We start from the raw sequence: 138,314 nt of genomic DNA on the forward strand, positions 1-138,314 counted from the left end.
TTTGAACCAAACTTCTAGCGTCGCTTGGGGAGGGTCCATAGAGCACACTCACGTCGAGAAACCGACAATATCAATCTTCACACAGAAATTATAAGCCCTAAAAGTCAAAATTTCCGGAAATTTAACAAAGCGGAGTTCAAAACCTTATAACTCAAGATTCAGCCACCCAAAACCTTGCCTCTTCGGGTCAATCTGTCAAGTGGAGTATCAGGAACAAGCCCCTGGTAGCCGATTTTCGCTAGGACCTCTAGATCTCGATTTTTGGTCGATTTTGTGCTGAGAGAGCACGGCCCGGAGCGGCGCGGGCTGGTCCGGCCGGCGCGGCGACAGCGCGATGAGCACTTTTCGGAGGCTTATTGCGAGAAGCAGGAGTGTCGGCAACACTTGCACGCTATGGCTTTTTAACTAGGTCACTCTTACTACCGATTAGGGTGGGCCGTAAAACACGATTTTTCGATATCGCAAACGTAATAGCGCGCCAAAGTTACTTCACGGCAATACAAACTCAACGCGATCTGAGCCAGGTCTGTAACTTAAAGCTTGACCCTCGCGCATCGACGTTGAAAATTCGAAAATTCGACTTTTACGTGTTTTTCTAAAAACAGCCATAGAAACTGAACCTGATGTCCAAATGATGTTTCCGAGACGGAAACGGAAACGTCTGATCATGCTTTATCAGTTTAAGACCACCGGGACCCTCTACGAGCAGTAGAGGACTTATGGGAGAAAATTACAAAATTACAATCTTTTTCCGTTTTTTATAAAACGCAAAAATTGCCTTCAGGGTTTGATACGGCCATCCTGACGTCAACGTACCCGAACCATACTCCGAATCATCTTCTCTAAGGACCCCTTCCCCGTTTTCAGCGCACGGGGTACCCCGGGATCCGTTCACACGTTAGGATTTGGACGCCAAAAACACATGTTTTACTAAAATTGCAAATTATCGATACTCAAGGCACTGTAGGGCACTCGTCTTGTCCGTATGAACTGTGGTGACTTAAAATCGATTACTAGATGGTGTCTTTTCGTCGCAGGAACCCACCAGTATATAGACAATCGGACGAAGAGACCTTTAGCACGCTATTTGCACTGTAAATCTCGTTAATCTGGACTTAAACGTATTTCAGGCCGAAAATGGCTCGTCTGGATTAACGACAGAGGGTGGTTGCTCGTTTATACGGGTTATTCTTATCCATCGTGTTGATTCTCATTTCCTTTCTCACCGTTATGTCCGTTTGCAACGGCCCAGGGAACATACTTTACTTACGCTTAGTGCGCTGTAGAGCTGAGCCCCCCGTAGACAGGCCCCTGTTTCGTTTGTCTTCGTTATGGTAGTTTCTCAATACCGTTAAACTTTGTGCGACTGCCTGCGACAGCCGCAGGGGCATGTAACGCCAGTTGACCAATTCGACACCTCCTAGGAACAAGCGGCTACCTTCCGGGAGCTTCCAGACACTCGGCTATCTCGCAGTAGCTTTCAGACACTCGGCTATCTTCCAATAGCGTCCAGACACTCGGCTATCTTCCTGAGCGCTTCGGAGACTCGGCTAACTGCTTTTCCCACTTCCCGAGTTTGGGTGCGTATATATTTTAAACCAGTTGAAATGCCGTCACCGGGACCTAACCAAAATGTGTCAAAAGTTTGTCAGAGTAGATTAAAATCATGGCGTGAGCATGTCCTGATAAGTGTAACAAAGAAAAACGCTATCGAAAGGACAACCCTAACCTCTCCGCAGAAGTCAGTTAGCCGAGTCTCCGAAGCGCTCAGGAAGATAGCCGAGTGTCTGGACGCTATTGAAAGATAGCCGAGTGTCTGGAAGCTACTGAGAGATAGCCGAGTGTCTGGAAGCTCCTGGAAGATAGCCGCTTGTTCCTAGGAGGTGTCGAATTTTGGAAGTGATGCCTTCTTACAGGTAAACATTTACCTTCGTTCTGGCGTACTGTACCTTCGCGTTTTGCTCCATTCTCCTGCGTACAGTATCAAGGTGTCAACTTATACATGCGCTGTAGGAAAAATCCACGGGAAAAATGATTCAGGAAGCGGAAGAAGGGAATAACTTGACTTATCCCCAAATTGAGTTTTTATTTTATTATTGTGCCTTAGAATGGTTTACATCATTACACCAAATTATTTGACTGAATTCCAAGCAGTTTAGGAGAAAATCCACATGGAAAAAGGGTATAACTCAACTTAACCCCTTTAACAGTCTAAATTTCATTGGAAAATGGATATAACTCAACCTTAGTCTACATGAGTCCGTTTGACAAATTGGCAAAAGGATATAACTCAACTTGTGTTTTTATGAATCTAGTGTAAAAAGAGTCAACTCAACTTAACCCCCCCTTAATTTTAAATTTCAATTTGGAAAAAAGAGCTAAGTCCAAAAAATACACCAGAGTAACATACACTTTATGTAGACTATTGTTCCACTTGACTTGTCTCCAAATTCCACTTTGTTTAGGAAATATAAGGTGAGCTGACTCTGTTTTCCATTTCAACGGAAAGTGATAAGTCGCAGAAATCCTCTACGGAGTGACCTTACACTTTTGATTTTTTTCCAAAATTTTACTAATGCTTTTTGAAATTATTAACATCTGCAACATTCATTTGTTTTGTTTTAGTTTTCCCTGCTAACAGTTTTTTGTTTCTCCTGAAAAATGGCCAAAATTGAGTTATCCCCTTCTTCCGCTTCCTGGATCAAATACAGGCAGGCACAGTCTGGTAGAACATTTGCCTGGTACCACCATACCTCAGCCAGTACGGCTTTTGGGGTACGGAGTACGGGTTTTTCATGACATAGGATCTCATGGGAAGCACGGTTTTTGGGTACAGCTGTTCTGTACATCGTGTGGTACGGTCTAGCCGTACCTTTTTCCTTGAAATTTACGGCCTTTTTAAAAGTGTCGTAGCTCCACCAGTGGTTGGGTGGGTAAGGGTGGTGGTGAATCTCGACGTGCTGCCACCTTCTCGTGGTGAGGGCTGAGTCGTCTCGGATTTTCCGGGCGAGCCAAGAGAAGTACAATGAAAACCGAATGTTTGGAAAACGGATTTAACCGAACCTTCAATTGAAATAGCGTTCTAAAGGTCTCTCCATCCGATTGTCAATATACTGGTAGGTGCCTGTGACGCAAAGACACCATCTAGTAATCGATTTTGATTCACTACAGTTCATACGGACGAGACGAAGGCCCTACAGTACCCTGAGTACCAATAATTTGCGTTTTTAGTAAAACATGTGTTTTTGGCGTCCATATCCTAACGTGTGAACGGATCCCGGGGTACCCCGTGCGCTGAAAACGGGGAAGGGGTCCTTAGAGAAGATGATTCGGGGTATGGTTCGGGTACGGTGACGTCAGGATGGCCGTATCAAACCCTGAAGGCAATTTTTGCATTTTGTAAAAAACGGAAAAAAAATGTAATTTTGTAATTTTTTCCCATCAGTCCTCTACTGCTCGTAGAGGGTCCCGGTGGTCTTAAACTGATAAAGCATGATCAGACGTTTCCATTTCCGTCTCGGAAACATCATTTGGACATCAGGTTCAGTTTCTATGGCTGTTTTTAGAAAAACACGTAAAAGTCGAATTTTCGAATTTTCAACGTCGATGCGTGAGGGTCAAGCTTTAAGTTACAGACCTGGCCCAGATCGCGTTGAGTTTGTATTGCCATGAAGTAACTTTGGCGCGCTATTACGTTTGCGATATCGAAAAATCGTGTTTTACGGCCCACCCTACTATCGATCATCAAATTTGGGGCCACGCAGGGCACAGGGACCGTCCCTAAATGAAGACCCGAAAAGGGCGGATCGGACGGCCAGGCCAACCGGCGCGCCGGCCGGCGCGGGCCGTTGTAGCGCGATGCGCACTTTTCGGAGACTTATTGCGAGGAGCAGGAGTGTCGGCGACACTTGCACACTCTGGACGTTAGGTTAGGCCACTATTACTACCGATCATCAAATTTGGAGCCACGCAGGGCATAGGGACTGTCCCTAAATGAAGGCCCGAAAAGGGCGATACTGCGGATCCTTTTAACTTGCAGTCAGGATCCGGACGATCCAGCACCGAAGACCAATTCATTCCAGACCAGCAAAAGAAGTGACACAGTACATTAATGAATTAATTACCCCTCGTCGCCTTAAGCATGCGGGGATAGTAACTTTCGATTTTGACCCCTGAGTATTTTGCAAAAAGAGTAAAGTTTTTTTCCAAGTGATTCCGAATCACTTTTTAACGAGGAATCCGAATCTGACCTCGCCTAAAGCATGCGGGGATAGTAACTTTCGATTTTGACCCCTCAATTTATTGTTTTCGAAAAAGTAAAGTTTTTTCTTAGTGATTCTGGACCAATTTTTACCGAGGAATCCGAATCTGACCTCGCCTGGAGCGTGCGGGGATAGTAACTTTCGATTTTGACCCCCTACATCGCTATTTTTGGCCCAAACCTCAAAATACTTGGTTGGTAGTCTTTTGGGGTCAAACTGAGTCGATTTCAATAATAAAATATTTTTTCGCACTTTTGACCGTTTTGACCCACTTTGAAGTGGTAACACAGAGTAAGATTGGTAGGGCACTTATGTTTTTTTTTTTTTTTTCGGTTCAGAGGGGTCTGACGCAGTGTGACGTCTGCTCGTTGCGTGGCGGGCGTTCTTGGCGTCGAAGCGGCAATTCTTTGCCAGCCTGTCTTGTTTAGATTTCAATTAGTTCCCTCGTTCTTTCTTCTGTCCGTCCCGTGTACTATTTTACACTTGCAATACTATTTCCCCATTTCATTTCTTGGTGCAGGAACGGCACTTAGGTTAGGTGTGCAGCCTGCTTGAGATTTTTTGTCAGTATGGATGAAAATGCAACATGCAACGGAACAGTTGCATACGATGCTGTTGCAGCATCTCATGGGCAGCGATTTACCGATCATCATCCCTTTCGGAGTGAACTCTTGTGTCTGTTTCAAAACTTTCCACAGTGTGAGAGCGGGTAAGGTCAAATCGTCTCATTGAGCTCTGGAAATAAGTGGTGGCAGCCGCCTTTCGGATAATGACCTTGACGAACAGATGCAATTTTCCATCCTCTTCATACCTTTTTAAACTAGGGGTACGCGCCGTTTAGTCTGGGCGCGTAGTGTGGCTGAGCGATGCGAATTGACATAGTTTGTGCACTTTGGACTTTGCTTGAGTAGACGAAATGTCCATCGTAAGGGCTCATATTCAGTGAACTTTAGACCAGGGGTCCAAATGGAAGTGATTTTCGTTATCAGAACACCAAAAACTGCTGGGATCAGTGTCAAACTCCATTTAAAAATTTTGGTCCAAAATTGGTCCAAATTCGGTTAAATGTGAGTCTGGGAAAAGTTTGAAGGTCATTTTTGAGTTCAGCACACCAAAAACTGCAGGAAACAATATAAAACTCGACATGAAAATTTTGGTCTAAAATGACCTATTTTAGGATGAAAATATAAGTCTGGAGTCGAAATGAAAGTGATTTTCGTTATCAGCACACAAAAAACTGCAAGAATCACTATACAATTAATTTTAAAAAATTTAACCAAAAATCGGTTAAATTTTGGGTCAGGGGACAATTTAGAGGTCAATATTGAGGTCAGCGCACTGAAAAATACAGGGAAACACATAAATCTCATCTTGGAAAGTTTGGCCCTAAATTGCGTAGGATGCAATTAGATGAAAATGTAGGATTGGCGTTGAAATAAATGTAGTTTTTGTGACCAGTACACTGAAAACTACACACAATACTTTAGACTCAATTTCTGTATATTGTTTCTATTTGTCTTCATGAAGCACCCTCTGTCGTCACCAATTCCCTGATGGCACACCAAAGCGAATCCATCAGTCGAGTAAAATTCAATTGCCAACATTCAATCGCTTTATTGGCTACTCGTATGCTTGGGTCACTATTCGATAACTATTTTTTCTTAACTTATGAACTCACAATTTTATAAGTAATAGTCATGAAACATTTTGTCAATCTTTCATTGTGAACCAGTGAATAAAACAATATTGATTGGAATATGTTATCACAGTTAATATTGAGAGAGTCAGTTTAGGGTAGGCTGATCTGAACCAGTTAGCGGGGACCAATTATTGTCAAATCCAGTGTTTCGTCACATAGAGTCCAATGCCAAGGCTACCCAAGGCTTAATGAACCGACATAATTTATCTTACTCATGTAAACAATACTAAGTAGTATCAGTTATATTAACTTTGGTGAAGTTAAAGGAATCGTCTCATTAAATCCCATCACTAATCATATATATAGTTGGTTGTCTATGCACTAATTGACTCACCGCTCAAAACCTGAGTCGTCTCTTTGAACCCAATATCAATTCAAACTCTATTAGGATTAAATATACACAACCATACATTGATTCTATTAATAAACACATGTTAGTGCTTTTGCACTCTTGTCAGCTTGCAGCATTGCAAAAGAATGCATTTCTCGAGTCCAAACTAAGTATGCCAGCCAATTTCAACACAAGTTATTTATGCATTTCCCTGATTTCCTCTAGTTTGAAAATTTTTAAAAGAGGATGACACAAAAATGAAATAAGAAGATGCACACAATACAAAAGGTCAAAATAAAAACATTCTTTTTACAATGCTTTGTCAAAGTGCACTGACCTGAAGATGATTCCCCTCTGACAGTGGAGGGGGGAGAGGGGAACGAAACACGTAAATCATTTTCAAATCCATTCTCCTTATTTCGCTGTGTTGGTGTTCCAAAAGGGTTTTAATCATTCTAGAATGTTGAAAAACTAAGGCCGATCTCATTTCCAAACCCTTCTGCTCGTTATTTTGTTTTATTTGCTTATTTGCTTCTGTCCCGTATTTGAGAGCAGCGGCCGCAGGTATGAGAAATTGGTGTGTGTGCTGCCAACCTAACCACGCTAATAACCTGATTCAAAAATATGTTTTGAATATTTCAAACGATACTAAACAACGATTTGGAACAAACTCGTGTTGGGGGGTGCTACGGCGACGTTAAATACGAAATCTTGAAACTATAGCCACTGCAGTTGCTGAGAATCGTTGGTGAGTACAAACAGACAGACAGACAGACGCACGACCAGTCACTTTTCAGCGCGCCCAAACACGGCAAGGGCTTCGCTATCGCTCAGCCAACCAGCCGTCACACCCGAAATTACAGTCGTTGTGATTCGTTCTAAACATGGCTTTCAAGTACTGTCAAAGTAGGAAATTAAATGGTTCTTTCCAAGTTTTTTTTGTTCAGTCGCTCAAAGGCAGCTGCCGCCTCATAACCCTCAACTGTATTTTGCTTTACGACCTCTACTAGGATGGCGTTTTTCATTGCACTCACAACCTTTACAATTTTTAATTTTTTCAGGTCGTGGGGAGGCTTCTATGGCGCAAACATCTCCATCTCTCTCAAAAACCTCATAAGTCATACATTCAAGATGTGTTGTCAAATCACATCATATATAAACCACCCGGATCAATTCGCAGCAGCCCTTGTTCTGGGTTTTCTTCGGGAAGCATCGTCACCTGTGTCTGTGCTCCGCCAGGCTTCTTTCACTGGTGTAAAAGTCATCAGGATTTTCTGACGGTTTTTTTTTCTGACAACCACCGGAGTCGTCAGAAAAAAAAAGTCATCAGATTCATTTCTGATACAAATTGGGACACCTTTTTCTGACGACCTTAGTTCTGATGACTACATTTCTGACGACTATATTTCTGAAGACCTCGGTTCTTCAGAAAAAGGACTTCAGAAAAATGATCAATTTCGATTGTCAATATTTTCATTCTCATAAGAGATTTGAAGTTGGTGACAATGTCTTCCGGGGGTAGAAACCGAGTTCGATCCAGTTCTGGAGTCCATTCTTGGCTAGCTCGCACTCGGCTTTCAAAGTCCAAGAAGATACGTTACGAATTCAATAAAATTAAAATGGCCCTAGCGAATTGTTGCGAACATGCCGCATACCAAATTTGAACACGAAATTCCAAAAACTGTATGTTTTAGGGGCATCTAATTGTTTGGTCATCAGGATTTTCTGACTACCTTTAAGATATCAGACTCTTTTCTGACGACTGTGACCTTCTTTTTCTGAGAATGCTCTGGTCGTCAGAAATTCCTGACTTTCTGATGACTTTTTTCTAAGAATTATCTGGTTGTCAGAAATTCCCAACTTTCTGATGACTTTTTTTCTGAGAATTATCTGGTCGTCACAGATTACCGACTTTCTGATGACTTTTTTCTGAGAATTATCTAGTCGTCAGAAATTCCCGACTTTCTGATGACTTTTTTTCTGAAAATGCTCGTAGTCGTCAGAAATATCCGACTTTCTGACGACTTTTGTTCTGAAAATGCAGAAGTTGTCAGAAAATCCTGATGACATTTACACCAGTGTAGGGTCCCATGAGAGTCTCGCACAGGGGGGCGGTGATCAAACGGTCGCCGTCTCGTCCTGTGTTACATGCGATGAGGATAATAAGGAAGCATGTCATGCTCTAGAAGAGCAAAAGGGAGCCGAGCAGGAGACAGAATTACGGTCCATATCTGCATCAGATGATGTTCATTGCGTTGTTCTTACGAAAGACGTTCCAGCATATGTGGCTTACACACTACGTGGTGTCAGGTGCAGGTACTGCGGTGAAGCTTTTCGTAGCCCCGCATGTGTTGAGGAGCTTATCAAGCACACGAAGCGTAAGCGCCCACTAAAAGCCAGTGTGAAGCACGTCAGGTTTATTAGAATGGATAGCTGTATAAAAAATGTTATTGGAAATGGAATGCCCTACTGCAAGTGTCGGTTATGCCGTCGATTCGGTCCTGCTTCCCTGGATAAAACTTTGCCTCCCCTGTCACTCAACAGCCCAAGGCTGTCTTCTTCCTAAGCTCTTCGTGCAACTCATCGCACTCCCCAGTAGAAAACTATGATTTAACTTATTTTTTTTTAAGTTTTTAGTCGTACGTAATTTGATTTCGCAATTTTTTTAATGCAGTATGACTGCCTATGTCTTTTTTCTGATTATAAAGATACTTTTCTTCAATTTAAAGTTGTATGTTATGTATGATTTATAATAGCACAACTTTGTACGCAGTATGACTGCCTAAATTTTTGTTATCATTTCTTATTTATTGATCTGTATTTTTTGACGCATGGTTGTCATCATGACTCGGAGACAGAGAATGCCATTACATCTTTTGGGTACGGAATAACCTAATTAATTTCAATTTGTTGGAAATAATGCCCTTCTGAAAAAAGGTGTACAGATGTGTCTACATCTCTGTCATTTGAAAAAATGCTTGGTCGATAAGATACATTTGAATGAAATAAACCGTACATTGAAAACAAAATTTATTCATTTCTTGAGCTTAAAACACCCCATGTCAGGAACATTTAACATATCAGCTCAACATCCAATTCATAGCCAAAATTTTATTTAAACAGAACTCCCTGTTCAAATTTTGAATTTAACATTTAATCCCTCTTTCGATTTAACTTGAAATTTATGCAAAATTATTATGTACATGGGTAAAGGCACTTATGACTTAGTTTGGAGGAACGGTAGGCCTTGTTGAGCAATGATAACATTTGTGTAGAAACGATGGCTATTATTGTTTCTACAGGCTGTCATCTGGGAATCTAACTTCACAAGGAAGGTACAACAGTAGAAAACAGCTAAGATAAACGAGATTCTAATATCACTTAATCAGCTATGGTCCTCAGTCTTTTCCTTGTCCATTGACTTTTCTGAGTCTTCTCGTACAGGACTTCTTATGACGTTTCGCGTGGGCATCGGTTCCTCTTCTTGTTTTTCCGCACAAGTAGCAGTGAATGGGATGGATGGCGGAGGAAGAACACCTAAGCAAAATGTCGGACAGGATTCTCAACCTGTCCCCCTTGTAATGAGCCATGAGCTCATCATCTTTGCCCAGCTTCTTAAACAGTCCCTCTAGGTCGAAGACGTAGTGCAAGCCAGATACTCTGTAAAGCAACCAAAAAGAATATATCATCAATCTCATTCCATTGCAGGACAATGAACAAGTGGACATAGAAGATACTCTGCACACATCATCAGGCCGTGTTCTGTTTTTAACGAGAAGGCTTACACTGGGCAGTGGCACCGCTCTGAGAAAATCATCCCCGGCAGGGCGAATGCCTTTGGGGCACAATTGATCCAGGAAGCGGAAGAAGGGAATAACTTGACTTATCCCCAAATTGAGTTTTTATTTTATTATTGTGCCTTAGAATGGTTTACATCATTACACCAAATTATTTGACTGAATTCTAAGCAGTTTAGGAGAAAATCCACATGGAAAAAGGGTTTAACTCAACTTAACCCCTTTTACAGTCTAAATTTCATTGGAAAATGGAGATAACTCAACCTTAGTCTACATGAGTCCGTTTGACAAATTGGCAAAAGGATATAACTCAACTTGTGTTTTTATGGATCTAGTGTAAAAAGAATCAACTCAACTTAACCCCCCCTTAATTTTAAATTTCAATTTGGAAAAAAGAGCTAAGTCCAAAAAATACACCAGAGTAACATACACTTTATGCAGACTATTGTTCCACTTGACTTGTCTCAAAATTCCTCTTGGTTTAGGAAATATAAGGTGAGCTGACTCTGTTTTCCATTTCAGCGGAAAGTGATAAGTCGCAGAAATCCTCTACGAAGTGACCTTACACTTTTGATTTTTTTTCCAAAATTTTACTAATGCTTTTTGAAATTATTAACATCTGCAACATTCATTTGTTTTGTTTTAGTTTTCCCTGCCAACAGTTTTTTGTTTCTCCTGAAAAATGACCAAAATTGAGTTATCCCCTTCTTCCGCTTCCTGGATCAATTGACCGCTTCATTTATATTGAAGCCTAAATTGAAGCCTTCGTGATGGCAATTTGCGAAGACGTAGACCACATCACCTGGTTTTTATATGACCTGCCCAGACAAAGAAAAGTCACCTTTCATGAGTTGTTTCAAATCTTCAAGATACTGTCAGGGGTTTCGGTACACGCTATCTGGAAACTTACAGTTTTGACAGGAATGCCTTCTCAGAGCAGTGTTCTTGGGTCAATAAAGACATTCTTGTGTTGTAAGAACACAGCACAAGTCCGGTCACATTTTCTTACTCCCATATCTCTTACCAACTCATGTAGGGCCCTGCTGTACCTAGGTGGTACCACAAACCTGGAACAGATGAACAAAGTTATCGTCCCAAACAAGCACGTTATCATTGGCCGAGCGATAGCGAAGCCTGTTACTCCATTGGGGTTGAAAAGTTTTTCCTGTCCGTCTGTCTGTGTGTGTGTGTGTGTGTGTGTGTGTCCGCACTACTCCTCCTGAACGGCTCGGCCGATCTCGGTGAGATTTTGCACACTTTTTGGGCATGTCCTTGGCTCGGCACACGCGAAATTTCACTATCCTAGCTCAACTGGTTCAGTTTTTATAGCCGAAAAACACCTAAAAAACGGCGAAAAATCGAGTTTTTTGCAGGCAGATCACTTCTGTCTTGAAGAAGGGGGGTCTGGGGGGCGGAGCCCCCCAGCCCCGACAAGTTAAAAAGTTACAAGGGATCTAGAATGAAGGGCCAGCATGCATTGAGTTAGAAGTAACCGACGATGGGCAAGCCATTGCCTGCCGAAGGCGGGCTAGTGCCGCAGGCCAAGGTAGGTACGCCAGGCGCGGATTGGAGGAACAGGCAGCGAGACATTGCGAAGCCTGTTACGACAAGACGCGGTCTGGCGTAAACCTACCTTGTCTTAGCCATTGACTTCTCAATTGTGACAAAGGATTTATGTAATGGGTCTCTCTTTCTCTCTCTCTCTCGTCTTACTATGCTTTGGCCTTTCCAGCCACATGCCTATTTACGGACTCAAAAGAGTGATCTTCAATGTACAGAAAGCTGACGCCTCCGATCGTACGAAAATTGAAGGGAGTGTTATACCCAAATGTGGCCCTCCAGGCACGACCTCCATGTTTGTTGTCATGTCTCTCATTGCAGTGGTTGTCGATGTTTAGAGATAGGTTTCATAGCATGTGTTTGGCGCATACATATTTTCCTTTCCCTGTCTCTTAACATTTCAAAGAGTGAGTCGAAAGCACCATTCACCCCGTCCGTTTCTAATGTCTGCTCTCTAAAAGAAAAAGTTGAGAAAATTACTGCTCAATGGCTTTCAACAACATGCTATCTGCTGTAAAAAAAACAAAAAACATGACACATATGACCAGGCTTACAGTTCTGTGGTTGGAGATTCGAAAAAGTTGTAATCCAGAATATCACTCCTAAACTTTTCTTTAAGACTTTGGAAAGCCTTGGTCCTTTTTTGGGTTGGTGTGATTCCTGCTATGTCGAGAATGTTTCGTTCCGCCCACATATTGCCAATAGTCAACACCTCAGGGCTAAAAACCCTCCGTCCCGTTTCTCTATCTATAGAGTCACTCCGTAAAAGTTCTTTCACCTTCGCAACACTGGCCATGTCAGCCTCTCGTCTCCCCTCCCACTCTTTCAGACTTCCCTGAAAATAAAATACAAAGGAAGAATAAGGAAGAATTACAGACAGTCAGCTTATCATTTTAAGCAAATGCACTGTGAAAACTTACGATGAAAACACCTGTCATCTGAGTATCTAAGTCCTTAGACATTATTTCGAACAGCCCGGCGGGGTCAAGATACTGTTCTTCTGATATTTCGACAACCTTCACTCCAAAGGCATCATTAACAGTAATTTACCTTCAGAGTCCATTTCAGATGAGAAGTTTCGGTTTGAGAAGGAATAAACGAAGACAGAAACGTTTCTAAAAATGTACCAGAAGCCAAATCAAACAAGTAAACATCAGCCTGCGCCTTCTGTAAAATTAACATTGGAAAAAAAGGCCCTTCTGCCTGCCGGCATTACCAACATTGAAGAAAGTTTAGCTGTCCTATACAGAAATTTATAAATTTCATGTTGAAACAAAACTTAACATCCTTTTTTTTTTAAACCCCGACATAATCAAAAGTGCAACCTTTCACTCCTCCACTCTCCTTTTCGTCTCCGATACAAGAAGACACTTTCGCCTCATTAAAGTTCATTCCACTTCATCACCAGCAGAGAGCAAAGGCGGTTAATTTGAAAGCTGAGACAAATTTGATGCAGGCTTTTTTACAAAATGTGTCTTTTGCCTTTTTGTATTTCAACGTTTTTCAGTCGCCTGCATTGGGTTGGCCCATTGAGCACAAGAGGCCACTGACAACCTTTGTTAGGTTAACTTAACAGATCCAAAGTTTTTTTTTTAGTGGAGACATTCTACTATCTCAACATCATCAGCTTTCATCGGGCATCGGATTGCACAGCCTCTGGAAGGCAACCAGTCCTGTCAGTAAGGTCATGAGTATTTTTCTGGTTGTCGTGGGAGTCTCAAGAAGCCCCTCTGAGAGTATCAAGAGAGAAAAAGAATTTTTGATTTTTTTTCAAACTTATCCAAAATTGTAAAATAGTTGAAAAATAGAAAAAAGCCAGGTGGCGCCTCCATATTTGCAAGTGAGAACCTTTGACATGTTGACTTATCAGATCCACACTCTCAGCCTGTTACGATGAATATTTTTTTAGCGGAGAGATTCTACTATCCCAACAACATCAGATCTCATCGGGCATCGGATTGGACAGTTTCTGGAAGGCAACAAGTGTTGTGAGTTAGGTCGTAAGTACTTTTCTGGGTGTCGTAGGAGTCATATGAAGCCCCTCTAAAAGTATCAAGAGTGAAAAAGAATTTTTGATTTTTTCCAAACTTACCCAAAATTGTAAAATAGTTGAAAAACAGAAAAAAGCCAGGTGGCGCCTTCACATTTGCAAGTGAGAACCTTTGACATGTTGACTTATCAGATCCACACTCTCAGCCTGTTACGATGAATATTTTTTTTAGCGGAGAGAATCTACTATCTCAACAGCTCAAATTTACCATCACAAACGTGTCTCTTTGTAGTTGCCCCATAGCCTCATTCCAGGATCTCTTTTTATTCCGACCAGAAATTTTCCTGTTACATGGGTGTCTGAAGCACTCAAAGCACCATTAATGTTGCAGAATAAAAAAATTGTACCTTTGTTAGGACACAAGTTTAAAACCTACCTCAACAGGTGCCTCCATGTAGTTGCCCCATATCTTCATTCCCTGATCAATTGTTATTTTGGCCAGAAACTCGGTTGCATTTTCTATAACTCATCGAACCTTTCGGAGCAATGAATATCACACCACATTCAGAGAGAACCCCTTTCTAGGACATGCATACACTGTAAACCCAAAGGTGATACTGTAAGTACCATTTATGGCAATCTCACGGAACTGGCGCAGCATCGTGAAGCCTCATACAAGCCACGGTCTGGCGTACACTTCCATTGTTTTTAACTGGGTCAAAATTAGATGACAGACCATTGAGACCGCGATTGAGACGAGAACAAAGTAAGGTGCTGTAGAGGGGACAGATAACAGACTAGACTGCTCGTGCCCGCGGTGTCCAACCTGCCCAGACGCACTTCAAGTGGCTGACCGAAAATGTACAAGAGCAGTCTTCGGAACCTTGACGATCGGGTGGCCTGTTCCAACGTAACCATGGCACGTGTGGCTCTTGCAGTGCTACTCGTCGCTGTAGCGGTAGCCCCTCCCGCCGACGCCTTGCGAATTTTGGGCATATTTCCGATTCAAGCTCGCAGCCACAACATAATGTTCAAGGTACGATTTAACGGCACGTGGTAGATGCACTGTGAAAATTCCAAATATGCATTATTTGAAAATAGTGACCCACTATTGATTTTTTAACTTATTTGAGAAGCTTAAAAAGGGTTCATATAAGGGCCAACGTCTAAACGTGTTAAATAAATCATACATTTGAGTACCATTCGGTAGTGAAGAAAAGGCATCAAAACTATGCCTGTTCGGGGCGTAAATGATCCATGAAGCGGAAGAAGGGGATAACTCAATTTTCATCATTTTTCAGTAGAAACAAAAAACTGTTTGCAGGGAAAACTAAATCCATTCAGATGAATGATATAGTTGCATTTTTGTCTAAAAAACATCAGTAATAACTGTAAAAATTTTCAAAAGTATAACATCACTCTGGAGACGGTTACTGTGATTTAAATCTATACCTTAGAATGAACTAAGGAACCATGTTTACATAGTTCTCCCAAATGAGAAGAAATATGGAGACAACTCAAGTCGAGCTGAGGTCTGCGTAGAGTCTATATAGCTGTGGAGCATTTTTTGAGTTACCTCCTTTTCCCATTATTTTTTAAAATGAATTCGGAGTTAAGTTGAGTTGACTCTTTTTGCATTAGATTCATAAAGACCTAAGTTGAGTTGGCTCTTCTTAGATTAGATTCATAAAGACTTAAGTTGAGTTACCTCCTTTTGCTATCTTGAGAAACGGAGTCATGTGGTCTTCGATTGAGTTGACTCCATTTTCCGATGAAATTTAGACCGTAAAAAGGGTTCAAGTTGAGATATATCCATTTTCCATGCGGATTTTCTCCTACACTGCTGGGAATGGAGTCAAATGATTTGGTGAAAAGATGCAAACTATCCTGAAGCACAATAATAAGATTAAAACTCAATTTAGAGATAAGTGAAGTTACTCCCTTCTTCCGCTTCATGGATCAAATGATCCACGCCTCTGGAACGGCTTGAATCTTTAAAAGAGAGCGGCGTGCATTGATGTAAAACTTCTAGGCAAAGTTGCCCTTTCGAAGGCATAACCTTATGATGCCAAAAGTGCGCACTTCCATTGAGGGCTGTGTTTGATGTCATCGCAGGGCACGCTACATGCGCTGGTTGACAGTGGCCACGAGGTGGTCGACCTCAGCCCCTACCCGCTCAAGACACCTCGCTCCAACTATACCGACGTGGACCTCTCGAAGGTGCTTCCATCCCTGGTCAACACCATGAATTTCGAGGAACTAACTGCCCTAACGAGGGTCGGCCTATATGACCTAATCCGGCAGAACGTTGGTGCCGAACTTTGCCGGAAAGTGTTCCAAACCAAGCAGTTCCAGGACATCATGAGCGGAGCCTACGGCAAATTCGACGTGGTGTTTACCGAAATAGTGGGAACGGACTGCTTCTCCGTCGTCGCCCACAAAATGCAGGTACTTTACTGTAAATCTGTCATAGGCGGAGAATACAGGGAATACAAGGGTTCGTCACACGAAATACTATCTCACGGCGTGTAGGAATATCATTTCACTCATCGCTGCGTGAAGAACTAAAGAAATTAAAAACAAACAGCACACTAAATTGCGACGTAGTTGTTTGGGCAGAAATTTTGCGCAAAATTGAGCATACGCTTCAAAATGCATGGATTTGTGCGCAACTTTTCACGAAAGTGTGTGTTGTTGCGCATGGATTCGTGCGTTTCAGGTGCATGTCCAATTTCGTGCAAAAGCCATGTATCATAAATGTAAGGGAGGGTGGGGCAGTTTGAAACAGGGGCAGTTTGAAACAAACACTAATATTAAAGCAATGAGGGCTGCCGAAGGAAATGTGAGTGTGCACAATCTTCTATTTTCATGATCTTACTGATTTGCGATCGACACGGTCGTCAACGGTGCACTTTAGTGGCCTTGGAAAAAAGGTGAAACTTCGGTAACATTGAAATTGGCCTAAACTTAAATTTCGAAGTCACGGGAGTTTCCGTCTGGGTTTCGCTAGTAAGCGATCATGCCCCGCGCTTTTAATTCATCTTTTAGTACCTTATTAGGCAAGCGTAACGCACCCTTGGACACTGACGTAGCCCTCACCAAGTCCGGCGGGGAGCAGCGCAACTAGAATGGTGCCCTCTGGGGCAGTTAGAAACACAGCAATATCACTGGGAAAAACGTTTTATATTGTGGAAAGCGAGTATAATAATGGAAGTTCGTAATTCCAGATGGCATCAATGGAGACGTCGTATGTTTGACCCGTGACTTGCATCAAAATGCAAAATTTACTGACTGTTGTATGTTGTAAACTTTGCGGGTCGAAAACGGCCTTTATTTCAACTCAAAAACAGTAATGTGTGTTCACAACTTTTGTTCGTCTCTCTGAGACGAATCCATTGCCATACAATTTTTAGCAGATGATACCTTCACCACACTTGAAACATACTTAAAACTACTATACTTATGAAGGTGTCAGCGTGCTTTTACTCTCGAGTCCAGAAACCAAGCCCGTATCCTAACAATATAATAGGGGCTGGCCGCCGGGGCGGGCTGGTGCGTGTGGCCATGAGGCGCAGCCTGCGCGGAATTTGACAATGCCTCCCCCGTACAGCGCCAGCGGCCCTGGGCTTAAACAATGGCACCTCCTCCTCGGCGACAATCCCTCCCCGCCTGCCACGTCACAAAGGGCGACTCGGGCAGGCCTCGGCTCTCTTCAGCTTGTGCCGACTTCGGCGCTAGCTCGGCCTCGTTCGGACGTTCGTTTGATTTTTCAAATATTGTATAGAAATGAATAACCTGTTAACTGGTAGTATCTTTAAATTGTTTAAACAAGAGCTCTATGTTATCCATTATGTACCGCAATGTAAATATTTTTAATATTTCTACTGACACATCCTACAGAATATAATTTTAAATCATATATGTTCTAACTCTTATTTACAGTTTAAAATACAAAACAGACATGAAAGCACACTGCTACAACTAGCACACACGACAATACCAAACGAGTATCATTTAAAAAATTCGCATTTTGAAAAAAAGTGCTTTTTTGGCTTTTAAATAATTATTAAAAATGTTGAAAAAGTTCGTCAAAATGTCAGCACTTGCATGGCAACGTCTATTTGAGTCTATTTGAATCTATTTGAGTTGTGTACGCGGCTCTTCTTGGCCCGTGTTGACTTCCATACAGCTGTTTCAAACTGCCCCGGCCTGGGGCAGTTTGAAACAGATGCAAGGGTTGGAGTTTCACCTTATTATTAACGTTGAACGAACTTGTGAGCGTCTGCGGGCGTTTTCTAGTCTAGATAACGAATCATTCTAGTAATCTAGTGCAAACACGCAGCATATAGACCAACAGTACGATTATTGGCTGAGCGATAGCGAAGCCTGTTACTCCAGTGGGGTTGAAAAATTTTTCCTGTCTGTCTGTCTGTGTGTCTGTCTGTGTGTGTACACTACTCCTCCTGAACAGCTCGGCCGATCTGGCTGAGATTTTGCAGGCTTATGAGGTATGTCCTTGGCTCGGCACACGCGAAATTTCACCATCCTAGCTCAAGTGGTTCAGTTTTTATAGCCGAAAAACACCTAAAAAACGGCGAAAAATCGAGTTTTCTGCAGGCAGATCACTTCTGTCTTGAAGAAAGGGGTGTCTGGGGGGCGGAGCTCCCCAACCTCGACAAGTTAAAAAGTTACAAGGGTCAAGATCGTGTTATCTGTATATGAAGCAACTCTTTCTAGAATTAAGGGGGGTCTGGGGGGCGGAGCCCCACAGCATGCAACACGTAAGAAGTAGCCGACGATGGACAAGCCAATGCCTGCCGAAGGCAGGCTGGCGCCGCAGGCCAAGGTAGGTACGCGAGGCGCGGATTGGAGGAACAGGCCGCGAGACATCGCGAAGCCTGTTACGACAAGACGCGGTCTGGCGTAAACCTACCTTGTAATAACGAAATTCCAAATTCTGTTTCAAACTGCCCCACCCTCCCTTACATCACAATTTAGTGCATAGATGCATAATGTTTTAAAACAAGGTAGGTATACGGCAGACCGCGTCTTGTCGTAACAGGCTTCGCGATATCTCGCGGCCTGTTCCTCCAATCCGCGCCTGGCGTACCTACACTGGTAGCCAACGAATGTGACATCACATTCGTTTGAACGTGAAAACTACGATGTCAGATTGAACGTGACAAACAGAGAAAATTCATACTCAAACGAATGTGACACGCCACACCGCTTTGTCACATTACTTCGGGTGTGACACGAAATCAGCAGGCAAACTGTCACATTAAAACGAATGTGAAACATGGTACCCATTGACATCGTGTCACATTCAAACGAATGTGACACCCATACGCTGTCACGTTCCTTTGAATGTGACATGCCCGAATTGTCACATTCAATTAAACGTGACACGCCATAACCTGACACTTATGGCGTGTCCGGGGCGTGTCACGTTCGTTTGAATGTGACAATTAGGGCATGTCACATTCAAACGAACGTGACAGCATATGGGTGTCACATTCGTTTGGATGTGACACGATGTATGTCAATGGGTACCATGTGTCACATTCGTTTTAATGTGACAGTTTGCCTGCTGATTTCGTGTCACACCCGAAGTAATGTGACAAAGCGGTGCGGCATGTCACATTCGTTTGAGTATGAATTTTCTCTGTTTGTCACGTTCAATCTGACATCGTAGTTTTCACGTTCAAAGGAATGTGATGTCACATTCGTTGGCTACCAGTGTACCTTGGCCTGCGGCGCTAGCCTGCCTTCGGCAGGCATTGGCTTGTCCACCGTCGGTTACTTCTTACGTGTTGCATGCTGGGAGGCTCCGCCCCTCAGACCCCCCTTTATTCTAGAAAGAGTTGCTTCATTTATTGGCTGAGCGATAGCGAAGCCTGTTACTCCAGTGCGGTTGAAAAGTTTTGTCTGTCTGTCCGTCTGTCTGTCTGTCTGTCTGTCTGTCTGTGTGTGTACACTACTCCTCCTGAACGGCTCGGCCGATCTGGCTGAGATTTTGCAGGCTTATTAGGTATATTCTTGGCTCGGCCGCGTCTTGTCGTAACAGGCTTCGCGATATCTCGCGGCCTGTTCCTCCAATCCGCGCCTGGCGTACCTACCTTGGCCTGCGGCGCTAGCCTGCCTTCGGCAGGCATTGGCTTGTCCACCGTCGGTTACTTCTTGCGTGTTGCATGCTGGGGGGCTCCGCCCCCCAGACCCCCCTTTATTCTAGAAAGAGTTGCTTCATATACAGATAACACGATCTTGACCCTTGTAACTTTTTAACTTGTCGGGGCTGGGGGGCTCCGCCCCCCAGACCCCCCTTTCTTCAAGACAGAGGTGATCTACCTGCAGAAAACTCGATTTTTCGCCGTTTTTTAGGTGTTTTTCGGCTATAAAAACTGAACTAGTTGAGCTAGGATAGTGAAATTTCGCGTGTGCCGAGCCAAGAATATACCTAATAAGCCTGCAAAATCTCAGCCAGATCGGCCGAGCCGTTCAGGAGGAGTAGTGTACACAGACAGACAGACAGACAGACAGACGGACAGACAGACAAAACTTTTCAACCGCACTGGAGTAACAGGCTTCGCTATCGCTCAGCCAATAAATTAACAGGGGCATAGTTCAAGACTCTAGCTTCAATCCAAGCCCAAGTTTTTGCCCCTCTAGAGCTTAACAAGGCTGAAAACGAGCCTTCAAAACAACCCTGCAGATAGAGCCCGCCTCGGGCCTCTGCTCCCCCTCGCCTGAAAGCAGCCCCGGCCATACCCCGCGCGGGGGCCGGACCCTTGGATGGACCCGCGCTTCCATTACCAAAAACCGGTCACATATTACTGTCTATTACGCTTCGGTTCTAGTTCGTTAATGCAAAATGGATTGAGTTTTATAAATTACGACCGCGTCACAACCTCTCAACAAGATGATTTTGGGAACTGATTTCAGTGCTTTTTGGTCTAGTACTCATCGGCGTGCTGGTGGATGTGTCCTTTTTTAAAAAAAAGGAATTTCACTATGGCTGCTTTTTTCAGGTTCCTCTCATCAGCATCGCGACGCAACCCGACTTCAGTCAAATTCACGAAAGGATGGGGTCAGTAGACAACCCTTCCTACCTCGTTACAACCTATGAAGCCCTGACCGGCAGAATGAATTTATGGCAGAGGTGCCGGAACGTCTTCGCATACTTTTCGAACATCTTTCTGGTGAAGGTCGGTGGTTGCTAATCCTGCCTGGGCTACTACTAATAATTCGTTTGACTTTAAATCTCAAATTGATTTTATTTGTGGAACTACTTTGCGTGGCGGCGCAATCTCACAACGGCTGAACCAGCTTTCACACTTTTAATTTGTGATTATTATTATTTTTTTTTTGGGGGGGGGGAGTGCGTAACGTAATGAAATGAATGGACGGCCCTTCGCTAAATGTGCATCCACCAAGTAACAAAATCGAAAATGAGGTGGCATTGGGCATTATGGCATAACACTGTTTACAGAAGACAACTGACACGAACAACAACAGCTTACATGCCATGGGAACAAAGTGAATCCAAACTCGTGAAAGTGTGCCTTTAGCAGGCGCTGCGGCAAAAAGGTGCGGAAAATTCTGTTAATTTTTTGTTGTTCTAGATTCTCCGTAGCTCTCTTATCAATATTCTCAGTAGGATCTTACTGTATTCTCCGTAGGTCGTCACAATTTTCTGGAAGACTACGGAGAACACTGTACGGTCCTACGGAGAATATTGACAAAGGACTACGGAGAGGAGAATTACTACGAGCTGTTTAAAGAATTTTCCGTAGCTTTTTGCCACAGTGGGTGGTTGGACACAGTTTGTACAGAATGCGTCGTACTTACGTTTTCGTCCGTGCTCTTCCAGTGGTGGTTCGAATACCCCAGCGACATAGTGCTGCGGGAGTTTTTCGGCGAGGACACGCCGCCCATATCCGAGCTCATCAAGAACACCAGTCTGGTCATGGTGAATCGGCACGTGAGCATCAACCCGGCGCGCCCAAGCAACCCCAACGTCATCGAGGTGGCCGGCATCCACATCAGAGAGAAGCCCAACGTCAGCAACATCCCCCCGGTGCGGCTGCAAAACCACCAACACAGTGGGCCAGAAGACCGGTGAAGGCGGCTAAAACTCTAGACACGTTTCGAGCTTCCGAGTCACCACCTATGGATTCCTCGTTCGGAGAGCAATCCATTGGTGAGGTCGTTCGGTGTGAGTCTCATTCAGCGATTCTAGAGCTCAAAACGCGTCCGGAATTTTGACCGCCTCCATGGAGGTGCACCGGTGCACTGTGCGAAAAAACCACAGTGAATCCCGATAATTTTTTTGCCGGGATTTACTGTAGTTCAGAACACAGGATTTACTGTGCCTGGCTACAGTATTTACTGTACCTTATACAGGATATTCCGTACTCCACTCCTGTGGTACAGTAAATCCCGTACAAAGTACAGTGGATCCTGTAAAAAAGGTACAGTAAATCCTGTACTCTGAACTACAGTGACAGCTGTACTAGTCACTACAGGATTTACTGTGATTTTTTCCCCACAGTGTGCACCGGGCTTCTGGCCCACTGCACACTGTCTGACGTGGAGCCCGTGGCATTGAACCTGAACCGCATACTCGACCATGTCACTGCATATCCGGTGGCAAGTCTGCTTGCCACGATATCGACAACCCGTTTTGAATGCAGAAACTTTGGCAAGCTTGGCCACGGACAACCAGGGTTGGCAACCAAAAACGAAATTCCCCTCCAAGTGTTCCCTTTACAACGCGTGGTCTGCTCAGGTCCTGTTTGTGGCATCAGAACAGCCCTTTTCCCAAATTTGTGATAAAATGCCTCGTTTGCAGACTTTTAAGCGTTTTTATCAAAATTGCAATCACCTAATTGAGATTTAGATAGACGGATTGAAAACAGAGAAAAATGTCAAAGGAGTTGAAATTTTAAGAGAGCCTTGCAATGCCGATTGTCAGACAAGAACTGATGAGCGTTTGCGTTCCACTTCTCAGAAGGGGGAACTTTGGCTTAGCCTTAAGTGTTTACCTACTCTACAAATCCAAAAGCGTACATTGTATGCTCTACCTGGAGCATGCCTGCAAGCACGCTTTAGCTAGCGCATGCCTGCTAAGCATGCACTTACTAGTGCATCCTTGCCAAGTGCAGGCTTACTGCACCATGCATCTAGTGCATAAGAGATAGGGAGTTTTCTGCATCAGGAAGCGTGTACATGGCATGTATGCACTAAGTGCATGCTTGGCAGGCATGCGCTAGCTGTGCTTGCAGGCATGCTCCACTTAGAGCATACAATGTACGCTTTTGGATTTGTAGAGTAGTTAAGCAATTGTCGACTTGTAGGCGATCCGGAAGTGGATGGACGAGGCGGAGCACGGCGTGGTGTACTTCTCGCTGGGCTCGCTGGTGCGGTCCGACACGCTGCCCAAGAGCAGCGTCCGGGCGCTGCTCGCCGCCTTCGCCGCGCTGCCGCAGCGCGTGCTCTGGAAGTACGAGGACTCCAGCCTGGAGCTGCCGCCCAACGTGAGGATCGCGGCCTGGCTGCCGCAGAGCGACGTTCTCGGTGAGGCCACCATGCATTGGCACGTTCCAAAAAGATGAAGGTGTTCAAATTGCTTCGCTCGAGAGGATGGAAAGAGTGCGACCGGACTCACTAAAATCTCACTTTCATTTTTAGTAAGGGCAATTCGATGACAACATGGTTTGAGTAATGGCAAGTCATGTAATCGGCCATGAATTCAGAGAAAGTTGATAGTCCAACCGGCCTACTCGTGTGCATGCCGCTATCTAACCTTGATGTGTCCGTCGCGAGGATCATGGCCTCGCATCAAAAGCAGAACCATTTGCAGTGTGGCTAACTGACGTGATCCGTCCCGCCACCTCAATTCCGAAAATGACCCTTGCCTGGTCCGGGAATCTTTCAGATCTTATCATGGCCATGACTATTGAAACCGTAGTCCACCACGACCAGCTCTTGCATAACTCCAGATTTCCCCTCCTTACACTGCTAATCCAAGTGTGGACCAAGTCCACCCTAGCGTGGACCACGAATGATCCACGCGAGGAAACGTGGACCACGAATGGGCCACCCTGGCAAACGTGAACCAAGCTGTGGTCCACGCTTTACAGCGTTGACTTCCTCATTGGCCAGCCACACTTCCAAGTGTGGACCGTGCGTGGTCCACGTTTCCTAGCGTGGACTTGGTCCACACTTGGATTAGCAGTGTACGCCAAGGTTTCAGGGTAATTAAAATAACGCTAAGAGTATTTTCTACGTAGTAAAAATATTCCGCCATTCACCTTATAATGAAAATACCCAACCGTTTTCCGTGATTTCGTTCCCGCACAACACCACGGAAAGGTCTGAAACACCATTATCTTCTCACACTAGACCTAAAAATAATTACGTATGAGAGCAGTCTTGTTCGGATTGGAGCAACAAATTATTCGTTTCTCAAAGTGTCTTAAGCTATCACGGAACCAACACTCTGAAAACTTGACAAACTATTTTTGGCTTTACAAACCAAAGTATTTCGAGCATATCTAAGCTTCCAAAGAAGTAATTCGCAATTTACGAACTAATTCTTCGTAAGTAGTAAGCACCTTACATCGAGGGGCCCTATTCAAAGAATCTTATCTGGGCGTTCCCCCCAAGACAATCTTATCTTAAACGCCGGCAAATTTCACTCATTTTGATCAATCAGAACAAATACGACGGTAAACGAAACATATTTCTACATGCGCTTTTGGTTTCTGTGATCTTTCATCTTTAGATTTACTTGAACAAACTCACAAATTATATTGATATGTAGCTGTACCAAATGACCAAACTAAGTGAAATTCAACATGGAGGTGTTTATATCGCTGTGCCCACTGCACCTTTTCAGTATTTTTGTCCACTGCACCTTATTAGTATCTTGTGGTGTTACCATGTGGCACACAGTAAAATGCCTACAATGAAAATGGAGCCTCCGCAATCTACGAAGGAAATCGTTTGTATCGTCCGATACAAACGACATTGTAATAGAAAGGGAAAAAATTCCAATGCTAATCGCATTGCACGGTGTTCCCGTTTCCATAACTGGTTGAAAATCGAGGAAAACATGACAAGACAACCGCAGCCTTTGAGAGCATGCCAAACAATCCAACCTCAGCAACAATGGAGGGGCAGTTTCAATGGGCGCCTGTTCGTTCTTTCAGCCTCGCGATTTTCGAAAGGGCGCAGACGGGAAGCATATTGGTGCCAACCCACGAAAATTAATTTGATGCGTCGTTTCTGCTACGAACTTTTTAGTAGTGACAGACTTTAAAGATGTTCCAACGTTGAGACACCGTGCAATTTGTTAGCATTACCATTTTCAAATTTCACGGCGTTTAGATTTTTTTTTTAAATGGGCGACTTTAAATTTTGACGGGTGGTACGATGGGACCATGCCGTTGCCATGGAGATTTTTTTTCATGTTTTGACCATTTGCTCAGAACATATACGATTTCTTGTTACTTTGATGAGCCAGGAGGTTTAGTTTTGAGGAGTGGCACATTTTTTATTTGAACCATTTTTTCATATCATTAACGGTTCTCGTTTTCGATTGTTGCAAATTTATGTTTTTCGCGTTTACGGAAAATTTCCACGATGAATTTTCGAAAAAAATTGGAATTTTCGTTTTTTTTCATGGTTGAAATAGTTTAGAGTTGTTTATTTGAAAATCGGAGAGGGGGGGGGGAGAATCCACGGACCTCGGACAATAGGGGTTCTTGGGAACCCCTAAAGAAACCACTGAAGCCTACAAATGAACTGCTTCGCAGCCTGTGAAGGGTTTTTCCTTTATGTTACAAACAAAAATCGTTTGTATTAAAAACGATGTCCTTCGCAGGCTGCAAAGCCTCTTTCTATTGCGAAAAGCGTTTTTTGTAGGGTTTTAAGTGTGCGTTTCTCCTTCCCTTAGCTCATCCCAAGGTGATGGTGTTCATGACGCACGGCGGACTCATGGGCACCTCGGAGGCGCTGTCGCTGGGCGTGCCCATGATTGGCATCCCTGTCTTTGCGGACCAGGGTCCCAACATCCTTCAGTACGAGGAGCTGGGCATCGCGCGACTGCTCGACCACAGGGACATCAGCAAGGAAACGGTCCTGGCCGCCATCCGCGAGTTCACCACCTCCAACAAGTACGTCACGCACAACGCTCCATTGATGAAACAAAGGCGCCAAAAAAATCTAGTACAAGTTCACGTCCCGCCCACGAAGATAATTCACGACGTTCCAGAGGTGTAATTCTTTTACACCCACTAAGGGTATGATTTTGATGTCTTTGTTTCATCAGTGTCGGGTCCAGTCAACACACACCAGCTATGGGCATTTCGTTACCAGCGCGTCCCCGCACGGTTTTGTGTCCATGGCCGAAACGCTTATATACGTTACCAAATGTCGACGAATTCAATCACAAACCACAAACAAATTTGTCTACAGATTTTTGGAAGCATTACATAGCGCTAAATTTTGCACAAATGTCCGTTACTAAGTTTCCAAGAAAGTCCATAACAGAAGTCTGTAGAAAATGAAACAAATATGTCCATAAGCCATAGACTTACCTTGTTCCCAAGGTCTCGAGGCAAAGTGATGTGTCCTTCCGATGGACAAATTTGTGAACAGCTATTCATAGTATTGTTTAAAAGCCATGGTAACTCTTGAAAACGTTTCCACTTTGGTTGCAATATTGTCCCTAGAAATTGGCCATAGGAATTTTGGCGTTCAATTACGAACAAAATAGTCCGCAAGCATTCACAATAATTGTTCTGAGCCAGTTATAGACAGCTGAATTGTTCTTGGTATTCTCAATGCAATGCAATGTAAGGTTATCTCAGTGCATCCAGCATGGAACGAAATATCCAGCTTCCAGCTATGAGCACGCCCCACACTGCAGGAAATAACCACAACAAAAGTACACATATTTCTGGCAAATTTTTTCAGGAATTTAGTTTACTTTTCAAGTACAACAATTGATACACAAAGTAAAATGGAACCGGCATGAGGAGTGCTGTGCAGTCCAGGGTTCGTTGTGGTTTGTACAATTCTCGTTGAACTTTCTACAATCCCTGTTGTACTTTTATTGTACAGTTTCTGTTGTACTTTTGTTGTACTATCTACACTTTTTCTTGCAGTGCACAAGGCCCAGCTCTCCGAAAATTCAGTGTTGACACATCGCTTGGGATGCCCACAGGTACCGGGAGCGGGCCAGGGAGGTGGCGGCGCTGTACGCGGACCGGCCGAGGACCGCGGCGCAGGAGGTGGTGTGGTGGACGGAGTACGTGGTGAGGCACAAGGGTGCGCGCCACCTTCGGCCCCTCAGCGCCGACCTGCCGCTGCACCAGTACCTGCTGCTCGACGTGATCGCCGTGTTCCTGGCCGCCGTCGTCACCGTCCTGGCGGTCGTCTCTACCGTCCTCAAGAAGGTCCTCCGCATCGTTTCCGCCACGCAGCCTCCGAGATCGAAAGCGAAGACTCAGTGATACTGCACTGAAAATCCAAACCGCCATCGGTGTAGGGCGGTAGGGACAGTCAGTGAAACTTGTTTGGACCCGTTTTCATTGCTTTTCAATGCCGTCCCATGCATTGGTGCACTCTCAGCCTCTTAGTATTGACTTTATCGTCAGTAACCAGGTAGATACAAACAATTTAAAGCATAAAATTATTTAGGAATTAATTTTTGTCGATAAGATTTTGCAAAAATGCAGAGAATGCAGAGAATATGGACAAAAGCGAAAAGTACTTATAACTGTTGCTCAAATTACCTGGGGTACTATCGACAAAATGTCCCTACCATGTACCAAAATCCAATAGCGAGTCTGAGAGCATATACGGGTTTTACAGGACGCCTCGCACATCTGGGGCGATGTCTTAATGGATTGCACCATGCGTGCTGACCGTCAGAGCTACAGACTGATAACTTACCAAAGAGTCAAATTGTGCACACTAATAAATGTATACGGACATTTTTCGGTACCAACTGGCAACGTTTCTGAGCTTTGCCAAATGTGGAGACAAAATTGTTACCAGATAGTAACAACCCTCTATCAAATCCAGAGGGGGTGTCCTCCTGGGAAGAATAATATGGCGCACCAATGAAAGTACATTACTTCATGTATAGTTAGGCGTTACAAGTCAAAATATGAGGTCAAAAGTAAGGAACAGAACCATGAACTGTCTATAAAATGTTCTCAAGCCACATACGCTCTCTCAAAAAAATTGAAGAAATACATGAAAAAAAATAATCATTTCGGAGAGTTACAAGTTTTTCTTCATGTTATTTGGAAGGGTTCCTCTTTTGTAAACTTAAGATTTGCTTCGTGAGAATAATGTAGTAAATTAACGGATTATTGAGTTATTTTAAGGTAACGACACGAAAAGTTTAATTACGAACGTTTCACAAAATGATTTGTAAAATCACGATGAAATCACTGGCAGCTTTCACAAATGAAAAGTTTGTGAAGAGCAAGATACCTTGTGATGTAGTCTTTTTCTGAGAACTGCTCTAATTAGGCAAAGTCATGTTTCCTGAATTTACCAAAAAACAAGTGACGACTTGAGTCTTATCTCATGATTATTAAGGTGTCGTTTGTAAAACATTTCCAGTGATTTCATCGTAATTTTACAATTATTTTTTGTAAGTCGTTCATAACAAATCAGTTTGTGTTGTATTTTGTTTCAAAATGACGAAATAATCCGATAGTCAACAACCTCATTTCTTACATAGGATTGTTTCCAACTTGAACGAAGAATTACTGGTAATTTTCCAGCATCCCAGAGCCAGCACAGCCACCTGTAGCAGTGTGGAGAGCTGGCACTGAGAATGAAAGAGTCATGATCCTGACTAAAATTTTGGGCGAGGAATTCTTTATCACCCAAATCTGGGTGAGGAAGTTTTCCTCGCCCAAATTTGGGCGAGAAAACAATCCTCGGCCAAATTTGGGTGATAAAGTATACCTCGCCCAACATTGGGTATTGATCATGACTTTTTCATTCTCAGTAGTGTCGTGAAGCGAGGCCGAGCCAGGCGTGGGCGCACATGTTTTCAGAAGAAGGTATCGCCAGCCCAGTAAGACCAGGGGGCCAACGCTGGACTTGCGGCCAGAAAGAAGTCGCCAAAGTCCATGTCCACGTCATCACGCACTTTCACGAGAAGGGTCCGCAGAGACGGGAACCTGGGCAGAGCAGCCGCCATGTGGTTACAGACGTAAAAGAGTGCGCACAATTATACTCTGACCAGAAAACGAAGAGCCCTGAGTTCTCGCGGTTTACGGCATCTGCCGCCTTGAATAGCATTGCAGGAAGCCCTCGACCGCGAGAACCCAGGGCTCTTAGGGCTCTTTCGTTTTCTGGTCAGAGTATAGTGATTCAAGTTCAGGGGCCGAGGGCAATAGCAGCGGGGCAGCCGGGTTCGGCTCGGTGCAAGGAAGCGTCACAGAGCGGAGCTGCGACCAGGCGCGGATTCAGAAATGGGTGGAGTGGCTGTCGCAAAAGTTGCCTACCGGCAGGGGCCATGTGCGACTTTTTGCCTACCTTTCAGGCAGCCTGGCCGCCTTCGCGGGGAGGCGTGGGCAAGAAATCCGATTTAGCTGGTGCTCATCATAGATGAACTCATTAGTCGAAAAAAGGCTACTTTTAGGCGTTCTTTCACTCCACAAATAGATCTGTTAGGGTCTTCGTACCGCCAAAATTAGATTCCTTGTCCAGAATGACGAGTAGAAAACATTACCCCACCCATCTATCACATTAAATGTCGTGTGAACACTGAGAATGAATTGGTCATCACCATCACCTTTTCAATGGGTGATGCAACTTCGTTGCCCAAATTTTGGTGACGAAAAATTCATCACCCGAAATTTGGTAACAGGCGTTTGGTCGCCCAAATTTGGGTAACGCCGTCGGCGACGCTGTGAGGTTCCCGATGGCGTCCTTCCGGAGCCACCACGATTACCGGAGGCCTCAACGCCACATTGGGTCATCGTGGTGGCCCCGGAAGAGCGTCATCGGAGACCTTACGGCGTCGCCGACGGCGTTACCCAAATTTGGGCGACGATTTTATGACTGCCCAAAATTTGGTCACCGCGGGCTCGTCACCCAAATTTGGGCAACGGTGCGTGCGTTACCCAATGAAAGGGCGATGGTGGTGACTCTTTCATTCTCAGTGAAAGTGGCAAAGGCGGCATTCTCGGACGCTGCGCCGCGGTCGGCACTCCCGGGTGCCCTTCTCTCAACTGCAACCCATCCGCATAACAAAGCACCGCGGTCAGGGTCAGGCGCGCTGCCTTGGTCATTTCCGCTGCTGAAGGCACTCCCCGGGTGGTTTTCCGGGGAAAACTGAATTCCCCGGGTGTTCCCCAGGTTTTCCCTGAGTGTTCCCTGGGTTCTTCCCGGTTGGCGTTTCGTCAGCCCGCTAGACGGCGCGTGCCTATGCGCAGTGGATCTCGTCCGCGTCGCGCCGGGTGAAACACCAGCCTCCTGTCAGGCCTGGCGGAGAGGTTGCCTGCTAATCAGGGGCTGAGGTCTCGTGAATAGTATTCCTGTTGATAGGTACGCCCAGCCTCCTTTTCTTGCAGAAGGTCCAAAGTCTCTGGGATTTTGTTGATCTCTTTCTTCTGTCCTCTTTTGTCTGATGAGCCAGCATAAAATCATTGAAACAGCCACACTTCTCACCACACGGTTTGAATATCCTTGCCAAGCAGCCGGCTGGCATGGTGGCACAAGTGTTTGCGGCGTCTGTAAAGTCACCACTGATAATAAACTTCAGGTAGCCTTTCTTGAGGGGCACTGCACGATTGATGGAGATTCTCTGAGACACGGAGCCGGACGTGCATTGGACAGATTAGTAGTGTCTCGATAGATTTCGGCAAGACCTTTCTGAGGTAACACGACGGTTCACACAAATTTTTTCACATATTGAAGTTTCGCCTAATGTAATTTCGCATAGACGGTTTCACAAAAAAAAATCACACAAATTTCTTTTCACCTACAATGCCAGTCAACACGCATTTATTTTGAAGGGTTTCAAGGGGCGCGAGGCCAGCCATCAACGCCACAAGCCATCAAGGCTCCTACGTAAAGTTGTGGCCCTGGCGAGTCAAGTACTCCAGGAAGCGGCCGTCTTCTGGGGATATAGTTCGGTATCGAATCGAATCAGGGGTGATTCGATTCGGGGACGGATATTCAAACACACTATTTTTTTTCTTTGTGTACACTGCAAATGCAAAGGCGATACTAAAGTACCTTTTTTGGCGATACAATTGAGTATCGCCAATAAACGGCCTTACGGAAAAGTATTGCCTTCAGAACGGGGATACAAAAAAGTATCGCCAAAATTTGGCAATACTTTTGGATATTGCCAAAACCACGGCATTAAACCAAGGTCTTGTCCCCTTGATTTGATCGACGTTTACTGTCAAATCGTGGCAATACACCAAAATTTGGCGATACTTTTGTGTATCGCCGTTTTGAAGGCAATACTTTTCCGTAAGGCCGTTTATTGGCGATACTCAATTGTATCGCCAAAAAAGGTAATAAAAGTATTGCCTTTAGATTTTCAGTGTAAGTTTGATGTTCGTTCGATTCTTAATGTTTAAAATTCGGATCGATTCAATTCAACAACTTTTCCAGATTCGATTCTAAACTTTTTTTTAAATTCAATTCGAGTTTGATTCGAAATGAAAATCCTAGATTCGCACATCCCTACCGTCTTCCCTGTAGTCTTCGTACTCTAGGGCCGCCCTCTGGAGGGTCGGGTCAATCGGCAAGGAACCGCTTATAAATAGGTTCACACAAAAATTGTGTGAACAATGAGTAAACCATTGTAAATGTGAAATGGTGCTTTGTGTGAAAAACCTTGAGTGAATCCGTCTATGCGAAATTACACTAGGCAAAACTGATCCAGGAAGCGGAAAAAGGGTGTAAGTCCATTTTGGCCATTTATCAGAAGCAGGGAAAACTAAAACAAACCAAATGAATTTTGTAAATTTTGAGAAAAACATCAAATGTGTCAGATCACTCCGTAGAGGGTTTCTGTGACTTATCACTTTCCGTTGAAATGGAAAACAGAGACATCTCAGTTTGTATTTCCTAAACGGAGTGGAATTTGGAGACAAGTCAAGTGGAACTTAAGTCAACATAAAGTGATTGATACTCTGGTGTATTTTTTGGACTTAGCTCTTTTTTAGGCACGAAGTAGCCTTATAGTATACCCAGGATTCAGCCGGCCCGAGATTCGATTTGTGTGGCCCTTTATGCATTTCGGAAATTTTCTATACGATTTTAATGAGATTTTGTAGACTTGTAGATCTTTGAACACTGATTCTGATGCTGAAATCTGGTTAAAAATTTGGTGGCCAATTTTGAGAAATTTGCTGTCAAAATCGCCGTTTCCATGGCAAAACTCGACTCGTCAAAGGAAAAAAAAGGGAGTGGGGGGAGCCGAGCCGAGCCGGACTAATAGCGGAGCTTCTTTTTGGGTCTGTACAGCTTACTCCAAAAGCTGAAATAGCACGTTCGAAATGAAAAATTTCTTTGACTGCAGGTAGACAAGATGCAACAATAGAATTGGTGTCGTTTCGAACGTGGCCATATGGATCGGCCGGCCGGCCAGTGACTTTTTTTGAGAGTGTCCCGCACCAATCCCGCACCTCTGCGTTTTTGTTTTTGTTGTTTTGTTGAAAATTTTTGTTACTCTTCAAATCGGAGTGAATTGAGCCATTTAACTGCGTACCTGTGCACATGCATCTGTGAATTATCTTTCCTTAATGCAGTTTAAGAGTCGCTTTAAGACTTTTAGTCTCTTTTTGAATAAGCTGGTCATGTAGCTGCTCAATTTAGCCAGGTTTGATGGTACTTCTGATTCAGTTAGCACCATGATCACTTCGCTCCACCTCGCGACTTTCAGTGCTCATGTTCCTCGAACGAGACTCACCCGCGTTTCGAGACCATCCCTCTCGAGTTTATAAAGTTTGTCAAGCCAACCGTTGCTACGTTGTGAGTGAGAACTATTACACAGAATTGAAGAAAACATGACTAGAGAACCGTAGCCTTCTGAAACAAGCCAAACAATTCAACGTCAGCAACAATGGAGGGGCAGTTTTAATGCGCGACTATACTCGTGTTTTCAGCTTCGCGATTTTCGCAAGGGTGCAGACGCCGACAAAATTGTTGCCAACCCGCGAAAATTAGTTTACTGCCTTCTTTATCTGCTACCAAAATTTTTATAATGATGGACTTCAAAGATGTTCCTTTGTCAGATCACTGTGGAATACATTAGGATTGGAATTTTTCGAATTTCCCGGCATTTTGATTTCTCTTTATCGCCAAGGTTAAATTTTGACGGGTGGCACATCGACCACATTGGTATCACTGCCGTTCGTAGTTACCCTTGAGCCACCCCCTACCTTTCGCATAACTTTTTTGCTTTCCCCACACTCCTACCCAAATTAACTTCGTGACTCTTAGGATTTCTTGAAATCGTATTTTTCCATTTCAGTTTTTAAAATGAAGGGAGCTTAAGTTGACTTGACTCTTTTTACACTAGATTCATTAAAATACAATTTGAGTTATCTCCTGTTGGAAATATTATAAACGGTGTCATGTGGACTTCCATTGTGTCCATTTTCCGCTAAATTTAGAGCGTGGAAGGCGTTGAGTTATATCCTTTTTCAATGTGGATTTTCTCCTCAACTGCTTGGAATGAAGTCAAATAATATGGTGTAATGATGTTAACCATTCATAGGCACAATAATAGGATAAAAACTCAATTCGGAGATAAGTCAAGTTATTCCCTTCTTCTGCTTCCTGGATCAATTTCAGTATGTGAAAAAGTGTGTGTGAACCGTCGCAGAAACCCTCTCTAACTAAGGGTCAGAAAGGGGGTCCAGAAGCCTGACTATTTGAGTTGTGGCAATCGGCGCCACGGACTCGTTTTGCGCTTCTGCAGGGCCTCGGTTGCCATGAGCTGTTGTTCCAAGACAAATATGGGTCTATTTTCGACCATGCCCCCTGTTTGAACCCTTCATCACGGAATGCTCTATTCCTTGCTTCTACATAAGTTTCTGTGACGGCTTGCCGAAGTACTGTCGCAACTGGCGGACCATCGCGAAGCCTGTTACGACAAGACACGGTCTGGCGTACACCTACCTTATTCCTTGTTCGCGACGAGCGAAAGCGTCTATTGAGGTGCTGGTGACTCACGCTGGTGACATTTTATACCAACCAATCAAAACATTTGGAGCACGAACACAATCATTCATCCACTCTGCCCAGGCATTATCGTGTTTAAAGGTGGCTGCATCTTCGAGCCTCTAGATGAGCGTCAGCACTCTGATGTCCTCTTCACTATCTATTCCAGGTAAGCTTTCTCGGTGTGACATGAGTAGCAAGAAATTACAATTGGAAAATAGCACCTAGCAAGTCATGTATTGGTGCACTTTCGAACAGTCATGGTGTGATGAGGTTCGTGTGCTTCTTACAGCATTCTTACATTGCATACATGAAGAAATACACACTTAAAACTCAACAAAGAACAGCTCTTTGGAATACGAAGAAAACAGCGGCTTCGCAGCCTGCGAAGGAAATCGTTTGTAATACAAACTGTATTTCAAAGGAAATCATTCGTATTACAAACGATTTCCTACGCAGGCTGCGAAGCCGCCGTTTTCTTCGAATTACAAGGAGCTGTTCTTTGTAGGAATTTATCTGTGCAGGGTCGGAGAAAACCTAGACTGGAAGTCAGCGTCAGAACGGGTCAAAATTGCTTCGCGCGGCCCTGCTGAACGGCGGTGCTGCAGGCGGCGCGCGCTCGCTACCCCCACTCCGCCCATTCTGGCCCCCACCACTGCCCTGCACGGCCTCACAATGCTCTCGCTCTTTCGTTTCTCCCGTTCAATCACTGACTTCCGGTCTGGATTTCCTCCGAAGAACCCCAACATAATTTGAAAGCAACAAAATTATATTTTTTTTTCGATCTTTAATGCCCTCTGATACACACGGGACGCGTGCGTCCATTGTAGCTGGAAATATTTGCGCCCGTAGATTCTCTGCATCAGTTAATGAAATCAAGAAACATGTATTGGCTAAGACGTTATCAATCACTTGAAGTGCCTCAGCGTTCGCATCGGTTGGCTGCTTCATATAGCGGTGGGCCGTGCACCTGTCGACACAGTCCGCCTTCACAGCTCGACAATGCGCGTTCTTTTCAAAGGTGAGGAATTCCAGGCTAGACATCGAGAACTTCCATTGCGCATACCTAGTTACCTCAACTGCAGTTGGGTCGTAAACGGTAACCTTTCCTAACCTAGAAACGGCTGGCAGCCTCTTTGCTTGCTACGCTCGTTTGCAGCTTGTTTATTAAGCTTTACAAACGTAGCTTCGGCTATCCACTCAACTCAATCATGATATTTTTCCTTAATGTAATTAAGGTATTAAACTACTGTTATCTTTTGTTTTGTGTTTGAAGAACGGGGTTGAAGTGGAGGCCGGATAATATGCTGTGATAGTTTCGCATGGGTGGCCGCATTTCAAGGCGAAGTTGTAGGCGAATGATGGGTTGGGGATCGAGAAAGCTTGCCTAAAGCTTCAAACTGTGACGTTTCTACTTCAAGGTAGGTGTACCCAAGACTGTGTCTTGTCGTAACAGGCTTCGCGATGCTGCGCCAGTTACCTCAATCCACACCTGGAGTTTACACCTACCTTGGCCTGCGGCACTTTGGGTCATAGTACTATAGAGCCCTGTAGATACACCCTTCTTCACCCAAATTTGGGCGAGGAAACCTTCCTTGCCCAAATTTAAAGTATACTTCGCCCCTAATTGGGCAATGATCAAGACTTTTTCATACTCAGTGCAATTTTTTAAATTATTTATGCGTTCTTTAAATAAAAACCGATTATACGTCCTTTCTTTGCAGTGCTTGTAGGTGTAGTTGCCGCAATGGTGGTCGCGGGAATAGTCGTCTACTTCACAAACAAGGTATTACAATAGTGAATTTTTCGGGTAATTTCTTCATGAAACATTTACAGGATCAAAGCTCATGCAATGCGATTGAATAAATTTGACAAAACAGACTTGTCACACCCTTTTATCAGCAGGCTCCCGACCAAGCCCTCACCACCACGCCGGGCCCTGCCACTGCCTCCACGCCATCTCCAGTCACGATACCAGCCGCTAACACGACCCCCTTCCCCTCCACGCAGGGCCCTGTGGTTCGGGTGCGGCAGGGGCTTCTCGAAGGGCTCAACAAACGGACTCGCGGGAACAGCGGCGTGGAATACGCAGCCTTCTGGGGTGTGCCCTTTGCCCAACCTCCGGAGGGTCCCTTGAGATTCAAGGCAAGAAGCACTCCCGAGTTTAGTTCCTCCATTTTAGGAGCACTTTTTGTCGTCGGACGTGCACATGATCAGACATCTGACACAGGCTCCGAGACCCCATCCGGGGTGGACAGGTGTCCGACCAGCCAAGAAGCCAGGAGCCAAGTGCCCCCAGGGCCAGAACGGCGAGGTGGAAGGGAGCGAGGACTGCCTCTTTCTGAACGTGTTCACCACAAACCTGGTACGTCGAGGACACGCTCAAAACCTCACAAATTATTATAGCATAAGTAAGGCGCAAACCATTTAGTTTGTAATATGAAGAAATAGCACATTGAAAATGCTTAGTAATACGAAGTCCATTCTTTTCCATGCAGGATGGGGCGGTGAAGCAGCCCGTGTACGTGTTCATCCACGGAGGCGGGTTTCTCTTTGGCTCGCCCGACATTGCGTTATTCGGGCCCGACTACCTGCTGCCGCACGGCGTCGTCCTGGTCACCGTGCAGTACAGAGTCCACGCACTCGGTACGCCGTCGCCGAGTGAAGAATAAAAGTTATCCAAAAGCTAGGAACCAATTGGAACTTTCCCAGTGGTTCCTGGCTTTTTGATTAATTACTTTTGTTCTTTACTCGGTGATGACCATGGTGACGACTGAAAGGGTCTATTCAGAATGCTCATACTCATAGGGGACGTCTCCAACAGAATATAAAGAACTTTACATGTTGGAATAATTGAGAGCACGACTGCGACATAATGTTTTTAAAAAAATCGGGCTTTTGCACGAAAAATGTCTAGAAGACGATAGTCGGAAATACGGTAAAAAGAACGGATCGTCTTCACTTCTTCCATATGAGGTGGTTGGCAGGTGCGGACGGTCCAGGCAAATCATATTTTCCTTTAACAACGTGTGCTACGTTGTTTGTGAAGATTTGTCAAGTTTATTTGAACGTTCTTCAAGTTCATGCCAACGAACGTCCTACAATTGATAACTTCACTTTCAGTCGTTTCCCCCCGCGAGTTACGTCGATGCAACGACAGTGCCTCTGGTGCAACTAAAGCGTAACTCTACGCCTGAGTCAAGCATAAAGTTCGCTTGAAGAGGCTACGCTTGAAATGAAGCATAGACTAGAGACCCATTAAGATGGGGGAATCTTGGCGTATGAGTCTGTCGCGCTTGATTTCAAGCGTACCGTAGAACGGGGTAATATAAGACAAATTTCGAGTTTTTTTGTGAATTTCCCTCTTGTAATTTGAGGTGCTGAGGTGTTCATCACTTGTTCGTTGACCCTTTGTCGACATTCCCACCAAATTTCAGGTTTTTAGGTGTAGTAGGGACCTTAATAACCCTCGGAATGCCGTCTTATGTTTCCCTGCAATGTGGGGTAATATGAGACAAAAAAGAAAAATGACAAAGAAGTATGAAAACTTTGCTCATCTAGGTGGGTTTGGAGATTTTTAAGTTCTTTTCATTCATTTTTAAGAAGATCAATCTGGAGGGAAGAAAAATGGGTGTCACTAAGAGAGAGCTGAAAAATGTAAAAGAAATCATGAGTTGTGCTCCGGTTTAACCTGTTACATGAAAATACTAAACCAAGAGCATAGATGCCGGTCAGGTAGTGAAACAAATTCGTGTTGAAATCGTTATTACTTGAAATTATTGACAGTGGAGTATGTTAGGCCTCATGTTTCAAGCGAAAAGAGGTGTCTCTCTTTTCCCTGCAAGGTAAGGTAAAAAATCAATTGTGGGTCACATTTTTGAAAATTCGAAATTAAGGCCTTTAATTCTGACCTGGTGACAAAAGTGCATGTGCGGCCTTAAACTATGGTCCTTTGACTAAGTTTCGCAGCATAGTAGCCCCGTCTATCATCCTTATTTACTAAGCTGTGACTGTTTTAAAAATAGTCTGTTTTGGCCCACAATTGATTTTTGGAACCAGTTGTGGGTCAGCATTGTAGGAAGCTCAAATTTGGATATGATTTGCTTAAATGCGAGAGAAATTCACTTTTGAATTTATTTTTCGGAATCGTGAAAACTGCAGGATCTGTAGCACAATGAATCAATTGTGGGTCACATCAATTGTGGGCCATTTCGTCTTTTTGCTTTTAAATTGACCACTTTTGCAAGATATTTTCTTATTTTCATTAATTAAATGTCCCTGGTTCTCAATAAACCAAGCAGACACGTTTTTCACTCAAAGAGGAAAAGTACATAAACAGGCTAATTTCACTGTGAGACAGATGTGAGTTAAACGTTCTGGATTAGAGACGAAACTTTTATAGTGCATATTGTAGGGCCGCCGGTGTGGTAGACAATCCAACACTACACCCTGTCATGAGGTATTGCTACAATTTATTATCTATTTCAGTCAGAATATTTGGTCTGTAGGGATTAATTTGACTCGTTTTAACAGGGCCGGACTGGCCTCGGGTGCCTAGCCAGCAGTTGGAGAGCGGTCCCCTTCCGGGCGCTATGTAAGTCCCGCAATGTCCCCCCCCCCCACAAAAAAAACCTTATAGCATGGCAGACTGGAAGAGCTAGCGTTGTCATCCGGGGCTGTAGCCTAAGCTTAACATAACCTTCGTATCGTAGTACTAAATGTGAGAGCAGAAAAATGGAATTTACTGTGATACATCAGTCATCCAGAAGCGCAGAAAACAAAAAAATAGCAGGAAAACTACCGTAAAATTCGTCTAAAATAATGGGTCTGACATGGTAGCGAACGCTACTTTGCCAGCACCCGCGCACCATGGCATCGAATGATTTCGGCCGTACTATGGTAAATTTATGTTCCCTGACCTATTATGAACCTAAATCAGCAAGGGCGTCCCATTTTATCTCGTAATAGCTTCACGGTGGCAATTTGAAAAACACACGATTTTTCACCTCGTTGGATGGGCGCCATTTTCACGACTTTTTGAAGGGCCTTACTCTGAAGCCTGATAGGAGCCGTTACAGTCGTCGCTCGGACATACACGCTATTTGGGAAGACAAAGAAAGGTTGGAGGAAGGTCTACCGCGAAATTCAAATCGATTCAATCTCTGTCGGGTCTGCGGTGACCCGTTGAAAAAAATGACCCACAATTGATTCGTGACCCACAATTGATTTTTTACCTTAGACATAACGGAACCAAATTTTGTCCTGATTATGTTGACATAATTGCCTACAGATTTAAACCTCGTTCGGACGAGAACCCGAGTTCTAACCGAGGTATCCGGGGAGATTTTTAAGAACTTTATAAAACTTGTTAGAATTTAGAGGTTTTTCCTTTGGTTCTAAATAATCCTGGCGAGTCTCTGATAGCCTTCGTGCGTTTCCTGTGACCCGCAAAGGCCTCCTAGATCACGAAAAAAATTCACGGTGGTCTTCCGAATAACCGCTAGAGAGCAACACGACAAAAACCGAAAAAAGTGCGCTTTGTCTCGATTTTCCTTCATGTCTCATATTACCCCGTTCTACGGTAATTGAGTACGCTTGAAAACGGGGTTATTCTACGCTTTAGTTTTACCCGGTGTGGCTCACACAAGGTCACTTTTTGGCCCGTCCCGTGTATCGTTTTGTAAAAAAAAATGACGGAGGGACGGGCATATACTGTAGGATGCATGCTGTGCGTCCGTTCGTTCGTTCGTCCGTCCGTCCGAGGACTTCCCGTGGTCCGATTTTGGCCAAATTTGGTATGCAGCCTCCTTGGGTGACCCTAAGGGTCGCCCGGTGGCAGTAAATCCGATCCGAGCCCCGGGGGGCACTGCTGCAGGTGCATCATGGTCTACATGGGGTCGAGGAGGATTTCGGCAACGGATGCACCTACGAGGGTATGTAGGGGTATTTTTGGAATCGGGGCGACGAGACAAAACCAACGGTGCCAGTTTCAAGCGAATCGGACAAGTTTGGACCCGGGTTCAAAGCCCAGTGGGGTATATTTTAGACATTCTTTTTATACAAGTTTTTGCATTGTTTATGATGTTTTTGAGGGCGCTGATAACGAAAAAACGTCTATTTTGACCCCAGACTCGGGTTCAAATCCCGTTGGGGTGAAACCACTGGTTTTCGGACAAAGGGACTTAAGTCCACATTTTGGTCAAAATGGTTTTATTGTTTTCTCAGACTGCTAGCGATACTCTACATAGAATGGTGAAAGACCTACGATTCTAGGATAATTAGTTCGGAAGTTATAGCGTTGTACCAAACGACTTAGGTCCACTCATTTTCTGACAAAACAGCTCAAGTCCACTCGTTTTCTGACAAAACAGCACAATTCCATCCTTTTTCTGACAAAAGCACCTAAGTTCACATGTTTTCTGACAAAAGAACCTAAGTCCAACGTGACGTTTTCGGACATAACAACTCAAGTCCACCCGTTTTCTGACAAAACGACCTAAGTCCATATGGACTTAAGTCGTTAGGACTAGAAAACTGGTGTGGACTTGTGCTCTTTTGTCGGAAAACGACTGGACTTAATTTGTTATGTCCGGAAACGAATGGACTTAAGTTGTTTTGTCAGATAACGGATGGACTTACGTCAAACTGTGATATTAAATTGTGAATATTTCGGCAAGAAATGCCATGATTGATAATCGAACAATTGGTATCGTTTTCTGAATACCACGTTATCTTTCCCTTGAAATTTCATGGCCATATTTGTCTTAACAATTCTTTAAACTACTTAAAACTGTCTCCTGAAAAATTAACAGAAATGGACTTACGTCCCTTTGTCCGAAAAGCAGTGAAGGCTTAATTCGCACATTTCTAAATGTACGGATGGGCCAAAGTTGTCGATGTATATCGCTACTTTTCCTGTTATCCAACAACGTACTGAACACGGACCTATCATTCTCCAGGTTTCCTGAGCCTCGACACGGAGGAGATTCCCGGAAACTGCGCGGTCAAGGACACCGTGGCGGCCCTGCAGTGGGTCCACAACAACATCGCGGCGTTCGGCGGCGACCCCGGCAGGGTGACGGTCGGGGGGCAGTCGGCTGGCGGAGGAATGGCGGGCTGGCTCGCCGTGCTGCCGGAGTTGACTGGTGCGTGACTGCACCGGAACACTCGAAACACTGGTTTTCTAAGTGCAATAATGAATGAGCAAAATCAACTAAGACGGACCACTTCTTCCGGTGACCCTCTCCGATTTGCCTGATTTTTTGTAGGCTTTATAACTAACTAAAGGAGAGTCTAAAGCCAAATATTAGGTCCGGCAAAAATTTATTGCCCGAGATATGGCCAACTTTAGTCTAACTTTTGGAGAAAAAACACGAATTTGGGTATTTTGGACTAATTTTACACTTTTCATAGTAGGGGGCTAAAATTTGGTCACTTTCTGTAAAATTGGCCAAGAAACAAGAATATGACCTCAAATTTGACCTCCGACGAATACCTGAAGAGTAAACCCCCCAAAACCCTTAAAACACATAAAAAAACAGTTTTTTCTTGGGGTTTCTGGAAAAATATGTGGACAAAATTTTTGATGATCTTGTCTTATAGAAAATGACGCGATGAATCGAATGAGACCACGCGCAGATTTTTATGTCAAACCGTCTGGGACATATAGCGCTTCAAAGTATGAAAATTTTGCCATTTGATTTTTAAAAATTGCAGGTTTTGAGCATTGTTTGACGTTTTTTGCCTCCTTGGTGTGTGTGGGTGTTCTTATCACGTGGAAAAAGACGCGCTGAATCGAATGAGACCACGCCCAGAGTAGTATCTCGAACCGTTTAGGAGATATAGTGGTTTAAAGTATGGGCACGGGAGAGCTCCTGCAAACACCCGACAAGGCAGGCCCGCCAAACATGCCTGTTTGGCGGGCGGACTACAGTGCCCATACTTTGAACCGCTTATCTCCTAAACGGTTTGAGATACAGGTCTGTGCGTGGTCTCATTCGATTCAGCGCGTCTTTTTCCACAACCTTAAGGATCCGTTTTTCTAAGAAAGTTAAACATTTTATTCCTCTTTACAACGACCTGAAATGTCTTTTCGTCATACTAAACTGCTGACGCGTTCATGATCGTACGCTCCTCGCGATAAAACCGTGATGCCGTGGTGCTTTTCAGGCATCGTCCACGGCGCCACGCTCATGAGCGGCTCTGGATTTCACAGCTGGGACTACAAGGAGTCCCACGTCGAGACGGCCCTCAAGGTGGTGTCCGGCCTGGCCGGCCAGCCCGTCACCGACCTCAAGTTGGCCGAGCAGTACTTGATGAACGCCACCATCGAGGAGCTGCACGCGCACGCCGTCGTCGTGGTCAACGGGGAGATGCTGGTGAGGGGTGCTGCGGGGCCTCGTGCGGGGCGGCTACGGATCCCGAAGTGTAGGAGCACCCTGCGAAGTTCAGGGGATTCTAGCTTACTTTGTCAGGTTCATGATGCACTTTCCATACTCTTGACGGATGGATTAAACGGTCTTCGAACCGATCACATACCTTTTGGAGCGCGAGCAGCATTCTTAAAAGTATACGTCTGCCTCGTAACTTCGAAGGAAATTGAAGGCATTGTGGAAGTGCTTTGTTCAACGAGGGATTTTGCTTCATAATGCAATGCCTTTCATCGATAACGCAATGCCTCCATTTTGTTCGTAGTCTTTGGAGAAAGGTGCGATTGAAACCTCACGTTCTTTATCAGGAAACTGAATAACTGGGGATTTTCGTCTTTGCAGTCACAGCCAGAGCTCCCCTTCGTCCCTACTCCCGAGAGGCGTACGCCAGTGCCCGGCGGAGAACCACTGCTCATCACAAGGGACTCAGAGAGCTACTTCCTCAAGCCGGCAAGGCCGGCCATCCCCCAGTTGATTAGCAACACCAACGCGGAGTGGCGGACCTACTACTACACCAACAGTAAGCGGCGCGAGCACGCTCATTATTGCTTAACCCTTCTCGCACTGAGCAAACCTTACAAACTAATTTGGGCCTTACAAAGAAAAGTAGTTTGTATAACAAAGTATTTTGAGCATACATAAGCTTACAAAGAAAATACTTCGTAATTTACAAACTATTTCTTCGAATAATAAAGTATATTAGTTTGTTATATGTATGCTCAAAAAACTTCGTAAGGTTTTAAGAGTGCGTCCAACACATTCCAAGTTTGAGTGTTACGGATAGATACCTAGCAGAGTAGATATATGCGCACTGGAAAACAGTTGGGACGCTTTTTGTCACGGACGATGGTTTTCGATGTACGAGTTAGGGCCACCAAAAGAGAACGTAACAGATTTTGGATTATTGAAGTGACAATCGTTCTTTTCGTGTCGGCTAATTTGCAGAAGACCAATACACTGCAAATCCAAAGGCGATACTTGAGTATCGCCAACAATCGGCCTTACAGAAAAATCTTGCCCTCAAAACGGTGTGACACAAAACTATCGCCAAAATTTGGCGATACTTGAAAGTATCGTCTAAATCTGGCGGTGAACAAAGAACAAGTCCCCTTGATTTCTTCAAATTTTGAAGCCAAATATAGGTGATACTTTTATGTATCGCCGTTTCAAGGCAAGATTTTCCGGTAAGGCCGTTTGTTGGCGGTACTCGATTGTATCGCCAAAAAAGTTACTGAAAGAATCACCACCTTTTGGATTTCGAGAGTAGCCTGAACAGTGAGCAGACATTAAATCTTCCTTTCTTTTCAGACCCACGATCAGATCCTCAAGTTGACGAGGAAATGGTGGAAAACTTATCCCGCCACGTTCCCAAGAACCTTCTTCCTTTCCGAGACACGCGGAACATTCTGGGCCTGCCGGAGCTGCATGTCGACTACAACACTGTTCTCGAGGAAGTGAGGCAAGGCATACGTGCCGCCGTGACCTCCAGCTGCGATCTCGGATGCACTCTGAAAACGGTGAGTGCACAATTTTAAACATGCGAAACTTTTTCGTACCAATTTGTTCGGAGAATCGCACAATGTGTGCGGAAATCACGTTAGCGCCAAATTATGTGAGAGCACGTACATGGTACAAAGGACTTAAGGGTCTCAAGTTATCCCGTGCAGTTACCATTTTCATTAAAAGTCAGTATTACCCGATGAATGATGGGTTCCCCTCATAACTAGTGCTACATTTAGAATGTTGAAATAATAGGGTTAAAAGATACTACAATCATTTGGGTCTCAACAATACTTGTTTCGAGTACCAAGGGAGACTTGTAATACTTCTCTAAAATTGTTCTATTTAGTAAAATTGAAAAATCTTTATAGAACTGACCGTCTTGGTCCTAACCCACCGTTCAAACGCTTAATCGTCTTTCCAAACAAGTTTGAAAAAAAGTGCAAGGGCAGTTTGAACCTCCGAGTGTGCCGAGCTAGGTGGCAGCTCCAAAAAGGTAGAAAAGCAAAAGTGTCTCAAGTTACCCTTGCTGTTACCCCGGTTTACGGTATCTGGATGCAATCTGGGCCGGAACCAAACGAAAGCGGAAGGAAACATCGTCGAAACCTGGGATCTGTATGAGATATCTCGCGTGCGGAAGCCTTCCGAAGACCCAATCGGCAAGCCTTGGTTAGTGTTTAGACCTCCACACGTCTGGATTGTCATGCCTGGTGTAGATTTAAACGTCCTCACTTCTGCTTTGGGCTCGGCTAGGTCAATAACTGAAGCGTGGTGCTCTTTTGTCTTTTTGCAGTACTTCGACGGCGTCTGGCAACTGACGGATTCGCATCGTCTGGCGATGTTCAGGGCCAAGGAAAACAAGGCGGACACTTTCCTATTTAAATTCAGTGTGAGGACGGAGGTGAACCAGCCTGCGCCCAGCCGCAACGACGGGGAGGACGGTAAGGCCGCTGTCCGCCTAGCCTGCGTCTACAACACGCTGAAGTCCTTGCACTCTCTCCAGGATCGTGACATCGCGTTGAAACGAATGTGACACAATGTCGACAGGAGCGTTACATTTTGTCACGCCCGTTTCAACGCCATGTCACGATATTGTAGAAGGCGGCAGATCGTCTCACATGAGTACCATCACCAAAACCAAAGCGTAGTATTGCCTTCTGTTATCAAGAGTAACAGGCAAATGTATTGGTAGATTTCTAGTCTATGCTTCATATCAAGCGTAACGTCTTTAAGCGTAACTTTATGCTTGACTCCACACTTATCATCTTACGATGGTAACGCGAACGTAACATACGCTGAAATCAAAACATGCGTATTACGCTGAAATGTCATCCTACTACAATCGCAACCAACGCACAGTAAAAACTCTACAAAGAATCGCTTCGTAATACGAAGAAAATGAAGGCACTGTAAAATCTACGAAGAAATGCTTCGCATTATGAAGCAAAATCACTGAAAAACCAAACGTGGTCTAGACCGCACCAACTGGTGTGGTCAAATGGATGCCATTTTGTCCGCATCAGTTGGTGTGGTCTAGACCACACCAAACGCCCCAAACGTGGTCTAGACCACACCAAACGTGGCCAAACGTGGTCTAGACCACACCAACTGGTGTGGTCAAAATGGCACCCATCTGACCACACCAGTGGTGCGGTCTGGACCACGTTTGGTTTTGCAGTGATCCTTCGTAATACGAAGCAGTTCTACAATGCCTTCATTTTCTTCGTAGTTATGAAGCAAATGCTTCGTAGGCTTTTAAGAGTGCGTACCTTACGTTGACAACGTGCGTAATACGTTGAAAACATGCGTATTACGTTGAAAATCCTGCGTACCTTACGTTGACATTCGTGCGTATTATGCAGGTTGGAAATTGGTCGTACCTTACGATGTTTTACGCACGAAAACCAACGCAAGATGATAAGCGTGTCAAAGCACAGAGTTACGATTAAGGTTTACCAATGTTGATCCCTACAGTGGCGATACACACGGACGACCTGGGCTACGTCTTCGCCAGACTGTGGGACACGAACCTGAGCCCGGAGGCGGACCTCGCTGTAAGGAGAATGTCAACCATGTGGACCAACTTCATCAAGTTCGGGTAAGCGCGTGCACCGCAAGAAAAAAATATGAGGAGTGACAGTACAACTAAAATTCTTGAAAATAAGTGCCGTAAAAGGGGGTAATATGGAACGACCAGTGGGTTATGTTGACCACCGCTGAAATTCTTCTGGTGATGCCTCCTAGCGGAGACCTCGAAGTTTGTCTCTGCCACTGGCATCCGGAATTGTGTGTACGTTGGCGCGAACCGATCTTAGAGAAGAATTTCAGGGGTGGTCCAGGCTACCCACTGGTGGTCCAGATTACCCGCTTTATGTAATCCGAGGATTATGTAAGGTACAAGGGAGGTAGCGGGCTGCACTTGTCATGCTGGCCGTATTCTTCTTTGTACAACAATCTTTGTAATTTGAAAGTACAATCCATTCCTGACAAAAAAAAATAGCTGGATTTGCAGTACTTTTGGTGCAAACCTTAATCCCATCTCCATGAGATTTGCACAGCGGTGTGTGTCTGCAGCAAACCCATCGTACAAACCGACGAACTCCTGCCCGTGGATTGGCCACCCAACACATCTTCCGACGACGCCGTCACCTACCTCGAGCTGAAGACAAACGGATTCAGCCTTCACGAAGCAGACAGCTTCAGCGGTCCGATGAGCCAATTCTGGCATGACCTGTACCGGAAATACCGATCGACGAGTCCAGCACCCCCTGTAGCTTGAGTGCGCGCATTTTGAACGTTGTGCTTTGCTCTCTCCACACTGAGATTCCAAACGCTATGAGTATAGACCTCTTTGCCGTTCCCACGGTCCCCCTCCCTGGACCACCGTTGCCTAGCAACGCGAGCCAAACAAATCGCAGGTATGCTGCACACCGGACGGCGCGCGGCGGGTGGGTTTTCCGGCCATATTTCCTAAACCGTTCAAGATAGACGTGTACAGTAAGCGAGCCGATTGTAGATCTCAGCTTAAACAACAATCGGCTCGCTTACTATACCCATCTAGCTTTAACGGTTTACTAGATATGACCAAAAAACGCATCCGTCGTGCGTCGCCTAGCAGGCAGCGTACCTGAGATTTGTTTGGCTCGCGTTGCTAGGCGACGGTGGTCCAGGGAGGGGGACCGTGGGAACGGCAAAGAGGTCTATAGCACGTAAGGTGCAATGCATCTGAGATATCGCACCATACCATACCTCAGCCGTATTGCACCTCACGTGCAATGCATCCCGAAAAGGCCCTATGCTAATGCATGTGAATGGGAAGGCATTGCACTTTATGTGCAATGCTTTTGTATTGCACCAATTGACGCTATATTCATAGCGTTTGGATTCTTAGTGTCGCTCCCTTTTGCGGGGTTCCGAAAGGAAGGAAGCTACTACGTTTTATTTTCCATTCGTTGATTGTAGATCTGGCGCTTCTTTTTATTTCAAATTTATATTTACTGAAATAAGATTGCTGGTGCCTTCCTCGGCTAGTATTAATTGTAGAAAGCCAAAATCTCCGACAGCATGTGAAATTCCTCCTACAGCACAAAACCTCGGAATAAATATCACGTGTCTCAATGAACATCAGATCCCATCCAGTACACGGCAAAAGTACCGCCTGGGATTCCCAGGCGGTGCCTGGAAAATAGGCCCTTTTCCTTTTGATGCGCCTGGGAATCCCAGTCGGTACTTTTGCCGTGTAGCTTATCTATGTATTTCCAATGTCAAAAGTATTTTCAGCACAATATCTATCGCGTGGGATGAAATGGGGGATGCTCTGAAGACTGAAACTATCAATAAGATAACAAATTGTATTCTCCTGATCAATTATTGTACCAATGTCATAACTGTACCGTATCAACTTTTTCCCAAGTATATGGCTCAATTAAATGAATAAGCCTCTGGTATGAGAACGTTCAAATCAAGCTCACTTTATTCACCCCCCTGAAAGATAAAGTTTCAAAACTGTATGATCACAGTGACATGTTCCAGTGTGAGGATGAGTACATAAACTAGGCCTGAATGTTGATGAGGATTTGAACAAAGCTAAACCAGGATCGGATGGTTTCCTTGCAGGCGAATCTGTTGAGGGTACCAATGCCTTGTCCCCGAAGCCGCAGCGCCCGTCCTTCCCCAGCCTGCGAAGAGTAGAAAACCCGAGGAATCAGGGTTCGCCGACTCGTGAACTAATTTAAAGTGCATGCCATTCCATGCCCCTACTCGTGCCGAAAAATGCCGCCAGATAAGTGAGAACTATCGAAACAGTTTCTTCCTTTTCGGTTGTGCTCAGTTTCAGAAACGAACTGCAATACCGGTCTTTGTAAAGCACGTTTGTAAAGCACAGGAAGTGCACGTTACATAGCTCCAGTTTTTTACCCGGAAAGGCAATAAACACTTTGAAGATCAGAAAGCCCATGGCGGGCACTGCCATGAGGCAATTAAACTTGAAACAGTAATCCTTGCCTGCATGAAGCAAAGACGCATACGGCGCTGGACGGTGTGTTCCGACAGCCACGGCCCGTGGTAAGCGCAAGTGGTAATGCCAAGTCTGGCCTCAGCCAGGCCGTCCCCCGCCTCACACAACGGGATGAATTCGGTGAAGATGGCAGGCGCGAGAGCCAGCGCGAACCAGTCCACATCCTCTCGCTTCAATAGAACCTGGGGACATTGCGAGGTCGAGTACACTCAAAGCCCGGAAAGGTTCGCGCAAGGCGCTAGAGAATTGAGTATTGTTTTTAAAAACCCGACTTAATATTTAGAAAAAAATCACAAAAAAAAGTCTCTTAAGGGATGGGTATACCAAGCTTGGTCCAAATCCGATGCGTGGGCAAATGGCTTGCCCTTTAGGTCTGTAATCTGACCTAGTAACATAGCTCAAATTTCATTGTAAGACTGTGATAGTTATCAACTTCTCACCTCAACGGTGCTTAATAACGGCATGATGATGGCACCGAACATCATGAACGGCAGAACGTAGGCTATGTCGGCTTCCGCCCCTAGCGCGGCTTCGAACACGCTTCCCTGCAGCAACGCCCACCGCCGCGAACAAGGCCCAGTCTGTGAAGAGTCCACGACCAGGCCGATCCAATGAAAACTGATCCATTTGGTAGTGCAATTGTGTAGCTACTTGAGCAGGATATGGAAATAATCAGGGATCCCTCACTTAAAACACCATTTAACTAACATTCCTTTCCTAACGTAACATAACTTAAGGCAGTGTTCGCTAAAGGTTAAAGGTATCCACTACTCCTCTCGCTGCGGTGTTCTTGTCTCTGAAGCGTCCAAAACGTTCTGACGGACGCTACCGAAGCATACACGAAGCGGTAACTGTTTTCCTCTATTACCGACACCACATTCAAATGTGGGCCATTTTATTGAGAGAGAGAGAGCTGTATGTACTATGATAACGAAACTTCGGCTTTTAGAGATATATAGAGCTGTATATTCTACCATAGTGAAACTTATGGTTAATTGAAAATCAAAATCTTGATGAACGCTTCATGAAACGGAACAGTATTATCTGCTGTGCACTGCAAACCTAACTGTCTACTAAGTACACACTTACAAACGCATGCTTGACGCCGTATAACTCCATGCGTCAAGCATGCGTTTGTAAGTGTGTACTTGGCCAAGCATGCGTTTGTAAGTGTTTACTTGCAGGCATGCATTTGTAAGTGTGTACTTAGTAGACAGTTAGGTTTGTAGTGTGATGTTTTGGACTTGCCCTAACTTTTAAAATTTTAAAACAAGTTAAAGTTACGAATTATAATTTACGCTTACCATTACGTTATGATTCCCTTGGGAGGTAAGTTAAGGATCCCTGGAAATAGTGCCCCTAATTTATGCAGGTCAAATTGTGCAAATCTGGTCAAAAGTTACGGACGATTTAAGTGCATGCATCTGAAGTGTATTTTGAACTTTTATTTATATACAAGACCCAGAGTGCATCCCAACCTGCACAGCTTGACCGATGGCGACGTGCAGCTCCATGGTAGTGGAGCTCTGGGTCAAGATGAAGGACAGCATGGTGTAGTACGCCAGGCAGCACGCGTACGTGGCGCAGCCCAGCATGAACAGGAAGGTCCTGGACAGCCAGACATCCACGCGGAAGCCTAACAGTGTGGCTGCGGCGTCCGCCAGCCACCGGCCCTTCCACTCACTCATGGCTAGGTCGTAGAGCACCGTGAGCTGCACCAGCGTCGAGCACACCAAGTAGAGCTGCGTGCGGTGGGCGTCCCATCGCGCAAGACGGTCCAGCCTCTCCTGGGCGAGCATCAGAGAGCCATTTATTTCGGCAGGTCCACTTCGATCGCTCGATAAACGATTTAGGAGAAGTATCCATTCAAAAAAGAATCCAAACGGAAAAGAATACTTTGTTGTTGTAATGAGCTTCGATCGACATAGGCGATAGCTACAATTAAAAATCCGATATCCACAACCGAAAGCTCGGTGACGACCGGGCATTTGTAACAACAAACCCCACCTCTTAAAAATGGCCGGTGGCAGCACCCAGCTTTCGGGTGAGGGTATCGGATTTTCAATTGGAGCTACCTAACTTTGCCTATCGAACTAATCATTACAAAATAGATTAAGAGAATCAAGGGAATCTGAGGGCGAACAAGAGAATCAAGGGAACTTGGGTTGCGTTGGCCAATCAAAAGCCGCCTTTCGCGTTAGCAAATGTCGTCCGTCATATTGTCACTCAATGTGATAATTCGGACCAAAACCGGCCAGAGCGTGAAAAAATTATTACAATTTTAACGCGACATCTTTTTATTGCTGCCACAGATGCGATGGTTTAAAGGAATCGCTTTACACTCCCAGCCGAGCTCCCAGCACGATACGGACTTTTTGGTAATTTTGTCGGGTGTACTCATGCAAGTAATTTGTGCAACCATAATTCGTACTTTTTCTTTTTTTAATGAACCTCTAACGAAATATGAAATAATGTACTGACATTTTGGTTTTTTTACAAAGCTCAACAGAATAATCCTAACGTCAGAGCAGACCCAAGCAGATCCTAACTGTCAGTGCAGATCTAGAACTATCCTAACTGCATAGGTGAGGTACCTAAATGTGTTTGTTCCAATAGTCAGTGACAACCAAAATTTTCAAAAGGTGCTGGCGCATCTCTGCCGCAAAGTAACACTCCACCCCCACCTTGGTTTCGTGACCAGCGATGCGCTCCACGCGGGCGGTCACCTCTTCGAGGCGCTGCAGGTTGTCCAGCAGCACGTCTACGCGGCCCGCGAACAGCCACTGCAGCGGCAGCGTGGCCAGCACGGCCTGCGCGTACCGAAGCCCGAACTGGGCCTCGGCCAGCGACTCGGACAGGAGGGCGTCCCCCAGCGTCGTGAACAGCGCCACCAGGCTAAGAGCCACGGACACCTGAGCAGCACGCAAGGCAAAGGCAACTCGGTAACCACACCGTTAAGACAAAGCATCGCTTCGCACTGTGCGAAAAAAAAACCCACAGAGAATCCCGTTAATGTTTTGGCCGGGATTTACTGTGGTTCAGAACACAGGATTAACTGTGCCTGGCTTCAGTATTTACTGTACCCGGTACAGGATATTCCGTACTCCACTCCTGTGGTACAGTAAATCCCGTACAAAGTTCAGTAGATCCTGTGAAAAAGTACAGTAGATCCTGTACTCTGAACTACAGTGACAGCTGTACTAATCACTACAGGATTTACTGTGATTTTTCCCCACAGTGCGGGCACTGCAAGAAACGGTGTGAATAGTACAACGAAAGTACAACAAAAACTGCGAAAAAGGATGAGGGGGATATTGGGAAATATTTGTGGACAAAGACCAAACATTACCAAACAGCCTCTAGCCTTAAGTTGAAAAAAAAATGTGTGGCCACAACCGAGCGGGTCAAATTTGAGCAGCCTGTTCAGTCAACCCTTCAAAGAGATTTCTTAAATTAATTATATAATTTATCAAATTAGGGACGAGTGAACCCAGGGACCGAATGGGTGGGGTCGAGATGGACATGGGGCGACTCGGGCCGCGGCGACGAGTAGTTTCAGATTCCTTCTTTTCAGTGCAGGCGGAAACGAATGTGATACATCGGCCGGGTTTTCGGTCGCACCCTTACTTTAGTTCCTCGCAGGTGCCTGAGTACCCGGTGGAGTATATGCGAGCGGCGATCAGGCGACAGAAACTGATGCCACCAGCGCATTCGACCAGCCAGCTTCCCTTTGTCAGCCGCCATTTTCCCGAGGTTCCTGAAAGCACAGTTTGAGATGCCCATTGCCACGATCAAGTTAGAGTAGGGTGCGCCTGGGAAACCCGGCTCCTATTTTTGCCGTGCTTACATAGGCTCAAAATACTCCGTAAGCGCCAACACACATACATCTATTCAGTGCGACGGTGGGCTCTGCTGATCCACCGGTGTCGAGCGGAAGAGGGGTCATCCCCCGCGCATGACTGGCGGCGGCTTGGCGTCGCTCCGACTGCCGCGGTCCCGCCGCAAGCAGAGGGCGCGGCAGTAGCGTGCGCGCGGCCTCCATAATGGATGAGTACCTCCGCGTGCAGGGACCGCGCACTCCATAAGTGATAGCAAGGCGGAGGGCGGCACGCCACTGCGAGTCGCTGCCTCTCGGGTCCCTGTGAGGCAGAGTGGGCCAGAAGACCGGCTGAGACGGTCGAAGTCCCGGACGCGTTGTGAGCTCCGGAGTTAGTGTTCCGCATTGGGCGGGTCGGTCGGGTTCTGTTGGTTCTGTGAAAATTCGACCGCAGCGCTGCACCGCGACGAGTCATCGAAACTAAAAAACCGAAGTGGCTCCGAAGTGCCGGCGAAGACACGGCTTGGACATCGGCTGGCTCGGAAGCAGCCCCTCCTCGCCCCTCGCCCTGCATGTGACACAAACCGTCCCGACAGGTGCTGCCCTCTAGTCGGCAAAAGTAGCCAAGACGATCGGGTTGACGGCCGCCCGATGCCGTCCGAGCCGCTTGCTCATCGGGCGGGCCGGATCGGGCCGTCGACTGTCAGCGCCATCGGGCGGTGCAAAATCGTACGACCCGCCCGATGCGGAACACTATCCGGAGTCGCCAACTGGGACTTGAATCGAACGTGTGGCGCCATGGACTCATCCTTCCGAGAGTAATTCACTGATGGGACGCCCGGTTTGAGACCTGATTAGCGACACTGGTGCTCAAGCCCTCTGCCCTGTGACGAGACTCAGCCCCCGAAGACTTGCCGGAGGACGCGCCTCGCAGCCAGTCCGTCGTCACGTCACTTCTGCAGCACGCTGACGAGAGACTCATGCGTGACGATACATTTCGGTGAGGTGTGCACTGCAAATTTTGTTTTTCAGACCGCTGGTTTCTAAAATTTCAGACCGCCGAAATAGTCTGAAATTTCAGAACCACTTACTGTTAATTAACTTCAGCCTAATTTTGACTGAAATTTCAGAGTTTTTCTTTTAACAGTGGACCCAAATCGGCGTATCCTAATACAATGATCCCAACTGCCAGAGCAGATCCAAGACGGTCCTCACTGCCAGTGTCGATTCAGAACTATCTTGACTGAAGATGGCTTGAAAAGCTGCCTTTTTCTTTAAGTCGGTGACGACCACATTCTACATAAAATTACTTGCCGAAGGACTCGTTAAAAATTTCACCGAGATATCGCGATTCACTGATTTGAAGTGAACATAGTTTAAGGCACATCTGATGTTAGGTTAGGATAGTTCTGAATCCGCACTGACAGGGTTGTCTTGGATCAGCTCTGGCAGTTGGGGTTTTCTTGGATCTACACTGCCAGTTAGGAGGCGTCCTAGTGTATGCTTGTCCCAGTCCCACACTTGGATTGGCAGTGTGACTGCAGTCTACATGTCTCCCAATATTATTTTTAGTGTCCTTAGGACCATTCAGCGTAGTTCCATCACTCTAGGCCCCCTTTTAAGTCGCACGGAAAATTAAGTCGTTTCTTGCGTTCTTGCAATGTCGAATTCGTCTCGTTTATAGTACAAGAAACGAAAAGCATTTTCGGATAGGCAAGAACGGAGTCTCATAATGTTAATTCTACATCATGCAACCTGAGAAAATGTTTTTATTCTGTTTGACAGCTCGTGACGCGAAACACATCATTTTTCCCTGCGCTCCTTGCATTGAATGTGTTGAACCTTGTCACATATCCCGGAACAGTGCCGCGAACTTCCAGTATTTTGACTCAGAGTGAAACTGTGCTAACACTCTTAGAAACAGCCGGCCTGGTTTCCGATTTGGTAACAGAAGATTTTTCGAAAGGAGATATTTCTTCCCGTGCTTTTGCTCTATTCCAGCAGATTTACACAGGATTTTGCGCTTATTATCTTAGCGTTTGTGAGTCAATGTTATTCCGACTCGGCCCGACTTCACTGGATTTAACTGATTCCAGCTGATTGTGAAGACTAAGTTTAGGAGTGGTCAGGTGGTTCACAACTTGACTGTTGAGTTCTCGGCGATCTTTCCAAACAGAACCAACCCTTCATTCGCACACCTTTGAAGACGTCGGATGCAAGTAAGCGGCTTCTGCAGCAATTCACCGCGTTGTAAACATTATTGTGTGAATTCAAGGTTGGAACCAAACTGTGCTTCTAAAGAAATGAACAATTAACTGAGTGGACGCAGCGTGGCAGGGACGCTGTGAAGACGTGTGTGATGGGCCACCTCTCTCTGTGCCAACTTGAGACTGTCATCAAATCGGAGAGTTCCACTACACAGTGCAAAGTCACATTGGAGTACGGATTATGGTATTGAAGAAGACATTTTGCCAAACCTTGGCTCAAGTTTTTAAAATCCTTGTGCAGAAAAACAGTCTCCCTCTGCTGCTCTCGCTATGGTGCAGCATCACTGTGGTAACGCACTTATTGCAAAAGCAATACACTTTTGTTGAATAGCGCACTTCTTTGTCTAGTAATAGCGCCATGAAAAGTTGTCTTAATTTGAGCGCAATAAATATTATCTCGCGTGCATTATCAGATCATTGCACTAAAATGTGATAATTTGAGCCGAAACGTAAGCAGCTTACCGCATTTTTCACGTGGCAACAGTTTATTGCTGCCACAGGCGCGACAAATTGAAGGAATGTCACATTGTTCTTGTTATTGCAGCTCATTGTGTTAAACTGATCACATTAGGAATATCAGTGACAGTGCTGTTAATGCTCTTGTTTATTGGTTTGACACCCATCTCGTAGCTTTGGACAGATTTAAAACGGTGACCTGTTCAACATTTCTGTAAAGTTTTTATACTTTTGGGTTTCATCACTAGGAGTGAACCACGTAAACCGACGTAAACTGTCATGTGGCGATAGCTAAATATCCTCCCAAATCTGTAACACCAACAAAAAACCGTACTTTTGTAAGGAAAAGGTACAGAAGAAATTAAGTACGGGTGTACGGAGGAAAGTACGGAACGTTCGTACTTGTAAAAGCCAAAAGCTATTTTACCTCGCGATCACGTCCATTTGTGTGCCTTCGTTTGGCAAAGGAGCCTGCCAGCGAAGGCAGGGCAGCGACGCAGGCCAAGGTAGGTGCAAACGCCAGACGCGTCAATTGTTGAAAGGCGCAGCTTTGCGATGCCTGTTACGACAAACAATGGTTTGGAGTACCCACCTCGTTTATTAACGTCAAAATTGCTACTTTTTTCAAGCGCTCATATGGCTACTGGCGAAGCTGGCGCTATATAAATAAGCTAACGCTCCTTCACAAGGGCCCCATGGGCGGTGTGGAACACTTGTGATTTCCACTAATGAGTCTGACCGCAGTTGGGCTAGAATGTACTACTCCCAATACGTCCAGGCATGCATCAAGGTGTAACGTCTGACGATTTTGCACCAAGGAAGAAACTATAGGAATTAGCGAAGGCGGCTCCAACAAAAATGTTGCCCTTCGTAAATTCACGAAGATTGTTCCAAGTCCCCCTGAGGGACTTGGTGCGCAGACGTCTCCAAATACTTCTTGAAATGGGCTTGTTTCATATGACTTGAAACTGTTGACTGTAGAATAGAAAAGTACTACCCTATCCATATAGCTAAGTGAGGCAGGCTAGGTGATTTGAACCCTAGACTACACATTACCTACACTCATACAGCACTGTAAATCCAAAGACGATACTTTTAGTACCTTTTTTGGCGATACAATTGAGTATCGCCAGTAAACGGCCTTACGGGAAAGTATTGCCTTCAAAACGGCGATACACAAAAGTATCGCCAAAATTTGGCGATACTTAGGAGTATTGCCACGATTTGGCAATAAACGTTGAACAAATCAATGGGACAAGTTCTTAGTTTAATGCCGTGGTTTTGGCAGTACTCCAAAGTATCGCCAAATTTTGGCGATACTTCTGTGTATCGCCGTTCTGAAGGCAGTACTTTTTTGTAATGCCGTTTATTGGCGATACTCAAATGTATCGCCAAAATATGTACTTAAGTATTGTATTGCCTTTGCAGTTGCAGTGAGTGTATTGTGCAACACCTTCCCAAGGGTTCAACGGTTAGAGATATTCGGTGTCTAAATTAATTACTGGTAATAAGCATGAATCAGTCTTATTTTCAAGTGCTCAAACATTTCAAACGTAAGATATTCAATTCTTGAAACATAATCTATACAATTCATTCACTAAAGCCACACGTAATGATTGGAATAATCCATAGCTGCAGCTAGCGTCGCACCGAATGCATCTCGCACAACGTTCCTGGCTTCTCTGGTAGGGGTTGACATCACCGGATCGGCCGAATGGCTCACCAGCAATAAAGCTACCACCTACACTCTAAATATAGAGTGCTCAGACACTGGCGCCTTTGTCGCCCGCCCCACTTTCTAGGGTGCCAAATATCGCCCAGTTCCTGGGCACCTTTGTCACCTAGCCTCGGGGTGGACAAACCATAAAGAAACCTGCCTTCACCCATGGCTCAGCAGCGACTGAGGTGCCGAAGGTGCCCAAAATGTAGGCACCTTAATCGCCCAGGATCTAGACACCTGAGCATGCTCTACCATGGGAGAGGGCCGGTTACTGTATGATTTGTCCACCCCGAAACTGGGCGACATTTTCCACCCTAAAAAGTGGGGCGGGCGACGAAGGCGCCCAGTTGCTGGGCACCCCATATTTAGAGTGTAGCAACGAAAAGAACACTCAAATAGTAACTTTAGACCGGAAACGTGTACAATGTCTATAGACATGGATTATGCGGGTCAGGTTTTACGGGCATAAGAAATTAATAACCCAGTTCAGAGGAAGGTTGAAAGTATTTGTGTGGTGCAAATGGCGATGGAGAAAACCCGGCCCCGACCGAAAACACGAACTAGAATCAAACAGATTGCCTTGATAGAGGTTTTGGAACTTACGGTGGAAGGCAAACACAGCAACATGATCGAAGACTGAGCAGGACGAGGGATGCCCGCTATTCTCAAGGAACCTCTCACAGGTATACATGGCCGAACACAAGCAATCAATTGGTTGCGGTCGTGCCACTCGTGCCGTATGTGTTCCTAATGGCCTGAGGGGCACGAAGTTTCCAGGAAGGGTACCAATCATCAGTGAAACAACTCGAGACATCCACATACACTGAAAATTAAGAAGCAAGTCTTTGTGCCAATTTATAGCGAGGCAAAAAGTCTTGCCAAGTATTGGTCAGACTTGTTGCAAGAGGGGAAAGAAAGGGCCAACTCCAATTTGACCATTTTACAGAAGAAACAAAAAACTTTAAGCATGGCAACTAAAATTTAACGAACAAATGTTATGGACGAAAACAAGTTATTTGCAGGAATTTCCGTACCCTCCTGACACAGTGGTCCTTGTGGGCCACACGCCACATACCACAAAATGTAGGGAAGAATAGAGTAAAAGTAGCTACGTATGGAATAGATGGCCTCAGTCTAGCTAGCTGTTTGTGATAGAATTCTTCACGTGGACTGCTTGAAGAGCAGCTATAAATTTGCTGCCTTGCACAAAAGGCCTTCACGGGTGATACCAAGGGCCGGCGGCCCTTTAGCATTCATTTCGTGGTAGATTGATCGTCAAACTTATCGTAATTTTACAAAGAGAATTCCGAACAGTGTGGTTTTGCTGAAACAAATAACATGAGGGAACGAGCCGTGATAACCTTTAGGAGTGTGACATTCGGTATCAGTTTGGAAGGGACTAGGAAGGATGATAAACTCAGCAATATTTCACATTACAATATTGTCCGTTCCGTTTTTATTTGATTTGTAGACGCAACGAGATTCTAATGACAACAGAAGGGGAAAGGTAATTGTTAAAGAGGTGCTCTTGCAACGCTTTCGCCGGTGCGTGGGTTCCCCGTTTCACGCTTACTTCAGCCCCATACAAGAAATGACGTGGCTAGCGAAAACTTGATTTGCCGGCACGCTGTTGACCGATGCGTAACAAGCCGAGGCTTCTTTAGCAGACTGCTTGGTGTCCACGCAAGTTCGCAGGTTGTGGAACAGATACTTGACGAGGATCTCATTGCCCTGAGGGACTTGGTTCGCAGACGACTGCAGACACTTGCTGAATTGGGTTTTTCTCGCTTGATTTGAAAGTGCAGTCTGTAAAAGTGGAAAGAAACGTTAACGCCTCCTTATTGCGATGCTAGGCCTCCGTGATTTTGACCCCAGATCACAGCACGTTGCGCACAGCCTATTTATGGGAACTGCTCATCGGGTTATGATTCGCATGGCACCAATGACCCATTCTCAAAGACGCTTACGCGCCCAGATCTCGGAGGCATAATTTTGGATTCCCGATTCCGTTTAAATTTGCACACTAAATTACTTTCAGTGCATAGGTTTTGCAAAAAATTGTGCATGCGTTTCAAAATGCACGACCTTGTGCGTAACCAAGCGAGAAACAGTGCGTTGTTTCGCACAAATTTCCTGACACGCGTACGCTCCACAACGTACAGCCTACAACAACTATGAGGTTGGTCATTGGCCTTATCAACTTTGTTCGCTGTTTCCGCAAAACTAAATTTTTCTGATTTAACCCTGACTTTTGAGCTTTCTATAAGCAGGGGGTGGTCTGGAGTGGAAATGTCTTGATACGAATCTTCTCGAATCCAGAGGCATGAAGGATCCATGATCAGGAAGAATATTACGACTCGTGTTCCGTCGTTTCGCAACACTCCATAGACCTAGGGCCAACTCACCCCTACACCGGAAGCTGCTCCTAGGACCGCTCCGAATGCGTCTCCCAGAACGTTCCTGACCTCTCTGGCAGGCGTTGATACGACCGGATCAGCCACATGGCTCACCAGCAACAAAGCCACGACCTACAAACAAAACGAACATCCACTTCGCCATTCAAGACCGGCCCCAGGGGAAGGATCTGTAACTTTAACCACACAGAAAAAATGTAGTTTAGATGTAGTTTAACTGAGTAAAAAGTACCAGTTATTTCGTAAAACTTTAGTTTACAGCCAGTTCTCTCTCAATTTAAAGATGAATCTGGGTGTAAAAGTAAGAAAAAATGGCAGTTTTGCAACTGCAGTTTCTAAACTGAAGTTTGAACGTGAGTTTCTCTGCAGATCCTTCTGCCCGGTGCTGACTTCCGCTTTTCATCTTATCCGACGTACTCATTTCGAATAGGGCCTTCAGTATTTGCGTGGTGCAATGACATGAAATAGACCTACTCGAGAGGGCACCGTCTGTCTGTGCGCCAAAGCGGTTTTGGTTCTTTTTTTTTTGTTATTTGACTTTCGGGCTAGAGGTCCGTCAAAATATCCTGTACAGCACTGAGATTCCAAACGCTATGAGTATAGCACGTATGGTGCAATGCGTTGAGATATTGCACCATACGTGCAATGCCATTGCAATGCAAAAGCATTGCACCAGTTGGTGTAATGAAAACGTCTTCAAATGCATTGCACCAATTGACACTACTCATAGCGTTTGGATTCTCAGTGAGGTTTTGAAACTTACGGTAGCAGTCAAACACGAAAACATGTTCGAAGACTGATCACGATGACAGCACCCGCCTTATTTAAGCAACCGCTCACGACAGGCATTACATGACCATGCACACATTTATTTGCAGTCGTGCAACTCGTTTTTGTACCTGAACATTTGATGGCCTCAGAGGCACGAATTTACCGGGAACTGTGGCAACGGCACCATAACACACAACATTCCCATTCGTTAGAATAGTGGCTGAAGAAGTTTCTGAAATCGATGCAGTTTTGAAGAGATCTTCCACGAGAGCAATCACTCTGAGAAAAAATGACGGTAAATCCTGGATAATTTTTTGGCCAAACTTTACCGTACTTCAAAAACCAGTATCCACCGTACAGTCTACAGTATTTACCGTACTTGTTTTACGAAGTATTCCGTAGTTTTTTAACAATAGTTACCGTTCTTTCGTATAGTACATGCCGTAGGAAGGACCAGATCTGGTCCCAACAAGGGCCGCTCCCAAGAATTGTCCACATCAGGATCTTGAAGAAAAGGGGTCGACCGCCTGAAAAATTTTATTGCACCCTTCGATAGGTCTCCTCAAGACCTTTCCAACGAGTGGTCGGAAGGGGGGTCCAGGAGTCCGACTTCAGCAGTTACGTACATCAGGATCTTGAAAAACGAGGGTCGACGAACTGAAAACATTATAGCAGTTTTGGTATATAAGTATTGAAAGTACGGGATTGCCGGGTAAAAAAGTACGGGATTCCTTGTAAAAAAGTACGTTATTGCCTGTTCAAAAAAGTACGGTGAAGTCTGGAGTGATTACTCCAGGCTGATTAGTACAGGATTTACCGTGATCTTTTCTCGCAGTGCAGAGCGGTGCACGCACTCAAAATGTTGTACAGTGAAGATTCTCCGTATTATGGTGAAAATGTTCCATATTATGGTGGTGCAGCTGACTTTATAACATACTATTCTACCTTACTCTGGCCTGCTGCTAACATCGGCGACCCGTGGCGCTACCTCACGGACCTAATCCGAACTACTGATATGGCGGGAGATTTTGAACTTGGAACATATCAAACAAGGTATGGGAAGAGAATTTTGATCCGTATGACCTAAATTTTAATGAAGATGCTTCCCATGATAAAATATTGTGGCCTAAAGTTCATCCCAGGCACATGATTGACTACTTTTTGGTGTTCCCAAGAGCTCGGTTTGGGGTGGTCCGACTAAAGCTTTCTCGACATCTTTTATTTTAGACCTAATGGTTTTTTCTTGAATTATTGATTGACTATTTTTGTGTTTTGTGATCACTGATCATGTTAACCTAATGTTTCATTAGAACTTCAATGTTTCTTCTTCTTGAACAATTGAGTGAAAAACTTACTTATGCAGCTTTTTTTCTTTGACTTTTTTTACGCAAATGAAGTGAATAATTAATGTTCCTCACCTTCGTTTATAATTTGAATTAATTAAATCTTGATTTATACTAACAAATTGTTCACTTGCTTGCCCTTATCACAGTTTATAAAGAAATCGACACTACAGCCATAATTCTCTCTTAATTGTGATAATAAGGGCGAGCAAGTGAACGATTTGTTAGTATAAATTAAGATTTAATCAGTAGCTCTGGCATATTATTTTGAAAACTAATACCTGTTTTTTTGTTGTTTTTTTTGGTTTCCCAGACAACAGCACTGGTCAAGAGGGAAAGTATTTCTGCATCTACAGCTTCACATGTCCTAAATTCAAGATCCATTCCTTGCTGATGTTGTGAGTGTATGTGCCCTCATAGAGGCCACGACCAGCCCATTTGACGAGGGCATACTTCTGACGACTAGACCCTTTAGTTCAACACGAAAAGTTTGCATGTATGCTGAAAACTCATTTTCAATTAATAAAAGGTGTATAGTACTATTTTGGTTTTACTCAAAGAAACCCATCATTTGGAAATGGAGACGAAACAGTACTCGATCTATATGATTAACAAGATTTTCTGTTGAAATAAGCAATAACTTTAAAATACGCAACTTCTGCACTTAGGGTGCAGCTTATTATTAAAAAAAAATAGTCACGAAGACATTATAAACTACAGCAAAATCTGAATAAGAACTCTCTTAGATCTACAGTGGAAACAGAGGAAAGGACTGGAGACAACTGGGTGGGAACTGTCGGAAACTGACCAGCAAAACTACAGTTGTCCGAAATAACTGTTATTTTTTATTCAGTTTAACTATAGTTTTCTATACTTTATCTATGCTTTGACTACATTTTATGCACTTAACTAACAGTTTAATTGTATTTACAGTACATGAATCTCTCTTTTAAATCTAAATAGACAATTACAAAAAAATTATATTTTTCCAGTGTAGCCTAAACTACAGATCCTTCCTCGCGGGTAGGCAATTTCAAGGAGCCGAGGAACCAAGAATTCAGAATTCACTGTACCTTATGGACATCTTGACGAATGGTATTATGGAGAAAATCTCCACCATAACATGTTGGTGCAGCCTTCCACCGTAAGACATTTACAGTGCGAGGACTAGGTGCGCGACTGTCTTGATGGTGCCTTCGAAGAACCAACAACACGTTGCACTTCATGAGGACTCCAAGGCACCACCGCTCATCTAGAAACTGAAGAGAGTGCATGGCATGCTCCTCCTAGGGGTCAACCACAAAGAACGCTCTTCTCACGAGCGTGCTTGCAAGCACACTCTTCCCAGGAGCATGCTTGGCAAGCACACTCTTCCCAGGAGCATGCTTTGCAAGCACACTCTTCCCAAGAGCATGCTTGCAAGCACACTCTGGAATATGGACTAACGAAGAGGCACGCTTTCATCCTAGAGAGTGCTTGCAAGAGCATACTCCTAGGGAGAGCGTGCTTGCCAAGCATGCTCCTGGGAAGAGTGTGCTTGCAAGCATGCTCCTGGAAAGAGTGTGCTTGCAAGCACGCTCTTGGGAAGAGCGTGCTTTGTGGTTGACTCCTAGGAGAAGCATGCCATGCACTCTCTTCAGTTTCTAGAGCGTGGGCGGAATACACACGAAATGTCACGGGACTTTTTTGTCCCACGAATGATGCAATTTTAAGCACATCCGGTGGTGATGCAATTTTGTGTCCGCCAGACGGGACAAATTGTCTAGTGAAAGTACAAGTTGCAGCAGGCGTCGGACAAAATGTGTCGCCAGACGGGAACAAAATTGTATCAGCGTCGGATGTGCTTAAAATTGCATAAATCGTGGGACAAAAGAAGTCCCATGACATTTAGTGTGTAGGGGAGTGTGAGGAAAGTGAACCATGTTAAAGAACGAGTCTCCCCTCCTTGATATCAATTTAAAATAATATCACTGGTGTTTCTTTGCTTCATGTAGTTTTTTTGCGTAATCACTCAATGCATTAGGATGAAAAACACAAAACCTGTTAACCATGAGTCGAGGAAGATAGCAAAGATAAGATGAACCATTTCCGTTCACATTATAGGGGCAAGGCATGTTTTAAAGAAACGACAAATGTTTGCACATATTTTGTCGCTCCAACTGGGTCTAAATGCGTAAGCCTCCTAATTTTTCAGTAAATACTTTGATATGGAATACTATATTTAAGGAAATCTTTAAGTCTGATCCAATGAAAGTAAAGAAATCTTTTCACTAGATTGGAGCCACTTGTTAAACAGCTTGGGTCCCAAAAAAAAGGGAAAAAAAGAAAGAAAGAAGAGAAATAGTAACTGAATACTCACCATGCAGAGCGCTGAGTCACTTCCTGCCTTGTCGTTAAGGACTTACGGTGTGATAGCGCACTAGCATTATCGCACCTAGTTCTGCGCGTTCCTCTAATTCGCGGAATCGGAACCAACGAATCGAGGAACCGCTGACAACGAATGAGACCAGGTGTGTGCACTTGTGCCGTGACACTGAGACACCGGAAGAAATTCAACATGGGACTATTTGCTTCCCCACAGTTGAAAATAAAAGTGTTAATAATTCTTGAGCAGACGTATTTATACTTTTTGGCCCGTCCAGTGTATTTTTTGTAAAAAAAAAAAAAAAAAAAGAAATACCGGAGGGACGGGCATATAGTATGATCCCTGCTGTGCGTCCGTCCGTTCGTTCGTCCGAGGACTTCCCGTGGTCCAATGTTGACCAAATTTGGTATGCAGCCTCCTTGCGTGACCCTAAGAACCGCCCGGTGGCAGCAAATCCGATCCGAGCCCCAGGGGTGCTGCTGCAGGTGCATCATGGTCTACATGGGGTCGAGGAGGATTTCGGCAACGGACACAGCTAGAAAGGCATGTAGGGGTATTTTTGGAATCGGGGCGGCGAGTCAAATCCAACGGTGCCATTTTCGATCAAATCGGAGAAGTTTCGACCCGGGTTCAAATCCCAGTGGGGTATATTTTGGACATTCTTTTTATTCAAGTTTTTGCATTGTTTCTGATGTTTCTGAGGGCGCTGATATAACATCTATTTTGACCCCAGACTCAGGTTCAAATGCCGTTAGGGTTAAACACAGGCGAAATTCGCAAACTTCTAGATGTACGGGACGGGTCAAAGTTGCCGATGTATATCGCTACTTTTCCTCTTATTAAGAAGACAATTTTCCCGGCATCCATTAGTAGACATGCCCTGAGACTCGGCACCTTTGTCGCACGCTCCACACTGATAATCCAAGTGTGGGACAGGCATGCACTAGATAACGTGGGACAAACTGTCCCACGCTTGTAAGCGTGGGACAAAATGTCCCACGTTTGCAAGCGTGGGACGAACCGTGTTACACGCTTACAAGCGTGGGACAAACCGTGTCCCACACTTACAAGCGTGGGACAAATCCGTGTCCCACACTTACAAGCGTGGGACAAACGGTGTCCCACGTTATCTAGTGCATGCCTGTCCCACACTTGGATTTTCAGTGCACTTTTGATGGCGTCAAATGGCGCCCCGTTTCTGAGCACATTTCAGGCTTTCATGTAAACTCTTTCCAATAAATTTTAAGGTTAGTGGGGTTTTCCAATAAAAAGCTGGTTCTTAAAGGTTCTTTTTGAAAAAAAAACCAGTTTGACGCTAGGCCTTATAACCTAGGATCTGTAGTCTTTCTGCTAAACCTCGAAAATAGGCAAAAAATTCACTGCGCGCATGATTTTTTTAAAAATGCGGCATCGTATCATAAATGTCTTTGTTTCTCCTTCAAAAGGACTCCTGGCACTGTAGATTGAACTAGGATAATTGAAATAGGTGGTACCAAAGTGCCTGTAACTTACATTTTTAGGTGTACCAAAAAAAGTATTCAAATTTTGACATTTCAATAATTGTTTTTGGCCTCTTTCCCTTGTCCGATTGAAGATATCCTAGTTCAGAATGACGACCTTATAGAGGTGAAACATTGGAAAAATTATGAAGCCAAAACAAGCAACAATCTGGCTTCAATCGTGCGCGCAAGACCCAAAATATTGCAAATGAGTAAAATGGCTTTTAAGTTAGACCGGTCTAACCTATCCTGTGGAAAATAAATTACATTATTTCATCCTGTGGCCAAACGGTTTTGAATTTCGAAACCAGCCAGCCACCCAATTCAAGGGTTGCACACAAAGAATTCAAAAAACTCATAAACCAAAATCTGATTTTTTGACGGAGAATGACGAGTCTTCCCCCTTAAAATTTGCATAAATCGTGGGACAAAAAAGTCCCATGACATTTGTTGTGCAGAGACCCAGATTCTGGGCACCTTTCACGGGGCAGACCGACTGAAAAATTTTATTGCAGTTTTCGATAGGTCTCGCCACAACCTTTTCAACGAAGGGCCGGAAGGGGAGGTCCAGGAGCCAGACTTCGGCAGGGCCAGGTCAGGATCTTTGATAAAGGGACTCGACCAGGGGGTGGCAGCGGCCTAGGAAGAGCGTGAAGCGATGCTCGCGCCGTCAGTGCAGAGGTTGCGCACTTGTTCGAGATTATGAAAACTAGACTGTGTTCTTCAAAACGCTTTGCACCGATGGAAAGGGCTTGAAATTTAGGGTGCATTAGGCTAATTGCTCTTCTCCAAACTCTCACCTTACCTGTTATTAAGGTGCAGTAAAAACACCTACAAACACGAGAAATCATAAAATTGAAGAAAAACTCGAATGCGCCATGTTGATGTAAATGGTTCCACCCTTGTGTCCGGTTGAATTGGAAGTATCGGGCAGTCTACTAGGCCTAATGCACCCCAAATTTTGTGCTCTTTTGATCTGTGCAAAGCGTTTTGCAATCAACGGGCTAGATCTTACAATCGAAGCAAAATAAGTAACCAATGCACCTTACTCGCGCATGGCTTCACGCGCTTCCTAGGCCGTTGCCGCCGCCTGACTCGACCGACTGAAAAATTTTATTGCGGTATTCTATGTATCGCCACGACCTTTTCAACGAGGGGTCGGAACTGGCGGAGCATCGCTAAGCCTGGTACGACAAGACACGGTCTGGCGTACATTTACCTTGAAATAGTACTCCGTGTTCAGTTCAGGGGGGTCAGTACCCCGTCGGTATTTCCTAAACAGAGTGGAATTTGGAGACAAGTCTAGTGTAACCATAACGTAATCATGTTGTGGAGAAATTTTGTGTCCTGCCACATGGAATCATATCCTAACCTTATCTTCCATTTATATTCAGGACGTATACATATCAGAGCATTTTCCTCCCCCTCCCTTCTTAGGTGACAACGTAGTACATGGACGATCCTTTTGGCTAATTTTAGTGATCACTTTTCAGTGACCTTACCAACCACTTTCTCTTAGATTACCCATCACCCACTACACTTGCACTTGAGATTATGGCATGCGTGAGTGGTGTGGTGTTTGTGAGTCAGGTGGAGGCAAGGCAGCCTTCAACGGCAAGCCACCTGAAGGAAACTTAAAAGACGCAGCTGGCAGCGCCTCTCACCCAGTCGCAGAATGAGGCTCACAGTACTACTTTGCGTCTTCGCAGCCTGCGGGCTGTCGAGGGCCAGCCGATTGCCTCGGGCCAGTGGCGATGACGCCAAGTATACTCTGCCGGAGGGATTCCTCTTGGGCGCAGCCACCAGTGCCTACCAGATTGAGGGCGCTTGGAATGAGGACGGTATGTACACTGTTAGGGCGGGGCCTGGATACTTGGCACCCCTTTTGATCAGTCCGGTGGAGGTGGTCAAAAATCCCGGGCGCATTTCGTGCTCCAAGTTGCTAAATGGGACTCGTCTCCAACGTGTGACCCGTCTATGATTGCTTTCCGAACGAGGAATCCATTGGTGGCGACACGCGCTCCCTTTGAGTCCTGGAAGCGACTCTGAAGCTATAAACGGGTCTGGATTCTTGGCCGCCGGTCTTCTGGCCCACTGGTTGCTGTTATGTTCTTCAAAAGGTTTACTCTGCTCTTGTGTGTTAAAGGAAAGGGTCTAAATGTTTTCGACGTCGCCTACCACACCGCGAACATGACGGTCAACGGCGACGTGGCGTGTGACTTCTACCATCGCTACAAGGAAGACATTGCAATAGCCAAGGAGATTGGCGTGAGTTGGGACATTTAATATCAGTCCCAAAGGGGGGCCTCTTTTGCTGTCAGAAAAGCTATCGGTGATAGGGACTTTCTATTTAAATCTTCCATGTAACCGCGCTAAAACTTATCTGGGTCACTTCCACCGAGCTTCGGTGTATGTTCGGCGGGTGATTCCATCGAACTGCGACGCTGCGCGTCAGTTTTCCGCCAAAGAAGGCTTCTTTGGGCGGGGCGTTTCGAAAAAAGTCTTAGCTTGACGCGTTTCTGGATTTTCGTGCACTGCAAGTTGAACTTACGAATTACACTGAACAATAACGTATTTTGGGCAAGGTGTGCACCCCCGAAAAAAAATTATAATTTGGTGAGGGTTAATTTATCGCTCAAATTTTAGTGAATACCCAATTTATCCAAATTCAGGCAATAAAGTGATACTCGCAAAAGTTTAGCCCTGGTCAAGACTATTTCATTCTCGGGGCACTCGTTGCGCTCATCTCATACTTTGGTCCCTCATCAAATAATTGTGTTTCTTTCTTTTCAGTTTAACGTGTTTCGAATGTCTATTTCTTGGACGAGAATTTTTCCAAAAGCGAGGAATACGGAAATCAACGAGTTAGGCGTCCAGTTCTATCACAAAGTCATCGACACGTTACTTGCGAATAACATTCAACCCTTCGTACGTTATTTCAATTCTTCACAATTCATACACGGTGAAAACGGTTCTTGGTTTTCTGAGGGACTCCCTGGAAATCGCCTACGTCTTCACAATGGGCTACCTGGGAATAGCATGGACCGTCTTTGCCGTGTATATCGTGGCATTCTGGCGTTTGAAACTGGAAAGTAATCAAATTCTTAACCAAAAATAATATTTTTTTAAAATTTTTGCTCAAGGTGACTCTATTCCACTTCGATACTCCACAAGCCGTGCAGGACGAAGATAACGGGTGGCTGGGTGATACTGTATCAGACCTCTTCGCGGACTACGCAGAATTTGTTTTCCAAACTTACGGCAATAAGGTAATCCGACGCACGAACCCTTCGAATAACATTGAATGACAAAAACTTACTAAGTAATGCAGCCAGCAAGTTTCTTCGTGCAAGCCACCACAAGGTCCGGAGATATGAAACAATTATGTTTCGTCACATTTTGACCCTGACCCAGGTTCTCGCGCTGGGGTGAAAGGAAGACGAAATTCGCAAACTTTTAAATACACGGGACTCGTCAGCCAAATATGCTCGTTTATGCCTACTTATCCTGTTATTTGCTTTATTTGTAGGTGAAGTACTGGCAGACTGTGAATGAGCCATCCTTTTATTGCGATTATCTGGGATCAGGCTTTCTGGGACCAGCTTTCGCTGTGACCATTGAGGAGAAGAACAAGTGCCTGAAAAACATGCTTTTCTCCCACGCCAAGGCGCACAAAATCTATGAAACTAAGTACAAGTCATCGCAGAAAGGTATGCATGTGCGTTGAGAACAATTTCGTACGAAATAGAACCAATGCATTCATGTTAACGCGTGTATCGGGGCGGTTCACATTTTGAGCGTGTGCCGCCTGAATTGCACGAATTTGTGCAATCTAAACGTTTGTTCATTTATCTTCGAAACCGTCATCCAAAACTGAGATCATAATAAAAATGTTGATGTTTGTGAAAGGTATGATAGGCTTTAGTGCCGGTCCCATATTCGCCAGAGCAAAAGATCCCTCTTCGTCGGATGATATCGAGGCCGCAGTAAAGATGAACGAACTCTCTGGCATCGGCCTCACTGTGGACCCCTTCGTCTTTGGTGATTTCTCTGAGCGAGTCAAGGCGTCCAGGGGCATTTCCTTCACTGACGAAGAGAAGGAACTCGTTAAAGGTGAGGGTATCAGGCTTTAGAGAAAAGTACTTTGCAGCACGAAGTATTCTCCGGCTTCGCATTACGAACTCCCATGTGAACTTTTATGTTCGCATTGCAAAGAAATATGTAGTTCGTTAGTTGCGAAGAAAAAAGTACGCAACGTTGAGAAGCATTGGTTTGTAACGTTGCGAAGCATTTTCTTTGCAAGCTGCAAAGTAATACTTAGCATGCAATGAAAATAGTTTGTAAGAGAGTTTGCAACAATGCCGGAGAATACTTCGCAAGGCTTTTAGAGTGTTATCACTGCAAAGCGAACATCACTACTTATTCGCCGCCGTGACATTCCCCACTATATGAAACTTTCGCCCTCAGGGCGTGTTGACTTCCTGGCTATCAACATGTACGGTGGTCGGAGTGTGAATGCCTCCGACGTCAGTGCAGATGCAAGACTCGCTGGCAACGCCCCAGACGGTTTCGGCGACCACGTAAGTCAAAATGCACCTCCTGTTGATACAATGACAGTAGATGCGGTAGCAATGAATATCAGAAAATACTTCAGCGGCCACGCTGGGAAAAGAGGTCTATTTTCAAGGACTCACCTAAAGTGGAAATCCCAGGTACTTCTTTTGGCGTGGATGTGGCCTGGCTGTTCACCGGCAAGACGTTAAATCTGAAATGCTCAAAAAAGAGAGAGAGAGAGAGAGAGAGAGAGAGAGAGAGAGAGAGAGAGAGAGAGAGGTAGAAATACTTCAGCAATGAAAAGTTGCGACTTACGAGTGAGGACTTTTTTTAGGTCATCACTGATGAAGGACGCGTATATCAGTGTCAACTCAAAAATTAAGCCATTCCTCTCTATCTCTCCAACTGAAGCCATTTCGCTTGCAAAATGGAAAATATATGGGCACTATATGGAGAAAATATATGGCCCAACATGTGTTGACGACATATGTGGAAAAGATAATTTAGCAAGATACTTTTCCGATATAAAAAATATGTGGCAAATATAAAAATTTCATACATTGCTCTATATGTAGGCAATATAAAGTGTGAATACACCATGGAGTCTGACGACTCAGAGACTTCCTTTACTATTATCAAAGAATGTAACCTCGCCATGCGAGTACATACAATCGTGATCCTACCGTGGTCGCTTAGACGAACTTTTCGCACTACACTAAAAAAAGACGTTTAAAATTTCCTAACTGTTCCAGTTAACTTGTGAAACAGGATTTCTCAATTTCTTGGAGACTTAAACGCATAGAAAAGAACCTTGCCCCTGCTCAATATATGGCGTCAATATATTTTACAACATGAAATCATGTTGAGAAATATAGCCGCCTTTCAACATCAAGTGCCAAGATTTTAAGAAAAGTTACTTGAAAAGTCGGCCCTCCTCACCCTGCCCCATCCCATGACGGGCACCGTGTCAGATATTGAGACATACATTTCGCGAAGATAATATTATATGGGGAAATATATGCATCATATATTAACGGGCACCAAGATATACCCCCATATATAAACCACGTATTGCGCAAGATAATTTGCAATATATTGAGCAAGATACAATTATATTGGCAATGCATGAAACATATATGGAGTAATATATTGACACATATTTCCCATATATTTTCCTTTTTGCAAGGGTTTCCCGTCCAATCCATTAAAAGCAGCGTCTACCTTTTCAATGGGCTTCAGTGCAGTCAACGCCTCAGCGCCCTCGACCGCCGACTCTCTTGCTTTGTGGCGGTTGGAAACTCGTACTGATGGCACCAGATTCGGGCCGCAAACTAGGAAAAACAGCCTTGCGCCTGGGATTCGAACCCAGACCATCTTCTTGGCAGACAACGCCTCAGCGCTCTCGACCAACGACTCTCTTGTACTTTAGCAGTTGAAAACTCGTACTGATGGCACCCGACTCGGGCTGCAAACTAGGAAAAACATCCTTGCGCCTGGAATTCGAACCCAAACCCCCTTCTTGGCAGTCAACCTCTCAGCACCCTCGACCAACGACTCTCTTGCTATGTGGTGGTTGGAAACTCGTACTGATGGCACAAGATTCGGGCCGCAAACGAAAAACACAGCCCTGCGCCTGGGATTCGAACCCAGACCCAGACCCAGACCGCGCTATAAAGTAGAATTTTAATATCATACAAACTTGTGACAAGATGTTCGTTACGTTAATCGATCGGCGGAAGATACTGAAGAGGCTGAGTGCGCTCTGACCTAAAATGTTTTAATGCCTGCTTCAGAACAGTGCATGGGTGCTCCGTGAGATGCCCAAGTGGGTCAAGGCGCGGTACGACAACGTGAAGCAGCTCCCCATATTCATCTCAGAGAACGGCTTGCAAACGCAGGACGATTCCCCACTGAACGACTGGGACACCCGCGCTGTGTATTGCAGTGTAAGTGCCGAAATGAATCAGTGTACACTGTGAATGTAATTAGCCTTAGAATTAAGTATTTAGATACTATTCACAACATTTCGGTCAACACAACTGCACGTCCACTCTAGAAACTGAAGAGTGTGCATGGCATGCTCCCCCAGGGCGTATGCCACAAAGCACGCTCCATTCTGGAGTGTGCTTGCAAGCACACTCTACGGAGGAGCATGCTTCCAAGCACACTCCAGGATTAAGGCGTGCCTCTTCGATCATATGGGCCTTGCAATAGCGACGCAGCACGCTTTATCCTGGAGTGTGCTTGGAAGCATGCTCCTCCGCAGAGCGTGCTTGCCAAGCATGCTCCTGGGAAGAGTGTGCTTGCAAGCACACTCCAGGGTGGAGCGTGCTTTGTGGCATACTCCCTGGGGGAGCATGCCATGCTGCACACTCTTCAGTTTCTAGAGTGCAGATAAGGATTGTTTTTCTTATGTGGCACTCAGAAGGCGCGTGTCGACTATCAGAAAACAAGCCACAAACCCAATCAGCTTTAAAAAGATGTCTGCTTTTTTTTGGTTAAATTGTGGATATATGTGGTACAGGCATTTCTACGTGAGATGGCGGCAGGGATCAACGAAGACGGGACCAGAGTGTTCGGATACACATTGTGGAGCTTGATGGACACATTCGAGTTCCACGGATTTGCGTGAGTATATCATCCTTTTTTATGGTAACAAAAGCGGGCTTAGCAGCACAAGGAAAAAACACGAAGCATTGCTTTGTAATAAAGAAAACGAAGGTAGTGTAAAGTTTACGAAGAATTGCTTCGTATTGTGAAGCTAAATGCTTCGTTGCACGAAGCATTTCTGCATGAAACGAAGCAATATTACAAGGCCTTCACTTTCCTCGTACAAAGATTTTGCTTTGTAGACTTTTTGAGTGCAGATGCAGTGAAATTGGAAGCGTGAGACATCTGACCAGTTTTCGGTGATACAAAAAGTACGACAAAACGGTCATACGTACAAATGTATGGCCGAAAAAGGGTCATATTCAAATGGCAAAGAAGGTCAGACATCAGCGTGAATGGCCCATGTTTAGCTTGTGGATATATCAACCTTCACCTGTGAAAAAAAATAAAGTATGGCTATATTTCGTTTATACACCGATGACCCTTTCTCGGTCTTACATTTCAGTATGACCCTAGAGGCCTGACCTTTCTATATTCAGAGGACGAATATGTCCCTTTCTTCTTTCTGTAGGCACTGGGGCGTGGTCCACGTCGATTATGCTGGCGGCTCTCTGAAGCGCACGAAGAAGGCCTCCTGGACGTTCTTCCACAGGGTGATGAAGACTCGGCTTGTGCCGCTCGTCGAAGCTGGTTCTACTCCTTTTCCGTCTAGTTCGGCTGGCTTCCAAGGCTCTATTGTCCTGTCAGCAATTGCGTTTCTGCTGGCTACGTGGTTTCAATAAATGTAATGTGGCATACTCGTGACTTTTAGTAGGAACCTGACCCAAATGTTAAGAGGATATCTCACAAAAAAATTAAGGCGGAAGTATCGGAACTGCAGAAGAAATGACCTTTATTTATAGGGTATTCGAATGCTCTCCCAGAACGGAAGTGATAGATGGCAGTTTTGATGAGAAATTTACGCGGCGAAGTTCATCCGCCGCGTAGATTTCGCATATTAACTGCAATTTTTGACGGCTGATGTCGTTCTGCTCACTTCCGTTCTGTGAGGGCGTTGGAATACCCTATTGAGTAGGATCAATATGTTTGATCACAGAATTGAAATGCTTGGCACCGCCAAACTCCATGCTACTACTCATGTGCATTTGTTAGAGTGTACTTGCCAAGTATGCATTTGTAAGTTGTACAAAGTAGGCAGGTCGGGGAGTTCCTGGGGAAACTACAGAAGGAGCCAAACTTTTACCATGCACCCGCCACTTCTACGACGTCTACCGAGGCATATTCCATGTGGGTACAACGTGGATGTTCCGCGCTAATAAATACCTTTTGAAGTATTTTGAGCATACATAGTACAAACTAATTTACTTTGTTATACGAAGAGCTACATGCGCGCTGCGCAAGGCCGTAAAGGAGAGCTTCTCTCTCTCTGTTATACGAAGAAATAGTGCGTTAATACGAAATATTTTCTCTCTTTTTTTTTAAATACTTTGTTACAAGGTAGGTGTACGCCAGACCGTGGCTTGTCCTAACAGACTTCGCGATGCTGCGCCGTTTTAACAATCCACGCCTGGTGTCTACACCTTGGCCTACGGCGCTGGCCTACCATCGGCAAGCTCGGGCAAGCTCCTTTGCCAGACATAGGCACACAAAATCGACCTGATCGGGGTGAAAACAAGAATTTCGTTCTTGTACGATAATGTCGCTATCTAGGTTCAACGACATGTGTCGTGCGACATGTCGCATGCAATGTTTCTTAATGACTAAAATGTTTTACTTATTCCTTTGTTTCTGTACACCCTCAGATTCTTATGATGAAAGGGCCATCGTAATATACGTTGAAATGAGAACATGCGTACTTCAATAAAATTGATGCGTAATACGATGAAAAATTAAGCATATTACGTATGTGCAAATTTATGCGTACCTTACGGTGAAAAACCATCGTATTACGTATAAAAACGATCATAAGATGTTGTGTGTGTAAATCAATTTTTGACAGTTTTGTAACTTTGTTTTTCGCCTTGACTTGGTCATCGATTGGCGACTGTTTGTTTCTACCGTTAGTTGGGCTACACTCGACCGCCACGAGGCTTGCCAGCCAGTGGTCGAAGCCAGCGCGATGGCCGTGGGCGCCGTGCGCCGAGGACGCGCTGCGCCAAGCTCGGCAAGCACTGCGGGCTGCATGGCCGCGCTGTGGGCGCTGCAGTGGCGCGCCTTGCTGCTGCTGCTGCGCGTCGGCGGCCTCGACTGCAGCGCCGGCTGGCCTCCGAGACCCTCGTCGTTCTGGACGGCGTACTCCGTCGTCGCCCTCGGCGCTTTCTGCGCCGTCCAGATCGCCGTGGCCATGAAGTACGCCGTGCCCTTACTCATGGCGGCGCCAGCCGAGGAGACGTACATCAACCTGGTGTTCACCGCGGGACTCGTAGCCAAGACCGTTGCCGCAGCTATAGAACGGGTTCGTGCACGGACACTAGAATGGATGTCATCAGGGACACGGATTGGGGGAAGGGGTTGCAGCGCGTGGGGTTGTATCAGACCAGGGTTTATACAAACCTTGAAAACCTTGAAGGGGGGAAAATAAGGTCAGGGAAATGTCAGGAACTTTCGCAAAATGCGGCAAAATGTCAGGGGAAAGTAAATTTATTGCGACACTGGACCTGTTTGCTGGACAACCGCGGAGGAGAGCTCGAGACACCGGTCGCGCGCGTTCAACTCTATCAATGTTGCTTAGATGCACTTAATTGTCAGGGGAATTTGCAATTTTGCGTCAGGAAAGTCAGGGAAAATCTAAATTATTTTTTGTAGAACGACCGTGACTAAAATCACATTCTAACGAAAATAACGTACATTCGTTGCATAGTAGTGAGAGCGAAAACACCCAGCATGATCCTCTGATCCTCCCCTGTCAACTGTTTCAGATGGTGGTTGTTCGGTGCCGTTTGGAGCGAACGGCTTTGGTGCAAGGAATTGTTCGCTATACGACTTCATGCCCGCCAAAGTCTCGGGCGTGGCGAGGCATGGTCCTGGTGCTGATGGCATTCGTTTTCTGGAGTCTGTTCATTCCGGGTGTCATCCTTTACCTCAGACTTGTGGTAAATTTGAGCTTCAATGCTCGCGGGTCGAACGACTTACGTATGATGAACCTCTCATTCCAGGAGCCTGACGTCACTAATTTGAAACGAGCCAATCAAAATGTTACTCTCTTTTGAGCTTTGTGTCACATTCCTTTGTATGTGGATGAGCTCATGAATGGCTGGTTCACACTCAACCGAGCGTGACGCAATCCTCAGAGGGGCGTGACCCTTGACACACTCGCTTTGGCGTCTGGAATGAGAGTGAAGCATTCTTTAGTATTACAAGGAAACACGGTGCAATTGTATTATAAAACATATCTCTGCAATCATAACTCTGTGTTTTCTGAAACAAAACTTGTCTCTGTATTACAAAATAGAGTGGTGTTTTGAGAAAATGACGTTCTAAGTCTGTAGTTTGAAGCCAAAGCGGCTTGTTGTCTCATGAACTCTCCATTCTCCAGGAAGGAATGCCATTCGAACGGCACATCGTGTTCCTGGCCAACACGCTGGTCCCCACGGTGTGCATGTCGCTGTCGGACTGCGCCTTCGCGGCCGTGCTGGCGGCGTGCGTGTTCCTGGCGGAGGACGTGGCCGAGGACGCCGAGAGGGAGATGGCCGGCCTGTCCGGCGCCACCACACTGGCGGACCTCGACAAGGCGCGGGCCGTGCGCGCCCTGCGCACGCGGCAGCAGCGCCTGCACGACGTGGTGCTGGCCTGCAACCAGGCGCACGGCGCCTCCAACCTCTGCTGGCTGTCGCTCGTCGTGCTCGAGAGCTGCGTCTTCCTGTTCTTCGGCATGGCGTACATCCGGGACAAGCTCAGCGGGCACAAGGGCAGGGACGGCAGCGGTGGCGCCATCGGCCTACTGTGGGGCTGCGCCCTCATAATCAGGTTCATCGCCAACTGCATCCTCGGCCAGCGGCTGTGCCATAACGTGCGTCAAGTATGCAGCACACGGATAAATTCCTTCACAAACAAAATACAACGTTCTTTGTTGGGTATTAAGTGAGTAGAGGAAGCAGAATCCGTGACCACTCATCACGCCACAACCTCTTTTTTCTAAAATAAGCTTTTAAATAAACCGGGACTCTGACGTGGGTCCAAAATGGACGTGTTAATTGTTCGCACTGCGAGAAGATCCTTTCCTGATTTGCAAAATGTATCACTTCTAGTCTTAAAAACTTGAACTCTAGAAACTGGAGTGTGGAGTGGAATCACCCTCATTTCTCTTGGCAGCTCTCTGCTTACCCAGATCACTGACACTTGTTTTCTCTGAGGTTAATTCGTTTTGGATAACCTTGATTTGTTCAGTGATGTTGGCAGTCTCTTTGTAAACGAAAGGTTTCTTTCTGTCTGCTTTGTTCAAGATTGCATTCTATCTGACATCACTGATATTTCTAATGTGATTAGTTTTATACAATTAGCAGCGATAAAAAGGCTCATGCGATTCCTTCAAATAATCGCATTCATGGCAACAATAAAAAAATTGACGCGTTAATAATACAATAATTCTCTTAGGTTTCGGCTGGTCTGAGCCCAGTTTTTCACAGTCTCGGTGTGATAAAAGGATAACTGCACTAGAAAAATGATAAATACTCTGATGCAATACAATATTTTTTGCTCTTATGATGCAATAACTTTTTTATGGCGCTAATAATGCAAGAAACATGTTATAGCTTTTGAAATGAGTTCATTATCACACCTAGAAAACCAGTGCTTAAACGAAACAAAAATGATGACCTCTTCCACTGTGCTTGGCATGGAACTCTTTCTGTGTGTACACTGCAACGTGTTTTTGAGTTAAAGTTCGGATCTTACTTTTCAGCATGGGAGGATTTCGGAGGTGCTCCAAGGTTTGCTTGCTGTCAACCCATGCATTTCTAATGACACTATCAAAGAAGTAAGCTATGGCACTAACGTGAAAAATATTGAAATTGCACGCGATTGACTAATTGAAGTGTCTGTCATGGGCGCAGGTTCGAGGTTTCTTTCATCAGGTTCTCGTTCAGGACAATCGCTGTGGAGTATTTGACCTACTGTACTTCGATTTAAAGACCATGACCGCGGTAAGTAGTATTGTTTCGATCAGCTGTGGGGACTTGCTTCGAGCCATTAAAAAGCTTCCTGCGTTCGAAGTGACGGTTAAACCATAAAGCATTCCCTGGGATTCCCAGGAAAATCTCCTGGGGTTCTCAGAAATATCGGTCAAGTCGCAGAAACATGTCACTGAAAATTGAATGGTCCTACACCTTGCCAAATTAAGACACGACAAAAAGTCGCGCCAAAAGTGGGCGAGACAAGAAAATCACACAAGAAAGACGGCATGAGAGGTGCTCTACAAATCAAAGAGTGTACATGGTACGCTCTAACTGGAGCATGCCTGCGAGCACGCTCTAACTAGCGCATGCCTGCCAGGCATGCACTAACTAGTGCATACATGCCATGTACACGCTAACTGAAGCATACATTTACTGCATAAGGGATAGGGAGTTTTCTGCATCAGGAAGCGTGTACATGGCATGTATGCTCTAGTTAGTGCATGCTTGGCAGGCATGCGCTAGCTAGAGCGTGCTTGCAGGCATGCTCCAGTTAGAGCATACTATGTACACTCTTTGATTTGTAGAGTGAGTAACGGTGATATCTGGCGTGATTGTAACATGTGGATTGGTGGATTAGGCACTATCAAGTCTTCCTTAAAGCAATGTAACTTCAGTACACGACTGGCCTTCTTTTCCCCAAATCGAATTGTTTGCGGGCATTGTCGAGTCAGCGATGTAATGTAACCTGTAAATGAGAGGCTGAAATCCCTCAAATTTCATATAATGACACGGGTGTCTCGTCCCAGGTGATTGGCTCCTTCACGACGTTCCTGGTCATCTTGTTCCAGTTCGAGAGTGACGTCAGCACGCCGCAGGCTAAGGCAACCCGCCATCTTGTAACTGACTACACTCAGTTCCTGGCCCTTTGGAGACCGAATAGAACCTTTTGGCTGGAGGAAATAAGCTTGAGATAGAGCGGGGAAGAACCGAACACCTCAGGGTTGGGAAAAAAATAGCATGGCCCATCTTCACTTTATTTTGAATCATCCTGATACTGTAGGCAATCGTGCTGGGTACCAATATATACACTTTTATTCCATGAACGTGACGTCACGATGTGCATATCCATTAGAATGTGAAGGTGTGTCTTCAGTACCGTCAACGGGGGTAACTTGGGACACTTTTTCACGTTTTTTGAACGCCAGAGGCAAGACTCTCAACCCAGACCATTGGATCCTAACTATGTTAAAGTTTGACCCTTTCCCCATGATTTCATGCTTGTCTGGTTCATTTGCCTCGATTACATCGTTTCCAAGCGGTCTCGAAAGAGTGTCCCAAGTTACCCCATGACCGGGGGTAACTTGGGACAGTAGGTAATTACCTACGTTCCCATACATCTTTTGATGTTAATGGATGTAATAAATTTAAGTCACAACATGTAGACCGAGAATTCAGGCCTAGGAACTCTTGTAGGACCGATATTGGACTATATCTAGGGCTCTGCGTGGAACTCTCTTTACTACTGGTATTTTCCAGGCATTTTCTGAAAATTTCAAAATATGGATTACCAGAAGACAAAACTGCAGAGGAGGGCATCTCTTTCCATCATCAGCGTAAAATCCGAAGTTTATGTTATGTCAGGGACCGGGTCAGTCAACTCCTTGGAGGCTTGGACTGCTGGAAACATGAGGAAAAGACTGTCCCAAGTTACCCCGTAAAATTTCGATTTTTGATAAAATGAAGTCTGGACCGAAGATGGGAAAACTATAATCAACGCCCTTTTGCGAGCGTTATTGTCTGTGTATGATCTAACAACCCAGAGAGACTAATTGGCCAAATCTGCATTTCACTCCTTGCACTAGGGTCAACTTGTCAATGTTTGACATATTTTGTCAAAAACCCTATTTCGTAGTTCCCCGTTTCTCATATACAAATTGTAATGTTATGCACCTTTTCTACCCTTCCGCGCGTGCCCTGAGGCCTCTGAAACAAAACGCTGCCGCGGGTTTGACGCTAGGAACCCCCGTCGCTGAATGGCAGCACCAACAACCTGTACAGGGCAGACTGTCCCAAGTTACCCCCGGTGTCCCAAGTTACCCCCGTTGACGGTACTTCGTTAAACGCGCAACGAAAAATAAATGAAGCAGCAAAACTCAATTAATGACACAAAAAGCTGGATTTTCACAAGCAATAAAAATGTCCGTGTTCGTCGGCAGTGGAAGTGCAAACTAAAAAAAAAAAAACAAGATAATTGAATCAAATTTCCTAACTTGTTTCAAAAATTGACCTAAGATGCCTCAACATTGAATGAATCTTTTTACGCCAATTCAGAGCACCACATGCAGGCAAAGGAACGCACGCCTGTTTTCAGCGCGCTCTCTCGACGCAGACGCAGATCAGCTACAAACAGGCGTGTACGCGTGCTGAAGAAAAGACTAGCGCCCAAAGTCTGACACCAATTTGTGCACCATGGCCCATGTTTATGAGGATGCTGCCGTTAAATTGATCCAGGAAGCGGAAGAAGGGAATAACTTGACTTATACCCAAATTGAGTTTTTATTTTATTATTGCGCCTTAGAATGGTTTACATCATAACACCAAATTATTTGACTGAATTCCAAGCAGTTTAGGAGAAAATCCACTTGGAAAAAGGGTATAACTCAACTTAACCCCTTTTACAGTCTAAATTTCATTGGAAAATAGAGATAACTCAACCTTAGTCTACATGATTCCGTTTGACAAATTGGCGAAAGGATATAACTCAACTTGTGTTTTTATGAATAGAGATTCGGGGTACGGAAATATTTCCGGAAAAATTGGAAATATTTCGGATTTATTTCGGAAATATTTCTAAGGCCTCGGAAAAATTGGAAAAATTGGAAATATTGATTTTTATTGTTGTATTAGCGGTTTAACCCAATATCATGCATTATTTACGACACTTGCATAACTTCACTGAAAACGTAATGGTCGGACACATAGCCAAATTATGGCGTGACAAAAAGTCACGCCAAAAATTGGCGTGATACGAAATTCACGCCGAAAAACGGCGTGACATGTGAGTCACGCCCTCATTTGGCGTGATTGACAACGCGTTTTCTGAGGCAAGTCACGCCAAAAAGCGGCATGACAAGAAATTCACGCCAAAAATTGGCGTGAATTTTTGAGTCACGCCGATTTTTGGCGTGACTTTTGTGTCATGCCGTTTAATGGCCTGACACTTTATTCACGCCCCTGCAGCGGCACGAAGTCACGCCGGTAGATTTTCAGTGTTACGACTCATTTTCGGGCTAAATGAATGTCAGTGTTGTGTATCTTGACTCATCTAACGTCTGTAAGTACATAAACGTAGGAAGAACATTTAGAAATGCACGGATCATGTTTTTCCAATGGTCATCTTTTCAAATTTAAATGAAAATGGCGCGAATACTACTCAGAGTCGTCTGAAGTCGAGTACGAGAGGGCGCAGCGCGGGGTGCGGGGAGGTGAAGGAGGAGGGAGGAGTGTGTGTGTGGTGTAGCGGGAGCGAGGCGAGACAAAGCAAGCCAAGATTTGAGGAAGAATCCTTCCGTTTATGAGTTCATGACTTCAGCTGAGGAACAATGTAAGTGAAATTTGTTATTTGTGTCTTTCAACCTTTCGTGTCTTACACGCCGCTATGTTAAGCTTTTATTTTCACAATGCAATCTATATCCCAGCATGCCTTCGTTTTTGAGGTTATGTTTTCGTTATGTTTCTTATTAACCGGTGGGTTTTGTTTCAGATGGGGAAAGATAAGGACCCGGCATGGAAGCTGGTGGATTTGGTTCCCCTTCCGAATCAAGATGGAAATGGGCAAGTGAAGAAAGCTGTGTACTGCAAGTACTGTCCTTGGAAGATGACTGTACCAAATATTTCAAGAGTCAAGACACACTTACTTAAGTGTGAACAATGCCCTGCGGTTATCAAAACGTCTCTGAAGGGATATGCAACCAATGCCGATCCATCCAATGGAAATGACATTGACGACGATCTACGAGTTTTATCACCATCTTCTTCCAATTCTTCAAGACCTCTTTCTGCATCCAGCAGTGGCAGTGCCAACACTGAGGTTGGTTATTTGTAATTTAGAGTTAGCTGTCCTGAAAACTTAGCTTTACTGCAGACTGCAACGATTCGTAGACACCAGTGACTAACACTGACTCTATTTTTATTTTTATTAGGGTCTTCAGTTTTCTTCACCGCCCAACCCAACTACATCGGCTTCAGCATCGAGAAGTCTTCTCAGCAGCCCCAATGGAGCTGGTTCTTCGAAGAAGTCTGTGCTTCATTATATGGATAGTATGACCAAAGCAGAACAAGAGAAATGTAGTGCTAAACTTTGCCAGAGCTGTTTATGCAACAAATTGCCCATTTGTAATGCTAGAGCACCCACTTTGGAAAGACGCGTTGCAGGAGTTACGCCCTGCTTTCAATCCCCCTAAAAAAGATGTAGTGGGAGGGAGGCTTCTTAATGCTGAGTATGATACGGTTATGGTAGGTGCTGCAGAGAAAATTAAGAGTGCTACGCATTTGGGTATTGCTTGTGATGGATACAAAAACAATAATGGAGATGGTTTGTTAAATTTTGTTGTTTTGACACCTGAGTCTGTATTTTATAAGACATTAGAATTAAAAGACAAACGAGAGGACAGCGAATTTGTTGCTGGTGAATTGGATAAGCTGATTATAGAACTAGACCCTCAGAAAGTTGTAATTATTATCACTGACAATGTTGCTTATAATGTTGTAGCATGGGAAATAATCAAAGCAAAATACCCTCACATTGAAACTGTTGGATGCTCTGCTCATTGTTTAAATTTACTCATGAATGATATTGGTAAACTGCGTAGCTTAGTAAAGCTTGAAACAATGGCAAAAGTTCTGTGTAAGGGAATAAGAGGTAGTAGGAGGGCTTTAGCTTTTTTCAAACAAGAGCAGAAACGGCTTTATCAAAGACCACACTCCATCAAATTGCCCAGTGCAACAAGATTCTGGGGTATTGTGATAATGTTCGAATCTATTTTAGAAAATAAGAGTGCATTGCAATCCACTGTTCTAGAAGCTACAACTGACCCTCACCCAAAGGACCCAGAGGAAAAGAAGAAGTTTTATCTTCGTAGAAAAGTTAAGAATATAGCTTTAGACGATGAATATTTCTTTACTAGGCTGGCTGAATGGATAAATGCATTGAAACCCATTGCTCATGCTATAGAAGCTAGTGAGTCTGATTCTGCTTTACTTTCTGATGTGCCAAAGTATTTTTGTGATATTTATGAGAAATCTCTTGGTGCAATGGAATCATCAGGGTTAAAGAAACTTGTTCCTGCTGTTAAGAAACTCATTAATAATAGGAAATCATTTGCATGCAAAGCTGTGCATTATGCAGCTTGCTTGGTCGACCCAAGATATAAAGGGGCTTTTCTAACTCCAGCAGAAAAAATAGAAGGCTCTGAATACATTGCAAATCTGTGTGACACCTTGAATTATTCTCAAAAAGAGAAAGAAGAAGTTTTGGGCAATCTCACTGAATTCAGAGGCAATGCAGGTATTTGGGCAATGAATTCAGTTGCTAACTCATACCATGGTGTGCATCCAGCTCTATGGTGGAAGACCACGTGCGATGACCAGCCCCTCACACCTATAGCGGTGCGGCTGCTGACCATGCCGTCAGCCAGCGCTTCTGTAGAGAGGAATTGGTCGTGCTATGGGCGAACGCACACCAAAGTTAGAAACCGTCTTCAAAATGTCAAAACTGGGAAGTTGGTTGCCATCCAAATGAATCTAAAATATTCTCTCCCACGGCATCTACTGAAGAAGTCCCCAAAGAAACGCCCACGCTCTAGCTCCTGCCCACCAGCCCCCACTTCTGGAGGTGAAGGAGAAGGAAACGAAGCAGGGCTCGAAGTCAGTGATGAGGAAGAGGATTTCTTTGACTACCAGACCGACGAGGACTCCTCTGGTTCAGAGTGGGAAGACTGTTCAGATGAAGATGGTGAAGATGAAAACGACGAGGACGATTTGATTAGCTTTCCGGACGTGGACGGGCCAGGCCAAGAGGGGCAAGAAGACCAACCCCTACAGGAAGAAGTCAGGGTGCCTGTGCCTGCCGCCAACACCGGCAACACCAGAAAGAGATCTGCTACCGCTGCTACGCCCTCAGAACAACCACCTAGGAAAAGCTCCAGGGTGACCAGGTCCTCCAAAAACTAAAACTTTGTAATTCCAGACTGTCTGTAACTCGAAAATCTGTATAATTCAAGAATAAACTTTAATTTCTTTGTTCCAGATTTGTTTTTCTTAATTCCAGTAGAAACGCACTCAAGATTCCAACTAAAAACGCCTGAACTTAAAAGAAAAGTCAATATTTCCAATGTTTCCCTATTTTTCCGAAATATTTCGGAAATATTTCGGAAATATTTCCACCATTTTATTTTTCCGGAAAAATAGAAACTCTATTTATGAATCTAGTGTAAAAAGAATCAACTCAACTTAACACTGCGAGAAAAGATCACGGTAAATCCTGTACTGATTACTCCAGACTTCACCGTACTTTTTTAAACAGGCAATGCCGTCGTTTTTTTACAGGCAATACCGTACTTTTTTTACAGGAAACGCCGTACTTTTTTACAGGGAATCCCGTACATTTTCCCCCGGCAATCCCGTACTTTTAATACCTATCAAAAACTGCTATAATTTTGTTCAGTCGATTGACCCTCTTTTTCCAAGTTCCTGATGTACGCAACTGCTGAAGTCGGACTCCTGGACCCCTCTTCCGACCACTCGTTGGAAAGGTCTTGACGAGACCTATTGAAAGGTGCAATAAAATTTTTCAGTCGGTCGACCCCCTTTTTTCAAGATCCTGATGTGGGCACTTCTTGGAAGCGGCCTTTGATGGGACCAGATCTGGTCTTTCCTACGGCATGAACTGTACGGAAGAACGGTAACTACTGTTAAAAGACTACGGAATATTTTGTAAAACAAGTACGGTAAATACTGTAGACTGTACGGAGGATACTGGTTTTTGAAGTACGGTAAAGTTTGGCAAAAAAATTATCCAGGATTTACCGTCATTTTTTCTCAGAGTGAACCCCCCCTAAATTTTAAATTTCAATTTGGAAAAAAGAGCTAAGTCCAAAAAATACACCAGAGTAACATACACTTTATGCAGACTATTGTTCCACTTGACTTGTCTCCAAATTCCTCTTTGTTTAGGAAATATAAGGTGAGCTGACTCTGTTTTCCATTTCAACGGAAAGTGATAAGTCGCAGAAATCCTCTACGGAGTGACCTTACACTTTTGATTTTTTTTCCAAAATTTTACTAATGCTTTTTGAAATTATTAACATGTGCAACATTCATTTGTTTTGTTTTAGTTTTCCCTGCTAACAGTTTTTTGTTTCTCCTGAAAAATGGCCAAAATTGAGTTATCCCCTTCTTCCGCTTCCTGGATCAATTATAATTGCTCTTTTCACCTAGATTCCATTGAGGTAAGAAGTTTGAGGCCTGTAAGGAAAAACGCAGTCCTTCTTAAATATACCTTGTTATCATTTATTTCAGGTCTTCACTTTAACACGACGCAAGTCTCCAACGACATTGGCGCAGACAACCAATTCACGCTTTTCGTTCCATATTTGGAATTTAAAATCCCAAATCCAATTTTCCACGGAAATAGTTTGCAGAACAGCGCTTATCTGATCGAAGTTGAAAGTAGTGTTCCTTAGTGAGTACTCATACTGAAACAAAGTACGTGGCTGAGTTTGGATCCCTGCGGTTCGTCGCACTCAGATGAGTGAGCAATTCACCAGCAGTCACGTTCGTCCACGCAGTGCGGCGTTGCTGTGCTGATCAACAATCTCATACCAGGAACGCGACACCTTCAAACGAAAAAATTCCAATGCTAATCACTGCACGGTGTTCCCATTATGATAATTTGAAATGGAATAGGATATTATAAGAATTCGAAAAGCCAAGTATTTATTGAACTGTGCCAACTGTTCAATAATTATACAAAATTCAAAAATTTCAAACTGCGCATGCGCTAAACTCCGACTTACCAACAGAAAAGACTTCAGGTCAAACCTGCTTCAGTTAACTACCATGACCACCTCGCTCCATCTCGCGACTTTTAGTGCTCATGTCCGTCAAACGAAGGTCGCCCGCGGTTTGAAACCATCCCTTCCGAGTTTCTAAAGTTCGTGAAATCAATCGTCGCGCTGAATCAGAACTGTTCTACAGAATTGAGGAAAACATGACAAGAGAACTCTGTAAAGCCCTCAAAAGCACACTCTAAATGTCTTATAATACAAGGTAGGTTTACGCCAGACCGCATCTTGTCGTAACAGGCTTCGCGATATCTCGCTGCCTGTTCCTCCAATCCGCGGCTGGCGTACCTACCTTGGCCTGCGGCGCTAGCCTGCCTTCGGCAGGCAATGCTTGTCCACCGTCAGTTACTTCTAATTTCTTGCATACTGGGGGGCTCCGCCCCCCAAACCCCCCTTTATTCTAGATAGAGTTGCTTCATCTACAAATTACACGATCTTGACCCTTGTAACTTTTTAACTTGTCGGGGCTGGGGTCACCGCCCCCCAGACCCCCCTTCCATCAAGGCAGGCGAGATCTGCTTGCAGAAAACTCGATTTTTCGCCGTTTTTAGGGTGTTTTTCGGCTATAAAAACTGAACCAGTTGAGCTAGGATAATGAAATTTCGCGTGTGCCGAGCCAAGAACATATCTAATGAGCCTGCAAAATCTCAGCAAGATCGGCCGAGCCGTTCAGGAGGAGTAGTGCGCACAGACACACACACACACACGCAGACAGACAAAACTTTTCAACCCCGCTGGAGTAACGGGCTTCGCTATCGCTCAGCCAAAAATTTGACCTTTGTTATTCGTATTTTACAGTGAATTCGGCGCAAGCATAGTACGAAGCAATATTCCTTCGTAATATGAATCTTTTCAGCTTTTTCATTGTAATATACAAAGAAAAACCTTCGTAATACGAAGGAAAACCGTCTTCGTATCATGCTTGCGCCATTTCCTTCGTAAGACATTTTGAGTGCAAGCCAGACAATAGAGCCCTTCCAATGGCGTACCGTTATGTCTGAGCCGAGTCACTGCCGGATAAAAGAACGTTCTCCGCTCGCTGAGGGCCGAGCTGACGGTACGAAATCGCTCAAATCTCGGGAATGCTAAGTCTTTAGGACTAAACAAAACCTGTTCTGGCATCACCTGATTTTGTACTTTCATACTGAGGACACGAAAGGTACCTAGGAATAGTTTTTTTAAATTAAGTCTGCAAGCGAAAAGCCGCGGCAGTTCAAACAAGGGTACGCGTAGCACCATGATTTAACTCTTAACACTGTGGCAAAAACCTACGGAAAATTCTGTAAGCAGCTTGTGGGAATTCTCCGTTGCCCCCTTATCAATATTCTCCGTAGGCTCTTACAGTATTTTCCGTAGGACCGCACAGTATTATCCGTAGGACCTTACAGTGATCTCCGTAGGACTATACAGTCTTCCAGGTCCTACGGAGAAGACTGTGTGGACTTACAGCGAATACTGTACGGCCCTACGGAGAATTCTGTGAGAGCCTACGGAGAATATTGATAAGAGGCCTACGGAGAATCCTGGAAAAAAAATTAACAGAATTTTCCGTACCTTTTTGCCACAGTGAAATTCACCCGCGGGAGCGAATTCTGTGAATGATATTGCGATAAAATGTTTCGGATATCTTAAGGAACAAACTGGTAACAGTAATCTGGTGGAAAACGCTGACAATACTAAAATATCGCTAGTTTCAAGCGTCTGGCAGGCGTCGTCTTCTGCTGGCCCTCAGCGAGCAGGATTTGCCATACTTCGTGCCGCCATATTTCGCATACAGCGAGGGGCAGGCGATTTTTGAAAGGGCGCAGACGCCGAGATAACTGATGCCAACCCACGAAAATTAATTTACTGCGTCCTTTCTGCTACGAACTTTTTACTAATGACAGACTTCAAACATGTTGCAATGTCGGGACACCGTGCAATGCGTTAGCCGGCTTTAGCATTGGCATTTAAGATTTAGCCGGCCTTTTGATTTATTTTCATCGGCGAGTTTTAATTTCACTGAAAATCTCACTGGTGTTCAAAAAAATGAGATCCCTGTATAATAGAAAGTTTACGTAATTTCAATTTCAAATTTGGTGAGTGTCTTGTTTGCAAGATTTGGCTAGGCCAGTTTTTATCTCAATGAGATCGGATCACATTTACTGTCTTTTTGAGAGTTGATGGCGAGCGAGCTCAATTTGGACTGCAGATTTGGATCGGACTCGGTTTCGATCCCCTGAAGACGTTTTTCCCGTTTCCGAGTCTCATGTAGATCAAAATATATATATCTAGAAAAGAAAATGATTGTTCTGATATATTTCTTTATGAGTCCAGCCAATGTTATCAGAACTAAAGTCATCAGAAAATTGAGGCATCAGAAACACAAACATCAGAAATAGGTGTCCGAAAAAACATCAGAACTCAGACATGAGATATGTTCTGATATGCAAAAGTATCAGAAAATTTCTGAGTTGATTTACACCAGTGATCGGCGTGACTTCGTGCCGCTGCAGGGGCGTGAATAAAGTGTCACGCCAATAATCGGCATGACAGAGAAGTCACGCCGAAAATCGGCGTGACTCAAAAATTCACGCCAATTTTTGGTGTGAATTTCTTGTCATGCCGCTTTTTGGCATGACTTTTCTCATAGAACGCGTTGTCATTCACGCTAAATAAGGGCGTGACTCACATGTCATGCCGGTTATCGGCGTGACTTTCGTGTCACGCCAATTTTTGGCGTGACTTTTTGTCACGCCACAATTTGGCCATGTGTCCGACCATACGTTTTCAGTGTTTGACGGGTGGCACGATGGGACCGTGCCGTTGCCATGTAAATTTGTTTTTTTTTTTTCATGTTTTATCTATTTGCTTAGAACTTAGACGACTTCTTGTTTATTTGAGGAGCCAGGAGGTTAAGTTTTGAGAAATAGCACATTTTTTACTTAAACTTATTTTTTGATTGCATCAACACCGCTAATCCAAGTGTGGACCAAGTCCACGCTAGGTAGCGTGGACCACGGTGGTCCACGCTAGGAAACGTGGACCACGAATGGTCCACGCTAGGAAGCGTGGACCACGGATGGTCCACACTTGGAAGTGTGATTGGCCTGGCCTATGAGAAGTTCAACGCTGTGAAGCGTAGACCACAGCTCGGTTCACGTTTCCTAGCGTGGACCAGGGCTTGGTCCACGCTTCATAGCGTGGACCATTCGTGGTCCACGTTTCCTAGCGTGGACCACCGTAGTCCACGCTACTTGGTCCACACTTGGATTAGCAGTGAACGGATCACATTTCCGATTGTGGCAAATCTATGTTTTTGTAATTTACAGACAATTTCTAGGATAAATTTTCAAAAAAAGTAGAAATTTTGATGTTAATAGTGGAAGTAGTTTGGCGCTGTTTAGTTTGGAATCGAGGGGGGGGGGGGAGCCCTAGACCGAAAACAATACGGGTTCTTGAGAGCCCCTAAAAATCCCGTGCATTCCTTTGAGCATTTGTGAAACATTAGTTTCCAATATCATTCGTGAATCAGCCGTAAATTAGATCATTCACGCATACAAAGCAACGTGACATTTTGTTACATTCGTTTCAACGTGGTGTCACGTTCCTGGAATGAGAGTGTTGGCAGTGAAGGTGTAGCCCGCGATCGACTTACCTGGTCCATGGGACACTGGAACGTGGGGCTGATGGAGTCGACGATAGGTGTCCACGGCACACCCCTTGTGGCGATAATAGCGCAGCAGCCCCTCTCCCAGTTCCAGTTTGAGAAATATTCGCAATTCCCTGCAGACACGCCACCTCGACATCGGTGCATCGTTATCGCGAACTTGCATCATAAGTAGCAGTAAAAACCAAGTCATGATCGTGCTAAAAATCAAGTTCCAGAAAATAGCTTGTCACTCCACTGAAATTCTATCGCTCGTGATCGAGATGAGACCCTCAGGTTACTTGGATGCACACACGCTTCCGGAACTATTTGCACGACAAAAGAAAGGATTTTCAGACATTTTCTTTCGTTTTTCAGTGTTTTGTGTCTACAAACTGAAGTGTGTACTCAGTATGCATCTACAGATGCATACTTGCAAGTACACATCTACAGATGCATACTCAGCTGAGTACACATCTACAGATGCATACTCAGCTGAGTACACATCTACAGATGCATACTTGGCTGAGTACACACCTACAGATGCATACCTAACCTCTCCAAGTATGCATCTACAGATGTGTACTCAGCTGAGTATGCATCTGTAGATGTGTACTTAGCTGAGTATGCATCTGTAGATGTGTACGCAGCTAAGTATGCATCTGTAGGAGTGTATTTGCAAGTATGCATCTGTAGATGCATATTGAGTACACACTTCAGGTTGTAGAGTATACTTTCAGAATTTGAGATGAAATTTGAAAAGAATTACGAATGATTCCCATGATTTCCGAAGATAATTTCGTCGTATTTCGTCGCGGAGCTCAGTTTACACTCCAAACCTAACTGTCTACTAAGTACACACTTACAAATGCATGCTTGGCGTCGTACAACTCCATGCTAAGCATAGGCGTTTGTAAGTGTGTAAGGGAGGGTGGGGCACCATGTGACACTTTTTGGATTTTGGCACTCACTCCGATACTGTGCGAGAAATGAATCTGCTTACACTTCAGAAGGTTGCTTTGATCCTTCCTTGATCGCAAACACACGTTGTTGCGTTTTGGCAACACCTATTTCTATTATATACATAGCTTCCCGCAGACCTCTGCACTTGTCACTTGGTGCCCCAGCCCGGGGCACCTAGTGACAGGTCATATAACTTACATAACCAGCATAGAGCGACGCTCCAGATAATTGAAACTTATTCGTTTTAGGCTCTTTAAGCTTTTTTTATGTCAAACCATTCTGAACAGCGCCATTTTTTTTTCAAGAAACTGCATTTTACTTTATTGCCAATCAAAGTCAATGTTCTACGAAATTTTCGTACAAATTAGTCTCATTTATGCTTCGTTGTGTGACAATCGGTGACAATTTACTTCGCGGTTGTCAAATCAATGTTTTGAAACGTTTAAATCGTTGAAATACGGTAAATAGAGTGTGTCTGTCACTACCTGCCCCGGGGGCTCTTTTTCGTTTAAAATTTGATATCAAGGACATGAATTCATATGTTTGAGCTGGTTCAGCGGAAACAACTTACTATAGGTCCTTATTGTTGATCAAAAGTGCCAGAACGACCGGCAGTGCCGTTAACTGGAAGAATGGCGAGTAAACATATTGTGAAAAAGTCATAAAATCTGTGATTTTTGGCAACTATTTTCTTGGTTTTATTCTAGGTGCTAAAATATTTTGTTCAGGATCTCACTGTCACTTGAACATGATTCCACATCACAAGTTCTTTAGATAAGCCACCTCAAGATGTCTGAAAGTGCCATAGGGTGGCCAGGGCACCCCTGTGTCACTAGGTGCCCCTGTCACTAGGTGCTCCACCCTCCCTTACTCGCCAAGCATGCATTTGTAAGTGTGTACTTGGCCAAGCATGCCGTTTATAAGTGTGTACTTGCAAGCATGCATTTGTAAGTGTGTACTTAGTAGGCAGTTGTAGTGTACGTCTTACCTTAGTGACAGTAATGATCTTCCTGTGAATCTTTCCGTCGACATTAAGACGCTCCATTCCGTTTTCATCCAACCCAATGGAATAGTTGTAAATCTCTGTGAAGTGATTCAAGTGTGCTGGACATGGCCAAATACCGTGGATCTTTGGAACGAGCCGCACTCGCGGAAGACTCAGCACCTGGACATTCGTAGGATTCAACGAAAACGATGACATTCTTGAAGATTAAATATAATATCATCATGATGCATATTTAAAGGAGTAAGTAAGGAGTAAGGAGTAAGTTAAACCATTTCGCCGTTTACGCTAAGTGTCAAAGTGAACTGCAAACATGAAAACACTGCCAATCCAAGTGTGAGACAGTCTCACACTAATAAGTGCGAACCACGACGTCTCACACTTGCAAGTGTGAGCCACGTTTGTCCCACGCTTGGAAGTGTGAGACATCATTTGTCTCACACTTAGAAGTGTGAGACACGGTTTGTCCCACACTTGCTGCCTATGGTTCGCTGGGGTTTAATGCCACAGGACCCAAGCTCGTAAGTGTGAGACAAACCGGGTCTCACGCTTGCACACTTACAAGCGTTGGACACACGTGGCTCACACTTGTAAGCGTGAGACATCGTGGTCCGCACTAATTAGTGTGAGACTGTCTCACACTTGGATTGGCAGTGAAGAATATAAAATCCGGCACCTATCAAAATCTCAGAGCTACGTCACAGAGCTGCAAAAGTTGCAACGGAACGCCAATCAACATATCAAAAACGATTTCTTACCTACAGTCCTCAAAACAATACGTACCAATGTGTCTATCGCGCCATGAAGTAAAAATGGCACGGACATGGTTGCGTTTATTTGTTTGTTTTAAGAAAATGACATTGAATATATGCAACCTGACCGAAAGAGGCCCTTCCCGGCGAAAATGACGTACCTCTCTTATTGAGATTAGCGTTGCGAGAACGACAATCATGCACCCCATCTTGTGGCTCCCTTCAATGACAACAGCTCTCTTTGTTTTGCTGCACACATGGCGCGTCCTAGTTGAGCACAGCATGCGCGGGATCTTCAACGTAGATGCGCACGAGTCCGACTTCAAACAGATTCTGGCGAATATGCCGTGCATCTCCGACACAATGGGTGCTCCGGCGTAGCCAGTGAGCAGAAAAACAACAAAAACGGGAGTCAGAAATAGCCAGCAATCCATCTAGCCGATCGTGAGTCCGTTGCAATTATCATGGATCACGAGATGGAGGGAGTGGGGAACGCTACGGGACAGAAGATGAGTTCACATTGCACTTTCATGAAATAGGCATAAACACACATTACGTTTGAGGGGTGCGCTACACACTGAAAACTTGAGTCGTCGCTTGACAATTTCAAGGCTAATATTCCCGACAAGGATGTCATCAAAACAATGGATTACATTGCTGTCACACCAATGCAATAAGTATAGAAGCTTTGATAAAAATGTCGTTAATTTGTGGAGATTGTCATCTTTTGAGAGTGATGAAAATATTATCCACTATTTTGTCATAAAGTGACAACAAATTTTCACAGTTCACTCGTAAAACAAAGGCATGAAAACTACACCCTTCAGGGCATTAACATTCTTTTACGCTTTTAAGGGCGTAAATCGTTTAATTTCCTTGGCGAGGGTGCGTGAAAGGTATAGGACTTTGATGCAAAATTTTAATGCCTTTTTACGCCGTTCCAGGAGGGGCGTAAGTCATTTACGTCCAGAAAGAGCATAATTTTAATGCCTTTGGTTCACCAGTGTTTTTCAGTGGAACGATTTTGATGTATTGCTGTGCTGAAATCCCGCCCCCACACTACGAACGCCTCACCAAGAAACTTTCCACAGCATTAAGTTTTCCTTCGTTTGAAGGAGTTTGTTTTTTAATGTTACACTGTAAAAAAAGTATTACTGAAATTTCATAATTTTAGTCTGAAGTTTTTAAACAGACTAGTGGTCTGAAAATTCAGAGTAATTATTCAGACCATTCTGTCTGAATTCCAAATTCAGACTACTTGTCTGAAAAACATTTTCAGACTGCTACTCTGAAATATTAAATAAAAGTGCCATCAATAAATCAAAGAGAGAGAAATCAACAAGAGAACAATTTGAACCACCGACGTGTGACGGTACCTTCTTTCCACTTTACACTTGTTCGCTTAGGCCCGGGTTCGAACCGGGACTTTTTGGTTACGAGACGAGCTCGGTACCACTGCGCTACGGGCGCTGCCTGGCGGCGGGGGAAGCCGTGCCGCGTGACTCTCTTCAGAAGATACCAGCTCCTTTCGGCAAGTCCAGAATGCAAGTTCGGACAACTCTTACGGTTAATCTACCGTACACAGACGAATCAGCGTGAAGCGCGGGTGTACATTATTATTTCCGATAAATTTATACAACGCCTTACGCCTAGACTTGATTAGTAGACAATCTGTCAAAATTTTCATACCAAAATTATGAAAACAGGTTTCAGGATGACAAGTCTGAAAACTTAATCAGAATTTTCAGACCTTCTGCTTAAAATTCAGACTAACCGGTGTGATCTCAAATTTCAGAGGTCCTAGTCTGAAAATTCAAAGCAACTTTCTGAATTACCGATTCAGACTGCAAAGTCTGAACAAATTGTACTGAAATTTCAGAATTTTTTTTACAGTGTACTTGAAAATTCAGATAACATTCGTATTATTGAGAAATGTCACGTAGTTTTAAGGTCGCGCCGAATTCGTGGTCTCGTTGTGAGATTTTAAGTGTGCATCCTGGTGGCCAACGACTGATGTCTGAACGCAGAAGATTGAAACCTTGAGCAGCTGTTGTTATAACAATTAAAATTAGGTGACTGTTTTGGAAGGCCACCCACTTTACCTCATATACAAAACATAGGTAGGTCTTAGGTTTGTAAGCCCACAGACAGCATACGGATCCGCTAACAGTGACGTCATTTTAATATCAATATGACAAATTTTAGTCTAAATGTCGACAAAAAAGCATCATTCTGACTACATTTGACTGCGAGTGTGTTAGTTTCTTAGGGAATTCGCGAATATTCGTCGCTTTTATTTTACGGAGAAATCTTCGTGAATTTCCGCAAGAACCTTCGTCGGCATTTTTATTCGGAGGAGCCTTTGTTGATTGGGAACATATTTCTTTGAGTGTGGGATCAGAACTGTTTCTACCGCGAACGCATCGATCGTGGCTCTGAAACCGCGGGCGGTGTGACGTAAGTTTCGCTCTGTGCTATCGCCTTGTCACGGTGCGTCTCGCGCGGTGAGATTCGCATCAAAGCTGTCTCGGCGATGGCACTGACAGTTTGCATCGCGTGCTGTGGGGTTGGGTGGATTGCTCTGGCTGGGTCGTCGACGTTCGACCAGCGTTTTTACGCGTCTACATTCGTGAGTTAGCTGTGTTTCGCAGCCTACACGGTAAGAAATGGTTTCTGGTTTTCCCAGGAACTTCCTGGAAATCGCGTGGTGATGGCCTGGGCCACGGTACGTTAGCAGGGTCGAAGGGACAGAGTAGGTGTCCTCTTGGCTCGGCGACACGCAGAATAAGTTGCCTGGTGCTTTGCGAAGGCGAACGGTCACCTATTTTCGCGGACGTTCCCGGAGCAGGTAGTCCCAAAATCGGCGTGCCCACCCTCATAAGTGCTCCAACAACAGATGAATGGCTTTGTCTCCGAGGCAAAGCCTCGCCGGTGTAGCAACATTCGCTGGACTAACACAGACCTTTCCGGGCTAAGCTTCTTGTACAATAACCCAATCTTTGCGCCGCCACACTGTAAGACCCAACCTATTTGCAGCGAAATGGCATTAAACTCGTTGTTGTTGATACTCCAGTAGACACCGAGTTCAATTCCGTTTCGCCACAAATGAGCTGGATCTTAAAGTGTGGCGGCGCAAAGATCCGAGTGTACTGAACAAGTTGCTTAGCCCGGAAAGGTCTATTCCCTCAACCCTGAGCCAGCGGCGACTCTTTGCTATGCAGGCCTTTTCTTGGTGCCATCATGAGTGTGGCAAACAGCCTCGGAACAACGAGCGAAACAAAAGACCGAACCCTTATAACGCACCGGAACAGCACTCCGACAATGAGACCCCCGGCGGGGTTCAGCTGTTTAACTTTTCCTTTGGTCGCCGCTGGCTCAGGGTTGAGGGAATGGACAGTACCATGTTCCGCCCACACTGAGAAAACCTTACAAACTATTTTGGGCCTTACAAAGAAATGTAGTTTGTATAACAAAGTATTTTGAGCATACGTAAGCTTACAAAGAAAATAATTCGTAATCCGCAAATCAGTGAATCGCGATATCTCGGAAATACAATGTCCTCGTATTTATGTACACTGTGAGAAAAAAGTACGGAACATGTCTGGTCAATAATTTGCCTGGACCGTCCGCACTTGCCAACTATACGGAACGTTCCGTACCTTTTGTCGAAAAGTTTTTGCTGAAAATTCAGACTATTTTGACTGAAGTAAATATGCAGAACATCCTACTGAAAATTCAGACTAAATCCTGGTCTCAAATTTTCAGACTTACATAAGTCTTAGCCTTTCAGGTAGGTCGTAGTCTGAAAAATTCAGACAAAATTTTCTCAAGTATTAGATTTTTTTGTCTGAAAGTGGCGGCAGGACAGAGTTCCCATAACTCGGTGATATAGTAATGTTTGCATCCGAACCTCAAAGGAGAGACGTACTCCAGGGGACCGTCCAGGTAAAATATTGAGTGCAGGGAAGTCCCCGACGTGGAACTCTTCCCTGCACTCACCTGGAGCTGGCCTGACGCACCCAAGGAAACGACGGCACGAAGCCACCCGCGAGAGGTAACTTCAAATGTCAATTGTTAAACTCACGCGTTTGCTACCGATATAAATTTGGTATGGGAGCGTGTGTTTCGTCATAGCCAATAGAGTAATAGCTATTTCGGGTTGGAAATATTAAAAATTTAACAGAAAAAGGCGTTTTTAACAACAGCAAGCTCTTTACCTAGAGATGCAAATTTTCCGGAAACTTTCAAAGGGTTGGAAAAAAACCGGAAAAGTTGGAAAAAAAACCAGAAAATTTGGAAAAAAAGGAAAAATAGGAAAAATTAGTTTTTAAGCACTATGAACATGAAACCTACCACTTTTGTGCTTTTTTACAACTTTACCTATACTGACAACCCGAGATTAACAACAGCAAGCTCAAAAAACGCACGAGAAGGAGTCATAACAGGGTATAAGTAGTTTGAGTGCACTGAGAATCGTGTTCACAGTAGGGTTAAAGGTATGCTTTTAGCCTACTTTCAGGCGAAATGCCCGACTTTTTGCCTACTTTTCAGGCTGAATCTTTCCAATTTTTCCGAGGCCAGGGAAAAAAACGGAAAAAAACACTGTTTTTTTCCAATGTTTCCGGAAACTTTCCGGGCATTTTCATCCCTATCTTTACCGACACTGGTGCCAACTAGCGGAGGAAAAAATACTTTCGTTCTGAATAGAATAAAGTGAATCCTCTTCAAACTTTGTAACAACCCCTCAATTTTCTGTGACGTTGTTTTGAATTTAGCCCCCCTCCTCAAACCACGTCCCTAAAATTAACCTATCAGACACAGGCTCCTTGAAGGTAGGCAACTTTTTAAACATTCGCCCCCCCCCCTTTCGACCCGCCTAATTACGCCCCTGTTTGACGTGAGAAAAGGCCTTTGAGAAAAGGCCACTTTTTCACGTCATGTGCAGCTAGGCTGTTTGTCAGGCAAGACTACTTCGCAAAGGGCTTGGTGGGCTTCGCAGGAGTCCGGAATCTAGGGTTCGTTTCGGAAGATAATCCTTTATTTTGGGTTGCAACGTGGGACACTTCACACTTTCCACCCCAAAAAACGCGGCCAGCTTTTCACCCTGAACATGTTTGTCCCATCAAGGCACAATGCTGTGCTGTGATGTTATCGTTCTTGATTTAACACTGAGAAAACCTTACAAACTATTTTGGGCCTTACAAAGAAAAGTAGTTTGTATAACAAAGTATTTTGAGCATACGTAAGCTTACAAAGAAAATACTTTGTAATTTACGAACTATTTCTTCGTATAACAAAGTATTTTAGTTTGTTATACGTATGCTCAAAATACTTCGTAAGGTTTTAAGGGTGTAGACATCAGAGTTTGGGTGAATTCTTCTCCTGATGCCATTCATGCCATAATTGCATGGGTGCAAAGGGTGCACCCTCACTAGCATCAAACAAGTGTAGTTTTTGTCTCAGTGGTTGGTAGCTGAGCAGGGCCTTCTCGTCCTGCGGGATGGGCCACTCCAGTCCCGCGCTGCCATCTTCGACTCCGGTGCCTGCAACAACGCAACCACGTCAGACACCACAGGCATTTGGCAGCGTTTGCTTTCGTGTTGGGAGCGAGCTGCAAGCAGCCCGGGAGAGCCTCTCCCAGCGACTCTCCCGCCCGGCAAACTCCATGCCCGCAAGACTCTGGGCGGCGATGCCCCGTGCCGCGCCGTGGCGCTACCCCGCGTGGGAGAGTGAGAGAGAGGAGTGTGAGGTGAGAGGCGCTTGCCGATACGCCGCATCACCGCACCCGAGTCTCGGCATCGTGCAAACAGCAGTCTGATTCCGAATCGTGACTTCACTGAGAAAGAAAGAGTCACCACCATCGCCCTTTCATTGGGTGACGCACGCATCGTCGCTCGTGACGAGCCAGCGGTGACCAAATTTTGGGCAGTCATAAAATCGTCGCCCAAATGTGGGTGATGTCGTCGGCGACGCCGTAAAGTCCCCAAAGACGTTCTTCCGGAGCCACCACGATGACCGCCATGTGAGGTTGAGGCCTCCAGTCATCGTGGTGGCCCCGGGAGGACGTCATCGGGGACCTCACTGCGTCGCCGACGACGTTACTCAAATTTGGCAACCTAACGCCTGTTACCAAATTTCGGGTGATGAATTTTTCGTCGCCCAAAATTGGGCAACGAAGGTGCATCACCCATTTAAAGGGTGATGGTGGTGACCCATTCATTCTCAGTGTTCTCGGGGCACTGTCTCTGACGGCCGACAGTCTGAATTGGTTCGAGAGACAGAAGCACCTTTCAGCCCACTCACCGGGCGAGTCCACCTGGCTAAAGTTCTCGTCCAGGACCACTCTGGCGTTGGACGTGTCAGGAAAGTGGACGTGCTGCCGGGTGCCGGGATGCCCGAGCTGCCCGAGCCCGGCGGCCTCCTGGAATACGGCGGCGGCGGCACCACCAGGCGCACAGCCGTGCCGCCGTTGGCGCTGAAGGGGGCGGCGTCCAGGCCGCCGTTGGCGTCACGCGCGTCCCCGGGCAGGCTGTGCATGTCGTGCACGTCGGGCTGCCTTCCAGCAGAGGCGATGTCAACATGTCCGAAAGTGTCATCCGTGGGAAAAGTGTCCAAAGGTGTCATCTATACTACTGAGGCTGCTGCTGTCTGCCACTTGCTGCGGTGTTTTGTCCTTCCACGGTTAAAGTGGTTTTGCTTCGCTCCTTTTCCCCTCCCCTGTTCGTCTCCTTCATTTGGGCCACTTGAAAACCTATAGTTGCCTGTTGTATTGTTCTCAATTCGTGAGGACAATCCTTATTCCACTCCTGAGAGATGGTTCACGACTTACGGCGGCCGGCGCATCCAGATTTGGCCCGGAAAACTAAGAGTGGTGCTTCAATTTTGTCCATCTGAGTCTTGTACTCACTCACAGAGTGAGTCAATCATTACGCGAGTGCATACCCCACTCTACAAACTGAAGTGTGTACTCAGTATGCATCTACAGATGCATACTTGCAAGTTCACACCTACAGATGCATACTTAGCTGAGTACACATCTACAGATGCATACTTGGCTGAGTACACTGTAAAAAAATATCGTGAATTTACGAAATATTTGTGAACGATATGCTTCAGATAAAAACGTTACTGTTGTGTCAATTTACAAAATTTATCGTAATTTTTGGCTGAGCGATAGCGAAGCCTGTTACTCCAGTGGGGTTGAAAAGTTTTTCTTGTTTGTCTGTCTGTCTGTGTGTCCGCACTACTCCTCCCGAACGGCTCGGCCGATCTCGGTGAGATTTTGCACACTTTTTGAGTATGTCCTTGGCTCGGCACACGCGAAATTTCACTATCCTATCTCAACTGGTTCAGTTTTTATAGCCGAAAAACACCTAAAAAACGGCGAAAAATCGAGTTTTCTGCAGGCAGATCACTCCTGTCTTGAAAAAAGGGGGGTCTGGGGGGCGGAGCCCCCCAGCCCCGTCAAGTTTAAAAGTTATAAGGGTCAAGATTAAGTTCTGTAGATGAAGCAACTCTATCTAGAATGAAGGGGGGGTCTGAGGGCGGAGCCCCCAAGCACGCATAGAGTAACCGACGATGACAAGCCATTGCCTGCCGAAGGCAGGCTAGCGCCGCAGGCCAAGGTAGGTACGCCAGGCGCGGATTGGAGGAACAGGCAGCGAGACATCGCGAAGCCTGTTACGACAAGACGCGGTCTGGCGTAAACCTACCTTGTATAAAATCACTGCACACTGTAAAAAATTCCGTACTTTTGTACGGAAATGGTACAGAAATATATAGTACGGAGGTGCGGAGAAAAGTACGGAACGTTCCGTACTTGCTCCATAAGAACCCATGTGTGTACGGAAAAAAGGTACGGAACGTTCCGTAGTTGGCAAGTACGGATAGGTCCAGGCAAATTATTGACCAGACATGTTCCGTACTTTTTCCGTACTTTTTTCTCACAGTGCAAAATGTATTGTAATCCTGGAAAATCACTTCGTGAAGAGAGAAAGATATTCCCAAATTGGCGGATTTACAGACAATATAACTACGAAATGTATTGTTTAGTGAGGCTTTAAGGAATATTGTCAAAAAAACAGCGAAAAAAGTTTGGGCAATTTTCTTTTGCGAAGTTGTCGTTTTTTTATGAAAACATTTCGTAAACTTTTTGAACTAAAACATTTGTTGTTACGAGAAAAAAAACATTTTTGAGAAGATTTTTTACAGCGCGCATGTTGAAGCTGAAAATCTTTACAATGTGCCTAAAACATTTCGAAAATTTACGACATATGTCGTATATAAACGACATTTATGAAAAATAACAAACAGTTCGTAAAAGAAAATTACTCAAAAAAATTTCGTTATTTTACGATAAATTTTTTAACAGTGCACACTAAATGTTTATGTAGAATTTTGTACGTGCCACTTGCACGATTTTGTGCATGCGGGGAATTTGCATAATATTATGCGTGAAAATGCATAAATTTATGCAAATTCACGCACAATTATATGCACGACGGCACACAAGTTTAAAATTATGCATCACCACGGACAAAATTTACATAAACATTTAGTGTGTGTACACACCTACACTGTCAGAAAATTCCGAAAAAAAATGGAAAAATCATGGAGTTTTTCCGAAACTTCTGCATGGAGCTCTCCATAAATGCAATTTCTGGGCTTTCTCCGAAAAATTTCGGAATTTTGAACAAAAATGCATGCTGCACTATCACAAAAACACGAAAAAAAGGTTTGCAACCAGTTAAAAATTGAGGGAAGGTGAACCCCTACTTCTTGGGCTCAGTTTTCATAATATTAAGGGAAAGCTACAGGATATAAGTCAAATGAGCTCGAATGAGATTGTCCCTTCTTTGACCATTTCAGACCAAAAAATGCTTCAGCGAAGTCCTCTTTAATAAATCTGAGAAAAGACTTGCATTTTACCTCCTATCTGGACCCAAGGAATGCTCCTAAGAACATCTGTATAAGCCCTGAGAAAATCTCTCCGGAAAAAAATGGAAAATGAATGGAGTCTCCATGAACGTGATTATAGGGTTTTTCTCCATAAAATTTCGGAACTAATTTCTAACAGTGTATACAGATCCATACCTAACCTCTTTTCAGTTTGTAGAGCAGCGGTGGCTGGATGAAACCGAGGGGGTATTGCACTCGGTTGGGTCACTCTGAAAGAGCGCCTCCCTGTAACTCCATTCAACGAGGGGTGAATCACTCGGCGTTCTGATGTACACATGAGTACATGAGTACGGGTGAGTACACCATATTTTACTCATAAATTTCATATTTGTAAACGTTTTAAGGCTTTATATAGCGTTTTAAACGGCTCTCAATACCAAATCGGTCGAAAAACTGGTGATTTTCGCCCCTTTTAAACTTGAGAGTACACTGAGTACGGACTAATTTGTACGCATGAGTACACTAGTGATTCATGAATTCCCCTCGCCATTCAACCACTCAGGAATCAGAAAGATTGACGCCAAGGGAATAAAAAAGAAGTTTGAGGTTAAACTATAACTTTTGTAAATCTATGTATATTGCACATGTTAACAGAGTTAAGAAACATGTTTATAATAGAGTCCTTTCCACATCATAAACAATGAATTCTAACAAATTGGTTTTTGCTCAAGATTGATTTGACCATGTTATGTCCCAACATAAATTAGAGAGGTGATTTCAGGGACTACATGATTCAGTGGGAGACACCACACATACCTTCTATTTTCATTTCGAAATTTATGAATCAAGAGGACCTCCACGATGACATAGGTCCTATAGCATATGACAATTCTTGCACTGAAGGTAAAGAAATGCTGGTGCGCTATACACGAGCATAGAAGAATCACATCACACTTTCATCCACGTCTCGCATGGAAACCCCCAGCTCAATCCATCCACTGCCTCCGTGCCGGGCGCTTCGTGCGTGTAGAAGCCCACAAGTGTCTCACCAGTTGGCCAGGGCACGGCGTGGCAGCCCTTGGCGCAGTGCTCGCACCGCCGCTCCTCCCCGCACAAACTGTTTCTCACGACCAGGAAGAAGTGGCTGTAGCTGGCGAGGACGCGGCACACGTCCGGCTCGTGCATGGCGGCGTGCGCGCACCAAGTCTCGGTCATCCGGTAGTATCCGGGAATGCTGAGGCCGCGAAGACGGGGCATCCTGCCGGCGTGAATGGAGGCCAGGACGCGCCAGGACACCGCGTTGGACAGGATGAGCCACTCCAGGGCGGGTAGTCCCAGCAGAGCCGAGGCCAGCTCCATCTCGAGGCGGCCGTTGAGTCCTGGTTGAGGCAAGTACGTGAAGTCCAGCTTCCGCAGCGCGGCGCGGCCCGAGGACGCCAGCACCGTCAGCAGCCCCTGCTCCACGGGAACCAACCTGTGACAGCCGTACCTGAGCTGCAGCTCCTCGAGGTGCGTGGCGGCGCGCAGGAAGGCCGCCGCGGTGGCCTGAGACGCAGCCTCCACGGCGCTGTCCTTGCAGTCCTTCACGGTCAAGTTCAGGGAGCGCAGCGACGCGCATTTCGCCACCAGCGGCAGGTCCTCCATCACGGGGCACTCCAAGCGCTGCAGCCCGGGGATGGCGGCCAGCAGCGGTGCCACGCCCTGGCAGTCCCCCCACAGCTGCACGGCCTGCAGCGTGGCGGCGTGCGAGCGCAGCACGCAGTGCACGAAGCGGGGGTCCACGTCTGTGAGGGCCACCTCCTTGATGGACGCCGGGATCGGCGGCGCGGGCCCAGCCCCCACGGGCCACTCCATTATCGCCAGGACCACCACGACCAACCGGGTCAGGCCCTGGGTGGAGAAGGCCTCCGCCAGCAGGTCCGCGAAGACGTGGCCGTCGTTGGTTCTGTAAACCTCCATGTACACTTGTAGAGTCCTCAGCATCCCCAGCGCCGCCTGGTTGCGGATCGCGAGTTTGGCCGCATCCAGCCGTGCGGGGTCGTCGTCCACCTCGAGCATCAGCTCGACCGCCGCGCATCTGGTCGTGGCGGCCAGCGTGCCGAGCGCGTCGCTGTCGCCTTCGAACCGCATGGACAGGCGGGAGGCACACGGCGCCAAGCGCAGGACGGCGGCCTGCAGACTTCTGGTGGAGAGGTCACCTTGCCCGAAGCCAAAGCTGCGTCGCCGCCACAGCTCCGGCCGAAGAGCGACGTCCCGCAAGCGATGACACACCGCCCGGCAGGACAGCAGGTCTGGCGTGCTCAGGTACTCCAGCACGCTCAGCAGGTCGTCGTCCGGCAGCGACAGCAGCGACGTCTGCGCAGAGTTAGGAGGGAGAGGTAGAGAAAACGTTGACGCTAACATGAAAGCAGATAATACTAATGAAAATGTTTACTTAAATTTACGGTGGTATAAATTTGCCACGATAGATACTGATAAGATATCACTTAATTTAAAAGGGAAATCACTCAAAGCTCTTTCGGTGACAAATTTCTTACGCATGCACTCAAGACTCCTTGCGGACACCAATACGAACGCAATACGGACGGTTTTGTGCAAACGTACGGTGCGGACGTAAAACTCTTCCTAATACGGATGAAATCACCCGTATTACAAGCAAAATCTATCCGTAAGTACAATTGCACAAAAATGTCCGCAATACAGATAGATGCATCCGTAAGAAGTTTAGTGTGTGTTTATATGCGCCCTACCCAGAAACACCAACGTGGCTTCTAGGCTCAGCGTTTACATTGTGAAAAATGGTGACAGAGTGGAAGGTTTACGCCCTTTTTCTGCGTACGGCTTAAATTTGGCTTGAAATGTTGTTTAACTTGGGTGAAACCTAAAAGGGATCCGAGAATAAGAATGTAAGGCCCTGGAAACCAGACAGTGTGCCGGGGCTACATTGCGCGCAGTTAGCATACAGAAGAAGCGCGAGCGCGAGACATTTACATCGAGGGCAATCAACGGTTTCGGCAGACGACTTACTGCACTGCACACGTACAATGTACAAGTTTGTACGAAACATCGGTTGTCGGTGCCCACGAACTTTTCACACAATTTAAGTACGAAAAACTGAAATTTTTTCACAATTTTGTGCGAAACCGCGTACACGTTTGTACGAAAAGTTCGTGTGCACAAAATACTTTCATGTCTCGTCCAAATTGGTACGAAAACATTTAGTATGTGGGATACATGCCGCACACTGTTAGGTCGGACTTCCAGTCCCGCACGGCTATGCAGCTCTCTCTCGACTTGCCCAGCAGCTTTGCGTGTCTCCAGGCGTACAGGCGATTTAAAAATCGTTAGTCCGAAATGACCCAGCGACTCAGCCTCTCTTGGTTTTCAGTTAGTACACACCAAAAGCTTCATAATACGAAGAAACCGAAGGCATTGCAAATTCTGCGAAGAATTGCTTCGTATTACGAAGCACAATACTTCGTGTAATAAGGTACTTTCGTAGATCCTGAACCGGAAGCAATCTGATCAGCAGACGCCAAATTGGCCGGAAACTAACCTCTCTTCGGATCCAAAACTATAGCCAAGCTGTACAAATATTGCTCGCGAAACACATTTGCACTGCAAACAAGTATCAAACAACTGTTTATGTTCAAGTGTGGCCGATACGTTTGACTAACGTCTCTTTCCCATGTCAAGTTTGGATCTACTTCCGCCAACATGGCGTCCGTGTGCTTCCGGTTCAGGGATCTACGAAAGTACCCTGAAGCATTTCTTCATAACACGAGGCAATTCTCCAATGCCTTGCTTCTCTTCGTAGGTGCGAAGCAAACGATTTCAAAACTTTGTTGAATTAATCTGAGAGCTTGCATAGTGCACGGTCCGGTTTAGTCCATCCGCAAAGCATGAAACGATTCACGAACTTCCTGGGAACAACGGACCCGGCGCCTGAAGTCGCCTTACCTCTTCGTTTGGCCCCTGCGACGGGACTTCTTCCTTCGCCATGGTTTGGCCGTCCGCAGCAGCTTTTGGAGACTTCCGCAAGGACTCCATGACCGTCAGGTTCCGACAGTGGTCGAGGATGAAGTCTCCCTGGGAAAGCGCTCGAAGTCTTGAGTGCGGCCCACGCAGGATGAAGCGGTGTCGGGACTGTAAAAGTGCCAGTAACGGGGCGTCAATTTAAGGGAGGGAGGGGGGGAGGGGAATCCTAGCCAGTGTAATGACCTGCTGGACACTTGAAACATAAGACCTCATCCCAGAAATGGAAAGCACCTCACAAATTCCATCCGTAACACGAGTGTAAGCGTGCATAAGTAAATATTGCGTATCGTTGCGCTGCGTGAGGGGAAGGGGACCCGGGCGGACCCGGGCCTGCGTAACGCCACCTTCTAAGGTGAGACTGGGGGAGCGAAAAGTGTCCAGCAGTGCGTGACGTAATGAATGGATGGACTCTAATGAAAGCGCGGGTCCAGAAACGAGGGGCGAAAAGGACCAAAGGGTACCTCTATGAATCTTGAAACGCAAGAACAAAAGTAAGCCCTCAAAAGGGCTTCTGCGCATGAGCACCGGGCGGTGGGGAACGTCTGGGCATGCAGAAGCTGTTTTCAGGGCTCACTTTTGTTCTTCTTCTTCCGTTTCTAGATTAATTGGAGTGCAAGATTCCCCCCTCCCCCGCGCATTTTAGAAAGCCGGCATTCAACACCGTGACGCAAGACTACGAAAAGTTAGTTTAATTTTTATTCCATGATTCTTCGTACCCTCAACCCAACAATTTCCACAGCCTCGTACTAATATATTCCGTAGGACTCAAAGTATCCCCCGCATCCGTAGCCAAGTAATGAGGTGTAACCCCCACAGAGAACGTTAGCAAGAAGAGCACGGAATATGTGAGGATCTGGGTACGGAGAATCATCAAAAGTTCATTTCTGAATTCTCCGTAACATTTTATTCCACGGCGAAGGAAGGCAAAAACTTACACAGAGCTGTGCAGAGCTGTGCGAACAGGAGGCTTTGTGTGGCGTTGGTGGCTGCTGCCGACGCCGACTGCTGACGCGGACTCGACGCGGCGACGGCGACTCGGGCGGGCCAGGGGTGGGGGGTGGCCGGGCTCGCAACCCGACTCCCGGCTGGCGGAGGTAGAGGCTTTGGCGAACTGCTGCTGCTCAGAGGCGGAAGTAAGTAGAACTGAAACGGCTGTCGGAATTGACCCACCAGCTGAACCAATCTTATCTTGATTCGAGGGAAGCGTTCCTCCAGTGTAGAGGAACCAACGCGGGGAAAAGTAGGGAAGATTGGCAGGATCTACGAGGACCTAAGGTAACCTGTGAGTGAGTGTGAGAGCGAAGGTGTCCACGGTGCCCGCCCACTAAACCCGTTTGGTTCGCCTGTACACTTCTTCAGTCTTCGTCGGTGAAGATCAAAAGCAATAGGGTACTTTCGTAGATCCTGAACCGGAAGCAAGCAGACCAGCAGACGCCAAATTGGCCGGAAATTAACCTCTCTGAATCTAAAACTATAGCCGAGCTGTACAAATATTGCTCGCGAAACACATATGCACTGCCAACAAGTATCAAACGACTATATATGTTCAAGTGTGGCCGGTACGTTTGACTAACGTCTCTTCCCAATGTAAAGTTTGGATCTACTTCCGCCAACATGGCGTCTGTGTGCTTCCGGTTCAGGGATCAACGAAAGTACCCTACTCCTGACCGCAGTTCATCAGAGATCTGAACGTAAGAGGAAACTGATCAACCTGTAACCGAGCCGAAACCAGCACCACAAATTTAGCACATCAAAATGTAGAGAGGATTGCGACGCGCAAGTTACGTAGTGACCGTTACACAGGGCAAGGTCGTGATTGAGTCGTCGACTTTCGGTTAGGATCGTGAAGAATTAATAGACTATTCTAGTCGTGGCTGAGTGAAGAACAAGAAGAATGACAAAAGACGCTATTTAGGGCATTTAAAGTGTATATATTTGATGAGATATGTTGCATTTACTAGAAAATATTTGAATTAACTTCTACCAAGCTAGGGAACTTAAACATTTGAAGTAAAAGTGCAAAAAAGTACACTGTTGAGATTATTCTTGTTCTTCACTCAGCCACGACTAGAATAGTCTATTCACTCGAGCGTGACGTTTCTTCAACTTCAGCCGATAGATGCCATGTCTGCATTCCGATTTTGTTCCTACTTCCGGTCCACACGTCTTTTGAAATCAGTACCTTGTAAGTGGGACTGTTGGTGGCGTTGCGCTCCCTGCTGCACCTTGGTCTAGGGAATCTGCACGCTCTGGGTCTTCCCGACCTCGTGTCTCACCCGCGTAACGCTGTGGCACTCGGGAACGGGGTTGCGACCTGCGTATCGTCATGTGAGTACATTTTTCAAGAATGGGAAGTTGAATAGGGTACTTTCGTAGATCCTGAAACCGGAAGCAAGCAGACCAGCAGACGCCAAATTGGCCGGAAACTAACCTCTCTTCGGATCTAAAACTATAGCCGAGCTGTAAAAATATTGCTCGCGAAATACATATGCACTGCAAACAAGTATTAAACGACTGTTTATGGTCAAGTTTGGCCGATACGTTTGACTAACGTCTCTTTCCCATGTCAAGTTTGGATCTACTTCCGCCAACATGGCGTCTGTGTGCTTCCGGTTCAGGGATCCACGAAAGTACCCTATCCGAGGTCAGTTGAGTAATTTGGCTTGACGCTGGGCAAGGGTGGCGGGGACGGGCCTGCGTAACTCTGCGTAACACAGGCAGTCCTAGGGGACGCAAAAGTGTCCGAAGGTCTTGACTGGAAGTCTGGAGCCACGGTCCAAGAAAGCTAGCACTCCTTGCAGCGTTCCAAACATTATTGATCCCCGATGGTGCCTCTGGGTGTCACGCACTTCGCTCTGCCTACACTTGCCTGTCAACGCAGGTAGGTAGCTGCAGGCTTCAGCTCTGAAATCCTCTGACATTTTTGCCAAGCTCACGTACGGGTTTTGTTTTTCTACTGTGCCCCAGAGCCGGCGCAGTTGTGTTTGAGGTAATTTAAATTTAGGCCTCGGGTGTTTCGTGTTGAATGATGCGACGAATGGAACTTTGTCGTCATCCTATATAATATTTCGCATGTTTGTGGCACGGCTTGTTGTCATTACGTGATAAAAGTTTGGGTAGGCTAAAAGGTCTATTTCAACGTGGGGTGAATCACTCAACGTTCTGGTACACAAGTTTACATGAGTACGGCTGAGTGCACCTTCTTCAAACCGTTTTAGACTAGCGTTTAAGGCGACACACAACGCCAAATCGTGCCAAAAATTTGAGAATTTAGTTTTTTTTAAACTTGTGAGTACACGGAGTACAGGCCAATTTGTACACACTAGTACACTAGTGATTCACCCGCCATGTTTCCATCCCGTTGACTGTTTCACTGTGTCCACTTCGATCCTTCGAGCGATCAAACGCACCGGAAGTCGAGTCGCGTCAGCTCATCGCGAACATTTTATACGAGAAGTTGTGTCCACAACGTTTATTGGGGGGAGGCGTCAATTGCGGTGCATTTCTTTTAGCGATGGATCGAAGTGGTCTCAGCAAAAAAGGTGATTTGATAACTTCATTGTGCGACCTCCGCGTTGGGTTTTTAGGGTGCTTCAAAGAAGCTGTGGGCCGGAAGGCGGAGAACCAAAACGGAATTCAGAAATGACAGTTTCTAAGATAAATATAGTGAGCTTCACATTATCCGCCGAGTATTTTTCCTTTAGATACTGCCACTCCAGCTATTGGTCTCATTCTTCAGACCCAGACCTTTTTTAAGCTCTTGGGCGGCGGAGGAGTTGACATTGTGTCCTCTGACCGAAATGCGAGTGCTTGTCTCCGCGGGTTCACGGTCTCTAATGCCACGCTCCCACTGTCCGACAGCCTTGCACTGCTTCGTCCGGCGGGGCCCTCAGACTCGATTCGCTTCCCGAAGAAGACGTCTGCGGCGGCCGTTTCCGTCCGAACGGCCATGGAGTCCGAGGGGAAGCCGTCTGACGCCACGCAAGTCGCTGCCGTGGACAGCCCAGCCATGGCCATGGAAGATGAGATGCAGGGACTCAACGTGGAGGTGAGTCCCTCGAGCTGTCAGGGGAAGTGGTATTTACAACTGTATTGAAGGGTATGGTGGTGACTCCTGTGGCAAAAAATTATGGAGAAATCTGTAAACGGCTTGTGATAGTTCTCCGTACCCAGGACATAACATTTTTCCGTAGCCTTCTTGGAATCTTCCGGAGGTGGTTATGAGTCACCACCATCACCCTTTAAATGGGTGACGTAACTTCGTTGCCCAATTCTGCGTGACGAAAAATTCATCACCCGAAATTTGGTAACCGGCGTTAGGTCGTCCGCAAATGTGGGTAAGGTCGAGCATGCTGTGAGGTCCTCGATCGAGGCTCGATGGAGTCCTTCCGGGGCCACCATACGATGATCGCCACATATGATCGCCACATAGCGTTCAGGCTGCCGTGAGACCCAGAGGCCTCAACGCCACATAGCGGTCATCGGGGACCCTCACGGCGTCGCCGACGACGTTACCCACATTTGGGCGACCTAACGCCGGTTACCACGTTTCGGTTGACAGATTGCGTCACCCAAAATTGGGCAACGAAGTTGCATCACCCATTTTTAAAGGGTGACGGTGGTGACCCATTCATTCTCGGTGTTCACTGAGAATGAAAGAGTCATGATCATGACTAAAAGTTTTGGCGAGGAATCCTTTATCACCCAACCCAAATTTGGGTAAGAAAGGTTTCCTCACCCAAATTTGGGTCATAATACTATGGAGCCATATAGGTAGCTGATACACTCTTCCTCACCCAAATTTGGGCGAGAAAACCTTCCTCACCCAAATTTGGGCGAGAAAACAATCCTCGCCCAAATTTGGGTGATAAAGTTTACCTCGCCCAAAATTGGGTATTGATCATGACTCTTTCATTCTCAGTGTTCCGACCTGTTGGGTACGATTTAATAATCATGCTTGACACATTCGCTGCGACGGGGTTTTGGGCGGAATAGGTTTAGGTCAAGACTCCCAAATTTTCGGTGCTTTCTCCCCCTAAATGTGCGAACGCTCTGCGCAGACGTCGCTGCTGTCGCTGCCGGACGACGACCTGCTGAGCGTGCTGGAGTACCTGAGCACGCGAGACCTGCTGTCCTGCCGGGCGGTGTGTCATCGCTTGCGGGACGTCGCTCTTCGGCCGGAGCTGTGGCGGCGACGCAGCATTGACATCGAGTACCCCGCCTCCACCAGAAGCCTTGAAGCCGCCGTCCTGCGCGTGGCGCCGTGTCTCTCCAGCCTGTCCATAGGGTTTGCAGGCGACAGCGACGCGCTCGGCACGCTGGCCGCCACCACCAGATGCGCGGCGGTCGAGCTGATCATCTACGTGGACAACGAACCCACGCCGCTGGAAGCGGCTAAACTCGCGATCCGCAACCAGGCGGCGCTGGGGATGCTGAGGACTCTGGACGTGCGCGTGGTGGCCCACAAATCCAACGACGGCCACGCCGCGGACCTGCTGGCGGAGGCCTTTTCCACCCAGGGCCTGGCCCGGCTAGTCGTGGAGGTAGACTGGGAGGTGAAGTGGCGCAAGGGGGCTAAGCCCGCGCCGCTGATCCCGGCGTCCATCAAGGACGTGATCCTCGTGAACGTGGACCCCCGCTTCGTGCACTGCGTGCTGCGCTCGCACGCCGCCACGCTGCAGGCCGTGAAGCTGAGGGGGAACCGCCAGGGCGTGGCGCCGCTGCTGGCCGCCATCCCCGGGCTGCAGCGCTTGGAGTGCCCCGTGATGGAGGACCTGCCGCTGGTGGCGAAGTGCGCGTCGCTGCGCTCCCTCAAGCTAACCGCCGAGTACCCCGACGAGGCTGCGTTCCAGGCCACGGCGGCCTTCCTGCGCGCCGCCACGCACGTCGAGGAGCTCGAGCTCCTCTGGCATTATTACTCCGTCCCCGTGGAGCAGGGGCTGCTGACGGCGCTGGCGTCCTCGGGCTGTGCCGCCCTGCGGAAGCTGGGCCTCGCATACTTCACTGGACTCGACGACCGCCAGGAGATGGAGCTGGCGTCGGCTCTGCCCGGACTGCCCGCCCTGGAGTGGCTCGTCCTGCCCCGCACTGCGTCCCGGCGCGTCCTGGCCGCCATCAAACCCGGCAGTTCGCCTCGTCTTCGCGGCCTCTGCATCCCCGACTGGACGTCCGAGGCCGGGTGTGTGCACGCCGCCATGCACGAGCCGGACGTGAGTCGCGTCCTGGCTAGCTACAGCCGCTTCTTCCTGGTCGTGAGAAACTGCCTTTGCGGGCAGTTGCAGCGGTGCGAGTACTGCGCCAAGGGCTGCCACGGCGTGCCCTGGCCAACGGGCGAGTTAGAGGTGGGCTTCTACACGCACGAAGCGCCCGGCAAGGAGGCAGTGGCTGCATTGAGCTGGAAGTTTCCATGCGAGAGATGGTTCAAAGCGTGATGCGATTGTACTTACTGTTCTCGTACGTGAGCGCATGTATTAGTTAACACAGGTGTGGGGAGTTCAATAGCCTTGATGTTAGTCACATGAGCTATTGCATAGCTGCCGTGTGCGCTATGACTGTCATCTTCTGGCATGCTTATTGTTTCACCGTTAGATGTTTGAGGAGGAAAGGCTCAAATCCTTGAAGGGCGGTATGTGAGAAACTTTTCTTCTTTACGTCCTGTTCGTTGTTCATGAGAACCACTTTTAAAAGCCGTATTTTAGCGCCAACCTTTAGGTACTATCACAATTTCGGCCACCTGGAGGGTAGTTACGTTGCCTGTGGAAAATGGGAAGTGGAATTGTTGTTTTTCTTATCCCTCCGGCTCGGTCGGTACAGTACGGTACAAATTAAAAATGGAATGGTTGTTGGTTTAAGTAAATCTGCTATATAAATTAAGTGACCAGGTGCGGTGTGTATCTAAACTTTTTTTACTTGTGTTCCCATTAAATGTCAAATACTCTCAGAAATCATGTCACTGCGTTCCATATGGAGGGACATCTTACTTTTGTAGAAAAATCGGGTAACCAATCGATTTTTTTTTTCAGGAAACGTTCGTTCCCTGATTTGCAGCAACGGCACGGCCGTGTAACTGGAAAATGTAGAAAAACTTGTACTTTTCTGTGTCAACATAGCGCAGTAAAGAATTTTATAAGTAGTTCCATTTACATTCAACGATGTTGCTGTGTTTCCTTTGTTTCCCTACCCTTTTTATTCCTGAGTGCTTGGTGGAATGAAATATCTTTGGAAAGAATAGTTTTCGCCACACGTGAGGCGTCCTCGACAATTTTGAGGCATAATACAGCACACCTGTAAAAAATATGAAAATTGAGAGCAGTTTTTCTTAAAGAGAATGAGGACTTGACCCCTTCGGTTGAATTGTATGCATCTTTGGTGAGCACACACTCTTTTGAGTACACTCCCACAAACGTGTACTGAGCTGCGAATATTTTGGAACTACGGTGTGTACTGGTCGAACACGCTCTCGTTGGAGTGTTCTAAGCTTCGCAGTGTACTTATGAGTACACGCCGAATAGAGTGTGCTGAGCACACTGTTTGCAGAACGACCTCCTTTTTCTGGCACGCCACTCGAACATAAACTTTACATTCCCATTCCAGGAACGACGTTACGTTAAAACGAATGATAGAGGGTTACGTTCCTGAACACGTCACATTCGTTTGGATGTGCTCGGCAAACGCAACAGTGTACTCTCTTTAAAGTGTGCTCACAAGAACACTGCCTTCAGCGTGCTCTCATGAGTACACTACTTTCAACGTGTGCTCATGAGTACACTCTCTTTGGCGTGTACACTCTAAATGTTGTACAGTGAAGATTCTCCATATTATGGTGGTGCAGCTGACTTCGTTACATACCATTGAGAATTCACTGTACCTTATAGATATTTTGACGAATTTCGTTGGTATTAAGGAGAAAATCTCCACCATAATATGTTGGTGCAGCCTTTCATTGTAAGAAATTTACAGTGTACTCACGAGCTACACTCTTATGAACGATTACTCAGCTACATATTTTTTCCATGGGCACTACGGTGTGCACAGATCTGAGCACACTCTCGTCGGAGTGTACTCAGCTAAGCACACACTCGTTAGAGCGCATGTACACACTGCCGAGTTTGCAGAGTGAATGCCCCTCTGCCGCTACACCTGCAACCCGGTCCCGCGGTTTCGGGTACATGTGGACAATCCTTTGCACCATCCCTGAGCGACGTTTCATGAATATCGGCGGCCGGCGCATCCAGATTTGCCCCGGAAAACTAAGAGTGGTGCTTCAAATTTGTCCATCAGTGTCTTGTTCCTTACAGAGTGATCGAATCATTACGCGAGTGAATACCCCAGCGGTGACTGGACGAAACCGAGGCGGTGCACTCGCGTAGGTTGGGCTCCTCTGTAAGGGCGCCTCCTTGTAAATCCATTCAACCCAACACTCATGGAATTAGTAAGATTGACGCCAAAGGAATAAAAGACAAACACATTTGGGGTTAAATTTTACTATCAGTAAATCTATATTTCACATGTTGACACAGTTAAGGAACATGTTTACAATAGAGTCCTTTCCACTCTACAAATCAAAGAGTGTACATGGTACGCTCTAACTGGAGCATGCCTGCAAGCACGCTCTAACTAGCGCATGCCTGCCAAGCATGCACTAACTAGTGCATACATGCCATGTACACGCTAACTGAAGCATACATTTACTACATAAGGGATAGGGAGCTTTCTGCATCAGGAAGCGTGTACATGGCATGTATGCACTAGTTAGTGCATGCTTGGTAGGCATGCGCTAGTTAGAGCGTGCTTGCAGGCATGCTCCAGTTAGAGCATACTATGTACACTCTTTGATTTGTAGAGCACATAATAAACATTGATTTCTAACAAATTGGTTTTTGTTCTAGATTAATTTCTACTGCACATGTAATGTCCCCACATAAAATAGTGACACGATTTCAGGGAGTATATGATTCAGCGGGAGACACCACACATACCTTTCATTTCGAAATTTCTGAATCAAGTTGGCCGACTGAAAACTGTGGATCACAGGCTCAGGCTTCCAGCATACATAGCATAGAGGACCTCCACGAAGATAAAGAACAATTCTTGCACTCAAGATAAAGAAATGCTGGTGCGCTATACACGACGAGCATGGAAGAATCACATCACACTTTCATCCACGTCTCGCATGGAGACCCCCATCTCAATGCATTCGTGCGTGTAGAAGCCCACTTTACACCCGCCCGTTGGCCAGGGCACGCCGTGGCAGCCCTTGGCGCAGTGCTCGCACCGCTGCTCCTCCCCGCACACACCGTTTCTCACGACCAGGAAGAAGTGGGTGTAGCTGTCGAGGATGCGACTCACGTCCGGCTCGTGCATGGCGGCGTGCGCGCACCCGGCCTCGGACGTCCATTCGGGAATGCTGAGGCCGCGAAGACGAGGCAAACTGCCGGGGTTGATGGCGGCCAGGACTCGCCGGGACAACCTGCAGGGCAGGACGAGCCACTCCAGGGCGGGCAGTCCGGGCAGAGCCGAGGCCAGCTCTGCCTCCAGGCGGACGTCGCGTTCAGTGGAGTAGGAGGAGACCAGCTTCCGCAGGGCGGCGCGGCCCGAGGACGCCAGCGCCGTCAGCAGCCCTCTGCTCCACGGGAGGAACGGAGCTCAGGCTGTAGTATTTGAGCTGCAGCTCCTGGAGGTGCGTGGCGGCGCGCAGGAAGGCCGCTGCGGTGGCCTGGGACGCAGCCTGCACGGCGCTGTTCTTCCAGTCCTCCACGGTCAGGTTCAGGGAGCGCAGCGACGCGCACTTCGCCACCAGCGGCAGGTTCTCCATCACGTGGCACTCCAAAATCCGCAGCCCGGGGATGGCGGCCAGCAGCGGCGCCACGCCCTGGCAGTCCCCCCACAGCGTCACGGCCTGCAGCGTGGCGGCGCACTGTGGGTCAGAATCGGAAAAACCTTTGCAATATGACGATTCGTCAAGTTGCGAATTGCGGGAAAGTAGATCGTAGGTGTGATAGAGGAATGTCAACGCTGCTAAAAGACGAAAAAATTTCGTCTCTATCCCCCGCCTGGTCGCCAGGCTCGACGTTTTTGTCTCCGCCGTTTGGAAGGAGGCGCGCGACCTAGCGCAGAGCGGAGAAAATGTACCTTGTTTCAGCGTCGTTCTACGGGACGCTACTCCATTTGAAGATTGTACAAGCATGGTTTCCCGTAGTTTGAAACCTCATCTTTCCATTGGTACCAAAATTTTTTGGGTAGCGTTCATAGTTTCGCCGCCAGAGCCAAAACCACGTGACCATGCACATTTGTCTATTTTTTACATTTTTCTCTAACAAAACAGGCTGCCAAACTTTGCCAACCTCTTGCAACCTCCTGATTCCTATCGCGATGTGAAGCTAAAAATGTCCCCTTTCGAATGCACCAAGCGGAATTTGCGCCAATTTGCGCCGAGAGGCCCAAAAGGCGCGATATTCGTACACATTTAGTGTGATGCGTGCTATGCGTCCGTTCGCCCGTTCGTTCGTTTTGGGACTTCCCGTGGTCCGATCTTCACCAAATTTGGTATGCAGCCTCCTTGGGTGACCCTTAGAGCCGCCCACTGTAAAAAAATTTCTCGTAAAAAAACGAAATTTTTTTGGGTAATTTTCTTTTACGAACTGCTCGTTATTTTACAAAAATGTCGTTTATATACGAAACATGTCGTATATTTTCGAAATGTTTTCGGCCCATTATCAAGATTTTCAGCTTCAACAAGCGTGATGTAAAAATTCTTCCAAAAAAATATTTTTTTTCTTCGTAACAACTACTGTTTCAGTTCAAAAAGTTTACGAAATGTTTTCATATATAAACGACAACTTCGCAAAAGAAAATTACCCAAAAAATTGTCGTTGTTTTTGGACAATATTTTGTAAAGCCTCACTGAACTAAACATTTCGTAGTGATATTGTCTGTAAATTCGCCAATTTGGGAAGATTTCCCTCTCTTTACGAAGTGATTTTGTCGGATTACGATACATTTTGTAATGATTTTGTATAATTGCGATACATTTTGTAAATTGACAAAACAATAACCTTTTTTTTATGAAACATATCGTGCAGTAATATTTCGTAAATTCACGATATTTTTTTACAGTGCCCCGTGGCAGCAAATCCGATCCGAGCCCCAAGGTTGCTGCTGTAGGTGCATCATGGTCTTCATAGGGTCGAAGAGGATTTAGGCACAGTATGCAGCGAGAATGGCATGTAGGGGTATTTTTGGAATCGGGTTGACAAGACAAAGTCAATGGTGCTAGTTTCGAGCAAATCGGAGATGTTTGGACCTGGGTTCAAATCCCGGTGAGGGGACCATTATTTAAAACTCAAATTTTACATTGTTTAATATGTTTTAGGGGTTGCTGATGACGAAAATAACATTCATTTAGATCCAGACCCAGTTCAAAACCCGTTAGGGTTAAACATAGGTGAAATTCACGAATTTTTAAATGTACAGGACAGGCTAAAGTTGCCGATGTGTATCGCCATTTTTTCCTGTTGTTCTGCTACGCCAATGAGTCAAGGGTACGCCACTGACTCAAACTGACGCCAGAAATGGATTCAGCGCACCTGGAAACACTTCGGCAAGTAAACATTTGGAAAGATTTCTTAAAATTTGTGTTTCTCGGCTACGCCAATGGGTCAAGGGTACGCCACTGACTCAAATTGACGCCAGAAATGGATTCAGCGCACCTCAAAACCCCCCTCACAGCAATTTCACATCGATAACTCAAATCGTTTCCATGGTAGACATTTTGCAAAGGTTTTTCTGATTCTGACCCATAGTGCGGCGTGCGAGCGCAGCACGCGGTGCACGAAGCGGGGATCCACGTTAGAGAGATCCACCTCCTTGATGGACGCCGGGATCAGCGGCGCGGGCCCAGCCCCCACGGGCCACTGCACCATCCCGACTACCCACACGACCAACCGGGTCAGGCCCTGGGTAGAGAAGACCTCCGCCAGCAGGTCCGCGGCGTGGCCGTCGTTGGATTTGTGGGCCACCACGCGCACGTCCAGAGTCCTCAGCATCCCCAGCGCCGCCTGGTTGCGGATCGCGAGTTTGGCCGCAACCTGCCGCGAGGGGTCGTTGTCCACGTCGAGGATCAGCTCGGCCGCCGCGCACCTGGTCGTGGCGGCCAGCGTGCCGAGCGCGTCGCTGTCGCCATCAAACCACATGTACAGGCGGGAGGCACACGGAGCCACGCGCAGAACGGCGGGCCGGAGGCTTGCGGTGGAGACGTCGCGTTGCTCGAAGTCCATGCTGCGTCGCCGCCACAGCTCCGACCGAAGAGCGACGTCCCGCAAGCGATGACACACCGCCCGGCAGGACAGCAGGTCTGGCGTGCTCAGGTACTCCAGCACGCTCAGCAGGTCGTCGTCCGGCAGCGACAGCAGCGACGTCTGCGCAGAGTTAGGAGGGAGAGGTACAGAAAACGTTGACGCTGACATGAAAGCAGATAATACTAATGAAAATGTTTACTTAAATTTACGGTGGTATAAATTTGCCACGGTTAATACTGGTAAGATATCACTTACCAGGGACTTAGGGAAATCTTAGGGAAATCACATACTTGGGGAAATCACTCGAAGCTTTTTCGGTGACAAATTTCTTACGCATGCACTCAAGACTCCTTGCGGACACCAATACGAACGCAATACGGACGGTTTTGTGCAAACGTACGGTACGGACGTAAAACTCTTCCTAATACGGATGAAATCACCCGTATTACAAGCAAAATCTATCCGTAAGTACAATTGCACAAAAATGTCCGTAATACAGATAGATGCATCCGTAAGAAGTTCAGTGTGTGTTTATATGCGCCCTACCCAGAAACACCAACGTAGCTTCTAGGCTCAGCGTTTACATTGTGAAAAATGGTGACAGAGTGGAAGGTTTACGCCCTTTTTCTGCGTACGGCTTAAATTTGGCTTGAAATGTTGTTTAACTTGGGTGAAACCTAAAAGGGATCCGAGAATAAGAATGTGAGGCCCTGGAAACCAGACAGTGTGCCGGGGCTACATTGCGCGCAGTTAGCATACAGAAGAAGCGCGAGCGCGAGACATTTAAATCGAGGGCAATCAATGGTTTCGGCAGGCGACTTACTGCACTGCACACGTACAATGTACAATTTTGTACGAAACATCGGTTGTCTGCGCCCACGAACTTTTCACACAATTAAAGTACGAAAAACTGAAAATTTTTCACAATTTTGTGCGAAACCGCGTACACATTTGTACGAAAAGTTCGTGTGCACAAAATACTTTCATGTTTCGTCCAAATTGGTACGAAAACATTTAGTATGTGGGATACATGCCGCACACTGTTGGGTCGGACTTCCGGTCCCGCACGGCTATGCAGCTCTCTCTCGACTTGCCCAGCAGCTTTGCGTGTCTCCAGGCATACAGGCGATTCAAAAATCGTTAGTCCGAAATGACCCAGGGACTCAGCCTCTCTTGGTTTTCAGGAAGTACACACCAAAAGCTTCATAATACGAAGAAACCGAAGGCATTGCAAATTCTGCGAAGAATTGCTTCGTATTACGAAGCAAAATACTTCGTGTAATAAGGTACTGTCGTAGATCCTGAACCGGAAGCAATCTGATCAGCAGACGCCAAATTGGCCGGAAACTAACCTCTCTTCGGATCCAAAACTATAGCCAAGCTGTACAAATATTGCTCGCGAAACACATTTGCACTGCAAACAAGTATCAAACAACTGTTAATGTTCAGGTGTGGCCGATACCTTTGACTAACGTCTCTTTCCCATGTCAAGTTTGGATCTACTTCCGCCAACATGGCGTCCGTGTGCTTCCGGTTCAGGGATCTACGAAAGTACCCTGAAGCATTTCTTAACACGAGGCAATTCTCCAATGCCTTGCTTCTCTTCGTGGGTGCGAAGCAAACGATTGGTAGATTTTGCTGAATGAAACTGCGATCTTGCAAAGTGCACGGTCCGGTTTAGTCCATCCGCAAAGCATGAAATGATTCACGAACTTCCTGGGAACAACGGACCCGGCGCCTGAAGTCGCCTTACCTCTTCGTTTGGCCCCTGCGACGGGACTTCTTCCTTCGCCATGGTTTGGCCGTCCGCAGCAGCTTTTGGAGACTTCCGCAAGGACTCCATGACCGTCAGGTTCCGACAGTGGTCGAGGATGAAGTCTCCTGGGAAAGCGCTCGAAGTCTTGAGTGCGGCCCACGTTGGATGAAGCGGTGTCGGGACTGTAAAAGTGCCAGTAACGGGGCGTAAATTTAAGGGAATCCTAGCCAGTGTAATGACCTGCTGGACACTTGAAACATAAGACCTCATCCCAGAAATGGAAAGCACCTCACAAATTCCATCCGTAACACGAGTGTAAGCGTGCATAAGTAAATATTGCGTATCGTTACGCTGCGTGAGGGGAAGGGGACCCGGGCGGACCCGGGCCTGCGTAACGCCACGTTCTAAGGTGAGACTGGGGGAGCGAAAAGTGTCCAGCAGTGCGTGACGTAATGAATGGATGGACTCTAATGAAAGCGCGGGTCCAGAAACGAGGGGCGAAAAGGACCAAAGGGTACCTCTATGAATCTTGAAACGCAAGAACAAAAGTAAGCCCTCTAAAGGGCTTCTGCGCATGAGCACCGGGCGGTGGGGAACGTCTGGGCATGCAGAAGCTGTTTTCAGGGCTCACTTTTGTTCTTCCGTTTCTAGATTAATTGGAGTGCAAGATTCCCCCCTCCCCCGCGCATTTTAGAAAGCCGGCATTCAACACCGTGACGCAAGACTACGAAAAGTTAGTTTAATTTATATTCCATGATTCTTCGTACCCTCAACCCAACAATAGGGTACTTTCGTGGATCCTGAATCCGGAAGCAAGCAGACCAGCAGACGCCAAATAGGGTACTTTCGTAGATCCTGAAACCGGAAGCAAGCAGACCAGCAGACGCCAAATTGGCCGGAAACTAACCTCTCTTCGGATCTAAAACTATAGCCGAGCTGTAAAATTATTGCTCGCGAAACACATATGCACTGCAAACATAAACGACTGGTTATGTTCAAGTGTGGCCGATACGTTTGACTAACGTCTCTTTCCCATGTCAAGTTTGGATCTACTTCCGCCAACATGGCGTCTGTGTGCTTCCGGTTCAGAGATCCACGAAAGTACCCTATTGGCCGGAAACTAACCTCTCTTCGGATCTAAAACCATAGCCGAGCTGTAAAAATATTGCTCGCGAAATACATATGCACTTCAAACAAGTATTAAACGACTGTTTATGTTCAAGTTTGGCCGATACGTTTGACTAATGTCTCTTTCCCATGTCAAGTTTGGATGTACTTCCGCCAACATGGCGTTTGTGTGCTTCCGGTTCAGGGATCCACGAAAGTACCCTATTTCCACAGCCTCGTACTACTATATTCCGTAGGACTCAAAGTATCCCCCGCATCCGTAGCCAAGTAATGAGGTGTAACCCCCACAGAGAACGTTAGCAAGAAGAGCGCGGAATATGTGAGGATCTGGGTACGGAGAATCATCAAAAGTTCATTTCTGAATTCCCCGTACCATTTTATTCCACGGCGAAGGAAGGCAAAAACTTACACAGAGCTGTGCAGAGCTGTGCGAACAGGAGGCTTTGTGTGGCGTTGCTGGCTGCTGCCGACGCCGACTGCTGACGCGGACTCGACGCGGCGACGGCGACTCGGGCGGGCCAGGGGTGGGGGGTGGCCGGGCTCGCAACCCGACTCCCGGCTGGCGGAGGTAGAGGCTTTGGCGAACTGCTGCTGCTCAGAGGCGGAAGTAAGTAGAACTGAAACGGCTGTCGGAATTGACCCACCAGCTGAACCGATCTTGATTCGAGGGAAGGATTTTTCCAATCTACACACTAAACTTCTTACGGATACATCCTATCTGTATTACGGACATTTTTGTGCAATTGCAATTACGGATAGATTTTGCTTGTAATACGGATGAAATCATCCGTATTACAAAGAGTTTTACGTCCGTACCATACGGATATTTTCGTCTGTATGTTACGGACACGAAAACCTTTGTATTACGGATAAAATCATCCGTATTACAAGCAAAATCTATCCGTAATTGCAATTGCACAAAAATGTCCGTAATACAGATAGGATGTATCCGTAAGAAGTTTAGTGTGTAGAGGAACCAACGCGGGGAAAAGTAGGGAAGATTGGCAGGATCTACGAGGACCTAAGGTAACCTGTGAGTGAATGTGAGAGCGAAGGTGTCCACGGTGCCCGCCCACTAAACCCGTTTGGTTCGCCTGTACACTTCTTCAGTCTTCGTCGGTGAAGATCAAAAGCAATAGGGTACTTTCGTAGATCCTGAACCGGAAGCAAGCAGACCAGCAGACGCCAAATTGGCCGGAAATTAACCTCTCTGAATCTAAAACTATAGCCGAGCTGTACAAATATTGCTCGCGAAACACATATGCACTGCAAACAAGTATCAAACGACTATATATGTTCAAGTGTGGCCAGTACGTTTGACTAACGTCTCTTCCCAATGTAAAGTTTGGATCTACTTCCGCCAACATGGCGTCTGTGTGCTTCCGGTTCAGGGATCAACGAAAGTACCCTACTCCTGACCGCAGTTCATCAGAGATCTGAACGTAAGAGGAAACTGATCAACCTGTAACCGAGCCGAAACCAGCACCACAAATTTAGCACATCAAAATGTAGAGAGGATTGCGACGCGCAAGTTACGTAGTGACCGTTACACAGGGCAAGGTCGTGATTGAGTCGTCGACTTCCGGTTAGGATCGTGAAGAATTAATAGACTATTCTAGTCGTGGCTGAGTGAAGAACAAGAAGAATGACAAAAGACGCTTTAAAGTGTATATATTTGATGAAATATGTTGCTTTTACTACAAAATATTTGAATTAACTTCTACCAAGCTAGGGAACTTAAACATTTGAAGTAAAAGTGCAAAAAAGTACACTGTGGAGATTATTCTTGTTCTTCACTCAGCCACGACTAGAATAGTCTATTCACTCGAGCGTGACGTTTCTTCAACTTCAGCCGATAGATGCCATGTCTGCATTCCGATTTTGTTCTACTTCCGGTCCACACGTCTTTTGAAATCAGTACCTTGTAAGTGGGACTGTTGGTGGCGTTGCGCTCCCTGCTGCACCTTGGCCTAGGGAATCTGCACGCTCTGGGCCTTCCCGACCTCGTGTCTCACCCGCGTAACGCTGTGGCACTCGGGAACGGGGTTGCGACCTGCGTATCGTCATGTGAGTACATTTTTCAAGAATGGGAAGTTGAATCCGAGGTCAGTTGAGTAATTTGGCTTGACGCTGGGCAAGGGTGGCGGGGACGGGCCTGCGTAACTCTGCGTAACACAGGCAGTCCTAGGGGACGCAAAAGTGTCCGAAGGTCTTGACTGGAAGTCTGGAGCCACGGCCCAAGAAAGCTAGCACTCCTTGCAGCGTTCCAAACATTATTGATCCCCGATGGTGCCTCTGGGTGTCACAAACTTCGCTCTGCCTACACTTGCCTGTCAACGCAGGTAGGTAGCTGCAGGCTTCAGCTCTGAAATCCTCTGACATTTTTGCCAAGCTCACGTACGGGTTTTGTTTTTCTACTGTGCCCCAGAGCCGGCGCAGTTGTGTTTGAGGTAATTTAAATTTAGGCCTCGGGTGTTTCGTGTTGAATGATGCGACGAATGGAACTTTGTCGTCATCCTATATAATATTTCGCATGTTTGTGGCACGGCTTGTTGTCATTACGTGATAAAAGTTTGGGTAGGCTAAAAGGTCTATTTCAACGTGGGGTGAATCACTCAACGTTCTGGTACACAAGTTTACATGAGTACGGCTGAGTACACCTTCTTCAAACCGTTTTAGACTAGTGTTTAAGGCGACACACAACGCCAAATCGTGCCAAAAATTTGAGAATTTAGTTTTTTTTAAACTTGTGAGTACACGGAGTGCAGGCCAATTTGTACACACTAGTACACTAGTGATTCACCCGCCATGTTTCCATCCCGTTGACTGTTTCACTGTGTCCACTTCGATCCTTCGAGCGATCAAACGCACCGGAAGTCGAGTCGCGTCAGCTCATCGCGAACATTTTATACGAGAAGTTGTGTCCACAACGTTTATTGGGGGGAGGCGTCAATTGCGGTGCATTTCTTTTAGCGATGGATCGAAGTGGTCTCAGCGAAAAGGATAATCTGATAACTTTATTGTGCGACCTCCGCGTTGGTTTTTTAGGGTGCTTCAAAGAAGCTGAGGGCCGGAAGGCGGAGAACCAAAACGGAATTCAGAAATGATAGTTTCTAAGATAAATATAATGAGCTTCACATTATCCGCCGAGTATTTTTCCTTTAGATACTGCCACTCCAGCTATTGGTCTCATTCTTCAGACCCAGAGCTTTTTTAAGCTATTGGGCGGCGGAGGAGTTGACATTTGTCCTCTGACCGAAACACTACTTTGCTCCATGGGTTCACGGTCTCTAATGCCACGCTCCCACTGTCCGACAGCGTTGCACTGCTTCGTCCGGCGGGGCCCTCAGACTCGATTCGCTTCCCGAAGAAGACGTCTGCGGCGGCCGTTTCCGTCCGAACGGCCATGGAGTCCGAGGGGAAGCCGTCTGACGCCACGCAAGTCGCTGCCGTGGACAGCCCAGCCATGGCCATGGAAGATGAGATGCAGGGACTCAACGTGGAGGTGAGTCCCTCGAGCTGTCAGGGGAAGTGGTATTTACAACTGTATTGAAGGGTATGGTGGTGACTCCTAGGCATAAAGTTGTGGAGAAATCTGTTAACAGCTTGTGATAATTCCCCAGAACATAATATTTTCCGTAGCCTTCTTGGAATCTTCGGGAGGTGGTTGGTTACGGTCATCTCCGTTCGCCTGAATGGTCCTTTTAGGACATTCGTGGAATATTGTAAGTCTAACGGAGAAACACGCTACGGAAAATGTTAGGTTTTGTCTGCGAAGAATTATGTCCAATGAACTTCTTGGCTTTTCTGTAGCTTTTTAATTTTGACGAAAAATATGTAAGAGTCGACAGGGTCGGATTTCGCCTCTCCGACTTGGCTCATCTTGTGGTGGGAGTCTTAGTTCCCTCGAGAGATTCTAAAAGCCGGAGTAGCGGAGCCGGCTAAAGTTACACTCTCACTCCAGGAACGTGACACGTTGAAACGAACGTGAAAAAATGTCACGTTCGTTTGAGTATTGTGGCACATTCGTTTGGGTGTGAATAGGCCAAAAATCATCTTGTTCACATTCAAACGAACGTGACACGATACTCAAACGAACGTGACATTTTTTCACGTTCGTTTCAACGTGTCACGTTCCTGGAGTGAGAGTGTAACTTTAGCCGGCTCCGCTACTCCGGCTTTTAGAATCTCTCAAGGGAACTAAGACTCCCACCACAAGATGAGCCAAGTCGGAGAGGCGAAATCCGACCCTGTCGACTCTTACATATTTTTCGTCAAAATTAAAAAAGCTACAGAAAAGCCAAGAAGTTCATTGGACATAATTCTCCGCAGCCAAAACCTAACATTTTCCGTAGCGTGTTTCTCCGTTCAGACTTACAATATTCTACGATTGTCCTAAAAGGACCATTGAGGCGAACGGAGGTGACCGTAACCAACCACCTCCCGAAGATTCCAAGAAGGCTACGGAAAGCATGACCACACTGGAAATGAATAGGTCACCACCATCACCCTTCAAATGTGTGATGCAACTTCGTTGTCCAATTTTGGGTGACGAAGTATTCCATCACCCGAAATTTGGTAACCGGCGTTAGGTCGCCCAAATTCGGGTAACATCGTCGGCGACGCCGTGAGATTCCCGATGACGGCTATGTGCACTCTCAGCACGTTATTGACTTTTAATCATTTTGTCAGCACTTATGCAAGTAATTTGTGCAATTATAATACGTACTTTTCCTTTTTTAAAGAACTACGTAAGAGATATTAAATAATGTACTGAGAATTTCGTTTTGTACATAATTGTACAAAGGAAATTAGTCATACTTACCTGGAAAATACCAAGTATTATTGCCGTTTACGAATACGTAAGTAATGAGGAAAAAGTCAGCAACGAGAGTGTGGCGTTGAGGCCTCTGGGCCACATGGCGGTCGTCGTGGTGGCCCCGGAAGGACGCCATCGGGGACCTCACGGCATCGTCGTCACCCAAATCAGGGCAACATAACGCCGGTTACCACATTTCGGGCAATATATACTTCGTCACCCAAAAGTTGCATCGCCCATTGAAAGGGTGATGGTGGTGACCCTTTCATTCTCAGTGCAAGGTGAAACGGTGCGAATTTGGTTCACACACTAAATGCCATGGGACTTCTTTTGTCCCACGATTTATGCTATTTTAAGCACATCCGACGCTGATATAATTTTGTCTGACGCTTGCTGCAAATTGTACTTTTACTATACAATTTGTCCCCCCTGGCGGACACAAAATTGCATCACCACCGAATGTGCATCCTTCATGGGACAAAAAAGTCCCATGACATTCAGTGTGCACCTCAGATCGCGCTTCGCACCGTTCGCACTTCCCCATCACCGTTTGGCATCGGTTGGGTTGGAAGCCAACCTCTATAGCTACGTTCAAAATGGGCCAAGTTCTTCCCTCACTTAAATGTTTTGGATTGTAAAAAAGGTGAAACTTTTACTTGACATGATTGCCTAACTTTATGTTTGAAAATATTTTGACGTTTGATCTAACATGAACACCTCCGCATACTTTGAAAAGTTTGTGTTTCTGAGCGAATACGTTGTTACATTTTTGACAACTTACACCACATGAGCCCTCTAATGAAGGCAGCAGGGCGACTCCACGCCAACTGAGTCAGTCACAAAACGGCATGGTCTCTGATCGGGACGAAACTTACGCAAATCGTTGGTCTACGTAGTGGGATTGAGTGTTCATGGAGAGGGAAGTACGACGCGATGCAAAAGCATCTGACACTCCGGCTGCGTTCAAGGCTCGGTTCAAGGTATAACCGGCTCGCTTACTGCATCCCTCTAAGTTGAACGGTTTAGACATTGGGACTAGGAAATCCAGCCGGAGTGTCATACACTTACGCACACTGTGAAAGTTTGTTGTCACTTAATGACAAAAACGTGAATGACATTTTCATCACTTTGAAATGATGACAATCTCGTCACAAATTGGTGACATTTTCATCAAAGCTCCGATACTTGTTGCATGGGCGTGACAAAAATGTCATAAATTGACTTGATGACACCCTTGTAAGGAAAATTAGCCTTGAAATTGTCATCAAGTGACGACTCAAATTTTCACAGTGCGACTGCAGTCATAGTGGTTCTATTAAAGGCGAAAGGAATTCTGGCCACTCTACTTATTGGTGCCCCGGACCTACGACTTCGAGCATGCACACTAAACTTCTTACGGATACATCCTATCTGTATTACGGACATTTTTGTGCAATTGCAATTACGGATAGATTTTGCTTGTAATACGGATGAAATCATCCGTATTACAAAGAGTTTTACGTCCGTAACATACAGACGAAAATATCCGTATGGTACGGACGTAAAACTCTTAGTAATACGGATGATTTCATCCGTATTACAAGTAAAATCTATCCGTAATTGCAATTGCACAAAAATGTCCGTAATACAGATAGGATGTATCCGTAAGAAGTTTAGTGTGTGGGCAATCCCGAAGTCGAAAGTCCGGGACACCAAGTAGGCTCGTGGCCATATTGGCCTGGAAAATGTGAAAACTTCACTGAGAAGAATGGGTCACCACCATCACCCTTTAGATGGGTCTTGCAACTTGTTGCCCAATTCTTGGTGACAAAATGTTCATCACCCCGAAATTTGGTAACCGGCGTTAGGTCGTCCTCAAATTTGGGTAACGTCGACCACGCCGTGAGGTCCTCGATGGCGTCCTTCCGGGGCCACCACGATGATCGCCATATGGCGTTGAGGCGGCGGTGAGACCCGGAGGCCTCAACGCCACAGAGCGGTCGTCGGGGACCTCACGGCGTCGCCGACGACGTCACCCATATTTGGGCGACCTAACGCCGGTTACCACATTTCGGTTGATTAATATTACGTCACCCAAAATTGGGCAACGAAGTTGCATCACCCATTTAAGGGGTCATGGTGGTGACCCATTCATTCTCGGTGTTCCGACCTGTTGGGTACGATTTAATAATCATGCTTGACACATTCGCTGCGACGGGGTTTTGGGCGGAATAGCCCAGACTACGATGGTTTAGGGGGCATTCCAGAGCCGATTGACAGTGGTCGTAGTTGACGATTTTGCTCATTTTTGGCTCAAATGTTACCTACCCATAGGTAAACACCCCCACAAAATTTCAGCCCTCTGGGTCAGTTAGTATGGGAACTGTGAGCAATCAAAGTTTTTGGCTATTTTGCTTTAGACGTTTTTGACCAAATTGCACTTTTTTCCTGAAATGATCCGGAATTCTCTTCTTTTCGGTCCTGAGGTATGAAATTTGGTACGCGAATGTAAAATTGAGTGGTGAATCCGAATCTGCACGCAGAACAGAGCAGTCCATCGTTGCTAAAACTGCACTCAAAGCCAAAAAATAACTTTTTTAAGTGTTTTACAACCTTCAATTTTCTCCCCATCCCGGAATCCAAACTAGACCCGTTCTAGGCGGAAATTATTTCTTACACGACTACCTAAAAACAAGCGGCTCGTGTTACCGAGGGTATGGGTATGGTTTGGGCGCTGCAGTGCTCGCAACATTGACAAATACTGAATGTTCAATCCAATGAGATCTCATTGATCGGTGCGTCTGACAGCAAGTTGCATAAAGACTTTTTTGTTCAAAATTTGATTCCTGACAAGTTGTTCTCAGAAAGTTTTGCTCTATCTCTTACGGTTTGCACAGTAAACTTCTTACGGATACATCCTATCTGTATTACGGACATTTTTGTGCAATTGCAATTACGGATAGATTTTGCTTGTAATACGGATGAAATCATCCGTATTACAAAGAGTTTTACGTCCGTAACATACAGACGAAAATATCCGTATGGTACGGACGTAAAACTCTTTGTAATACGGATGATTTCGTCCGTATTACAAGCAAAATCTATCCGTAATTGCAATTGCACAAAAATGTCTGTAATACAGGTAGGATGTATCCGTAAGAAGTTTAGTGTGTGTGAAATATGGGGCTAAGATGGTTTGGGACCGAAAAATGTGTCTCTAGAGTACTATCTAGTTTTGATCAGCACCTCTTGAAACGTCTTTTTAACATGTAGTCCCTCGAGACATATTTCATCGGTCCCCGAAAATATGTCTCGAGGGACTATGTTAAAAAGACGTTTCAAGAGGTGCTGATCAAAACTAGATAGTACTCTAGAGACACATTTTTCGGTCCCAAACCATCTTAGCCCCATATTTCACAAACCGTAAGAGATAGAGCAAAACTTTCTGAGAACAACTTGTCAGGAATCAAATTTTGAACAAAAAAGTCTTTATGCAACTTGCTGTCAGACGCACCGATCAATGAGATCTCATTGGATTGAACATTCAGTATTTGTCAATGTTGCGAGCACTGCAGCGCCCAAACCATACCCATACCCTCGGTAACTCGAGCCGCTTGTTTTTAGGTAGTCGTGTGAGAAATAATTTCCGCCTAGAACGGGTCTAGTTTGGATTCCGGGATGGGGAGAAAATTGAAGGTTGTAAAACACTTAAAAAAGTTATTTTTTGGCTTTGAGTGCAGTTTTAGCAACGATGGACTGCTCTGTTCTGCGTGCAGATTCGGATTCACCACTCAATTTTACATTCGCGTACCAAATTTCATACCTCAGGACCGAAAAGAAGAGAATTCCGGATCATTTCAGGAAAAAAGTGCAATTTGGTCAAAAACGTCTAAAGCAAAATAGCCAAAAACTTTGATTGCTCACAGTTCCCATACTAACTGACCTGGAGGGCTGAAATTCTGTGGGGGTGTTTACCTATGGGTAGGTAACATTTGAGCCAAAATGAGCAAAATCGTCAAAGGTCAACTTCGACCACTGTCAATCGGCTCTGGAATGCCCCTGCTTTCTCCCCCTAAATGTGCGAACGCTCTGCGCAGACGTCGCTGCTGTCGCTGCCGGACGACGACCTGCTGAGCGTGCTGGAGTACCTGAGCACGCGAGACCTGCTGTCCTGCCGGGCGGTGTGTCATCGCTTGCGGGACGTCGCTCTTCGGCCGGAGCTGTGGCGGCGACGCAGCATTGACTTCGGGCAACGCGACGCCTCCACCGCAAGCCTCCGGCCCGCCGTCCTGCGCGTGGCGCCGTGTGCCTCCAGCCTGTCCATGTGGTTTGAAGGCCGCAGCGACGCGCTCGGCACGCTGGCCGCCACGACCAGATGCGCGGCGGCCGAGCTGATCATCTACGTGGACAACGACCCCGCGCGGCTGGAAGCGGCCAAACTCGCGATCCGCAACCAGGCGGCGCTGGGGATGCTGAGGACTCTGGACGTGCGCGTGGTGGCCCACAAATCCAACGACATCCACGCCGCGGATCTGCTGGCGGAGGCCTGTTCCACCCAGGGCCTGGCCCGGTTGGTCGTGGATGTCTCCTATGGGATAAGGTGGTGCAAGGGGGCTGGGCCCTCGCCGCTGATCCCGGCATCCATCAAGGAGGTGGCCCTCAGGAACGTGGACCCTCGCTTCGTGCACCGCGTGCTGCGCTCGCACGCCGCCACGCTGCAGGCCGTGCAGCTGAGGGGGAACTGCCAGGGCGTGGCGCCGCTGCTGGCCGCCATCCCCGGGCTGCAGCGCTTGGAGTGCCCCGTGATGGAGGACCTGCCGCTGGTGGCGAAGTGCGCGTCGCTGCGCTCCCTCAAGCTAGCCGTGGTGTACTGCCGCGACGAGGCTGCGTTCCAGGCCGCGGCGGCCTTCCTGCGCGCCGCCACGCACCTCGAGGAGCTGCAGCTCGAGTACTACAGCCTGGGCTCCGTTCGCGTGGAGCAGGGGCTGCTGACGGCGCTGGCGTCCTCGGGCCGCGCCGCCCTGCGGAAGCTGGTCTACTCCTGCTTAATTGGTTTCGAAGACCGCCTCGAGACGGAGCTTGCCTCGGCTCTGCCCGGACTGCCCGCCCTGGAGTGGCTCGTCCTGCCCGGGACTGTGCCCCGGCGCGTCCTGGCCGCCATCAACCCCGGCAGTGCGCCCCGTCTTCGCGGCCTTATGATTGCCAACTGGACGTCCGAGGCCGGGTGCTTGCACGCCGACATGCACGAGCCGGACGTGAGTCGCGTCCTGGCCAGCTACAGCCACTTCTACCTGGTCGTGAGAAACCGTTCGTGCAGGCAGGAGCGGCAGTGCGAGCACTGCGCCAAGGGCTGCCACGGCGTGCCTTGGCCAACTGGCGAGGCACTTGTGGGCTTCTACACGCACGAAGCGCCCAGCAGAGAGGCAGCGGATGCATTGAGCTCGGGGTCTCCATGTAAGCTTTGGATCAAACCGTGATGCGACTGCACTGTTGTCGTGTGTGACCGCAAGAATTAGTTGATGCAGGTGTGGGGAGTTCAACAGCCTTGATGCTGGTCACATCAGCTATTAGCTGCCGTGTGCGCTATGACTGTCACCTTCTGGCAAGCTAATTGTTTCAGCGCTACATGTTTGTGGAGGAAATGTTCACATCCTTGAAGCGCGGTACCTGAGAAACTTCTCTTCTCTCCGCGCTATTCGTTGTTCATGAGAGCCACTTTGATAAGCTTCATTTTAGTGCTAACCGTTAGGTCGACCTCTATTTCGGCCACCTGAGGGTTACCGTTCAACTTACAGGGGTGCAGTTATGAAGCCGATTGTGCCTTGAACAGAGACCTACCACCAGATCGCTCTTTTACCCCGTAAGTCAAACTCCTCAACCATATCTTTTTCAGGTGCTCGTTATATTATAAACAATACAAAATTTATTGATTTGTTCCCTTCTAATTCCTCAGTGACGGCTTTTAACTTCTCTTTTTTATTACTATAATTATTAATAGGGTAAGGAATCTTGTGATAGGCATTGTAGCCACTAAATTATCCTACCATTTACAATTTTTGTAAGTCTTGTTTAAATGTTGTGAGTCCGTCATTGATTTCAAACATCTCCAATGAAATGGCATCTATTGTGCTCCTTGATTGTGTTGTGATCTCATATTGTCGGAAAGAAGTCACTTTCCTTTCATTGCACGTCCTCTTGTGATTTCCTTGTGAAAGATCGGACTGTGTTCTAATTCTTTGTAGTTATGCTCAAAAAACAATTGTAAATTACTCTGACACTTGAGCTGTGAGATGCCCTCACAGCTTCATTACGGAACAAAGTTCACTTCAGTGCGGATACATTGTACCTGTACGGCAGAGTTGTTGCCCGTCTGATTTCCTTTGTCACATTGCATTTTGTTTGTTATGGTGAACTTACCTACAAAAGGTTGCAACCAAGACTCCCTATTTAAAGAAGCCAAAGACCTCTTTTTATGAGTGAAATAAATGTAGCACACGTCCGTGTGTTAATGACCTAATTTTCTTAAAATCATTTTCCTTTTTTGTCCCTCATTGCCTGATGACAAATGACAAAACCGGTGACAAAAACGACAATGGGTGGGGTGGGTCGCACCTCGCGAGAAGGGCGCCGTTCTCCCTGGGGGGGTTTGGTGCATCGTGGGAATTTTGCCGAATCTCTAGTTTCCTCTTTTTAAAGCCAGAATGTGTCTAATTTCATATCACCGCGCAATGGGCCAGCGGATCGGTGGAGGCGGCCAATCTCTTGACGCGTTTTTACCTGCAGAGTCGTTACTGGGATCACACGTTCGGTTTGAGTCTCATTTAGCAGACTCGGGAGCCCAAAATGCGTCGAGTTTTGCCGCCCCCGGTCTTCTGGCCCACTGCAGCGCGCTATGAGTGTCGAAGGGGTGGTCTACCTTCACGGCGCTGCGCTCTGAATGGATCTGAACAAAGGTGTTGTGAAGGTAGGCCTGAGAGTGGTGCTTCAATTTTGTCCATCAGCGTCTTTACTGAGTGACCCGACCATTACGCGAGTGCATACCCCATCGGTGGGTGGTCGAAACCGTCGGAGTATTGCACTCGCGTAATGGTTGGGTCACTCTGTACAGCACTTCCTTATAACTCTATTCAACCAAATACGCAGGAATTAGACAGATTGATGGCAATGGAACAAAAAGCAAACACGTTTGGGGTTAAATTTTTGCTTTGAAAAGATATATTTCACAGCTTTCGACAAATAAGCAATTGAGTCCTTTCCACATAACAAACATTAAATTTTAACAAATTGGTTTTTGCTATAGATTGATTTGAACATGTTCTCAGGCTTCCAAAACACTTACATAGCATAGATGACCTCCACGATGATATTTGGACAATTCTTGCACTCAAGGTAAAAATGCTAGTGCGGTATACACGAGCATAGAAGAATCATCACACTTTCATCCACGTCTCGCATGGATACCACATGCTCAATCCATCCACTGCCTCCTTGCCGGGCGCTTCGTGCGTGTAGAAGCCCACCTCATACACCTGCGATGGCCAGGGCACGCCGTGGCAGCCCTTGGCGCAGTGCTCGCACCGCTGCTCCCCCTCGCACAAACTGTTTCCCACGACCAGGAAGAAGTGGGCGTAGCTGGCGAGGATGCGGCACACGTCCGGCTCGTGCATGGCGGCGTGCGCGCACCAAGTTTCGGTCATCTGGTAGAATTCGGGAATGCTGAGGCCGCGAAGACGGGGCATCCTGCCGGGGTTGATGGCGGCCAGGACGCGCCGGGACACAGTGCGGGGCATGACGAGAAACTCCAGGGCGGGCAGTCCGGGCAGAGCCGAGGCCAGCTCCATCTCGAGGCGGTCGCCAAGTTCAGCGCGGCAAGAGAAGCACAGCTTCCGCAGGGCGGCGCGGCCCCATGACGCCAGCCCCGTCAGCAGCTCCACGGGAACGGAGGACGGAGCATAGGACTCGTTGTTGAGCTCGAGTTCCTCGAGGTGCGTGGCGGCGCGCAGGAAGGCCGCCGCGGTGGCCTGGGACGCAGCCTCGTCGGTGCTGCCCTTGCACCGCGACACGGTCAGCTTGAGGGAGCGCAGCGACGCGCACTTCGCCACCAGTGGCAGGTCCTCCATCACGGGGCACTCCAAGCGCTGCAGCCCGGGGATGGCGGCCAGCAGCGGCGCCACGCCCTGGCAGTCCCCGCTCAGGCTCACGACCCGCAGCGTGGCGGCGTGCGAGCGCAGCACGCGGTGCACGAAGCAAGGGTCCACGTCTGTGAGTTCCACCTCCTTGATGGACGCCGGGATCCGCGGCGCGGGCTCAGCCCTCTTGGGCCACTTCACCCTCCAGGTTACCTCCACGACTAACCGGGTCAGGCCCTGGGTGGAGAAGGCCTCCGCCAGCACGTCCGCGAAGGCGTCGTGGCCGTCGTTGCGCGTGAAGACGCCCGAGCGCACTTCCAGAGTCCTCAGCATCCCCAGCGCCGCCTGGTTGCGGATCACGAGTTTGGCCGCTGCCAGCCGCGCGGGGTGGTCGTCCACCTCGAGGATCAGCTTGACGGCCGCGCATCTGGTGGTGGCGGCCAGCGTGCCGGGCGCGTCGCTGTTGCCTGTAAACCACATGGACAGGCTGGAGGCACACGGCGCCACGCGCAGGACGGCGGCTTGCAGGCTTCTGCTGGAGAGGTCGCGTTGCCCGAAGTCAAAGCTGCGTGGCCTCCGTCGCCCGAAGTTGAAGCTGCGTCGCCGCCACAGCTCCGGCCGAAGAGCGACGTCCCGCAAGCGATGACACACCGCCCGGCAGGACAGCAGGTCTGGCGTGTTCAGGTACTCCAGCACGCTCAGCAGGTCGTCGTCCGGCAGCGACAGCAGCGACGTCTACGCAGAGTAAGAAGGGAGAGGTACAAAAACCGGTAACGCTGAAAGCAGATGAAACTAATGATTATATTTGCTTAAATATATGGTGGTATAATTTTGCCACGATGCCACGATTCACTGGTAAAACTGAAGTGTAGTAGCTTGACCCAAGCATAGAGCTACGCTTTACACAGATAAATTTCTACCAAGAACTGCTCTTTGTAATACGAAGAAAACGGCGGCTTCACAGCCTGCGACGCAAATCGTTTGTAATACGAACGATTTTCTTCGTAACACAAAGGAAAAATCCTTCGCAGGCTGCGAAGCCGCCGCTTTCTTTGTATTACAAAGAGCAGTTTTTTTGAAGAGTTTTAAGTGTGTACGCCCTTTTTCTGCGTAAGACATACATTTGGCTTGAAATGTTGTTACATTTGGGTGAAACCTAAAAGGGATCCGAGAATAAGAATGCAAGGCCCTGGAAACCAGACTGTGAGCCGGGACTACATAGCGCACAGTTAGCATACTGAAGAAGCGCGCGCGCGTGACATTTAAATCTAGGGAATCAATGGTTTCGGCTGACGACTTTGCACTGCACACTAAATGTTACGTACAATTTCGTACGAAACATCAGTTGTTCGTGCTCACGAACTTTTCATACAATTTTTGTACGGAAAACTACAAACACAAATAAATTCCTACCAAGAACCGCTCCTTGTAATACAAACCAAACGGAGGCTTTGCAGCCTACGAAGGAAATCGTTTGTTATACAAATGATTTTCTTTGTAATACAAAGAAAAAGTCCTCCGCAGGCTGCGAAGAAGTTTTTCGTAGGCTACGAAGGATTTTTCCTTTGTATTGCAAACAAAAACCTTTGTTTTACAAACGATTTCCTTCGTAGGCTACAAAGCCTCCGTTTTCTTTCTATTACAACGAGCAGTTCTTTGTTTCCACATTTATGTGCGAAATTGCGTACACATTTGTACGGAAAGTTCGTGTGCACAAAATACTGTCATGTCTCGTCCAAAGTGGTACAAAAACATTTAGTGTGTGGGCTACATGCCACACACTGTACGGTCGGACTTCCGGTCCCGCACGGCTACTGCTGCTCTCTCTCTCTCTCGACCTACAGGCGATTTAAAAAGCGTACGTCCGAAATGGCCCAGCGACTCAGCCTGTCTTGGTTCTCAGAAAGTACAGCAAAAGCTTTATAATACGAAGATACCGAAGGCATTGTGAATTCCGCGACGAAGCAAAATACTTCGTGTAATATGAAGCATTACTTCATAACACGAAGCCATTCTCCAATGCCTTGCTTCTCTTCGTGGGTGCGAAGCAAACGATTGGTAGATTTTGCTGAATGAAACTGCGATCTTGCAAAGTGCACGGTCCGGTTTAGTCCATCCGCAAAGCATGAAATGATTTACGAACTTCCTGCGAACAACGGACCCGGCGGCTGAAGTGGACTTACCTCTTCGTTTGGCCCCTGCAACGGGACTTCTTCCTTCCCCATGGTTTGGCCGTCCACAGCAGCTATTGGTGACTCCCTCAAGGACTCCATGACCGTCAGGTTCCGACAGTGGTCGAGGATGAAGTCTCCCTCGAGAAGCGCTTCAAGTCTTGAGTGCGGCCCACGCAGGATGAAGCGGTGTCGAGACTGGAAAAGTGCCAGTAAAGGGGCGTAAATTTAAGGGAAAGAGGAGGGGGGAATCCAGCCAGTGTAATGATCTGCTAGACACATGAAACAGAAAATCTCATCTCAGAAATGGTAAGCACATCTCACAAATTCCATCCGTAACACGAGCCTAAGCGGACATGAGTAAACAATGGCGTACGCTGTGTGAGGGGAAGGGGACCCGGGCCTGCGTAACGCCACGTTCTATGGTGAGACTGGGGGAGCGAAAAGTGTCCAGCAGTGCGTGACGTAATGGATGGATAGACTCTAATGCAAGCGCGGGTCCAGAAACGAGGGGCAAAGAGGACAAAAGGGTACCTCTATGAATCTTGAAACGGAAGGACAAAAGTAAGCCCTGAAAAGGGCTTCTGCGTACGCGCACCGGGCGGTGGGCGAACGTCTAGGCATGCAGAAGCTGTTCTCAGGGCTCACTTTTGTTCTTATTCCTTTTTAAGGTTCATTGGAGTACCCTATCCGCCCCGGATTATAGAAAGCTGCCTTCAACACCGTGACGCAAGACCACAGACAGTCAGTTAATTTTCTTTTACTCCGTACCCTCAACCCAACAATTTCCACAGCCTCGTACTAATATATTCCGTAGGACTCAAAGTATCCTCCGCATGCCCGTAGCAAACCAATAAGGTGTAGGTGTAACCCCTACAGAGAACATTGGCAAGATGGGCACGGAAAATGTCAGGATCTGGGTACGGAGAATCATCAAAAGTCCATTACTGAAGTCCCTTAAACAAGCTGTGCGAACAGGAGCTGTAGCGAGGCGTTGCGTTGCTGTCTGCTGCCGACGCCGACTGCTGACGCGGACTCGACGCGGCGACAGCGACTCGGGCGGGCCAGGGGTGGGGGGTGGCCGGGCTCGCAACCCAACTCCCGGCTGGCGGAGGTGGAGGCTTTAGCGAGCTGCTGCTGCTCAGAGGCGGAAGTAAGTAGAACTGAAACGGCTGTCGGAATTGACCCACCAGCTGAACCGATCTTGATTCGAGGGAACGTTCCTCCAATGTAGAGGAACCAGCGCGGGGAAAAGTAGGGAAGATTGGCAGGACCTACGAGGACCTAAGGTTACCTGTGAGTGAGTGCGAGTGGGAAGGTGTCCACGGTGCCTACTAACCCCGTGTTGGTTCGCCTGTACACTTTTTCAGTCTTCGTCGGTGAAGGTCAAAAGCAATCGAAGAGGCAGGAACCAGCGGTGCGCCACGTTTACGGCTCTTGGACCAGCGGAAGCGAAGCTAAGCTGAAGTCGGGTCAGTACGCGTTGCTCTGGAGGTTCAAGGCAGTGGGGTGGGTGGCGTGCAGCTTCTTTCTGCGTTTGACTACCGGGAATTTTAACGGGGCGATTATTGGAATATTCCATCGCGCTTGGTTTCCGGCCGTCTCAAACAGCATCGGTAGCCGAATTCCCCGGTCGGCAGTTCTTCAGACACCTGAACGTAAGAGGAAACGGTTCAACCTGTAAACTAGCCGAAACCAGCACCCTAAAAGCAGCCTATCAAATTGTAAAGAGGGTTGCGACGCGCATGTTACATTGTGACCGTTACACAAGTCCATGTCGTGATTGAGCCGTCGACTTCCGGTAAGGATCGTAAAGAAATAATCCACCCGAGCGTGACGTTTCTTTAACTTCAGCCGATAGATGCTATTTCTGGATTCCGATTTTGTTCCTACTTCCCCACATCTTCATTGAAATTATCAACTTGTAAGTGCACTCTCAGCCTTTTACCGACTATTTCTCATTAGCAGACGCATTTCTGTAAGCAACCATAATACTTCGTATTTTTTGTCAGTATTTCTTATTAATTACTGCACTGATATTGACGTTTTCTTCGTAAATTTCAAAGAAATTTTTAAGTTTTTAAGAACAAAATACTAAGTATTATGTTTGCTTACATAAATGCGTCTGCTAATGTGAAATAGTAAACGGCTGAGAGTGTGGGACTGTTGGTGGCGTTGCGCTCCCTGCTGCACCTTGGCCTAGGGAACCTGCACGCTCTGGGTCTTCCCGACCTCGTCCTCGTGTCCCACCCGCGTAACGCTGTGGCACTCGGGAACGGGGTCATCGTATCGTCTTGTGAGTTCGTATCTCAAGAATGATAAGTTGAAACCGAGTTTAGTTGAGAAATTTGGCTTGACGCTGGGCAAGGGTGGCGGGGACGGGCCTGCGTAACGCTTCGTAACGGGCAGTGTAGGGGACTCAAAAGTGTCCGAACCAAGGTCTTGACCGGAAGTCTGGAGCCTCGGCCCAAGAAAACTGCACTCCTTGCATCGTTCAACATCGATGGTGCCTCTGGGTATCACGCACTTCGCTCCACTTGCCTGCCAACGTAGGTGGCTCCAGGCATGAGCTCTGTAATCCTCTCATTCATTTTTGCCAAGCTCACGTACGGGTTCTAAAGTTCTCCGTCGTCCGGCCCAGAGCTTTTTTGAAGCTAGTGAGTGGCGGAGGAGTCGTCATTTCTCCTTCCGGTAGAGAGGCCCTCTGACCGAAATGCGAGTGCTTGTCTCCGCGGGTTCACGGTCTCTAATGCCACGCTCCCACTGTCCGACAGCCTTGCACTGCTTCGTCCGGCGGGGCCCTCAGACTCGATTCGCTTCCCGAAGAAGACGTCTGCGGCGGCCGTTTCCGTCCGAACGGCCATGGAGTCCGAGGGGGAAACCGTCTGACGCCACGCAAGTCGCTGCCGTGGACAGCCCAGCCATGGCGATGGAAGATGAGATGCAGGGACTCAACGTGGAGGTGAGTTCCCTCGAGCTGTCAGGGGAAGTGGTGTTTTCAACTTCCTTGAAGGTATGGTGGTGACTCTTGTTGCAAAAAGTTGTGGAGAAATCTGTAAACGGCTTGTGCTGATTCTCTGTACCCAGAAAATAATATTTTCCGTAGCCTTCCTGAAATCTTCGGGAGGTGGTTGGTTACGGTCATCTCCGTTCGCCTCAACGGTCTTCTTTGAACATTCGTAGAATACTGTAAGTCTAACGGAGAAACAGGCTACGTAAAATGTTTGGTTTTGGCTGCGGAGAATTATGGCAAATAAACTTATTGGCTCTGTAAATTTTTAATTTTGACGATTTCGCCTCTCCGACTTGGCTCACTTTGTGGAGGGAGTTTTAGTTCCCTAGAGAGATTCTAAAAGCCGGAGTAGCAGGGCCGGCAAAAGTTACAGTCTCATTG

At 46.2% G+C, this 138,314-nt stretch overlaps 15 protein-coding genes across 54 annotated transcripts in view; 8 read left to right on the plus strand and 7 right to left on the minus strand.

Moving 5' to 3' along the window:
- The first annotated feature begins 14,455 nt into the window (after positions 1–14,455).
- Positions 14,456–27,924, plus strand: LOC117653709 (UDP-glucuronosyltransferase 2B15-like). Its single transcript, XM_034399556.1, has 7 exons — positions 14,456–14,675; positions 15,755–16,087; positions 20,668–20,844; positions 21,510–21,716; positions 22,996–23,215; positions 25,599–25,818; positions 26,871–27,924. The coding sequence occupies exons 1-7, from the start codon at positions 14,499–14,501 to the stop codon at positions 27,157–27,159; spliced, it is 1,623 nt and encodes a 540-aa protein (XP_034255447.1). The 5' UTR covers positions 14,456–14,498; the 3' UTR covers positions 27,160–27,924.
- A 6,656-nt stretch (positions 27,925–34,580) lies between these two features.
- LOC117653693 (juvenile hormone esterase-like) lies at positions 34,581–47,748 on the plus strand. 5 transcript variants are annotated; one of them, XM_034399530.1, is made up of 13 exons: positions 34,581–34,883; positions 35,587–35,648; positions 35,768–36,007; positions 36,093–36,227; positions 36,361–36,508; positions 40,822–41,007; positions 42,032–42,240; positions 42,634–42,811; positions 43,600–43,808; positions 44,585–44,732; positions 45,766–45,889; positions 46,366–46,623; positions 46,988–47,748. In XM_034399530.1, the coding sequence occupies exons 1-12, from the start codon at positions 34,865–34,867 to the stop codon at positions 46,568–46,570; spliced, it is 1,863 nt and encodes a 620-aa protein (XP_034255421.1). In that variant the 5' UTR covers positions 34,581–34,864; the 3' UTR covers positions 46,571–46,623; positions 46,988–47,748. The 5 variants fall into 5 exon arrangements, with proteins under 5 accessions (XP_034255421.1, XP_034255420.1, XP_034255425.1 ...); XM_034399529.1 differs by having other exon boundaries at positions 34,582–34,883; positions 35,765–36,007; XM_034399534.1 differs by having other exon boundaries at positions 34,582–34,883; positions 35,873–36,007.
- A 95-nt stretch (positions 47,749–47,843) lies between these two features.
- On the minus strand, positions 47,844–52,277 carry LOC117653257. The gene is made up of 7 exons (XM_034398817.1): positions 52,193–52,277; positions 51,935–52,064; positions 50,992–51,219; positions 49,786–50,094; positions 48,748–48,888; positions 48,295–48,489; positions 47,844–47,969 (listed from the first exon to the last, which is right to left on the minus strand). Coding segments are annotated over exons 1-7 (1,131 nt in total). The 5' UTR covers positions 52,195–52,277.
- A 5,716-nt stretch (positions 52,278–57,993) lies between these two features.
- Positions 57,994–59,893, minus strand: LOC117653364. The gene is made up of 3 exons (XM_034398998.1): positions 59,745–59,893; positions 58,973–59,095; positions 57,994–58,373 (listed from the first exon to the last, which is right to left on the minus strand). The coding sequence occupies exons 1-3, from the start codon at positions 59,766–59,768 to the stop codon at positions 58,137–58,139; spliced, it is 384 nt and encodes a 127-aa protein (XP_034254889.1). The 5' UTR covers positions 59,769–59,893; the 3' UTR covers positions 57,994–58,136.
- A 6,708-nt stretch (positions 59,894–66,601) lies between these two features.
- On the plus strand, positions 66,602–72,920 carry LOC117653635 (lactase-phlorizin hydrolase-like). Its single transcript, XM_034399441.1, has 10 exons — positions 66,602–66,800; positions 67,106–67,227; positions 67,753–67,887; positions 68,103–68,228; positions 68,489–68,669; positions 68,869–69,072; positions 69,427–69,539; positions 71,307–71,459; positions 72,038–72,141; positions 72,695–72,920. The coding sequence occupies exons 1-10, from the start codon at positions 66,635–66,637 to the stop codon at positions 72,903–72,905; spliced, it is 1,515 nt and encodes a 504-aa protein (XP_034255332.1). The 5' UTR covers positions 66,602–66,634; the 3' UTR covers positions 72,906–72,920.
- A 1,475-nt stretch (positions 72,921–74,395) lies between these two features.
- LOC117653393 lies at positions 74,396–78,467 on the plus strand. Its single transcript, XM_034399037.1, has 6 exons — positions 74,396–74,578; positions 75,042–75,215; positions 75,659–76,132; positions 77,024–77,098; positions 77,175–77,264; positions 78,044–78,467. Exons 1-6 carry the CDS (start codon positions 74,468–74,470, stop codon positions 78,209–78,211), a joined length of 1,092 nt encoding a protein of 363 aa, XP_034254928.1. The 5' UTR covers positions 74,396–74,467; the 3' UTR covers positions 78,212–78,467.
- Positions 78,468–80,444: 1,977 nt separating this feature from the next.
- LOC117653772 lies at positions 80,445–83,541 on the plus strand. Of its 2 annotated transcripts, XM_034399657.1 has the most exons (3): positions 80,445–80,841; positions 81,001–81,327; positions 81,440–83,541. In XM_034399657.1, the coding sequence occupies exon 3, from the start codon at positions 81,636–81,638 to the stop codon at positions 83,466–83,468; it is 1,833 nt and encodes a 610-aa protein (XP_034255548.1). In that variant the 5' UTR covers positions 80,445–80,841; positions 81,001–81,327; positions 81,440–81,635; the 3' UTR covers positions 83,469–83,541. The 2 variants fall into 2 exon arrangements, with proteins under 2 accessions (XP_034255548.1, XP_034255549.1); XM_034399658.1 differs by having other exon boundaries at positions 80,445–81,327.
- Positions 83,542–84,656: 1,115 nt separating this feature from the next.
- Positions 84,657–92,696, minus strand: LOC117653775. 5 transcript variants are annotated; one of them, XR_004588248.1, is made up of 4 exons: positions 91,868–92,696; positions 90,940–91,116; positions 88,998–89,209; positions 84,657–84,991 (listed from the first exon to the last, which is right to left on the minus strand). XR_004588248.1 is itself a non-coding variant. In XM_034399663.1 (4 exons), exons 1-4 carry the CDS (start codon positions 92,138–92,140, stop codon positions 84,976–84,978), a joined length of 594 nt encoding a protein of 197 aa, XP_034255554.1. In that variant the 5' UTR covers positions 92,141–92,696; the 3' UTR covers positions 84,657–84,975. The 5 variants fall into 5 exon arrangements, 4 of the variants coding, with proteins under 4 accessions (XP_034255554.1, XP_034255551.1, XP_034255552.1 ...); XM_034399663.1 differs by having other exon boundaries at positions 88,998–89,125; XM_034399660.1 differs by having other exon boundaries at positions 88,998–89,168.
- A 4,367-nt stretch (positions 92,697–97,063) lies between these two features.
- LOC117653258 lies at positions 97,064–98,330 on the minus strand. The gene is made up of 3 exons (XM_034398818.1): positions 98,163–98,330; positions 98,010–98,127; positions 97,064–97,249 (listed from the first exon to the last, which is right to left on the minus strand). Exons 1-3 carry the CDS (start codon positions 98,328–98,330, stop codon positions 97,065–97,067), a joined length of 471 nt encoding a protein of 156 aa, XP_034254709.1. The 3' UTR covers position 97,064.
- A 2,889-nt stretch (positions 98,331–101,219) lies between these two features.
- On the minus strand, positions 101,220–119,387 carry LOC117653184. 8 transcript variants are annotated; one of them, XM_034398659.1, is made up of 4 exons: positions 104,826–104,995; positions 104,565–104,750; positions 102,094–102,959; positions 101,220–101,983 (listed from the first exon to the last, which is right to left on the minus strand). In XM_034398659.1, the coding sequence occupies exons 1-4, from the start codon at positions 104,910–104,912 to the stop codon at positions 101,650–101,652; spliced, it is 1,473 nt and encodes a 490-aa protein (XP_034254550.1). In that variant the 5' UTR covers positions 104,913–104,995; the 3' UTR covers positions 101,220–101,649. The 8 variants fall into 8 exon arrangements, with proteins under 8 accessions (XP_034254550.1, XP_034254549.1, XP_034254545.1 ...); XM_034398658.1 differs by lacking the exon at positions 104,826–104,995 and adding an exon at positions 119,326–119,387 and having other exon boundaries at positions 101,220–102,959; XM_034398654.1 differs by lacking the exon at positions 104,826–104,995 and adding an exon at positions 105,578–106,049 and having other exon boundaries at positions 101,220–102,959.
- LOC117653189 lies at positions 107,303–131,137 on the plus strand. 8 transcript variants are annotated; one of them, XM_034398681.1, is made up of 3 exons: positions 107,303–107,523; positions 123,141–123,327; positions 128,718–131,137. In XM_034398681.1, the coding sequence occupies exons 1-3, from the start codon at positions 107,468–107,470 to the stop codon at positions 130,095–130,097; spliced, it is 1,623 nt and encodes a 540-aa protein (XP_034254572.1). In that variant the 5' UTR covers positions 107,303–107,467; the 3' UTR covers positions 130,098–131,137. The 8 variants fall into 8 exon arrangements, with proteins under 8 accessions (XP_034254572.1, XP_034254574.1, XP_034254575.1 ...); XM_034398683.1 differs by lacking the exon at positions 107,303–107,523 and adding an exon at positions 120,319–120,429; XM_034398684.1 differs by lacking the exon at positions 107,303–107,523 and adding an exon at positions 121,116–121,264.
- Positions 108,504–111,791, plus strand: LOC117653191. The gene is made up of 2 exons (XM_034398688.1): positions 108,504–108,690; positions 109,703–111,791. Exons 1-2 carry the CDS (start codon positions 108,592–108,594, stop codon positions 111,071–111,073), a joined length of 1,470 nt encoding a protein of 489 aa, XP_034254579.1. The 5' UTR covers positions 108,504–108,591; the 3' UTR covers positions 111,074–111,791.
- On the minus strand, positions 116,360–118,876 carry LOC117653193. Its single transcript, XM_034398693.1, has 2 exons — positions 118,692–118,876; positions 116,360–117,058 (listed from the first exon to the last, which is right to left on the minus strand). Exons 1-2 carry the CDS (start codon positions 118,779–118,781, stop codon positions 116,375–116,377), a joined length of 774 nt encoding a protein of 257 aa, XP_034254584.1. The 5' UTR covers positions 118,782–118,876; the 3' UTR covers positions 116,360–116,374.
- A 668-nt stretch (positions 131,138–131,805) lies between the features above and the next one.
- Positions 131,806–137,224, minus strand: LOC117653187. 11 transcript variants are annotated; one of them, XM_034398677.1, is made up of 3 exons: positions 137,114–137,224; positions 134,933–135,118; positions 131,806–133,484 (listed from the first exon to the last, which is right to left on the minus strand). In XM_034398677.1, exons 2-3 carry the CDS (start codon positions 135,020–135,022, stop codon positions 132,051–132,053), a joined length of 1,524 nt encoding a protein of 507 aa, XP_034254568.1. In that variant the 5' UTR covers positions 135,023–135,118; positions 137,114–137,224; the 3' UTR covers positions 131,806–132,050. The 11 variants fall into 11 exon arrangements, with proteins under 11 accessions (XP_034254568.1, XP_034254565.1, XP_034254569.1 ...); XM_034398674.1 differs by lacking the exon at positions 137,114–137,224 and adding an exon at positions 136,260–136,363; XM_034398678.1 differs by lacking the exon at positions 137,114–137,224 and adding an exon at positions 136,283–136,336.
- Positions 136,262–138,314, plus strand: part of LOC117653186 — a 17,189-nt gene continuing 15,136 nt past the window's right edge. Inside the window, exons 1-2 of one of the 7 annotated variants that reach the window (XM_034398662.1) lie at positions 136,262–136,392; positions 137,695–137,882. In XM_034398662.1, coding sequence (XP_034254553.1) covers positions 137,844–137,882 — 39 coding nt within the window. In that variant the 5' untranslated portion in view covers positions 136,262–136,392; positions 137,695–137,843. The other 6 variants (XM_034398663.1, XM_034398664.1, XM_034398665.1 and 3 more) reach the window with 6 other exon arrangements.

The sequence above is a fragment of the Thrips palmi genome, unplaced genomic scaffold (assembly GCF_012932325.1).
Source record: "Thrips palmi isolate BJ-2018 unplaced genomic scaffold, TpBJ-2018v1 HiC_scaffold_8, whole genome shotgun sequence".
In the NCBI taxonomy this organism is placed as follows: Eukaryota; Metazoa; Arthropoda; class Insecta; order Thysanoptera; family Thripidae; genus Thrips; species Thrips palmi.

Bases quoted from the DNA above. Each gene is read 5' to 3' on its own strand.
- LOC117653257 (XM_034398817.1), bottom strand. The intron at 51,220-51,934 runs GTAAGGGTGCGA...CGTGCTGCTCAG, and splicing joins GGCACCTGCGAGGAACTAAA to GTGTCCGTGGCTCTTAGCCT. The intron at 50,095-50,991 runs GTGGGGGTGGAG...ATGCTCGCCCAG, and splicing joins TCGCTGGTCACGAAACCAAG to GAGAGGCTGGACCGTCTTGC.
- LOC117653709 (XM_034399556.1), top strand. From the start codon at position 14,499: ATGTACAAGAGCAGTCTTCGGAACCTTGACGATCGGGTGGCCTGTTCC. The intron at 16,088-20,667 runs GTACTTTACTGT...TGCTTTTTTCAG, and splicing joins TCGTCGCCCACAAAATGCAG to GTTCCTCTCATCAGCATCGC. The intron at 21,717-22,995 runs GTGCGGCTGCAA...GTCGACTTGTAG, and splicing joins ACGTCAGCAACATCCCCCCG to GCGATCCGGAAGTGGATGGA.
- LOC117653193 (XM_034398693.1), bottom strand. From the start codon at position 118,781: ATGGAGTCCTTGCGGAAGTCTCCAAAAGCTGCTGCGGACGGCCAAACC. The intron at 117,059-118,691 runs GTAAGGCGACTT...AACTCTGCGCAG, and splicing joins CGCAGGGGCCAAACGAAGAG to ACGTCGCTGCTGTCGCTGCC.
- LOC117653772 (XM_034399658.1), top strand. From the start codon at position 81,636: ATGCTAGAGCACCCACTTTGGAAAGACGCGTTGCAGGAGTTACGCCCT.
- LOC117653775 (XM_034399660.1), bottom strand. From the start codon at position 92,140: ATGGATTGCTGGCTATTTCTGACTCCCGTTTTTGTTGTTTTTCTGCTC. The intron at 89,169-90,939 runs GTAAGACGTACA...TTATGATGCAAG, and splicing joins AGATCATTACTGTCACTAAG to TTCGCGATAACGATGCACCG. The intron at 84,992-88,997 runs GTAAGTCGATCG...ACTTTGTTTCAG, and splicing joins TCCAGTGTCCCATGGACCAG to TATGAGTACTCACTAAGGAA.
- LOC117653187 (XM_034398668.1), bottom strand. The intron at 133,485-134,932 runs GTAAGTCCACTT...TACTCTGCGTAG, and splicing joins TGCAGGGGCCAAACGAAGAG to ACGTCGCTGCTGTCGCTGCC.
- LOC117653184 (XM_034398652.1), bottom strand. From the start codon at position 104,912: ATGCACGCTTACACTCGTGTTACGGATGGAATTTGTGAGGTGCTTTCC. The intron at 104,751-104,825 runs GTCATTACACTG...GCACTTTTACAG, and splicing joins ATGTTTCAAGTGTCCAGCAG to TCCCGACACCGCTTCATCCT. The intron at 102,960-104,564 runs GTAAGGCGACTT...AACTCTGCGCAG, and splicing joins CGCAGGGGCCAAACGAAGAG to ACGTCGCTGCTGTCGCTGCC.
- LOC117653189 (XM_034398681.1), top strand. From the start codon at position 107,468: ATGGTGCCTCTGGGTGTCACGCACTTCGCTCTGCCTACACTTGCCTGT. The intron at 107,524-123,140 runs GTAGGTAGCTGC...ACTGTCCGACAG, and splicing joins ACACTTGCCTGTCAACGCAG to CGTTGCACTGCTTCGTCCGG. The intron at 123,328-128,717 runs GTGAGTCCCTCG...CGCTCTGCGCAG, and splicing joins TGCAGGGACTCAACGTGGAG to ACGTCGCTGCTGTCGCTGCC.
- LOC117653393 (XM_034399037.1), top strand. From the start codon at position 74,468: ATGAAGTACGCCGTGCCCTTACTCATGGCGGCGCCAGCCGAGGAGACG. The intron at 75,216-75,658 runs GTAAATTTGAGC...TCCATTCTCCAG, and splicing joins TCCTTTACCTCAGACTTGTG to GAAGGAATGCCATTCGAACG. The intron at 76,133-77,023 runs GTGCGTCAAGTA...CTTACTTTTCAG, and splicing joins GCCAGCGGCTGTGCCATAAC to CATGGGAGGATTTCGGAGGT.
- LOC117653258 (XM_034398818.1), bottom strand. From the start codon at position 98,330: ATGACACCTTTGGACACTTTTCCCACGGATGACACTTTCGGACATGTT. The intron at 98,128-98,162 runs GTGCGCCTGGTG...GCCGTATTCCAG, and splicing joins GCGCCAACGGCGGCACGGCT to GAGGCCGCCGGGCTCGGGCA. The intron at 97,250-98,009 runs GTGAGTGGGCTG...GCGTTGTTGCAG, and splicing joins TAGCCAGGTGGACTCGCCCG to GCACCGGAGTCGAAGATGGC.
- LOC117653693 (XM_034399529.1), top strand. The intron at 36,228-36,360 runs GTACGTCGAGGA...TTTTCCATGCAG, and splicing joins ACGTGTTCACCACAAACCTG to GATGGGGCGGTGAAGCAGCC. The intron at 36,509-40,821 runs GTACGCCGTCGC...ATCATTCTCCAG, and splicing joins GTACAGAGTCCACGCACTCG to GTTTCCTGAGCCTCGACACG.
- LOC117653364 (XM_034398998.1), bottom strand. From the start codon at position 59,768: ATGTTTTCGTGTTTGACTGCTACC. The intron at 59,096-59,744 runs GTAAGTTTCAAA...TTTTGTTTGTAG, and splicing joins TTTCGTGTTTGACTGCTACC to GTCGTGGCTTTGTTGCTGGT. The intron at 58,374-58,972 runs GTGAGTTGGCCC...CCACTTTTACAG, and splicing joins GAGCAGCTTCCGGTGTAGGG to ACTGCACTTTCAAATCAAGC.
- LOC117653191 (XM_034398688.1), top strand. From the start codon at position 108,592: ATGGAGTCCGAGGGGAAGCCGTCTGACGCCACGCAAGTCGCTGCCGTG. The intron at 108,691-109,702 runs GTGAGTCCCTCG...CGCTCTGCGCAG, and splicing joins TGCAGGGACTCAACGTGGAG to ACGTCGCTGCTGTCGCTGCC.
- LOC117653635 (XM_034399441.1), top strand. From the start codon at position 66,635: ATGAGGCTCACAGTACTACTTTGCGTCTTCGCAGCCTGCGGGCTGTCG. The intron at 66,801-67,105 runs GTATGTACACTG...TGTGTGTTAAAG, and splicing joins GGGCGCTTGGAATGAGGACG to GAAAGGGTCTAAATGTTTTC. The intron at 67,888-68,102 runs GTACGTTATTTC...TTTTTGCTCAAG, and splicing joins CGAATAACATTCAACCCTTC to GTGACTCTATTCCACTTCGA.